At 51.6% G+C, this 141,182-nt stretch overlaps 3 protein-coding genes across 6 annotated transcripts; 2 read left to right on the top strand and 1 right to left on the bottom strand.

Moving 5' to 3' along the window:
• Positions 1-14,553: 14,553 nt before the first annotated feature.
• RNF186 (ring finger protein 186) lies at positions 14,554-15,773 on the top strand. The gene has a single exon (XM_025912728.2). It carries the CDS (start codon positions 14,811-14,813, stop codon positions 15,471-15,473), a length of 663 nt encoding a protein of 220 aa, XP_025768513.1. The 5' UTR covers positions 14,554-14,810; the 3' UTR covers positions 15,474-15,773.
• Positions 15,774-29,724: 13,951 nt separating this feature from the next.
• Positions 29,725-125,363, top strand: TMCO4 (transmembrane and coiled-coil domains 4). 4 transcript variants are annotated; one of them, XM_086715860.1, is made up of 16 exons: positions 29,740-29,867; positions 34,595-34,674; positions 39,054-39,161; positions 44,242-44,419; positions 50,560-50,734; positions 51,477-51,504; positions 66,985-67,117; positions 73,660-73,757; positions 74,012-74,155; positions 74,947-75,066; positions 79,378-79,542; positions 80,446-80,582; positions 83,670-83,754; positions 110,337-110,454; positions 117,305-117,422; positions 124,300-125,363. In XM_086715860.1, exons 4-16 carry the CDS (start codon positions 44,250-44,252, stop codon positions 124,639-124,641), a joined length of 1,833 nt encoding a protein of 610 aa, XP_086571986.1. In that variant the 5' UTR covers positions 29,740-29,867; positions 34,595-34,674; positions 39,054-39,161; positions 44,242-44,249; the 3' UTR covers positions 124,642-125,363. The 4 variants fall into 4 exon arrangements, with proteins under 4 accessions (XP_025791131.1, XP_086571986.1, XP_086571985.1 ...); XM_086715859.1 differs by having other exon boundaries at positions 39,002-39,161; XM_025935346.2 differs by lacking the exon at positions 34,595-34,674 and having other exon boundaries at positions 29,725-29,867; positions 39,002-39,161.
• Positions 125,364-125,872: 509 nt separating this feature from the next.
• HTR6 (5-hydroxytryptamine receptor 6) lies at positions 125,873-140,272 on the bottom strand. The gene is made up of 4 exons (XM_086715862.1): positions 140,175-140,272; positions 138,750-139,551; positions 127,988-128,143; positions 125,873-127,787 (listed from the first exon to the last, which is right to left on the bottom strand). Exons 2-4 carry the CDS (start codon positions 139,461-139,463, stop codon positions 127,338-127,340), a joined length of 1,320 nt encoding a protein of 439 aa, XP_086571988.1. The 5' UTR covers positions 139,464-139,551; positions 140,175-140,272; the 3' UTR covers positions 125,873-127,337.
• Positions 140,273-141,182: the final 910 nt, after the last annotated feature.

Raw genomic sequence — 141,182 nt, 5'->3', positions numbered from 1 at the left:
ATCACATAGACACAAGTAATATGTTCTTCACACTCCTTAAAATCTGATGTAAGGTGAGTTCCCTTTTGTTTTGTTCCGTTGTTTTGTTTTTGTTCCGTTTGTTTTGTGAACCAACCTGCCCCAGGCGGAAAACTTACACCACCAACCACGTGCTCTGACCTCAGTCCCAACACCATCTGGACCGAGGCCTCCCTAGTCGCTGAGTCAGTTGTATTTGGAGGCAGACAAATTTCTTGACCATGAACGGGTAATGCTGACTCTGTGGGGTGAACAGGTCCCCTCAGAAGGTGACCAAAGAAAGGGAAAAAAATCCCAAGCCCCACCCTTCACCCCCTCATGCCCTCACCCTCACACTCTTTCTTACATCTGGAAAATATTCTCTCTTTTCGGGTCACAGCTATTTATTTTATAGCACAAGGTCACCGTCAAGAAACAGCCCAACACTGCTGGCGATTTTTCCTGTGATGTGGGGCCAAGGCTACAAACCAGGACTTTACTCTGAGGTGCAAATAACTCTTCTGGAGGCCTCTGTGCACAGGAGGGTGGCTCCATTGCTGGTCAGATGACTTTATGCTTTTTTTTTTTTTTTTTGAAAAAGAGAAGGAAAATCACAGTTGACAGTTGACATCGGGCTCTGTGCTGACAGCTCAGAGCCTGGAGCCTGCTTTGGATTCTGTGTGTGTGTGTGTCTCTCTCTGCCCCTCCCCTGCTCGCGCTCTGTCTCTCTCTCTCTCTCAAAAATAAATAAACATTTAAAAAATTTAAATTTAAGACCCTAACTTAACTTACCTGAGTATCCATTGACTTGTCTTTATAATGGGTATGATAATTTCTACTTCACAGGGTTGTCAAGAATATTAAATGAAGGTATAGAAGTCTATTTCTGTTAACTATAATACACTGTACAAATTCTTTTTTTTTTGTAGCACTATGGAAACTATGGAGATTCCGCCAAAAATATCAAAAATTAATTAGAATTACCATATGATCTAGTAATTCCACTACTGAGTATTTACCCAAAGAAAACAAAAACACTAATTTGAAAAGATATATGCACCTTTATGTTTATTGCAACATTATTTACATTAGCAGACATGGAAGCAATCTAAGGGTTCATTCATCGATGGATGAATGGAAAAAGATATGGTGTGTGTGTGTGTGTGGTATGTAGTATATACATATATATAATAGAATATTGCTCAACCTCAAAAAAGAATGAAATTTTGCAATTTGCAGCAATATGGATGGACCTAGAGGGTATAACATTAAGTGAAATAAGTCAGAGAGAAAAATGCCATATAATTTTACTCACGTGTGGAATTTAAGAAACAAAACACATGAGCAAAGGGAAAAAAAAGAGCAAACAAAACCCCCAAATCTTAACTATAGAGAACAAATTTTGGTGGTTGCCGGAGGGGAGGTGGATGGAGAGATGGGGGGAAGGGATAAAGGGAATTAAGAGTACACTTATCATGATGAGCACTGAGAAACGTATAGAATTCCTGAATCATTATAGTGTACACCTGAAACGATGTAGCACTGTGTGTTAATTATACCTGAGTAAAAAAAATATATAAATGCTCTTTATATGTTTATTGCAAGCCTTGTTCAAAGAAGGGTTTGAAACAGTAACTTGAAAACAGTGACCTTTTCTTCTTCTTTTTCTAACTAAATAAGTATTTGAAATAACAAAAAATGTACCAAAAATGTTGGGAAAATGCTACAAAGAATAATACAAAAATGAACGTTCAACAATTGTCTCTTCAGTGCAAAAAGTCCTGAGTTGTAACATTTGCTGATTTCCATGATGTAAATACTCTCGCCACAGCCAGTTTGTTACTGAATGCATAGTTGGGAAGTTATAAACCTAAGACTCCAGCATACCACTGACACAAAGAACTTTTTTTCCTGGACTATTTGAGAATAAATTGCCAATCTGATGCATCACCCGCAAACACAATAGGATGTATTTCCCACAAACACAGACGTTCTCTCTTACAACCACATTAATTAAAACTATACATATCAGGAAATAAACACCATCGAATCCAGAGACCCCCTGCACGTTTCACCAATTGTCCCAACAATGTCCTTCGAGCAAAAAGATCCGGTTCAGAATCACGTGTTGCATTTACTTGTTGAGTCTCTCTAAGTCTTGTTCAATCTGGAACAGTTCCTTGGTTTTTCCTTGACTTGCCTGATCTTGACTTGCCTATTTTTTAAGATTGCAGGCCAATGATTTTATAGAACATCCCTCGATATGGGCTTGACGGATATTTCTTCACGATTCTATTTAGGTTTTGCAACATTGGCAGGAACGCTAGCGGAGCAGTTCTGAGTCCTCCCTGCGTCCCATCACGTGGAACATTCTTTAGATCTATGCCATTACGGATGATCATTTTTATCTCTTGATTAAGGTGGCATCTGGCCAGCACCATGACATTATCCTCTTTTCCTTCGGTAATTAGGAAGTATTATGTGGGGAGGAACTTTGAAACTGTGTAAATATCCCTTTCCTCCTGACATTGGCAATTCACTCCTTTGTTGATTTATGCCTGTGTGGGCTCGTGGTTTCCTATTTCACTTCATGAGTTTTAATCCATTATCATCATTAATTATTTTGTAGCCAAATTGTCCCTGATTTGGACATTTGCCAATCTGATGCATCACAGTGCAGTGAGACATTGTTCTTTGAGCACTTCCTTTTTTGGGGGGAGGGGGGACACCGTATGATGTTCCAGGGTCACTTGGAAATGTCCGCACCCTAGCCTTGGAATCAAGCCATTTCTCCAAGGTGTTCTGCTTCCCTGGACTCCTTAGCAGAGTCCTTAGTGGAGAATGGTATTTAGAAACCAAGGTCTGGGTTGACTAGTGATGCTCCGAGGATTACTATGAGGGCGTCACTGTTCCCAGGCCCATTCAGCAGACAGATACAAGGATACACGCACACATAGGCACAAACATACCCATCTATATTTATTTCTCTATCTGTCTGTCTTTTTTTTATGGAAAGCCATGAGTTCACATCAACCTTGAATTCCGATTCAAAACCTCAGAGTTTATTCTAGTCTTCTCCCTTCCGTGTGTGTTATCTTCCTTCTCCAACAGTGAAAACTTAGGTCTTGCTTTTTTTTTTTTTTTTTTTTTTTTTTTTTTTGAGCTATAACTCACATACCAAACCATTCACCAGTTTAAAGCGCAGTTTATTGTTTTTTAGGATGTTCACAAGGTTGTGCAAACATCACCATTATCTAATTCCAGAATATTTTCATAACCCCCAAAAAAGAAGGTCTAGACCAGTTAGGAATCACTCCCCAAATTCCTCCTCCTCCTATCCCCTGTCACCTACCGCTAGTATAGTTTCTGACTCTACACATTTGCCTGTTTGGGACATTATAAATGGAAGCAAACAACATGTGACCTTTACTCTCTGATTTCTTTAACTTAGTACGGTGTTTTCAAGGTTCGCCCATGTTGCAGCACGTGTCATGACTTGATTCATTTTTATAGCTGAATAATATGCCATTTAAGGATAAGCCATGTTTCACCTATGAGTTAACGGACATCTGGGTTATTTTCACTTTTTTGGCTATTATGAATAATACTGCTATGAACATTCATTTACAAGTGTTTTTTTTTTAAGTTTTTTTATTTATTTTGAGAGAGACAGTGTGAGCAGAGGAGGGGGAGAGAGAGAGAGAGGAAGAGAGAATCCCAAGCAGGATCCACGTTGTCAGCATAGATCCCGATGCGGCACTCGAACTCACAAACTGTGAGATCGTGACCTGAGCCGAAACCAAGAGTCAGACACTTAACTGACCCTCATTAACTTAACTGACCCTCATGAGGGACTCCTGAGCCACCCAGGAGTCCCTCATTTACAAGTTTTTATGTGAACATGTTATTGATTCTCTCGAGTACATACCCAGGAGTGCAATTGCTAAGTCACGTGGTAATTCTGTTTCACTTTTTGAGAAACTGCCAGAATGTTTTCCGAAGAATCTGTATGATTTACTTTCCCTCCATCAATTATGAGGCCTTCAATTTCCCCACAGCAGTTACTGTCTGCCTGTTTTATTACAGGCTTCCTAGTGGATGTGAAGTGATGTCTCATTGTGGTTTTGGTTCGCATTTTGCTAATAACTAATGATACTGAGCATCTTTTCATATGTTTATTGGTCATTATTTGTGTATCTTCTGTGGAGAAATGTCTACTCCTTTGCCCATTTTTTAACTGGGTTGTCTTTTTCCTGTTGAGTCATAGGAGTTGGTTATGTGTTTTGGATACTGAACCCTTATCCGACATAGAACTTTCAAATGTTTTCTTTCATTCTATGGATTTTCTTTTCACGTTTCTGAGAGTGTCTTTGAAGCACACAGTGTCCAATTTTGATCAAGGTATCTGGGTTTTTTTTCCCTTTGGTTGCTGTGTTTTACATGTCCTATGTAAGGGACCATTGCTAATCGAAAGTCATGAAGATTCCCAGCTATGTGGTCTTCCGAGTGTTAATAGTTTCAAATATTGCATTTTGGTTTGATAAATTTTGACTTTAATTTTCACATAGGATGTCCAAACTCACTCTTTTGTAGGTGGATATCCAGTAGAACCAGCATCATTTGTTGAAAAGACAATTTTTCCCCATTGAGTTGTTTTAGCATCCTCATTGAAAATCGGTTGGCCATACATGTATGATTTTACTTCTAGACTCTCAATTCAACTGAACTCTACCTCTGTCTTTCTCTAGTATCACATATTCCTGATTACTTTGTGTCAGTTTTAAAATCGGGAACTGAGCCGTCTAACTTCATTCTTCTTTTTAGACATTGTTCTGGCCATTCTGGGTCGAATACATTTCCATGTGAATTTCAAAATCAGCTTGTAAATTTCTGTACAAAAAGAGAAAGCGAGGTAGGTTTTCGATACGTTGTGTTTTTTTAATGTTTGTTTATTTTTAGAGAGAGAGAAAGAGAGAGAAAGAGTGGGGAAGGTGCAGAGAGAGAGGGAGTGAGAATCCCAAGCAGGCTCCTCACTGCCAGCCCAGAGCTTGACATGTTGCTCAAACCCACAAACCACAAGATCATAACCCCAGCCAAAATCAAGAGTCAGATGCTTAACTGACTGAGTCACCCAGGCGCCCGTTGATAGATTGTGTGTGTGTGTGTGTGTGTGTGGATGCCCTTATGAAATTGAGGGAGTTCCTTTCCCTTCCTAACTTCTTGAGTGTTTTCGTAATGAAGGTGTGTTGAACTTTGCCAAATGCTTTTTCTGCAACTATAGGGATGATCATACGGTTTTTCTTCTTTATTTTATTAAAACTGTGCATTACATTAATTGATTTTTTTATATTGAACCAATCTTGCATTTCTGGGATGAATCCCTGCTGGTTATGGTGTATGATTCTTTTTATATTCTGTTGGATTTGGCTTGCTAGTTTTTTTGTTGGGGATTTTTGCATCTATACCCATAAGGAATGTTGGTGTATAGTCTATTACTTTTTTCTTTGTGATGTCTCTGTCTAGTTTGGAAGAGAATGAGTTTGGAAGTATTATTCCCCCCCCCCCACCATACTTATATATTTTGGAAGAGTTGGTTTTAATTTTCTTTCTTTCTTTCTTTCTTTCTTTCTTTCTTTCTTTCTTTGGAGAATGGGGAGGGGCAGAGGGAGAGGGAGAATCTTAAGTAGGCTCCACACCCAGCGCAAGGCTCAATCTCATGACCATGAGATCTTGACCTGAGCCCAAATCAAGAGTCAGATGCTTAACTAACTGAGCCACCCAGGCACCCCATGTTTTAATTCTTCTTTAAACATTTAATAGAACTCATCAGTGAAGCCATCTAGTCCTATGCTTTTCTTTGTGAGAATTTTTTTGAGTATTAATCAATCTCTGGTCTTGTTATAAGTCTGTTCAGGTTTTCTATTTATTCTTGAGTCAGTTTTAGTAACATGTGTCTTTCTAGGAATTTATCCATTTCATCTAGGTTTTCTGATTTATTGACAGTATACAATTGTTCATAATATTTCCTTATAATCCATTTTATTTATGTACTGTCAGTAGTAGTCCCCTTTTATTCATTAGTTTTGGGATTTAAGTCTTCTCTCTTGTTTTCTTGGTTACTCTAGCTGAAGTTTTGTGAATTCATTGATCTTTCCAAAGAAATATCTTTCTGTTTGATTAATTTTTTCTATTATTTTTCTACCTTTTATCTCATTTTATCTTCACTATTTTCTTCCTTCTGTTTTCTTTGAGTTTAGTTTCTTCTTCTCCTCCTCCTCTTTCCCCCACCCCTGCCACCCTCCTCCTACTCTTTCTTTTTCTTCTTCTGTGGGTTTTTTTGAAGTAGAAGTGCAGGTAATTCGTTTGTAATTTTTTTTCTTTGTTAATACAGACGTTTACAGCTGTAAATTTCCCTCTAAGCACTGCTTTAACTGCCTACCATAACTTTTGGTACAGTGTGGTTTTGTTTTTATCTAGTCAAGGTATTTTCTAATTTCTCGAGTGATTTCTTTTTTCACCAATGAATTATTTAGGAATATGCTGTTTAATTAACACATATTTGTGAATTTCCCAAGTTTCCTTCTATTATTGATTTCTAAATTTATCCCATTGTGGTCAGAGGACATACCTTATATGACTTCAGTCCTTTTAAATGTATTGAGACTTGTTTGATGGCCTAATATATGGTCTGTTCTGAGAAACGTTCCATGTGCACTTGAGAAGAACTTGTAAGAAAAATAATAGATGTTGTTATGCTTTGGGGAAAGATCTTGAAGGACGCAAGAAAAGTGATGTTGCACAAAAGAGAGAAGAGAACGCCTGTGCCCTGTCCTTGGCCAGACCCAAGGGGTTGGGATCAAGTTCACAGTAGAGGGGCTGGCTTTAGCCAGAAGCACAGAAGTTTACCTACGGAAGCAGGATGGGAGGCAGAGAATGTGGCGGCAGATCCTAGTGGGTGGGGAATTGAGGAGGGGCAGACTAGAGAAGTTCTCTTCTGATTGTTTCAATCTCTCAGTAAATGTGCAGCAAGGTCAACAGCTGAGATTAAAGACAGGGAAGAAGTGGGAGTTTAAGGAGAGAGAAGAAGATGCAAACTAGCCATTCTGAAGAGCGGAGAATGAATGGGCTAAGGACATGGCAGGTCCTTGCCTGGCAACATGAAAGCGCCATTGGAAGATCATGCTCAGCATGGTTGTGTGTTTTCCTCCAGCCTTGGTTAGCTTCACTGGGACGGGCACAGAACAGGTAGAGAGTTGGATTTTATCAAGAAGTCAAGTGATTGTTATTATTGACCATGGAATTGTAGCTGGGGAAGGAGAGGGGTGAGGACATTTAAAGACCAGGGGCCATAAAACCCTGATAGGAACACTGGAGGTTCCAATGTCCAAGGATTGTCAGAGTTTGGATATTAAAGAAAGTGATATAGAAAGGCAGGAAGCCATAGGTGGAGATCTGGTTGCACAAAACTGATATTGTGGCTTATTGGTAAAAACAAAACACGGTCAGGGGAGTGAGAGGTTGGGTTGGATGGGAGTCAAGATCGCGGGAGGTGGGGTGGTCAAGGAACTGAGAGGCCCAGGGCTTGCAAAGATCATCCACACATATATGGCAACCGTCACGAATTCAGACTGGAGTCAGGGGGAAAAGCAACAGTGAGCCAGGAGCCCAGATCGCTGGGAAACGAGAGGAGTGAGCCAGAAGTCAGCAGATGGCAGTAGACAGTAGACTCCGATGACAGAAGTCCAAAGCTAAGAGGCTGGGGGATGAGGGAAGGGAGAAGGGGCTACATGTGGTGATAACGAGCAAAGAGGACACCTGCCCACCTCCAGCCCTTCAGTGTAAGGGTGCCAAGACGAGCAACAACCACCTCCTGAGAGGAGGCAGAAGGGGCAGCAGAATCCCCAGGGGGAGCTGGGTTCCTGTTAGCACGTGTGGGCAAAGGGAACATCCAGGGAAGAGGTCAGGATGTGGAGATTTTTGCTGGTAACCCAATTCCAGAGGGCGCAGTGGAAGGTTTTCAGGAGTCGGGGATGAGTGGGAGAAGGGGGCAGGAAAGAGCACAATAGAGCCTTGGGGAGATGAGCAACCCAAGACGAGGAGCACCCTGGGAATCTGGAGTCCTGGTGGCTAATGACAAACACCAGGACCAAGGGGCTCATGAGATGAGTCATGGGGCTCAAGACAGATCGCAGTGGCGCGGTGGGAGTGCCGGCATAGGCAGGGCCGGGTGTTTGGGGCTCTTTCTTTACCCTTAAAGACACACGTTCCTCTTCACGCATTGCCGGCAAAGGAGGAATCTAACTCGGTGGCTGGAGCACGGGTGCAGAAGCCAGACCACCAGCCACGTATGGCCACCTAACTTCTCTGCAACCCGGTCTCCTCACCCACAGAGTAGAAATATTTCCTAGGTGCGTGGTGAGGAGCCAATGAAAGCATTCAACGAATGGTAGCTCTTGTGAAAGCCACACAGCTAACTGAGTCTTACCCAAAGCCAGACCGCCCCTGGACTTCCCAGTCACGTGAGCCCAAACACAGCCCTTTCCTCGTGGGCTATGCTAGCTGAAGTTGAGTTCTCTGACCCTTATGACCAAAAGATTCCTGGCACAGACACTATTTTCATCTCCGTTATTTGGCAGATGAGGAAGCTAAGAATCAGAGAGGTTAAGTTGGCTACTCCAGCTCGGATGTAAACGCAGGTCTGTCTGACCTGACAGTCTGCTCAGAAATAACCCTCCCACCGCCGACTCACAGCCCAAGGGCCCAGGAGCCTCTGTTATTTCTAGTCCAGTGTCTAGATCCTCCCAAGAAGATTCTGCGAAGGCCAGGACTGGACATTGCGGAGAAAAAAGAGAGGCTGGTTTGGCAGCCTCCTGACCCTGGGCTGATCACGCCGCACAACAGTTTAATGGGTCCCAGGTCATGCTTGGGAGGTTTAATTTTCACATGGCCCAGTGGTCCAGATCCCAGGTCTGTGCTCCCTGGAATGTGGTGAACAGAGGACAAACGGAGAGGTGTTCTCAGATAGGCACACGTTGTCTCAGGCTCCTGTATCCAGGACAGCATGAGTCAAAAGAGGCAAGAGCCCAGGGGTTTCGTTTCGAGCGAGAAATGCCACATGACACACCCACACGCTCCCCCCGCTTCCACCGTCTATCCTGTATTTACCAATTTTTCCTCTGTTCTTCTAGCTTCATGCCTTTTCTTCTCTTTTTCTACATCTCCTCTTTGCACAAACATTTTGGAATTACTTACAAAAATATATATACAGATCAAATATAAATACAAAGATTGAACGTTAGACCTCAGGACTAGGTAAACCACAAACTAGAACAGGAATTGCACACTAAGGGGACTGCAGCACCATGTGCCAACTGTGATATTTCACGATTGCTATGGTTGAGCTTCCTGGTGGCCAAAGCAAAAATGGGAAACCACAATTGTGTAGTTTGGAATATCTAGGTAGCGTGGACAGACACAATCTGCCCTCGGAGGAAACAAAGCTTTTCCAGCACTTAGCCCAAAAAAGAAAATTTTCGCATACGTGTGTGTACAGGTGACACTGAGTAGTGTCATACACGGGTGTCCCTGGCCACACCTGTGAATGGACATGCAGTAATGGGTTTCATAGGCCTGTTTCTTAGAGTGTCCTTTGAAAAAAAGCGGAGAAAATAATCCCAAATACAACTCAGTGAGAGCATTTAGAAAACACAGAGGCAGGGGTGCCTGGGTGGCTCAGTTGGTTAAGTGTCCGACTCTTGATCTCAGGGTCGTGAGTTTAAGCCCCATGTGGGGCTCTATGCTGTGTAGAAGCCTACTTGGAAGGAAGGAAAGGAGGGAGGGAGGGAGAGAGAAAGGAAGGAAAGAGAAAGACAGAAAGATGGAAAGAAAGAAAAGAAAAGAAAAGAAAAGAGGCAAATGCAACTTTCTAATGGTTTAGTTTGACCCAATAGCATTTCCCGAACTGCTTCTCAGCACATTCAAAAGCATTCTGTGGGGAAAAGGTTCCACAGGTAGAGGAGTTCAAGATGAAATCAGGATTAAGCCCAATCAACCAGGTTTTCTAACAAGGGGATTTTCAAGAGCTTTTAACACTCCAGCATCCACATGCATCTCCAAGTTCAGCTGAAGAACCCATTCTTTCCCGAGTTTATCTCTGGAACCCTCCTCTCCACCCACTGCCAGTTTCTTGAGGAGTACCTCTGAAGAAGCTCACAGAAAGCCAGATATCCGTGGCCCATGGTGTGAGCCACGCGGATTTGGAGGAATGGGTGAGCTGTACTCCAAGGTAACTCTGTCTGAGCCAGGCGTTTAGTCCAGTTGGCCATCTGAGGTCTAAGGCCATGGCATCTCCTAGGCTTCAGGTGGTCTGCTATGCTCGCAACAAAATAAGGACACCTCTTCTTCACACTCTTCTTCTCCAGTTTGACCTCAAGACATCACTATTCTCTCACTCCTTCCCCGGTGAACTTGAGACAGGGCCTAAAGCTCAGATTAGCAACGTCTTTGCAGGGCGCGGGGCTACAGTTACCTGCACCGCGTGCCCAGGTGGTCCATCGGGAGAATTGGCTTTGGCTTCCCCCCTCAACAGTGAAAAGTCTGACCTCCATTGAGGCTGTACGTATCAAACTCCTTATAGCCCTGGGGTGGATTGGGGGGGGGGGGGAATTGCGTGAACCCATAGGACAAAAGAAACGACATTTCAAAGAGGAAAACAAAGTTTCATGAAGAATTAATGAGTTCGGATTGGTACAGCAGTTACAAAATATATTTTACTTGAAGATTTGGAAGGACTCTGGGTTTTCAAAGTCTAATAGCACAGCAAGCATAAACAGAACACAGAACAGCATGAGAAGGAATCCTGGCTGAATTCCGCAGGCTGAGTCTCCAGAGACATTCTGTACGTCCCCTGAGTTAGATCTGCTTCAGGCTCCTCTCGGGCGAGTGCACACACTCACTTCTCCTGGCTCAACAGACCACCCGGGCGTCTCATCTCCATGTCTCTGGGAGAGATCCGTGACATTACGGTTGGCGACTAAAGCAAGGTGAATGCATTACTGGGTCTCCCCTGAGCAGGGTTTGACGGAGGCAGGGGGCTCAAGTAGTCTCCTGCAATTCCCTACAGTGTGACTGTCTCCATTCAATCAAATTAAAAACTGAGCCCCAGTGAAGTTGAAAGGACTTGCCTAGGGTCACACAGCTCATAAAGTGACAGGAGCTGGATGTCCAACTATAAAGTGCCAAGGCGCCTTTAAGAAACAAAGTTGGGGTTCCTGGGTGGCTCAGTAGGTTGAGCATCTGACTCTTGATTTCAGCTCAGGTCATGATCCCGAGGTCAAAGGATAGAGCTCTGGTTAAGATTTTTCTCTCTCTCCCTCTGCCCTGCTTTCTCTCTCTCTTTCTCTCTCTCTCTCTCTCAAAAAAACAGCAACAAAGTGTTTCCTAAGCCACAATGGCAGGATGTGAGAAACATGAATGAACGAAATGTGTGTTAAAAGCTGTCATCCTGGGGCGCCTGGGTGGCTCAGTCGGCTTAGCATCCAACTTCGGCTCAGGTCATAATCTCACAGTCTGTGGGTTCAAGCCCCGTGTCAGGCTCTGTGCTGACAGCTCGGAGCCTGGAGCCTGCTTCCAACCCTGTGTCTCCCTCTCTCTCTGCCGTCTCCCCCACTCTGACTTTGTCTCACTCTGTCTCTCAAAAATAAATAAACGTACGGGCGCCTGGGTGGCTCAGTCGGTTGAGCGTCCGACTTCGGCTCGGGTCATGATCTCACAGCTCGTGAGTTCGAGCCCCATGTCAGGCTCTGTGCTGATGGCTCACAGCCTGGAGCCTGCTTTGGATTCTGTGTCTCCCTCTCTCTCTGCCCCTAACCCACTCGCATTCTGTCTCTCTCTCTCTCAAAAATAAATAAACATTAAAATAAATAAATAAATGTAAAAAAAAAATTTTTAAAAAGCTGTCATCCTTGCGGAGGGGGCAGGGGCAGTAGTCAAAGGAGCTTTTATGTTCTACTGTATACTCTTCTATAATAGTTGGGCTGTTATAACCAATATATTTTCCTAATGGCGGCCTCCCAACAATATCAAAAGGTTATTCTTTAGACACTAGCCCTAAATAGCTTTCCTTGGTCTGATGTCAAGTTCATCCAGCTAACTTCCTGATTATTTGGCTTTCCACAGAGCTGGCTAGCAGAGAGAGCGGGGCTCTGGCCAAGCTGACATCACTGTGTTGTCCACCTGATTTTCTATTTCTCATTATAAATGAATGCAGCTCAACAAATTTGTCCTCCTCTTGTCCCCAACCCCTGCTAGTCTAGCAAATAGAACGGAGTATTATACGATTCAAGTGAAAGCATCAAAAAGACCACAGAGTCCCTTTGGGCATCGTAGCACATTAGCAGCATTAGTTCCCTTTTGGCCATGAACAGGCTGACTGTCTTGTCGATGCTTGACCCTGTGTCAGGCAGCAAGTAAAGGCTCCTTTTCTTCATCTTCTGCTGTGTTACTCAGAAGCCTTTCTCATGCAAGGGACAGGAATCCAACTTGAGCTGGCTTAAGAATACAAATCGGGGTGGATTTTGTATGTCAATATAACGAACAAACCCAAAGATAGAGCTCTCGCCGCAGGTACGGCTGGATCCAGGCATTCCAACTATGTCATCAGGGCTCTTTCTGACTCTCTGCTCCTCTTTCTGTTGTGCTGGCCTTACTCTGAGGCAGGTTCTCTGCACACTGTGGTCCTAGCAGCCCCAAAGTTCCATCCTTCGGCTCGGAAACCCAGCGGTAAGAGAAACTTCTCAGCAGAATTGCCAGAGTTGAATCTCATTGGCTTGGTTTAGGTCACCTGCCCGTGTCTGAAGCAATTGCCGCAGCCAACAGAGTGGAAAATGCTGATCGGTCTGCTCTGAAGCCCATCACCTGCCCCCTTGCACCGAATGGGAACCATACAGAATGACAGTGGTCAGGAGTGGTGAGGGAACAGAAAGGGAAGAGGGAACAACCCATCGTCAAACTGAAGGCCTAGAAGAAACACCTTGGCAAAGTTGGGATTCGGAGGATTGGATTTCAGAGACAGAGAGGCCTGGTGGGGCGGGGGGGGGCGGGGTGGATGGGGTGAAGCAGGAAGGCAGTGCCTGCCCCTTGGGGTGGAGGAAAGAGCTGAATCCGAAGAGCTAGACTCTGTGTGGACCTCAACAGGTACCATGAGCGGTAAAGGACCAGTCAGTGCGTCCTTCTGGAGTCGGTGAGGCCAACGTGATGCATTTTTCTGAGGACTGGATTGTGTCACCTTGCCCTCTGATGTTCAGGGCAAAGTAGTGGGATCATGTTTTCTCAACTGCCATGCGGCTCACATCGGTCGGTCCCACAGGCGTCCCGGTGGGTGGAGTTGGCTGCCCGGAGGCCAGTGGCCTCTGCACGAGCTGACGAGATTGAGCTCCCGGACCCGCGAGGTTAGGAAACCGACCTTGGGTACTGGTAGATTCCACAAGGCCCTGGCCCCATGGGAGTCCACTTGGAAAGCTGCCAGCAGGCCTGCCCTGACCACACCCCGTCTTTGCTTCCAGGCCTCACAGTGGGCCCCCTCACAGGCTGTGCCAGGATGCCAGGAAATTGCGCAGGAAGATCCCCCGGATGACGGCTCGGTTCAAAGTGATCCCAAATAAATGGCGGCTGTTCTTACTACTACTGGGTATGCACGTGTCTAACAACAAATGGCACCTGCCGTCAGTCCTGTGGCAACAAAGCAGGCCACGAGTTTGATGCTCATGAATCCGTAGCTGTTAACACAGCTGCTGTGACTAAAAAGGAGCTGGCTCCAGCAGCAGGTGCTAAAGCCCCATGAGTTGGGGGCACCTGGGTGGCTCAGTCGATTAAAGCGTCCGACTTCAGCTCAGGTTGTGATCTCGCGGTTCGTGAGTTCAAGCCCCGCGTCGGGCTCTGTGCTGACAGCTCGGAGCCTGGAGCCTGCTTTGGATTCTGCGTCTCTTTCTCCCCAGCTTGTGCTCTCTCTCTCACACACACACAAATAAACTTTAAAAATAAATAAATAAATAAATAAATACCCATGAGCTGCTCGGGTTCTGGTTTTTCTGCGTTGACCTGGGCTTTCTCCCTGCCCCCCACCACCCACTCAGAATTCTGTTCCCTTCACTTCTCTCTTCTTCAGAGGCCACTTGTTTGCAAATGCGCACAAGGCACAAACTGTTTTCCACTGATCCTGACAGCTGGAGGGTGTCCTCTGAAACCCGGCCGTGGTGGTGTTTCTCCAAGTGGGTTCCCCAGTCCACCTTCGTCAGCATCATGACGAGACGCCTGTTAACGGTGCCTGAAGATTCTTAGATTCCCCTACTGACCTGCCGGATGAATCTGGGGCCTGGAGATCTGTATTTTTAAAGTCTCCAGAGGCGGGGGGGATGGGGAGGATTCGAATGCATCTCAAGGCTCATAAGCCACCATGTTGCCAGTATTCCTCCGGCATCTGAGGTTTCCTGACCTCAACAGGAAAGTCCTGATTCACGGCGCGGGCCCTGCCCCCTTTGGCAATTCAAAGTCTCCAGACCCACAAGTTACTGATTAACCCTAGGTTTCAAGAAGAGAAATAATAATAACTAGAGAGAAGACGTAAGACGAGACACAACCTGAGCAGCCCCGGGAGAGGGGTGCCAGACGGCTGCTGTCACCAGGCGCCTGCCGAGAAGGACAAGGGGACGTCCAGCCTGAGGTCAGACGGCAGCCAGGTCCCAGCGGCGCTGGCTGACCCCCCCGGTCAATGCCCAGGCCCCCAGCTGCCACGTCCCGCTGACTCCGCACCCAGAATGGCCTGCGCCGAGCCCCAGCGCGTCTCCACAGGAGCCACCGCCACGGAGGCCACAGGCCCTGCTAGGGCTTATCTTGGCTCCACGGATGGTGACCTCGAGTGTCTGGTGTGCCGGGAGCCCTACAGCTGTGCCCGGCCACCCAAGCTGCTGGCCTGCCAGCACCCCTTCTGTGCCGTCTGCCTGAAGCTCCTGTTGTGTATCCAGAACGACGCCTGGTCCGTCACCTGCCCACTGTGCCGCCAGGCCACCACCGTCCCTGGGGGCCTCATCTGCAGCCTGCGTGACCAGGAGGCCGTGGCAGGGCGGCTGGTCTGGCCGGAGGTGCGGCTCTGTCCTCAGGGACTGGCGGATTCCGCCACCTCGACGGCCAGGCACCCCGGCCGGGTGGCAGAGGAAGGGCAGGACGTGGCAAGTGTTAACCGCGTGGCGGCCCGGCGCCTGGCAGCACACCTGCTCCTACTGGCCTTGCTCGTCACCCTCATCCTGCCCTTCTTCTACCCGGGCATCCTCCGGTGGGTGCTCGCCGTCATTATCACCTTGGCCCTGCTGATGCCCTCCCTCTTCTGCTGTCACCGGAGCAGCCGGGGCAGCTGCTGGCCTCCCCACGGGGCGCTTTTCTGCAGAGAACAGAAACACAGCGAGATCGCTTCCATCGCCTGAGTGCGCTCCGGGCGGGCGGCGCCTGCGGACTCTTGGGCCCCATCAGGCTCACGGCGAACGGGGTCAGGGGCTACGAACTAAAGCTGGTTCCCTCGGGGGATTAAATGCCAGCTGGACTTGCAAGCCAAAGCCGGAGGGCTGTGTTGGGTCAGGAACTACGTGCCTGGATGATAGACTTCTGTCTGTTTGGGGTGGGGGAGGAGGCCCATACCACTTGGCCACAAGGGGCCTCCTGTTCCTCAGACGCTAATGCTCCTGGTTTTCCTTCAGATGCCTTGATGAGGTTATTGCAAAAACAAATAGAACAAAGACCCCCTTTTTTTTGCAGTTTGCGTGCCTGGTTTGATTTTCTCCCTTTGTCTGGCCTTTGGCGTTTGGGGCAGTTTGTTCGGATTTGTGGCCGTCACACGTTTTTCCTCATGGGAAGTCGGAGCCCACGGGAAGTCCTCCTGGGCTGCCCACCCCATGCCCATCCATCTCAACAAAGGGCCCGGTGGCTTCGGTGTCCCCGTGATCGCCCCCAGGGATGGAGGGGGAGAATTTGTGTGCGGGAGCGGTTCTGGGGTGGCCGGGGGTCCCACGTTTAGTTGGCAGAGTTGGGGAGGCGGGGAGAGGATGCAGGGGAATCTAGGAATTGCTCCCAGCAGCCCCACCAGGTTTCCCAGCCCCGGGTCATTGGGCTCTGGCTTAACAGAGAATCTCAGGGTTACAAGGACTAACGGCGCCCACCCCCCAAACAGCAGACCCCACTGCCCAGCAGATGCACGGTCTCATGCTACAGAACCAACTCTGTACGGGTGTTGCTTTCCCGGTTTATTGCATTTCAATTCCTGTCTGAGTTTTTGTCATAAAGATAAGATGCCCCATAAATGCAACGGTCCTTGACAATAACTCCACCTTTCCCACCCGCCCTGACAGTGCCGGTTGTCAGAAAGGCTGCTCTGGAACACAGAGGAGGCTTCTGCTGGAGGGAGACGTCTCAGCCAGAGGGGACCCTTGGGGGTGCCGGTGAGTGGAGGGCGGGAGATGATACCTTGTTTCCTTCCAAAGGCTTCGTAATTGGGAAGCGGACTTGAAACCTCAGAGGGGCTCACTGAGGACAATGCATGGTCCTTCCCTACTGCCCCCTTCCTCCTGGTAAGATGACAGTTTCTGGCCAGATGCTCATTCCTGGAGACCGTACCTCTGTCAGAGAGGAACGAGAGCACTCTGCCATCAGAGCACAAAGGGTTGATCCTGGCCCCATGGGTATGTCTTGTCCAGCAAGGCCCTTGGCCTGAGTTTCATTTTCCCTGAAATGCACTAATTGGGCTGGATTACTCCTAAGACCCCTGAAGCCCAGGAGCTGAGAGCACTACTGGGTCCCTGAACGGTGGACATGAGTCACCTCGCCCCTGCATTCACACGAAGAAAGCTCAAAATATAAGTACGTGTGCAATTAGCTGTCCTTGAAGTCTGGGTGCCTTCCTTTATTTCTTAAAAAGGTATTTCCAAGGCAACTCTGGGACACCCGTGCTATTGGCCTTATTTGCTCCTCACGCTGAGAGCGTGTGTGAGTGTGTGTACACAGGCGTGTGCCCACACACTCAGCCCAAGGCCAAGTGGAGAACACCCTGTCTGCCCAGGATGAGTAAATGATGAAAACTGTTCCACATCTCCTGAGCTGGCCTCAGGCAGGTGTAGTTTGGGATGGTTGCCAGTAGGATAGGGAAAGAACATTCTCTCCCCACTCGCCTCCACTCACATTCCATCTAGTTCTTAGACCCTCCACCAAGAAGAAAACCTGCACCGAGGTCTCAGTTGCTAATGGCAACACTATTTCTACCATCATGATGGCGGGCGCATGTTTATTGAGTATTTATGATGCGCCAAGCGCTGCACTAACTGCTTTATATGCGTCATCTAGATGAATCTTCAGCCCAACCTTATGAAGTAGAAATCACTTTGCCAATAACGAGACTGAGGACCAGAGAGGTAAATTCATCTGCCTAAGGTCACACAGCCAATTGCTTCCAGAGCTCCCCAAGGAATTAATGCAGCGTTCTTTCTGCTCCATTAAGCTGCCTCCTTCGCGTGCAGTTCTGAAACAACCATAAGGGTGGTTGCTGTCTGTGGGCTTGCAAGGGAAAACAGGGAACTAATCTCAAGATCCTCTGAACTCCAGTGATCAGGTGCACAGAGAAGCCGAGAATTCCAGAACCCATTCTACGTCTGTGCTAAATGTCATGCTATGTCATGCGATGTCTATGCTAAAGACAGAGAACACAGAAGTATAAAAATGCAATGGCTTTCCGAGAGACTTTTACTACCCAGCCCCAACCTCCCCTGCAGGAAGCTGTGTGGGCACATGGCCCCCAACCAGTGTGCCCTCCACCCCCACCCCCCCCAGGGAAAGAGGCCCTGACAGTGCTGTCTCCACCCACTTTGAAGCCCAGCTGGTCCCAACCACCTTCTGGCCCCTGGCAGTATCTTCATGGAGAGCACTAGAGGCCAATATTGGTGCAGGCTGTCCCGGGGCCGGGGGAGAGAACGGAGGAAACAGGCAGGGCTGCAAAAGCCTGGATGTGGAAGAAATCAGAGAGGCAGGCCTAGGCTCAAAGCTAAGTCTGACCTGGCGTGTGACCAGTAGACGTTACAGGACTTCTCTGAGCCTCACTTTGCTCACCTATAAAGTGGACAAGGATGCCACACACCTCCCAGAGCCCCCATGAGGATTCAGAGTGCTACTGGATGAGAATCCCATGTCCAAACAGGCTGCTTTTATCACCAACCAGTGACCCTGGTGGGTGAGTGGGCTTTCGGGGGGTCTGTTCACTATGACAGCAGGCAGGGGGCTGGCCTTGACAATGGGGTGAAGCCGGTCCAGAGTAGGAGAATTGTCCAGAACCGGCCAGTCTGGTGGAGAACTTTGCACTTAGGAATTGTGCTTGGGAATTAGGAATGGCAGGGAGAGGCCAAATTTCATCCTTACTGGACCATTTCCCTATTCTGTGGCCTTCGAGTCAGACATACCTGGCTTGATTCTAGCATCACCATTCACAAGCCACCTCACCTATATCTCATAGGGTTGCTGGGTGAGTAATGAAGTCATCCATGGCTGGGCACTGGGGATCACAAGGAATTAAAGAAGCGGGGGAGAAGACAAGGAGAAAGATATGGGTTGAGTTCTAGAAGGCACTAACAGGCTCATCTTATGTTATTCGATCTTATTGATAAGGAAGTCTATTAAAGCCTGGGCACTAGAATTCACCTCTTCTGTTATCGGCCTCAGCATCAGCAGTGTGTCCAACAACAATCAGCAAAATAATTGCTAACGTGACTTGGACGCACCACGTAAAGCGTATTGCATATGCCATCACGTATGCTGTATGAGAGGTACTGTTATTACCCCCAAATTACCAACGGGGATGCTGAGGCACAGAGGGATTAAGTAACTGACTCAAGATCACACAGTGAGGCAGTGGTAGGGCCAAGAGTGCACCGCAGAAGTCCAACTCCAGAGTTTGGACTTTGAGTCACTTAGCTGTATCTGATGGAACGTTCCAGGCATATCATGAGCATTCGTGGTATGTGGGTGCATGAAGGGTGAAGAATTAAGAAGAGATGGGGTTCCTCCATGTGGTTACAGCTTCCTGACTTAGTGGGTGCTGGGGGCAGGGGCTTGTGGGAATCCACCCGTCTCCTTACCCATAGGCACTTGCTCATCTCACCTGACAGCCCGTGTTCATTGTTGGGACCTCCTTTCAAATCCCCGGAGGAAGTTTCTCAGCCTCTGCTAGAGCAATGAATTCTTTGTGGCAGAGGAAAGCATTTCCAGGAATGAAGGACCTGCCTGCAATATCTCAGGCTGCAGGAACAGCATAGAACACATTCAAAGAGAAATCACATCCAAGTTTCTGAATCTGCCCGGAGCTGTTCTTATGCACTTTGTATTCTTCTCTGAATATCTTGAAATCACCTTTTTTAAAAGGGAGGAATATTTCCCAGGTCAGTAGAGAAGTCTCTGAAGAATTCAGAAAACTCTGGAACCTATACCGCACCTGCCCTGGGCCTATGCTGGCCCTGTACTCTTCAGCCGGGGCCACTTCAAGTTCAGCCAACAGCTTGCCCAGAGTCTTGTGGCACGGAACTGACAACGTCAGTTCAAGTCAGGTCTGATTGACTCCTAAGACTAGATCCTACCTCTCCCATTTATGGGTGGCAAATGGAGGCTCGGAGAAGCCCAGTGATCTCCTCACCAAAAGTGCCTGTTACATTAGAGATGGCGTTCGATTCATCATCCACGGTTCCTAAATATCCTAAATAATCTTTGCAACAATCATATTACAATTACTGAATTATTATCCCCGTTTCACAGGTTAAAGACTTAAAGCCCGGGGTGTCAGTGCCTACATCGTGCATGTGCTTTTCTGTGCATATTTCATAGTTTAAAAATCAGTTAAGCCCAATGTAACAACGCTGTGGAGTCTAAGCGGTTTGAGGGCAACGACTCAGTGTGAAACTGGTTTCCAGGACTAACCCCACGCTGAGATGTGTGCCCCAGGGTTAAAGGGCTCACCCAGCGTTATATAGAGCTTTATGGGTTGCTCCGTAGACAGTCTGTCCGGTGTGAGGCCCGACTCGGCTACTTACCGGCTGTATGAATGAGTTCCTTATTTCAAACTCTCTGAACCTCAGTTCCCGCATCTATAAAAAGGGGAAATAATCACAGACTAGTGAGCATCAAACAAGAACACCTGTAGAGACCACTTGGCATGGTGTATTGGCACAGAGGACACACCAATTACGCAAACATGAACCGCTCTAGTTAGGCAAAAAGATGAATGTACCGCTCACATAACCAAAAGGTGGCAAAGGCAGTCTCCTGGTGGGCATTGGTGACGATGAAATTAGGGCCTGGGCCTTCTTCCTTCAGACTACTCTTCCCCATTTCTGTCTCCTTGTCTCTCTGCACTTGGGTTTTGTTCTCTCCGACCAGCTTTTTCCACTAGCTTGGAAACTTGACCATCTCCTGCTGGTGTCTTCCTAGCTTCACCTCCAGAAACAGACAAAGTGTCTTCCTTTGGTAAATGATGACAAATCCCAAGGAAGGACTCTGATTGGTCCTCTTGGGTCACATGCCCTCCGTGACCAGCAGGGCTGTGGCTGGCAGCCCCAATGGAATCTCGTGACGAGAGAGGAGAAGGACCTCAAAGAATGGTGCTATTTGCAGAAGAATGAGGGGCACTGAGAAGACAGACAGTAGCTGATGGCCCCATAGAGAACCTATGTGAGCAGCAGGCGTGTACCCCAATCCTCCACCCTGACTCCAGCTCATTAGAGGTCAACCTCCACCTTATTGGAGGTCTCTTTGAGGGGTTTGCCTCCTCCCCACCTAATCTCTGTCCAGGTGGCTTCTGATGATAATAGTACCATATTTGTATTTGGGGGGAGAGTATGTGTCTCAAACCTGCCAATCAAAGCATCATTAGCCTGGGCCACAGGGTTTGGTTCAAGGCTGAGCCAGTGACAGCTCCCCCTAGGAATCTTACTGGCACTACCTGGAGGGGGTGTTTTCTCCACCAGAGTTGCTAAGCTGGTAGAATGTTTGTCTGGACTTTCTGGTGTCTGTCTTGGCTCCCCTACGGGACAGATTTTTCTACTGGTAAAGCCAACCCAGGGGGAAGCTGAGCCCAGCATTCTCCCTGATAGAGAGAAGTTCCTAATCATTTTATTTGAGTACCTGGGTCGGGCATGCCTGAAACCTGAGTTTCCTCTGGAGTTTTCAATAGTCACACGAGTCAATAAATCCCCTTTCTTTGCTTACACCATTTTGACTGGTTTGTTTTTTCTTGTAACCAAAGGAACCCTGACTCATTTGCACGTGCTTGAGTTACGAGGTCACGTGCAGTGAAAGTTAAGGAGCTGATATGGAGCCCTGTGCATGTCAAAGGTAGGAAGCTGGATGCAAGTGACTAATGAAGTTGAAAGTCACAGAGAGGCAGACAAGAGGGAGGCCACGTAGCCTCTGGCTGGCAAAAAGATAACCCCATGTCCTGACTTCCCTGATCAGCAGTCTTGGTGAGTCCTAGCTGTCTGCCAATCCTATCCTGCCTGTCCATGCTGTCATATCCTTGAATATCCTTGAATATCTGTCATATCCTTGAATATCTCTCTTTAAGGAGGCTGGCTACCCAGAGAATTCCAATACCTCCTCATCCCTTCCCCAACATAAAAGCCAGTGCTCGGTGAGGCCTGTGACCTCCGTTGAGTGTTAAATGGAAGACTGTCTGGGGCAGAACACAGCATCGGTGAGTTCCTAGGGCAGACAGGAGGAAGGGGGCTGGGGCAGCCAAAAGCCTCAGGAAGGCTACGGGAACTGACTGGGTCTTGAATCAAGGATTTGATTTGAACAGCCGGAAAAAAAATGGGTTGAATGAGAATATCGCAGGCAGCAGGAAATGGGAGGCAAGCATGGGAGCTGGCTAGTACACAACATAGTCAGGGGCAGAGAGCAGACCTGTCTGAGTTGGGGATTTGTCAGCGGGAGGAAGGAGGCCATGATGGTGGGGAGGGTCCCATACACCAGGTGGCAGAGGTCCAACACTGGGCATGGAGGGCTGGGTGTGGGAGCACTCAGAGCTCCTAGCAGCCCAGAGAGTCTGAAATGGCAACAAACCCCGGAGAGAAGTCTGTGGCCACACGCATGACAAAGAAGTGTCCACTGGAGGTGAGCATGGTGTGGAGGGGGCATACAGCAGACAAGACGTCAGGAGTTCGGGGCTGTTGCTCTGCCCTGGACCCTGAACAAACTCCCTCAGGGCTTCCCTTCTAGACTCTGGCTTTCAATAGCATCCATTCCTGTGTGAGGGGGATAAAGAACAGTTTCAAATAGCATTCATTCATTCATTCATTCATTCATTCATTCATTCATCCATGCACTCAACCATTCAGAAACTATTTGTTGAGCACCTGCCAAACACGAGGCATTGGGTTAGGTCCTAGAAAGGTGAGAGTCAGTAAGACTTAAGACCACTGAATTTACACAGGGACAGACACTGAGGGCTGCCTGCTCAACAGCCATTATCCCTCCTGCCTTGAGAGAAACCTGATTTTGGAGGGGGGGGGGCAGTAGGGTGCCCAATCAATACTGGCAAGAGCAGTCTCTGCTCCGTGCCCCACCCTTCAGAGAGCCCCACTCTGACCCTCCTCCAGCCATGCCCATCCCAATGGAGAGACGAATTACAAAACTAAGAAGTTGTGCCCACCTAAGCCCACACTGTGGATACCCAGTACCCTGATATCCCCTCTCCAAAGAGCCCCGAGCTCACGTCCAGCCTATAGGAGTCAGTCTCTTCCCTGACCCATTCTCCCAAGGGTGCAGTCACCTAGGTTTGAGCAGTGGCCAAGGGCGGTTGTTTGTGGGAGGGGCAGACAGAGCTCAGATGTGTAGGCTGGAGTGTCCACACACCTGTGTGTGAGACCTCACGTGGTATGGGATGGGGGAGATGGAGGATGGGCAGTGAGCCAGGAGCCACATCCTGGCACGGAACCCCAAGGAGCTGAAGGATTCTAAATCCACGCCTGATCTTCCGTGTGGTTCTGAAGGTGTATCTATCGGGCTGGACATGTTTCATTTATCATTTTGTGTTTTTGCCCTGAGCCCCACAAATGTTAGGGCTGGCTTGTTCCCATCTACAGGGGTCTGAACCAGTCTCTGTGGCAGATCCTTCCTTTCCCAGAGTCCCTGGCAGCCAGGGATGGTCATGTGACACAGACATGTGATCCTAACGAGGGGGCTTCTGGGAAATCGTTTCCACCCTGACCGTAGGGGAGAATCCCATGAGGAAAGGCCCACGAGGAGAGCTCCCTGTTTCCTCTTTTCTGCTTTTGAACATAACTACTGAAGGATGAGTGCCCCCGAGGGAGCCATCTTTGGACCACAGGACAGAGTGGTCCAACGTGCCAAGGGTGAGAAAAAGTGGAAAAAGTGTAGGCCGTTGCTGACATCACTGAGCTACCGGACCAACTATGGAACCACCTCCCTCTGGATCTTATGCTCCATAAGTCATCAATGTCATGATGTGGGCCACCGTGCTGGTCAATGTCTGATAGTCATAGCAGTGGCTTACCATCCTTTGGAAACGTACGTTCTAAAGACCAGTGAGAGAAACTGGCGTGGCTGGAAGACCGCCCATCTGGCTGGTAACCATCATGCCAGCCCATGGGGAGGATTTTCCTACAGGTGAAGTCAACCTGAAGGAAATCAAGAATTTTTTTTTATCATGTCTGCATACCACTTTTACTATTATTTTTTTTTAAATAATCCCATTTTTCTGAGCTTAATGTTTCATTTTTTATTTTAAATGTTTAAGATATTTTTTATTTAATTAATTATTTTATTTATTTATTTATTTATTTATTTATTTATTTATTTATTTAGAGACAGAGTGCTCACAGGGGAGAGGCAAAGAGAGAGGGAGATACAGATTCTGAAACAGGCTCCAGGCTCTGAGCTGTCAGCACAAAGCCTGATGCTGGGCTCACACTCATGAACCGTGAGATCGTGACCTGAGCCGAAGTGGGACTTTCAACTGACTGAGCCACCCACGTGCCCCTGTGCTTAATGTTTTAAAAAGAAATAGGTCACTGTCATACATTAAAAAAAATTTCTTTTTGCATTATAGGAAGTAATTCTTAATAACTTAAAAAATGAGGGGCACCTGGGTGGCTCAGTCGGTTGGGCATCTGACTTCAGCTCGGGTCATGATCTCACGGTTCATGGGTTCGAGCCCTGTGTCAGGCTAACACTGGAGAAACGGGAGAGGACACGTGGTTCTTAGGTCAGAATTCTGTACTATCTTTGTAACTTTCTATCAGTCTGAGACCATTCCAAAATACAAAGGCTATGAAATAAATAAATACCAGAAAGCTCACATCCTAACTTGGTATTTTGGAGAGCCAAAGGCTCTGAGCTGAGGCCTATTCTCCCTTTGCTAAAAAGGAAAATTAGCAAATGCTAAAAGAGCGCGGTGAAATATTGCTCAGCCCTAAAAAAAGAAGGGAGTCCTCCATTGTGGTCCTCCAACATGGAGGAACCTGGAGGACATTGTGTTGTGAAATAAGCCAGATACATAAAGGCAAATACAGCATCTGAGCTCACTTTTGTGTGGGGGCCCAGCTCATGATCTCATGGCTCGTGGGTTCGAGCCCCACATGGGGCTCTGTGCTGACAGCTCAGAGCCTGGAGCCTGCTTTGGACTCTGTGTCTCCCTCTCTCTTTGCCCCTGCCCTGTTCGTGCTTTGTCTCTCTCTCAAAATTAAAATAAACATTAAAGAAATTGTACCTTGGGGCGCCTGGATGGCTCAGTCAGTTAAGCGTCCAACTTCAGCTCAGGTCACGATCTCATGGTTCGTGGGTTCGAGCCCCACATTAGGCTCTTTGCTGACAGCTCAGAGCCTGCAGCCTGCTTCGGATTCTGTGTCTTCGTCTCTCTCTGTCTGTCAAATATAAATAAACATTAAAAAAAGTTTTTAAATTGTACCTCAAAAAAAAAGAAAGATGCAATGGCATTAAACTATGTTTTCAGTGGAATAAGGATTGAAGGGAACAACTTTTTCATGTATGATCCAAGAGGTTCATGTAAGTTCATGTGCCAGCTAAAGTTACCTCACATACCACTGATGATGTGGGTCTCATCCATTAGAAAATATCAGACCAGGGGCAAGTGCAAAGCATTCTTAGATAAGAAGCAGGCAGAGGTCGTCACCCAAGCCTCTGTATAAGAGATAAGACAGAGGACTGTGAAATGATCACCTAACACACAGGAACAATGGGGGGAAATACTAACCCAAGCGGCTTTGACCCCAACCTCCTGCTGCTTAGCTTAGCCAATTCCAATTCATTGCACCAATTGAAGGTCCAATTTAACAAAAAGATGTTTAATTCTCTGGGTCAAAGATGCCTTGGAAATTCAAACAAGGGATTGCTCATCAATATAACAATATCCATGGTAACCACAGACCATCTGCAGCACCCTCCACTGTGGGCCTCCTCTGATGGTGGGTCCATTTCCTCCCCAGGGGAGCCCTATTTATTTCTGACTGTTGTTAGGAAAGAAGTGACCGTAAACATTCTTCTGGGTCCTTCAGTCTCAAGTTCAGCATAAGGGCATCATAAGCATACTCTACAGGAGGGGATGAGTAACTGTCATCGGTGACATCACCCCCGTATTTCAGTTCCATTCAACACACACCAATGCCAGGCCAGTCCCACCTACATCCTGGAAGGACAGACATCTATTGGACATAGTGAAGGAGCCGTCTCCTGCTGAGGATTCATGATCTGAAAGTCATCTAAATAGTTCTGAACCTGTATTGATATTTAAGCCTCTGAAAAGACAGGAGAGCAGAATCAGTCGGGTCTGGGATGGAATCCTGGCTCTGCCATTTTGCAGAGAGTTGACGCTGGCCAAGTTATTTAACCTCTCTGAGCTTCAGTCCCTTCCTCTTCGAAACGGGGCTAATCACGGTATCAACTGCACAGGATCGAATGATATACAGTAAGTATGGAAAGCATGTAGCATCAGCCACAGGATAGTGTTCCCTAAACAGTATCCATGGTTACAATTTTGGGGAGAATGACACCCAACCATTTGGTTGTTCCAAACCTGACTGATCATCAGAATCATCAGGGGGAACTTGTTAAAAATAGAAATTCTCAGACTTCCATACCCTTGAACAATTCTAAATAGAATAGGTCTGGGACTAGACTCAGGAATCTATGCCTCCATTATGCGCTTTCATTGTGCCTAGCCCATAGAGGGCAGTCAACAGAGATAAGCCCCTTCCCCAGCCTGGCTATAGCAATAGCTTCCTAACCAGTTGCCTGTGTCCACGATTACCCCCGTGTCCTTGCAAGGAGCCAGTGGGATCCTTTTAAAAGGTGGGATCATGTCATATCACTGCCCCAGACCTTCAACAATTCTCCATCTCATGCAGAATAAAATCCATAGGCAAGGCCCTATATCAGTGGTCTCTGAAGCTAAGCACACATCAGAAATACCTAGTGAGGTTGTGAACAATGCCTATGCCTGACCAGACCCCAGACCGACAGAATCAGAATCTCTGGGGGTCGGGCTCAAGTAGAATTGTCAGAAAAAATATAGGATACCCAGTTACATTTCAGATACACAATGAATTTTTTTTAATTTATTTATCTTGAGAGAGAGAAAGCACCAGCAGGGCAGGGGCAGAGAGAGGAGGAGAGAAAGAGAATCCCAAGCAGGCTCCACACTGTCAGCACAGAGCCTGACTCTGGGTGAGGGCTCAATCCCACAAACCGTGAGATCATGAACTGAGCTGAAATCAAGAGTCGGACGCCTAACCAGCTGAGCCACCCAGGAGCCCCTGAATAATTTTTTAATAGAAGTATGGTTTGGGCAACAGTGGGACATACTCACACTAAAAAGTATTTATTTGTTGTGTACCTGAAATTCATATGTAACTGGGTTGTCCTATATTTCTATTTGCTCTAATCTGGTGACCCCAGCATCAGCTTTTTACAAAGCTCACGGTGATATATGGCCCTCACTGCCTCCCTACTTTCGTCTGTTCCCCCACGCCCCGCCCTCCCCCCCCACCAAGCTCTCTCCTCTGGCCTTTTCCTTGAAAGTGTCAAGCACATTCCCCCTTGAACACCTTTGCAGTTGCTGGCTTCCTCTCACTTCCAATGTCCCCAGCAAGCCTCCCTGACGACCGTGATAGCATCCCCTCCGTCAGTGCCCTTCACCCTGCTTCCCTTTTTCTTGATAACACGGCTCCCTGGCAGATTATCTATTTGTTATTCCTGTCTGTCTCGCCTCTCCCCCATAAACTAGAATGCAAACGCCATGTCTTTGCTGGAAATCCTTCGGTTCTTTCCCTGGCTGTATCTGCAATGGCTAGAACCTCACCAACTTTCAGTAAATTCTGGTTGAAGTAGGTAGTGGGTATGAGAAGGCGTCTCCTTCCAGCACAACCCCCTAAACATTCCTTTGGGAGGAGCTGATAGAGGCCGTCTTAGTAGAAAAGATGTTTACCGAGAGTAATGGCTTATTTTTTCTGAGCGTGTCTTGCGTGCTACTGTTCAAAGCACTTTCCCTTTATTTTCTTATCAAATCCTTATCGATAAATAAAATCGATATTTTATTTTATATTTTTTTAAACTGAGTTGAATCCTCAGCAGCTTTTTTTTTTTAAGTTTATTTATTTTTGAGACAGAGAGAAACAGAGCATGAATGGGGGAGGGGCAGAGAGAGAGAGGGAGACACAGAATTGGAAGCAGGCTCCAGGCTCTGAGCCATCAGCCCAGAGCCCGACGCGGGGCTCGAACTCATGGACTGCGAGATCGTGACCTGACCTGAAGTCGGATGCTTAACCGACTGAGTCACCCAGGTGCCCCTAAAATCGATATTTTAAATAAAATATCGATTAAAAAAATCCTTTATTTTCTTATCGAATCTTACAACAATCCTTGTAGATTGTGGAGGCCATAATTATCCTCAGTTTACAGATGAGGAAAGTAAATTCTTCAGTGCACAACACCAAACCTCGACACTTTCAAAAGCCTATGCCAGAGGAGTAAACATCTTTTCTCCACCTTTCCTACCTGTAGCCTTGATTATGGGTTAGGTCCTGTGTGCTGTTCCGTGGGGGTGGCTGGGGTGAGAATGGTTAAGTGGGCATGGCTGTAACTGGATCCAGTGTCCAGAGTCAAGAGTGTTCAACAAAGGGTCTCTAACAAATTAGAGACCGGGCAAAACCACTGTGTGGAGTGGTGCCTGGTCCAGCATTGTTCCACACAATCTTGCTGGAAGGGGCCACCAGACATTGAGCAAAGGGGGGGCTGCCTGAAGCTTTTCTGTTGGCGTCCGCTTCCATATGGTTATTACTATTCCATCTTGCACAAAACCCGCATGATCATGTATAAGCCCCTAAGCCCCTGAAGAGTGCACACCATTGACCCATTTGACCCTCACAAGAGCCCTGTAGGTAGGTAGAGCAGCTCTTCTTAATGATTACTGGCCAGTGGGGCAATGAGGAGCTGGAAGCATACAGCATTCCACAAGAGGCATGAGTCAACGGCTCTGCCCTGGAAGCTGGTCTCTGACCCTGTCCAGTGCCTTTTCCATTCGTGGTATTGAGCTGTCTTCACCAGGAGAAAGAGCTTTGTGGCAATTCTGGCTTTGGCTTTGGCTCCGGCACTTATTAGCTCTACAGCTTCTGCACAGCCTGGACCTGATCCTCAGTTTCCTGTCCTGTAGAATGGGTATGATGAGAATTCACAAGGTTGCCAGAGGAATAAAGAGCCATTCTTGCATTCATTAAATTCTGGACACCTACCAAGTGCCCAGCACAGTCCCCGAGGCTGGGCACACGGCAGAGGACAAGGTAGCCGAGACCCCCTACACTCAGAGTTCTTAAGTTCTAGTGGGGATGATGACAGACAGATTGTCAAATAAACAAACAGGAAAATAAATTAATCCCATACAGTGGTAAGTACTACCATTAAAAGAGAACAGAAGCGGCACCTGGTGTGTGATTCTCTGTGCTCAGAACAGTACCTGGCACACAGTAGGTGCTCAGTAAATATTTGTTCAATGACTGAATGTGGCTGGTGGTCAGGGAAGACTCACAGAACCTCCCTGAGTGGAAAGCTAGAAACAGACGCAGGAAAAGGCAGGTCTCCGGGCAGAGCGCCAGGCACATAAACCCCAAACGGAAAGACCCCGTGACTGGCCCAAACTTAGCGTTAGACAAACCGAAAGAAGAATCACACAGGCCATCGCTATGTCAATACTCTGCAAATTTCAAAGTGCTGTGTACACATGCAGCAAGGTTGTTTCTGTGGCTGGCTCCTTGATGTCACACGCTTTACTTTTGAAAATGTCCATCCAAGTGCTTTCTGGCCCTCCACTCTGGGACCAAGCCCCAGGCTAGCAGTGTCCTCAAGGTGGAACCTCGAAGGGCCTTCTCTCTGGCCCTGAGGTCCTGCTGTTTCCTGGAAGGCCAACAGACCCACACACCGCGTTTCGCGCTCGGGTTGGCCCGTCACCTCCTGACGCCGGCACCCCTGTCGTGGAGTGGCGACCAAGAGAAAAGGGCTGGGACACTTAGGAGCCTGGGTTCCGGAACGCCGACTCACACACAAGCTCGGGAAGGTCTGCGCTGGCGGCGGCACCACTCGGGCAGGAAGGGCGGGGCCGAGCGGGAGGGGTGGGGCGGGGCCGAGCGTGAAGGGGCGGGACTGCCGGGAGCTCGTTGCTGCGCCGGCCGCGGAATCGCCCGAGCGGGCGGGGCGGGGCGGGGCGGGGCCGAGCGGGCGGGGGGAACCGGAGGAGTCCTTGCCTTTGCCGCCGCTGCCGCCGCCGCCAGGTAAGTAGTACGGGTTCAAGTGGGCCGCGGGTGGAGCTCCCCCACCCCAGGGCCACTCCCCGCGGCTGCCCGCACGAGGGTTGCCTCTGCGTGGCCCGGCCGACCCGGCCCCGCGGGCCTTTGCCCTCCCCCACCCCACTCTCCGCCCTCGTGGGCGCCAGGCCTCCCGAGGAGTGGCCTCACACTGCTCCCAGCGTTGACTGCAGGTGTCCAGGCTGCCTAGTTGTTGCTTGGTTTCTTTCAGAAGGGAAAGTGCCTCTAGAAATGACGTAGGGCGACAGATGGGGAAACTGAGGCCGGGCAGAGCACTCAGGCCATTCCCTGCCTCCCGGCTCAGGGCTGTGAGCCCTTAAAGGTCGCCCAGCTCCTCCCTTGGCAAGTGAGGACGCTGCTCTGGTCCTGGGAGAGGAAGGAACTTGCCCAAGGTCACACAGGGTCGCGGGCTTTCCCTTGTCGCAAGTGGCCCCTCCACGAACCGGTGAAGAAGGCTTCCGGGCACCCCTGATGTCCTCTCTCCTTGCCCCTGCGGCTTTCTGAGCTCACAGCACACCTTCAAACTGAGAATTCCAAGGTGGGGCTGGGAATTCCTTCTGGAAAAAAGCCCCCAATTACAGATGGGCCATGTTTCTCACCCTGCCACCTGTTGACAGAGTAGGAAAGAAGGACTAGCACTACTAACTTTTGAGGGGATTTGACAGCTAGGTAAACAGGCTGCGAGAGATGACTTCCCCAAGACAGTACCCCTAGGGAGGAGAACATTTTAAAACCTGGGTTACCTGTGCCGGGCACAGAGACGGAGTAGGCGTTCACCATGTCCTTTCTCTGGAGCCACAGCTGGGAGTACAGCGGGGCTGGACTCTGGGCCTTGACCTAAGACTAGTGCCTAAACACGAAGTAGGAGTGAACGTGTTAGTTCTCTTTTCCCTGACTCAGGGTTTATTTCACTGCAGAAAATATGAAACCCCGTTAAGCTTTAGGGCTATCCATTCATTCATTGGACAGATATTAATTGAGCACCGACTGTGTGCCAGTGTGTAATGTTTAGGCACTGAAAATACAGCAGCGAACAAGGCAAGTGCTGCCCTTGGGGAGTATACTACAAAGAATGGAATAAAATCCTGCTCTTGGGGAGTGGGGGGAGGGTTGGGGAGGGCTGAGCAGAGAGGAGAGACCATTGGAATCTTACCAACTGTGAAGTATGTGAAGAGGGCAGAGAGAGACTGAACCTCAGAGCCTCAAACCCTCGTGGGCATCTATCTAGATGCTCAGCCAGCCTGAGCGTTCTCCCCAACTCCCCAGGAATTTGGTAGGGGGTGGGAAGGTCGGTGGATAGAGAGTGGTCCAGCCAACCTCAGAATCCATAAACCTGGCATTGCCACTCTATAGCTGTGATGTGACCCCCCCACCTCTGTGAGCCTGTCATTGTTATTCAGCAGGGGTCATAAAAGTGCATAGCGTTGATGATACCACGTCCGAATGCTTCTCAAATGGTAAAGCATGGTCCAAAGTGTGGCCTGTATCAGAGGCCTTGCCAAGTCAGGTGTAAGCAAAGGTGTATTTATTCAGAGGCTCCGGTGTCCCTGTTGGTAACCTGTTACTGCCCTCAGTAGAGAAATGTAAGAAAGAGGCAGAGGTGGGGGTGGCTGACTTCCAGGCGAGGAGGCTCGAGACACAGAATGTTTGCAACAGTCAGCATTTCAGCCTTTACAACCCTTGCTGTCACATTCCACACACAGGGATTGAGCGCCTTCTCTGCCAGGCACTGTTGTAGGGAGCATCAGGGAAACGACACAAAAGCCACTGCCCGGTGGAGCTTTTTCTGGAGAGACAGACCACAAACAAGTAAACCTGTAATCGATCCATTGTGCATTGGTGACAAATTTGATAAGGAAGTTACGCAGGGTCTGCTGGGAGGGAGGAGGGGTGGGGCCCCCTCTTTTGCTAAGGAGCCTGGGGGGAGAAGCACTGATGTCCTGAGCATTGTCCACTCTGACCCTGACCCTCCTAGGGGAGGAGACTGGCACTTAAGCAAGCAGCTGTTAGACCCGAAAGCAGGTGAGGGGCTGGCCAGATAAAGCCTGGGGGGCGGGGGGGTGTCCAGAGGCAGCAGGCTCCAGTTCAGCTGCACAAATCCAGGGAGGCTCATGGCAATCCCTGAGCCCCTTTGATAAAGTAGAGAAGAATCTGGAGTTTGAAGTCACACAGGCCTGTGGGGGTGCATCCAGGCATCGCTATTTGCCAGATGTGTGGCCTTCACCTCTATTGGCCTCAGTTTTCTCATATGTAAAATGGGGACAATGATAGTTTCTTCCTCATAAGGCGGTTGTGAGGCTGAATTGGGCTCATGAGAATAAGCTGGCAGGAAATCTTCGCTGATTTTAGTATTAAACTGTACTTTTGAAAAAGGACATCTTTTGGACACCGAGAGATCGGCATGAGTTGAGGCCCGAGGTGGGCATCCCAGTGTGGGCTAGAAGCCGCAGATAATGCAGTTTGGCTAAGGCCTGGCTGGAAGAAGGGGACTGGAGGAAAATGAAGATGGAAAGACAGGTTAGGTCTGTCCCAGAAGTGCCTGGGCTGGCTGCAAAGCGGGGTGCTAGCCTGTGGCCACATGGGAACTAGTGAGAGTCATCTAATTTGGTGGCTTTCAATTTGTGTTTGAAATCTTTTGGGCCACCTCAGGACATCAGCTAGACTAAAGAGAGTGGTGCAGCATCATAGCTGAGACGGCTACCTCTGGGCTAAGGCCCGGGTGCATTTAAATCCCACATTACTTGCCCGGTGACCTTAACCTTCACTTCTCACGGCCTCTCTGTCTCTCTCGTAGATTGGAGATACCTACCTTGTAGGGCTGGTTGGGAGGAAATGAAATGATGTGTGCGAGGGGGTGGCACACGGCTAGCACCGTACCGAGAATTTACTGTTACAATTCTTTAAAATTTAATTGTGGGGGCACCTGGGTGGCTCAGTCGGTTAAGCGGCCGACTTCGGCTCAGGTCATGATCTCGCGGTCCGTGAGTTCGAGCCCCGCGTCGGGCTCTGTGCTGACTGCTCAGAGCCTGGAGCCTGTTTCAGATTCTGTGTCTCCCTCCCTCTCTCTCTGACCCTCTCCCATTCATGCTCTGTTTCTCTCTGTCTCAAAAATAAATAACGTTAAAAAAAATTTAAAAAAATAAAAAATAAAATAAAATTTAATTGTGATAAAATAACATAAAACTTACCATCTTAACCACCTTTAAGCATGCAGGTCAATAGTGTTAAGTATATGCACATAGTCGTGCAACCTATCTCCAGAACTTTTCCACTTGCAAATCTGAAACTCCGGATCCATTAAACACCTGTCTAGTTCCCCTTCCCCCAGTCCCTGGCCACCATTCTGCTTTCTGTCTCTATAATTTGGACTACTCTAGGTACCTCACATTAGTGAAATCATGCAGTATTTGTCTTTCTGTGACTGGCTTATTTCACTTAGCATAATGGCCTCAAGGTTCATCCATGTTGTAATATGCCAGGATTTCCTTCCTTTTTGAAGGCTGAGTAATATTCCACGGGATCGATTCCTTTCTTACTGTTCGTCCATTCATCCATTGGCGGACTCTTGGGTTACATGCACCTTTTATTTAGCTGCTATGAACGTGGGTGTGCAGATGTCTCTGACACCTTGCTTTCACTTCTTTTGAGTGGAAAATACCCAAAGGTGGTATCGTGGATTATTTTACTGTTATAATTTGAAGGTGGGGCATTGAAGGTCCCCACCGTATCTCCCCTCGCCCACCGGACCAGGAGAAGTCCCTGGGGCCCTGTGGGGCCGTTTGAGAACCAGTGGATCGTGTGGATCATTACAAGCTTTGCCTCCCCACCCCCACCTCCTTCCTCGGCAAATGTGCCTCACGTTATATTCTAGTTACTCCCAAGCAGAGACCACCATTCATTCAACAAATGTTCGTAAGTGCCTACCGTGCTTACGTAAGGGCAGGAAGAGATAGACACTGAGCCGTAAGTGTAAACCGGAAAATGATCTATTAGGTCAGACGGTGATTCGTGCTGTGGACCAAGTGCAGGCGCCAGGTAAAGAGGATTGGGATGGAAGGCAGGGACAGGGTGGTCTCACCGAACCGTGAGATTTGAACAGAGACAGGAGGGAGGCGAGAGAGCTGGCCATGCGTTTGTCTGCAGGAACAGCATTCCGGGCAGAGGGAACAGGCAAGTGCAAAGGCCTTGAGATGAGAGCGTGCCTGGTGGGCTCCAGGAGCGGCAAGGAGGATGGTGTGGCCGGAGCAGAGCTAGTGACGGGAGAGGGGGCGGAGGGCAGAGAGGCCAGGGGCCAGGTTGCATATGGACCAGGCACCACTGGAAGAACTGTCGAGCATGGAAAGGGGATTAGTAGAGGTTTGGAGCAGAGAAGGGACATGAGCTGACTTCAGGGGGAGACGGAGCTCACTGGCCACTGCGTGGTGGACAGCCAGGGGGGAGAGCAGACGGAGCAGGAAACCGGTGGGGAGACTCCCGCTGGGATCCACCTGAGATAATCTCGGCTTGTACCTGGGTGCTAGTCGGGGAGGAATGGGGCGACCACAACGTGGACGAGATGTCATACAACCTGAGTATCTACCCCAGGGGCACGCTGTCACCCTACTCCACCACCTACTATCCTCCAGGCTGCTGAGGTGAGATGGGATAGGAACTTTCCCTCTGGGCCAACATCTCTTTTTTCTTCCGGTCTGTAGTGGAATTGTCTGAAACCCTCTGGGTTCTTCTGTTGCCATGGAGACCTCCTGAGATGCTACATCTGCCACTGGCTTCCCATGTAAGTTCCAGATAGAGGTATAGAATGAATGGGTTTCTCTCCTAAAATGCTGGAGGGGATTGGGAGATGGGGAATGAACTGGAACTGTCTAGAATCCTCCCTTCTAGGATGATCCCAAGGGTGTGGGGGGGGGTATGGGTGTGTGTGGGCATGAGCTCAGAACTACCATCTTTAGAGTTTCTGGCCTAAAAACGGTGCTGTGTCTCTATTTGTTGTGAAGAATTTCTTCGGTCACATGCTTTTCTTCCTCCTTGGCTTCAACACAGTTCATTCCCCAGCCCTCCCGTAATATTGTAGTTATCCCACTAGTGATGCTTATTTTATTGTACTTCAGTCTCATTCATAAAAACTCAACTGTAACCAGTTAACCAGAAAAAGAAGGAAAGAGAGAGAAAGAGAACACTTTCCCCGCCCTCTCCACACACATACATTCACATCAAATTTGACCTTGGTGTTCACTGGCTGCTCCAAGGGGGGAAAAAAGTACATAATGGGCTGGCTTGTAAGAAAAACACAAGAAATTCATCCTTGCATGTGATCTTCTAAAGAAAGGCTCAGGTCATGGAGTTTTAAGGGTGATTTAAAGGACATCCAAGGATAACATTGATCATACTGGTTTTCTCCTCGGTGCTGACTTTGGAGGTTTTCATCCCCCCCAAGGAGAAATCCCGCTGTGTTGTTTATGGTGTTAGTTAACGATTATCGGTTGAGTGCCTACTGTGGGTGCATGCAGAGCCGAGGACAGATGTGGAGTGGCTCTCTGCCCTCACTACTGACAAAAATAGCTCAACCAGTTTTTGGTTTTGGTTTTGTTTTTTTTTTCGGTGGTAGGTAATGTAGCTGGCTAGATAAAACTCATAGTCACAGACCATCATGACAAGGCCCGCTCTGGCATGCCTGTCCGTCCTGGGCCTGGGCTGTGCAGGCTAGCCATGGCTGAGTGTTCACCCCGTTCATTCTCACTATGTATATGTTCTTTCCCTGCCAGTTGGTCAAGTGCAGGTCAAGTGCAGGCCTTTCTCAGAGTTCTTGGTATCTCCACAGTACCTGGACTAGAAGCTACTCTGTCCATCGGTGACCTCCAAGGCCGTGGGTGCTGCTGGACCAGCTGTGTGCACACTAGGTGGCCCCAGGGCATGGAGTCACCACTGGCCCCGACCAGCAAGGTCTTTTTCTCACTGCAGGAATCCAGCTCTCCCTCTCGAAATCGGTTTAGCTTCTCAGACATACTTGGGCATCTCAGCTCAACTTGGACCGGAGCCTGATGCTAAATCAGACCAAGGGGGAGAGTCCCCTGTGAGGACCAGTGTATACAGTTCAAGGGTACATCTCCCAGCCCCACCACACTCCCTCAGTGAGCTGGGGAGCTGCCACCACACTCCCTCAGCTGGCATAGTTGGGGGACCCAACCCATGCAAGTGGACAGTCCGTAGGGTTGGGACCAGGGGCTCCTCCATCACAACAAACTGGGTAGGTGTGTCACACTACCCCCTGTCCATCTTGTTGATTACAAGACCTGTTTATTGGTCAACGGAATGGGACTTAACTGGGACCTCAGCCCCGTGGGCTTGGTGGGCCACATGAGACCAGGGCTTTCTGAGATAAAGCACTCCTTTTCTGGGGCAAGAGCAGCGTTGTTTTTAATTAAAAAATTTTTCGGGGGCACCTGGGTGGCTCAGTTGGTGAAGCCTCTGACCTCGGCTCAGGTCATGATCTCACCGCGTGTGAGTTCGAGCCCTGCATCGGGCTCTGTCTTGACAGCTCAGAGCCTGGAGCCTGCTTTGGATTTTCTCTCTCTCTCTCTCTCTCTCTCTCTCTCTCTCTCTCTCTGCCTCTCCTCCTCTCACACTCTCTCTCTGGCTCTCAAAAAAATGAATAAATGTAATAAATGTTAAAAAAAAAATTTGCTTTTCTTTTCAGGGCTCCTGAGTGGCTCTGTTGGTTAAGCATCTAACTCTTGATTTCAGCTTAGGTTAAGATCTCACGGTCGTGAGATCGAGCCCCATGTCGGGCTCAGTGCGAAATGTGCTTGGAATTTTCTCTCTCCCTCTCCCTCTGCCCCTCCCCAACTTGCATACACACTCTCTCGCTCTCTCTCAGAATAAATAAATAAACTTAAAAATACAAATATTGTTTTCTTTATGAAAGCATCAATATGCTCAGGACAGAAAATGTCAAAAATACGGAAAAATAGAACAAAACCCAATAAGTTCTAGTCCCACAACCCTGCCACCAAGAGATAGTGACCTGACAGCAAGGAGCCTGACGTGGGGCTCGATCTCATGAAAGGCAAGAGCAGAAAACAAGAGCTGGATGCTTAACTGACTGAGCCACCCAGGCGCCCCTCCTAGTGATCTTTTTGTTCTGTGAAACTGTTTTAAAAAACATACCTGGAAGGTCGCGGGGGGTGGCTCAGTCGGTTAAGCAGCCAACTTTGGCTCGAGTCGTGATCTCATGATTCATGGGTTCAAGCCCTGCATCAGGCAGGCTCTGTGCTGACAGCTCAGAGCCTGGAGCCTGCTTCGGATTCTGGGTCTCCCTGTCTCTCTGCCCCTCCCCTGCTCGTGCTCGCTCTCTCTCTCTCTCTCTCTCTCTCTCTGTCTCTTCAAAAATTGTTAAGAAACAAAAAACACACCTGGAATCATTTTGTATATCCAGTGATATACTGTTAACCACCTCTTTGGAAAATAAAATCCATCATTTGTAGCATCTGCCAATTTCTGTAGTAGAAATACTCCCACTGTGGCCCATCTCAGGCTGCCAGTGTCCTGTTGAATCAGCTCTCCCCAGCCAGTATGAATGAGCCTGTGTCAGCAACCCATGTTATAAGTTAAAATCACGTCCTGGGGTGCCTGGGTGGCTCAGTCGGTTGAGCGTCCGACTTCGGCTCGGGTCATGATCTCGTGGTTTGTGAGCTCGAGCCCCATGTCGGGCTCTGTGCTGACAGCTCGGAGCCTGGAGCCTGCTTCGGATTCTGGGTCTCCCTCTCTCTCTGCCCCTAACCCGCTCGCATTCTGTCTCTGTCTCTCTCAGAAATAAATAAACATTAAAAAAATAGAAAATAAAAATAAATAAAATCATGTCCTTTTTTTTGGATCATAAAATCAACACATTACTGAAAATTCACAAAACATAATTAATAAAGAAAAACAATTAAGATGATCCAGAATCCAAGAGCCCCCTGCTTCGATTAGAGACAGCCACTGTTGCCATCCTGATAGGAGTCCTAACAGTCTCCACTCTCTGGGCAGGTACATATACTAGATATGCATTTCTTCAGAATGCAAAAGCAACACATATGTATAGCAGAAAAGCCTCAGCTATCTCACCTTTCATGGAGAATTTGAGAGACTATTTCTCCAGCCATTTTGTCTCCTCTGCATTTTTTAACATGGTTGGACTCATAGCTTGAGTCTCGTAGTTTGTAGGCATGGTGAAGGCACTTTGCCATGCCCCATAGGAAGGGCATCTCCAGGAGAAGGACGTTATCCCTGATAATTCCTTAAAAAGGATTAAAGAGGTGGGGCGCCTGAGTGGCTCAGTCCATTAAGCATCCAACTCTTGATTTCAGCTCAGGGCATGATCTCATGGTTCCTGAGTTCGAGCCCCACCTTGGGCTCTGTGCTGACAGTGCAGAGCCTGCTTGAGATTCTCTCTCCCCTCTCTCTCTGCCTCTGCCCTGCTCACTCTCTCGCTCTCTCTCCCCCAAAATAAATAAATAAACTTAAAATTTGTTTAAGGATTAAAGAGGCAGAAAATCATACTCTGGTTCTTTGGCATGGAAAATGGCCAGTAGGAGGAAGTGCGGATTATCTGAGGTTGTGGGGAACCCTGGGTAATTCCAGATGCTTGCTTGGCCCCCTGTCCCATCTCCCCTGCTCATCTGATGCTCCAGCAAAGTATAAGAACAGGAGCACCTTTGGGGAGAGAATTAGCAGGAAAATACGGCTCTTGCTTAAGCCTAAAAGCTAGTTCATTCATTCATTCCTGCAACAGACATTTTCTGAGCACTCCCTCCGTGGCCGGTATGTGCTCAGGGCACAAGGTACAGCTATGAAGGAGATCTGGTGCCTGCCAGCTACTTCCAGGCTAATCGTGGAGCTGGGCGCTGCGACCACATCTCAAGTTAGGAGAAGTCAGAACAGGGATATTAAATGAGACAACAAATGCACAAGCCCAGGGGAAATGCCAGGGCTGTGCTCAGTGATGGCCGCTGCCTGCCGTCCAGCAGAGAAAAGTATCCCAGGTAGGGGAACCTACTGGGGCGAAGGCCCAGAGGACAAAGCATTAGCTAACAGATGCCTCTTTCTCTCTCCTCCTCCTCCAGATCCCACACCCTATGGACCCACAGGCTGGTTTTTCTGGTTTGCTCCCCCCAGGGCAATTTGCATATTTCTCCAAGAACCTTCAGGAAGCTGAGCAGCCTGTTTCCAGACTTGGAGAGAGGAGAGGCCAGGGGAAGCCAGCAACTGTTTTCTGAAATCTGGGTACGTGTTATTTAAGGTTTCTTTTTCCTCAAACCCTCACCATTATTTAAAATTGTCTTATTGTAAATATGAGTTTACTTACTGTCTGTCTCCTTCCCTGGAATATGCCTCCATGATGGAGGGCTGTTGTCTGTCTGTCTTAGTCTCCGCTGTTCCCGTAGCGTGTAGGATGATGCCTTCCACGTAATAGGTGCCGATATGTATTTATTAAATTAATTGCTTCTTGACCTTTTGGCCAAGATCAAACGTATATTTATTAAATGAACTAGTTTTGGGTGCCTGTGTGGCTCATTTGGTTAAGCATCTGACTCTTAATTTCAGCTCAGGTCATGATCTCACGGTTCATGGGTTCGAGCCCTGTATCAGGCTCTGCACTGACATTGCGGAGTCTGCTTGGGATTCTCTCTCTCTCTCTCTCTCTCTCTCTCTCTCCCTCTGTCTCTGCCATTCTCTCTCTCTCTCTCTCTCTCTCTCACACACACACACACACAAAAGTAAATAAATAAAAGAATGAACTAGTTAATTTGGGGTAAGGTGAACATTTGCTTTTAATTTACTTGGAACTTAAGGTTTTTGCCACGCTATAGAGACATCCCACTGCTTTTTAAAAAGTTCTTTATCTTAAAATAATTATACTCTCACAGGCAAAATATTAGTACCAAGACATCCACCCATACCCTAACTCAGCTCCCCGCCCCCACGGCCACTGCCTTCACAATGAAGTCTGACCCAGCATCTTTTTGGTTCTTCAAAAGCATCTTCCCTCTGGGGGCGCCTGGGTGGCTCAGTCGGTAAGCATCCGACTTCAGCTCAGGTCATGATCTTGCGGTTCATGAGTTCGAGCCCCTCGTCGGGCTCTGTGCAGACAGCTCAGAGCCTGGAGCCTGCTTCTGTCTCTGTGTCTCCCTCTCTCTCTGCTGCTCCCCCACTCACACTCTGTCTCTCTCTCTCTCAAAAAATAAATAAACATTAAAAGAAAAAAAAAATTTTAAAGCATCTTCTCTCTTGTACCTCTGGGCCTTGACATGTGCTGTCCCCTGTGCCCAGAACATGCTCTTGCTGTCGACCTCACCCCTGTCTGACCGCTACCTTCTCTCGGAAGCCGGTTCTGGGTGGCAGGCCCCTGTTTGTATCCCTCCACCCGTGTTGCCCTTACGTTTATCCTGCTGGTTTGTCATCGTCTTTTTACTCGTCTGTCTCTACCACCGCACGGCTTCCTTTACGGAATACCCTCTCCTGTCCACCTGCCCGGCTGTCGCCCTTGCTTCCTGCAGGCCTCCGCTAGAGCGGTCCCTTTCAACTGCACACCGTCATCACCCCCTCTTGCCACATCACTTCACATCCCCCTCATCCGAATGCTTCTTTCCCGATGATCCCTTCATGGATCCGACCGTCAGACCTGACTGTGACTCTGGTTCTGCCACTTACCAGCCACATGATCTTGGGCAAGTTACTTAGATTATTATTATATATTGCTGTATTGCTGCCTGTGTCCCACCAGAACGCAAGCAGGGAATTTGTCAGTTTGTCATCTGATCTGTCCCAAGGCCCAGACCAGGGTGTCACACATCACGTTCCCTTCTTCATTCACCCAGCACATATTTATCGAATGCCTGCAATATTCCACAGCCTGTTCAGAGAGCTAGAAGCATGGCAGTAAAAAAGAAACAAAAAACAAAAAACAAAACAACCAGGGGCCTCCCTCAAGCTTATGTTCTGTTGGTATACATGGGTAAATAAATAATTTGCATGTATATTATTTAAGATGGGAGTAAGTATAAAACTAGAACAGGGTGCTAGGGTAGAAGGGCAGGAGTACTTGAGCCTGAGAGGTCAGGGAGGGCCTCTCAGAGGAGGTGACATTCAGGCTGAGGCAGAATGATGTGAAGGTCAGAGGAAGAGTGTCCCAGGCAGGGGAACGGCAGGTGTAAAGGCCTGGAGGGGGGACCAGCTTGCATATTTGCAAGCACATCGATGGCCAGCCAATGTGGCCGTAGGGTAGTGAGCAGGCCGGGTTGGGGGGGCGTGAGATGAGTCCAGGGCCAGGCAAGGGCCATCCTAAGGGGATTAGTGTGCGTCCTGGTGTGAGGGGACGCCTTTGGAGACTTTTAAGCGGGCAAGTGACATGATTGGTATATATGACAAAAGGGCCACTACAGCTGCTGTGTAGAGAAGGGATTATAGGACATCAAGAGTGTATCTTGTTGAATGAATGAGGCAGTTTGACCTGATCTGAGCTTTTTTGTGCCCCAAGCTCATCCCCTCTCCCCTGTGGATAGAGACAGGCCAGCTCGTGCTTCTCTGACTGGAAGGCTATTTATTCTTGAACTGAGAACTAACATGGGGCCCTCCAAGTACCAGCCCGATAAAATACCATCTTGGGCTCTTCTGGGTGAGAGGCACAATTACCACGACCTCTGAATGGAGTGGATTAAATCACTAAGCCTGCCACATCATGGCTGGGTGCTGCCCTTACCCCTTCGTTTGTAACTTGTCCCCTTTGTCCACCACCACGGTCTGGGCTGATCCTGTGAGCCAGGGAGATCTGCTGCGAACCTCAAACTTGGGTTTCTGGAGCAACCATTGGAGGCCAGTCTTGCTGGGTGACACTGGCCATGGTCTTAACCTCTCTGGACCTCGGTTCCTTCATCTGAAACAAGGGAAGAAGGATCCCTGTCCATACATAGAGGAAAGAACCCAGGGTTTGGAGCCGGAAGTCTGGTGTGACTTTCGTTACTTAGTTACTGTGTAATTTTGGGAAAAGCCCTTGGCCTCTCTGAGCCTGTTTCTCAGCTACAGGAGGGAATCCTAATAGCTCATGTCCTTCTTAACCGTACGTAGTAGTTGTGAGATTTAAGTGCATTGTAAAGTGTTTTGCAAACTGTTATGTTTCTACACAAGTTGACTTGTTGCTTCAGGGTTACTTTGAAAAACTAACGAAATATTTAGTTTCACAGACTTTAATATTTAATATTGCACGGACTTTTAATAACTCCTCTGTAGAGATAATATTTTGAGGATAAAATTGTTTTTTAAGTTCATTTATTTATTTTGAGAGAGAGCGCGCGCACACAAATGGGGAAGGGGCAGAGAAAGAGGGAGAGAGAGAGCAGAGCCCGAGGTGGGTCTTGAACTTACGAACCGCGAGATCATGACCTGAGCCGAAGTCGGACACTTAACCGACTAAGCCACTCAGGCACCCCTGAGGATAAACATTTTTATTGCTCAGCTGGAGAAGAATGCATTTATGGGCCAAAGGCAGTGCTGAGTGTGGGTATGAGACTTGATATCTCTTGGCAGTTGTGATGAGTATTTAAACAGAGGTAGTGGCCAAGAGCTCTGGCTTTGGGCTCCAGTCTGCAATTTACTGGCTGGGTGACCCGGACTCATTTACTTCTCCTCTGAGCCTGGACATTATGGTGATGCCTGGGCTCATAGAGTTAGCCAAGACTGAACATGTTAACGTTGCAGCCCCAGGGCCTGGCCCCCAGCAACAGGCACGTAATGTTAGCTCTTGTCGTTATCTATACACCTTGCTGTGTGCTGAGCATTTCAGTGATTTCTTTGTTGACTTTTTTAATGCATTTATTTTCTTAACAGACATCTATGTGGCACGGGCCCTTTGGCAGGCTTTGTGCTAAGTGCTTTACAAATACTAACCTACATGGCTATGTCATTTACTGCTAACCCAGTTCCTCCAGGCAGATAATGTTATAGTCCCATCGGCAGGTGAAGAAATGTGAGTGCAGAGAGGTTGAGCTGCCCAGGGCTCCGTATCTATCAGATGGAGGTGCTTGGATTCGTGCCCAGGTTTGTCTGGTTCTGAGCCTGCATTCATATCCACAGTGCCCTGTGGTCGAGGCGGGTTCCCTTCCTGGTATCCACTCCCAGGACCCCTCCTGCCCCTTGAATGCCTGGCTTGGCTTGGTTTGTTCCCTCCCCTGCCTTCTCTGCTTCACCTTCTGCCCCTGGGAAGGAAGGAAAGAATAAAAGGAGGGGAGAAAGGAGACCTCCTCCCCTCCCTTCTTTCCTTCCTTTCATTAAAGCATAACATACACAGAGTGCACAAATCTTAAGCATACAGCTTGATAAGTTTTTAAACGTATTTATACACATGTAATCAGCACTGGGTGATAGAGAAGATTTCCATCACCCAGAAGCCTCACTGTGCCCCTTCTGAGCCAATACTTATGGCTTGCCATGGGCAACCTCTCTTCTGTCTTCTTTTACCTTAGACTGGGAAGGTATGGAATGAACTCAGTTCCGCAGATAAGTGTATCTGTTTATCATTGTGTCTGTGAGGCTCACTCCTATTGTTGTGGTTAGCCAGGCTTCATTCTTTTTCATTGTTTTGTAATATTCCATGCTACAAATATGGCAAAGTTACCCATTCCGCTGTGGACAAACATGTGGCTTGCTTCCAGCTTGCAACTATTCTGAATGAAGCTTCTATGAGCATTCATGTACATGCCCCGTGGTGGACAAAAGCCCTCATTTCTCAGGAGTAGAATTGCTGGGGTACAGAATTGCGTATAAAACACGTTTAGCTTTAATGATAAAGTCAAACCAGTTTCCAGAAGGTTGTACCATGAATACTCTCATCAGCCGTGTGTCCAAGTTCTGTGTGTCCCTTATCCTCACCGACACTTAGGATTGTCAGGCTTTTAATTTTGGCCATTCTGATGAGTAAGTAGCAGTATCTTGGAGTTTTAATTTTATTTCTCTGATGACTAATGGTGTTGAACACCTCTTCATGTACTTATTGGCCATTGGATATCTTTTTATGAAGTGCCTGTTCAAGTCTTTTGCCAGTTTTTAAATTTGCCTCATTTCTATTTCACCATGACTTATAAGAATCGTTTATATACTATGGATACAAATCCTTTGTTGATACACATACTGAAAATATCTTCCCCCAGTCCATGGTGTGTGTTTTCACTCTCTCGAAGATGATGAAGGCCTATTTATCAGTCTTTTCTTTCATGATTGGTAGTTATTGTGTCCATTTGAGTAACTTTGGCCTAACCCCTCACCCCCGTTTGCGTTTTTCACTGAGATTTTTTTTTTTTTTTTCCTGCAGGGCTGGAAATGGCCACGTGCAACAGTTCAAGTGAGGGGCTGCCTCCGGTGGCCGAGCCAGCCGTGGAGGGGGAGCCTCATCTGCCCGTGGGCCGGGAGCTGGCTGAGGCCAACCGCTTTGCCTATGCCGCCCTCTGTGGCATCTCCCTGTCCCAGCTATTTCCAGAACCTGAGCAAAGGTGAGTGCCTTTGTCCTTACAGAGGAAATGTCATGCTTCCTTGGGGAGGCAGTTACTGACAGCCAAGCCACCTGCCGGGTATTACTGGCAAAGAGGAGAAAGTCATTGCCCTTGCCTTGAAGGAGCTCACAGTCTAGAGGATTAGATAGCCTTCCTTCAGTACTCACTCATTCATACCTTCACCAGGCATTTTCTGGGCACCTACTTTGTGCCAGGCATGATTTGGAGTACATGGAAGGAATACGCAAATGAGATGGACAAGGCCAATGCTGTCCCTGCCCATAAACGGGACACAGCCTAATGGAGAAAAGATGCTTATTCATGCATGCAGTATGCCTTCGTCGAGCACCTACTCTGTGCTGGGTGTCGTGCTAGGCCCTGTGGAGAAAACAAGCAAGGCCTGGCTCCTATCCTCTAGGGGCTTATGGTCTGGGATGGGGGAAGGCACCCAATAACTGACTACCATTATACTAGACAGATGGGGTAAGTGCCCGGGTGAGTTCAAACCAGGTGTCATAGGAACAAAAGATTGATGGGTTTAATGACAACATTAGTATCTGTTGTTGCTGGCATCTAGGACAGGTGTGTTTCAATCACACATTTGGAGTCAGAATAGCAGAGCTGTGAAAAGCCTCCAAGCCTTTGAGGGTTCTTGGGGAAGAGAGTTTAGAGGCAAGACGAGGGGGCGTAGGGAGGCAGACGGAGTGGTCCAGGGCCTGGAGCCTGCTTTGGATTCTGTGTCTCCCCAGGGCTGTGACCAGGGGGTAGGCGTGGGGGGGGGGGGGCGCACAGGTAAGACTTTCCTTGGGGAGAATGGAGTTGACTCAGGGACAGGTTGGATGCTGTGGATGGGGCAGGGGGAGGAGCTGTCTATGGCCCCAAAGTTCGAGGTGGAGGGTGGGGCTAGACGGACAGAAATACCATCACCGAGAGTGGAAGCGACAGATGAGGGCAGGAAATGACAGGAGATTTTTTGCATCTATAGTATTTTCAGGACTTCCTCCCCAAAGGTCCCCCGTGAGTAAACTTCCCCATGCTTTAGGTCTTAGCTGGGTTTTTATTTGTTTTGTTTGTTTTTTATCTTCATCCGTCCCGCTGAATACTTGAGCACAGCCCTCTACTTGGGGGGCACCTCTGGGACCCTCCCCACACCCTAGACCAGGGTATTTCTCCAGCCACATGTTCAGCGACCCAGCCCTGCGACCACCACGCTCTTCCCATACCCACCACCCCTCCAGTTTGGGCTCTTGGAGGGCGGGGGCTGCCCGGTTCACCTGTAAGTCCCCAGAGCCTCCCGTACAGCTTGGTGTAGCTGACAAGCCAGTACATAGTGGGTAGAACTTTGTGTACTTTGTTCACATCAGCAGATGTTCATGGGGCGCCCGGGTGGCTCAGTCAGTTAAGCATCCAACTTTGGCTTAGATCAGGATCTCTCAGTTCGTGAGTTCAAGCCCCGTATCGGGCTCTGTGCTGACAGCTCAGAGCCTGGAGCCTGCTTCGGACTCTGTGTCTCCTCTCTCTGCCCCCTCCTGCTCGTGCTCTGTCTCTTTCTCTCTCAAAAATAAATAAACACTTAAAAGAAAAAGTTAGGGGCGCCTAGGTGGTTCAGTCGACTGAGCATCCGACTTCAGCTCAGGTCATGATCTCATGGTTCGTGGGCTCAAGCCCCACATTGGGCTCTTTGCTGACCGCTCAGAGCCTGGAGCCTGATTCCGATTCTGTCTCCTTCTCTCTTTGCCCCTCCCCTGCTTATACTCTGTCTCTCTCTCTCTCTCAAAAATGAATAAACATTAAAAAAAAATTTTTAATAAAAAAATAAAATAATGTTTAAAAATTTTTAAAAATTAAAAAAATTTTTAATTAAAAAGACATTTGTTTTAAAATTTTTACAAACCCCACAAATGTTCATGAGCCTGCACTGTGTGCCAGGCCTGTGCTGGGCCCCCCCTAGGATGGCACATGGAGAAGTGAGTTATCCTGTGTGCCCCCAGCCCCCCAAACACACACACATCCAGGTACCACTTTAAGCACACATGCTCTTGCCTGGCCAGAAGCACTTGCCCTGGGGTATTTCCTTTCTGAAAGTTTACAATCCAGTCGTCAGTTCATTCCACGAGATCTCTGTTTTCTTAGGCCTAAAACACATTTCATTTTTTTTTTTTTTTTAACATTTTATTTATTTTTGAGACTGGGAGAGACAGAGCATGAACGGGGGAGGGTCAGAGAGAGAGGGAGACACAGACTGAAACACGCTCCAGGCTCTGAGCTGTCAGCACAGAGCCCGACGCGGGGCTCGAACTCACGGACCGTGAGATCATGACCTGAGCCGAAGTCGGACGCTTAACCGACTGAGCCACCCAGGCGCCCCTAAAACACATTTTAAAAATGACTTCAGTCATTTTACAACCCAGATATACTTGTTGATTTCAGTAATCTTTTTCCTTTTAATTTTATTTATTTATTTTGAGTGAGAGAGAGAGAGAGAGCACCCAAGCAGGTGAGGGGCAGACAGAAGGAGAGACAGAATCTCAGGCAGGCTCTGAGCCATCAGCACAGAGCCCCACTCGGGGCTTGAGCTCAGGAATCATGAGATCATGACTTGAGCCGAGATCAAAAGTCAGGTGCCCAACCAACTGAGCCACCCGAGGTGCCCCAGTTTCAGTAATCTTTAGAAAAACACTCTGGATTTTTTTGTCACGTGGGACATAAAAGCAAGCCTTTTTAATGTATTTATTATCTGAGCCATAAACATCACAGATAATATTCCCTAAAATTAACTCTGTTTATTAAGCATGGAGAAATTAATGGGGTAGAGTAGGGAACTACAAACGTTTTCTGTAGAGGACCAGGTATTTTAAGCTTGCGAGCCACGTAGCTGCTGTGGCCGTCACTCAATTTTGCTGCCATAGCCTGGTAGGAGCCAGGAACAACATGTAAAGGATAAGTGTGGCTGTGTTCCAGTAAAACTTCATTTACAAGAGCAGGGCCAGCTTTGGCCCACGTGGGTAGTTTGCCGGCCCCTGGTGCTGGAGCTTTGGACTCATCGTGAGAAACGCTGGATTCCTGTTGAGGCTTTGTCTCGATATGGCATTGAACCTCTGCAGCCCACGTGCTCCATCCGTGGGGAAGGGGGGGAGGGGGTGGTGCAGGATGCAAGGGGACGTTTGATGCACCTGCCCAGCCAGTGCCCAGAGCTTGGTGAGTGCCCGGGAATATAATCCCTGGAGAGGGGCAGTCTCTGCGGTGGTTAAACACGGCCCCTGGTGTCATGGAGATGGGGGGTTTGAACTCTAGAGCTGTCATGTCACCTCTCTGGGTCTAGGTTTCCTGATCTCTGGACTGGAGTAAAAATAACACGTCCGTCCCTGGAAGGGGTATGGCGAGAAGTAAATGAGTCGGTGTGTAGAAGGTGCTTACCTAGCGCAGGGACTGACAGATAGTTGCTCTGTGATTGTCTTTTGTGATCACGGTTGCTGCTGATATCACACATTTCGATAAACCAACAACCACATTAGAAGCGATTACCAAAACCCCGCTGATCTAAACGCTGTTTGTTGTTTAATCAATGGCTGTGCTGCCGCTTTACGACCATATTTATTCATTTGTTCCTTTAAAGAAACACACGCATAGCGCTTTATACAGGCCAGCTCTTGTTCTGAGCACAAGGCCATATGTTAACTTACTTAATCCGGCTGGCCACCCTGTGAAATGGGTTTCGTCATTATCGCCACCATTCTATAGACCAAGAAACTGAGGCACACGGAGGTTGAGTAACTGGTCCAAGATGACACAGCCAGTGACAGAGCTGAGATTTGAACCAGAGGCTGTGCTCTCTACGCCTCCACTCTTATTAGGAGATGCTTGTCTATATCCAAGACTTTCTTGTTGGACACAGGGCCAGGCCCTGCTTAGTTTACTCCGAAGGAATGTTTAGTTCACTACGTCGTTTCCTGCCTCCATACACACCCATGTAACCACCCCCGGGGTTATCCCAGTAGATTGCAGTGGGGTAAATTGTAATTGTAGTAGCAATAGCTAGCATTTATTGAAGGGTTATCAGGTGCCAGGCCCTATTACGATGTCACTTAATCTTTCTATCCAATCTCTGAGGCACATCCGCATTTTATAGCAGAGGAAAATGAAGCTAAGAGAAGTGAAGTAAGGACATGAACCCAGCCGCTGAGGGAGCCAGGACTCCCTGGGCACCGGGCTTCAGAGCCTGACTCTGAAACCTATTCTCCGCTGCCTCCCTTGGCCACATTATAACCAAAGCAGTGAGGCCAGCTGACATGACTTGAGGATCTCCTACATTCCAGGCCCTGCTCTGGATGCTTCGTTATGTATCATCTCATTGAGTCCTCAAACAACTTAATGAAGTTGGTCTCAGGGCGCCTGGATGGCTCAGTCGGTTGAGCGTCCGACTTCGGCTCAAGTCATGATCTCTCAGTCCATGAGTTCAAGCCCCCCGTCAGGCTCCGTGCTGACAGCTCAGAGCCTGGAGCCTGCTTTGGATTCTGGGTCTCCCTCTCTCTCTGCCCCTCCCCCACACACTCTCTTTCTCTCTCTCTCTCTCTCTCTCTCTCACACACACACACACACACACACACACAAAATAAATAAACATTAAACACATTTGAAGTTGGTCTCTTAAGCCCATTTGCAGATAGGGAAACTGGGACAAGAGGAGGTCAGTTTACTTGGCACGGTGCCACATTACCCAGATGTCCCTTCGGGAATGGCCTCCTCTCGCCACTGCTGAGACAGGGCTGCCCGCACGGCCGGGGCTGCCTCGGCTGAGGAGAGCCGTCTTGCCCACGCTTCTGCCCCCTTCCTGGGCAGCCCTCTTCCAGTGATGGCCTGATGGGGCGGGCGTGGAAAGGCCCCACTGGGGGCAGCCCTGAAGGGTCTCCTATCTCCCTGCAGGGTTGGCTGAGGCTTCTGGTGAGGCTGCAGTGCAGCTCGGCCTGGCGGCCAGTCTTGCTTCCTGGAGACTGAACCATTAACACTGTCAGGCCAGGGTTGTAGCTGGCCCGCAGAGACCTCTCCACTGGGCTTGGGCACTGGCGGCTCTAGGGAGGGGGTGGGTGGGCTGCCTGGGATCCATGGGGCCCACCCCCGAGGTTGCCCACACCACCAGGGAGCTCAATTTGTTTTGGGGAGACCTGATTCCACCCTGGCCCCATCAGAACCCAGGGTGCAGAAGCCAGCATGAGGAGCCCCAGGGTAGTGTGGTCAAGGCAGGCTGGGACGTGGGTTTGCAGAGAGACTTGGCCTCGAGGCCTCAGCCTTTTTTTTCTGGACTGGTGGACTCACCTCCTAATTGACCCCCTGCTCCGGGGGCCCCCCATCCCCCCACCTAGTTCACCACGGTCACTGCGAGGAACGTTGGTGGCTTTGAAGCAAAGCCTGATGTGGACTCTGTCCCAGTCTCCCAAACGCTGTGTGCCTCCCACAGCTCAGGGGTCCCTTTCCTCCTGGAGTCCTCCAGGGGCCCATCACCTGCCCAGGGACTCCTGTGGGACTAAAGCAAACGACGGCCATGGGCACCGTGGGGGGAAAGACCCTTCCTGTGCGCTTACCTGCTCCTGCAGTGGCCGACTTCTTTCCTGAAAGCATGTCCTCAGTGACTTCCGACAGCAGCAAATCAAATCACCTGTAGGATGCCTTTTCTAGCAGCTTCTAGCAGCTGCCCCTCACCTCTGCAGGTGGGTCTGGGCACTGCCTCTCTGGACACATGGGGCTCCATTCCTGCCTCTGGCCTGGCCTGTGGCAGGGCACGAGGGTGTGTGAGTCACGTACGTGTCTGTGAGCTTCTCCCCTGAGGCGGGGGTGCCTTGTTCCTCTGATTCCTCAATCCCCCGGCACAGGCCGGGCGCAGGGCACCGGTCAGTAACTGCTCATTACCCTCCTTCCTGTGGCTCATCAGCTGCTTTGGTGAAAGTTCTGGTGGGGGAAGAAGCTAAGATCCACATCCTGAAATTAAGTTTCTGGCTCTCTGTCTCCTTCCGTGGGTCACGGTCACCATGGTTTTTGTACAAGCTGGCTGTTCACACCCATGAACGCATCTCACCCGAACTTCCCAGTGGCCTCATGAGACGTGTTCTGGGAGCCCTGGGATCTAAGCCATGTCTGTCTTACAGCTCCTTCTGCACGGAGTTTGTGGCGGGCCTGGTGAAGTGGCTGGAGTTGCCTGGAGCCGTCTTGCCAACCATGACCGCTTTTGCCAACGGCCTGGGAGGCGAAGGAGCAGACGTGTTTGCTGCCATTTTATTGAAGGACCCCATCTTGAAGGACGACCCATTGGTGATCATTCAGGTACACCCACCACCCGGGCGGTGCAGCTGGCTGCTGGGGAAAGAACAAATGATTTCCTTTCAGAGTCAGCCTAGAAATCGCTTCTAGTGGGGTGGGGTCATTGAAAGCTAAAACAGTTCGTCGTAATATCACAGGATGATGATCAGAGCTAATAGTAAGTTACCATTACTGAATATTTACCATGGCTTTAATTTAATACTTAAACAGTGCTTTATTATGTGCTAGCACCTTACAAATATTAGTCCATTTAATTCTGCAAGCCACTTTATGAGTTAGATTGCATGATCATCCCCATTTTATAAATGGGAAAACTGAGGCCCCGAGAGGTTAAGTAAGTTGTTCAGGGTCATGCAGCTTGACAGGTGGCTCAGCCGGGACTTGAACCTTGGCAGTCTGACCCCAGAGTCCAGGCTCCTGAGTGCTAAGCTGTGGTGCCTCTTTTTGGAAGCAGGAGCTCTGCTCTGTGCCCTTGGGTGCGTGACTCAACCTGCTCAGGGTGCAGTTACAGCAGGCAGCTTATGACGCGGGCTGTTGTCGAATCAGTGGGTTTCCCTCCTTGAAAGTCTTACCCATTTCTTTCTTTATCTTCCTACCTGTGTGGCTGGCTCACCACTAGAACACAGGGCAGAGATATTTTGTCGGTCTCGTTCCCCCACTTGGTAAAAGTCAGTAAGTGCTGTTCAAACAAGCAGGCTAGTTACATATCGAACGTATTGCTAATTCCTGTCCCCTTTTCCCCCAGGACCTTCTGAGCTTCTCCCTCCAGGATGGTGAGTTGATTTTCTAAGTTCTGTATATTTGGGGTGCTCATCTCCACCCTTGGCCAGGAAAGCCAGTGACAGGTGTTGCGACCTGTGGACCTACCCCCCTGCCCCCACCATGGTCTTTTGGTGCAGGGAAGGAGAGGGACCCTTGTGTAATGGGGGAGCCAGTAAGCACTTCGTTTGTGCCAGACATTGTGGGTGCTCGATAGTTATTTCTCAAGGCCCCATAGTTTTACCTCCTAAGTAGCTCTTGGGTCTGGTTCCTTCGCTGTCTCCACCTGCCATCCCAGCCCCAGCCACCACTGCCCCTTCCTGGCATCCTCACTGGTCTTCCTGCCTCCATTCCAGTCAGCACTTTGTTCTCACGCTGCAACTCAGTGATCTTTCCAGATGCACGTGGGACCACGCGCGGCTCCCACTGCCCTCAGGAGCGTGGCCCCCAGCCTACCCCGCCTCATCTCTCAGCACACCTGTCCCCCCTCTCCACAGCGGCCTCCCCAAGCGCCTGTGCTTCCTGCACCGTGGACTTTGCACATGTCCTTCCCTGCTCCTCTTATCCAGTTACTCCTACCTTGCCCTCAATCCTCCACTCAGGCATCTATTCCCTGGGGAAGCCTCTGCCCCCACCCCCTCACCCCCACCCCCCGTCTGGGATGCTCCTCCCAGCACCACGTGGCCACAGCTGCAGTTGAATGGTTACGTGATTCTTTGCAGACTTCTCCTCCGGACCATAAGTGCCAGGCAGGCAGAACCACATCTGGTTTCCTTCACCACGTATTTCTAGTACCTAACATAGCACCTGGAACATAGTACATGCTCAGTAGCTATCTGTTGAATGAATTAATGAGATAGATCTTACTGCCCCGTTTTGTGGATGAGGAAGTCGGCTCAGAGAGGTTAAGTGATTTACCCAAAGCTGCACAGCAAGTGGCAGTGTGGGATTCTACCTGCTTTCTTTCCTGGGGCTGTCATGACAAATTACTGTAAACTGGGCAGCTTGAAGCTGCAGAAATGTATTCTCGCACAGCTCTGGAGGCCTGAATTCTGAAAGCAAGGTGTCAGGCAGGGTCTTGTTCCCTCTGAAGGCTGTTGGGGAGACTCCTTCTTGCCTCTTTCAGATTCTGCTAGCTCCCAGTGTTCCTCCGCCTGTGGCCATATCTCTCTGGTCTCTGCCTTCATTGTCCCGTGGCTTTCTCCTCCCTTTGCTGTCCTCTCCCCGCCTCCTGTAAGGACGTTGTACAGGGTGTCCTCATCTGGAGATCTTTAACGTAATTATATCTGCAAAGATCCTTTTTCCAAATAAGGTCACGTCCCCAGGTGTCAGGGCGTGGATGTATCTTTTGGGGTCACCATTCAACCCCCTGCAGCACCCCAGGGTGCTCTCCATCAAACACCTGGGCTGCCTCGTGAGCAGCCCCCTGCCCCCGTAGCTCCGCATCAGATTCTCCCCACCACCTCCTCTCTGCCCGGGCTCCCCTGTTACTGTGTGTGCGGCTTCTTCTGTTCCCTGAGCTGGCGAGGGGTTTTGGCACAAAGACCTCCGATGTTTATTCTGACGGCAAGCAGGGAGGAGGAACAGAGAATGACCGGTGAAATCCCAACAACCTCCAGACCGTCACATGGGGCAAAATTTTGCTGGAAAAATTACAGAAAATTACATTAAAAAGGTACCTAGGGAAAGTGGCACCAACTTCCCGTTGGAGCCCTGGCTCGTGGGGAGTGGAGGGTGGGAGGAGGAAGAAGAATGGAATCACGAGAACAGCATGTGCAGGAACACGGGAGGAAAGAGCACACAGGAGAAGGTCACTGGGGGCAGGAGCCCAGCGGGCAGGGCTTTGAGCCACCTTGGCGGCTGAGCTGGGGAAGACAGCAGGGTGCATTTCCCCTGGGCAGACTTGAGGAGGCGTCCCCACCGGCCAGGCGTGAGGAAACGTGGCCTCAGCGAGGGCAGCCGAGATTCTGGGGTGAAGGGCTGCCCCAGGAGTCATTCTGATGGAGAGACAGCAGAATGGCTGACGGACCAGACAGAGGGAATGCAGGAGAGCGACCAGGAGTGACGTCTCGTCTCTGGAATTCTGGTTGCCCGATGCCAGTTGCCTGCGTGTTCGGATCCAGCTGGGGAATCCTGGTGTGTGTCTTAAGTGACGCTTTCAGGCACAGTGGCGGTCAGGGACCCTAAGAGAGTAGGGAGCCTCCACAAGCCCAACGCGACAGGTCACAGAAGCTGGTTTCTCACACACGCTTGCAACTAAAGCTTTGTTCAGCGCGAGGTCCGTGCGGATAGCAGAGCACAGAGGTCACCCTACCTTGGGGCTTCTTATTAGGAGACGAATACATTTTTCTTTCGTATTTTTTTTTAAAAAGAAAGAGCCTTAAGTCCCTGCTCTTCACAGTGTGGTCCGTGGACCAGCAGCGTCAGCATCCGGGAACTTAGGTGGAAGGCCACCCTCGGGCACCACCCAGGCCTACTGAACCAGAATCTGTGCATTGACAGGATCCCAGGGGGTTCCTTTATAGTCTGAGAAGCTCAGCTCTAAGGCTTAAAACCCAGAGTATATTTTTTGGTCCTCCCGTATCCAGACAAAATATTTTCACTCCATATCTCAGAGCCGAATGGGGCCCCAAGGGTGATTTGCTGAGCCCCTGGTCTCGGACACGTGTGGCATTAAGTAATACTCCTCTGTTTGCTGGCGAGGCTTGCCCCAGGAAGTGGCACAAGTGGTCTGAGAACGTTGCTCAGTCATATCACTGCTTTTGGGTTTTTGGTTTGTTTGTTTTTTTTTTTTAACAGAAGTAAGGGAGGGATAATGATGTCTGATTCTCCCGGATGCTCGCAAAGGAAAGGATTTGAGTTTGCACGGAGGTCTGAGACCCAAGTGGCTGGAGAGCACAGACACTCTCACGTTATAATCCTGTAATGACTAAGCCACCAGCCGAGCATTCACTGAGTGTCTACTGTTGCTGAGGGCTGTGCAGCACCCCTCCCCCCGGGTGGGGGGGGGTGGGGCATGGTTGAGGCTGTTGCTTCCATTTTGTAGGTCTGAGACACATGGTCAAGGTCATCTTGGATGAGCCTCTCATTTTTCCAAGTGGAGAGATTAAGGCCCAGAGAGGGGAAGAGGCTTTCCCAGGGACGCACAGCGCCAGAGGCAGACTAGGAGTCAGACCCAGGTCTCTGGCCTCCCGGACCAGCACTTTGTCCCACTGCCTTACCACTGGGTGGGAGGAGAAGCTGTCCCAGTGCTCCTGCGTTTGCCTCAGTTTCTCCCTTTACCTGGAGAGCCGTGTTCATCCCACCCCGCTTCCTGCCCCCCACCTGCAAACCACAAACCCTCCCGAGCACCCTCGAGCAGTTAGGACACAACTTACCCCTTCTGCTATGGGTGACCTTGTCCACAAGGCCTTGTTCTTGCAGAACAGTTGGGGTGGGTTTAAAACTGCGTGTCTTATGTCACCACCCGGTACGTCCCAGGGGCGTTCTCTGAGCTGCATTGAGCCCAGCACTGCCTTTTAGATTCTGTTGACAGTAAGCACCACTTGGCACCTGGCCCTTGTCACACACTGTTGCGTTTCACCCTCACAGCCACCTTTACTGCAGGCACCCCGCCCACTTTACAGATGAGCAAACCTCAGCTCAGAGTAACTGAGTAACTGGCCTAAGCTGGTGAGTGACAGAGCTCGACTTTCTAAAACGAGTACTGCTAACCAAACCTTAGCAGATTTTACCCCCAAGGGTTGGGATATCCAGAGGCGTCCCCACGGAATGTCATAGAACCCCGTATCTGAATAACACGAGTCCCCGATCACATCGGGGGGCCTTTGGCTTATCTGATGGCCTCACCAAGTGCCTGCAGACATGAACAAGAGTAGCTTCAGCAACACACTGGGACCCAGTGGGGGCAGGTGCTGGGGTTTCAAAGGTCTACAGAGGTCAGAGGTGGGACCCTGAAACCATCTAGACCGCCATCTCATCATATAGATGGGGAAATGAGGCCCCGAGGTGGGACTGGCTTGCCAGTAGTTGTCACGGCTAACTCTTTATCCATATTAATGAAGAACCAGGGACCAAGAAGTGGGGGCATTTCGGGAGTCAGCCTGCCTGGGTGTTAAAATTCAGGTTGTACTTTGGCAAGTAACTGAACGTCTCTGTGCCTCGGTTTCCTAAGGTGTCAAATGAGAATAAGAGTAGTCTTTACAAGGTGGTGGTAAGGATTCAGTGAGAAACACATGCCAAGTGCTATGAACAGGGCTGGCCATGAGTGCCGCTCACATGTGGTGGGGGTTAGAGGTAAATGGCAAAGCCCTGGAAATCAGGAAAGCTGGATACTTACCCTGTCCCTGAGACGCCCTCGTTGTGTGACCTTGATCAAGCCACTTAGCCTCTCTGAACTGCAATATCAAATAAAAATAAGGGACAACAGCCAGATGCTCCTTAAAAACAACAAACAAAAAAACAAACAAAAACTGTCTTTGGTTCTAAGAGCACAGTTAGGGATCTTGGAAGGAGAAGATCAGGGTCATTGTTGGCCCATTTTTTTAGGTACTTACTTCCTCCATAAACTCCACGAGGGCAGGGCCCTGGTCTGGCTTGTTCACCATTGCATCCCAACATCTACCATACTGATGGGCACGTAGTAGGCCAATAATAGTAATTATTAGATGGATAGATGGAAGGATGGATGGATAGAAGGATGGACAGAAGAATGGATGGATGGATGGATGGATGGATGGATGGATGGGAGGAAGAACAAGTGGACAGGTGGACAGAAGGGTGAATGGATGCATCAATGAATGGATAAATGGAAGGATGGATGGATGGATGGATGGATGGATGGATGGATGGATGGGTGGGTGGATGGCCTTCCTTTAGAGAATGAGCTTGGATGTTAGCAAGGTGGTTTGTCTGAACTTGAGGGTTAAACCATCTTCTTCTACAGAGATTAATACAATAGGAAGAGGCTTTCTGTGCCCCTAGGTTTTTCTCTGGGTGTGAGGTGGGGTGATTAGTCATGGAATCAGCCCAGAAATTCAGTATGAAAGACGGCATTTCTCAGAACTTCCTGGAAGTTTGACCTTTACCAACAGTACTGGGATCTTTGTCACCAGACGGTGCCATCTTGGCAGCTGGATGGACTTGTGTGTGCGCTAATCATGTTCTCTTCATCCACTAACAACCCACCACACTCTTTCCCCACACAACTGAAAAAAATGAGTCTTCTCTATGTGAAGGTTCCACTGAATCCAAACTGATAGCTCTCAGCCAGGTTCCTCAAGCTCAGCACTATTGGCATTTGGGACTGGATCATTCTTTTTTCTGGGGTCGTCCATGCACTGTAGGACGTTGAGCAGCGTCCCTGGCCTCCACTCACTGGATGCCAGTAGCCCTTCCTGGGTTGTGACAACCAAAAATGTCTGCAAAGTTGCCAAATGTCGTCTGGGGAGCAAAAATGTCCCTGGTTGAGAACCAGTGCTCTAGGACCCAGAATTTGCCCATCTCAGGTGGGGCCCGTTTATGTACAGCTGGTAGTCTTTATAAGTTATCCTAGTTGCTCTCCTAGGTTCTGCACGTGGACTGGGAATTGTTACACAGTATATAATCCTCAGGTCAACTGCTGAGGAAGGCAATATTACCCCCACTGACTGGGGAGGCAATCAGGCTCAGGAGGTTAAATGAGTAGCCCAGGGTTACATTTCAAAGGAAGTTTCGAAATTCCATTTAAGGCAAAGTGAGTGTCACCGTGAGCTCTGCGCTGGTGGCCAGGAAACTTCACCTGAATCGTGGGGTTTGCCCTCTGTACTCTGAATCCAAAGATAGCATCGACTCCAGGCTATGGGACTGGACGTCCAGGCAGTCTTCGTACAGACTTGATTCTACTTTGTGATGTCTTTATTACTGAGTTGCAAACCCTCCCTCCCTGATGAATCAGAGAAGACTGAGGTGTTGGTGTCTTGGCGTGGTGAAATTGCAAACACCATCACCTGATTGCTGAGTGTTTTTGTCTGCAACTTGAGATTCATGCAACCTGTTATCAGTATCAAAAACTGGTCCAAACACCGGCAGGTAAGAACTGAGCACCCACTGTGTGCGCCTGGTTCTGTGCAAGGCCCTGAGAGTAGTTCTCCTCATAGCTGATACTCCTTGAGGGCCCACTGTGTGCACACCCTAAGCTAAGTCTTTATGCTAATTCATTAAACGCCACAGTGACCCTAATGCGCAGATGCTATTACAGTTTCCATTTTACAAAAGAAGAAACTGTGGCCCAGAGAGGGAAATAACCTGCCTAAGGTCACACAGCTGCAAAGTGGTGGGGCCAGGGTTCAGACACCGACAGCGTGGTTCTAGAGTCTACTCTTAGCTCCTGCTGTGCTTCCCACGTAGGTAGAAATTGATTAAAAAATCCTCTTCCTCGTAGCTGACTTTGAGGAGATTTGACAAGGTCAGAATTGAGAGGGGGTACCCCGGGTGGCAGGAAGAACGAGAAGGTGGAGCTGAAGGACCATGACCTTGAAGTAGCCTTGTCACCACCCTCATGCCCTTAATTGTCCCCCTGAAATAAGCCGTGGACGGAAAAGGCAGGCGTCATACCTGGAACAATCTGAGCTCAGTTCCTGCCCTGTGAGGGGGGGGCCGTCCTAAAGGTCGCATCCCTCCATCTGTGTTCTGCGTCGCAAAGTGAAGACGCTAGGCAGACAGAAAAGCTTAAACCCAGGGCCTAGTGGTGGGCAGCGTGGGACGGGGTTGGAGTAAGGCGTAGATTCTTTATATGCAAAAAAAGTTCACTTAGTGTAAAAATGGGGATACATTGTCTCGAAGTTTCTAAAAGTCGGTGAGTTGAGGGACGCCTGGGTGGCTCAGTCGGTTGAGCTTCCGACTTCGGCTCAGGTCACGATCTCGCGGTCTGTGGGTTCGAGCCCCGCGTTGGGCTCCGTGCTGACAGCTCAGAGCCTGGAGCCTGTTTCGGATTCTGTGTCTCCCTCTGTCTCTGACCCTCCCCTGTTCATGCTCTGTCTCTCTCTGTCTCAAAAATAAATACACGTTAAAAAAAAAATTTTAAAGTTGGTCAGTTGAGGGGATGCTGGCACAGCAGGCTGGGTGACAGTTGTATGTGTACAGGCTGAGATGTGTGTCCTCAGACCCTCGGGAGAGGAGTGAACAAGCCCCCGGCCTGCCTAACACGGTGCACAGTGTGGACACTAGCAGGGTAGTACCTCCTGTCCTGACTTCTTAGCAGGGGTCTTCGCGTAAGAAGTTCTGTCTTTTTCTGTCTCTCCCAAAAATAAATTAAAAAAAGAGGGGCGCCTGGGTGGCGCAGTCGGTTAAGCGTCCGACTTCAGCCAGGTCACGATCTCGCGGTCCGTGAGTTCGAGCCCCGCATCAGGCTCTGGGCTGATGGCTCAGAGCCTGGAGCCTGTTTCCGATTCTGTGTCTCCCTCTCTCTCTGCTCCTCCCCCGTTCATGCTCTGTCTCTCTCTGTCCCAAAAATAAATAAACGTTGAAAAAAAAAAAAAAATTTAAAAAAAAGAAAAAAGAAAACGTGGGGAGGGCAGCCTTGTTATTACAAGTCCTGGGGTGCAGCCGGCATTTCGCACCGCGCTCCAGAGATGCTGTTTGGCCTCTGGTGCCCAGGACAGCGCTGGACAATGATGTGCAAAATGCAGTAGCTTCTCTCTTGGGAGATGCTGGGGGAGGAAGGAGCCCAGAAGGGCGGGTTCTGGCCCCTGGCTCTGTCATGAACACCCTGGGTGACTTCGGACACGCCCCTTGCTCTTCCTCGGCCAGAGGGACCAGCTGGGCACCAAGGGGTTCCGCAGTACGTGGTTGTGTGTCTGAGGTGGGTGCGGGGGGGGGGGGGGGCTGGCACGCTCCTGCCCCCTGGTGGCAGAGCTGAGATCCCTAGGTTCCCCACACCAGCCCGTCACTACCCACCCACCCCCCCCCCCACCCCCGCTCCCTTTCCCACCGACCACCACACCAAGATTATCTAAAGAACAGGGTGATTTGTCACCTTTACATGTGCTTGTGGACCATGGCCTAGGGCCATGCCTGGAATCGTGTGCACACACTACATACCCCTGAACACGGAACACGGAAAATAGGATTTGCCGCTGACCTCATGGGATTGCCCTAGAACCCCCAAACTCACTCCATAGTAGATTTGCCTTTAAAAGACAGCCACAGAGGGGCGCCTGGGTGGCTCAGTTGGTGAGGCATCCAACCTTGGCTCAGGTCATGATCTCGTGGTTCGTGAGTTTGAGCCCCACATCGGGCTCAGTGCTGACAGCTCAGCGCCTGGAGCCTGCCTCAGATCCTGTGTCTCCCTCTCTCTCTGTCCCTCCCCTGTTAATGATCTCTCTCTCCAAAAACGAATAAACATTAAAAAAAAAAAAAAAAAAAGACAGCCACAGTGGAATGAACAGAAACGTTGGCATCGGATAAGCCCCGCATCGTTATCCAGGCTCCATCTCTCTCTCAGATGAGTGACTTAGAAAGTTTCCCTGCTTCTGGGCTTCCCTCTTGTACAAAGCTGAGCATCATCATTCCAAGCTCCTAAGACCGTTGGGAGGGCGGCCAATCACACGTGCAAGCTCCTGGGGTGGTGATACCTGGCACTTTAGTAGGGGTGCCGTGGACAACGAGTTTTCCTTCCCGCCCAGGTAGCACAAGGGGCCATCTTGGTCACGCCCCTGCCTCTGGGCATCAGGGTGCCCAGACCTTCTCAGACCAGGACGCCCCCTGCTGTGTTTCTCATAGTGGGGACCACCCGCTCCAGGATCGCCTGAGGAGCTTGTTAAAGGTGCAGATTCCTGAGCCCCATGCCAGACCTGCACGTGGGGCCTGGGGATCTGAATTTTCACCAGCTCCCCTGTGACCTCCCATTGTGGGTCTCAAGACCGCACGTCACCACATCTGGATTCACATGCTCACTGACTTGGAGATTCCCATCTCCTGAGGTCCTGAGAGGTGGGGTGCAGAGGCTGCCCTGGGGCTGCTCCAAGCCCATCTGACCTTGGACTTTTGCAGGTTCCTCCCAGAGAGGGTGGGGGGACGGTGGGGGTGGGGACAGGTACCCTGGGGCTGACCCTTAGATCTCTGAGCTGGAAGGGACCTCAGGAGACCAGCTTCTCTGGCCTTAGTCCTTTGGGTGGGTTTCCAGAAGTGCCCGCCCAGGCGCTGGACTGGGACAGGAGCAGCCGGGGCGGTCGTGGGGGCCCACTGCCCACTGCCAGGCAGGCTGGGGAAGATCAAAGCTTGACACAGATTCGAGGGGAGGCCAGGAAGGAGGAGCGGAAGCCAAAAGCCATGTGTCAGCTTGGGAGGTGCGTCAAGACCGTGTTTTGCTGTCTCAGCTGTGGCTCCTGTGTTCTGGGCCAGGACAAGGGCACAGCCTCTGCAGCCAGACCGCCCGCTTCACCACTCACCAGCTGGACGACCCGGGGCAAGCGACCAAGCTCTCTGTGCCTCTGTTTCCTCTTTGATTAAATGGAGATACCATAGCAGCTGCCTCCTGTAGTGGCTGTGAGGGTTCAGGGAATCAGTGCATGTGGAGGGCAGCACCAAGTGTGGTTTCGAGTGAGCAGTGCATACGTGAAGCTTCCAGTATGAATATGATTATTAATCGCAGGGTGTTTCTGCCAGAAGGAGATACGAATCTCTTCCAGCATAATTATCCTCCCCTATTTTGGACCTCTCCCAACTGAGATCCGTTCGTTCGCTCGTTCGTTCGTTCATTCCTACAAATACTCCATTCTTCACTCTTACAAAGATAATTACACATCTGCTTGGTTTTAGGCACAGAGCTAGGTGCTAGGGATGTACAATGAATTTGTAGCTTATTTCCTAGAAGGAGAGACAAAAACGATAAACTAGTAGGCAAATTGAAAAGTTTTAGGGGCGCCGGGTGGCTTAGTCGGTGAGCGTCCAACTCTTGATCTCGGCTCACGTCATGATCTCACGGTTTGTGGGTTTGGGCCCCGTGTCAGGCTCCGTGCTGACAGCGTGGAGCCTGCTTGGGATTCTCTCTCTGTCTCCACTCCTCCCACACTTGCATGCGCTCTCTTTCTCTCAAACTAAATGCACATTAAAAAATAAATAGGGGCGGGGCGCCTGGGTGGCGCAGTCGGTTAAGCGTCCGACTTCAGCCAGGTCACGATCTCGCGGTCCATGAGTTCGAGCCCCGCATCAGGCTCTGGGCTGATGGCTCAGAGCCTGGAGCCTGTTTCCGATTCTGTGTCTCTCTCTCTCTCTCTGCCCCTCCCCCGTTCATGCTCTGTCTCTCTCTGTCCCAAAAATAAATAAACGTTGAAAAAAAAAAATAAATAAATAGGGGCGCCTGGGTGGCTTGGTCGGTTAAGCGTCCGACTTCAGCTCAGGTCATGATCTCACGGTCCGTGAGTTCAAGCCCCGCGTCGGGCTCTGTGCTGACCGCTCAGAGCCTGGAGCCTGTTTCAGATTCTGTGTCTCCCTCTCTCTCTGCCCCATCCCCACTCATGCTCTGTCTCTCTCTGTCTCAAAAATAAATAAATGTTAAAAAAAAAAATTAAAAAAATAAATAATAAATAGATAGGGGGTGCCTGAGTGGCTCAGTTGGTTAAGCCTCCAACTCTTGATTTCAGCTCAGGTCATGATCTCACGGTTCGTGGGTTCGAGCCCCATGCCTGGCTCTGCGTTGATGGTGTGAAGCCTGCTTGGGATTCTCTCTCTCTCTCCCTCTCTCTCTGCTCCCACATCTCTCAAAATAAATAAATAAACTTAAAAATGAAAAGATAAATAAGTAAAACTAAAAATTTAGCTTTAAATGGTGATAAGAAAATACCTCCTGATAAAGGGATAGAAAGCAGTAGAGTCAGGGAGGACTTCTCAGAGGAGGCAGCACTTAAGGAAGGAACTGAGTGATAAACAGGTCCAAGAGAGAGTATGCTAGGCGCTGTGAAGACTTTGACATTGGAGAGTAATTCATCACTGTAAGAGATGACCCTACCCAGAGGAGGAGAGAGGCCTTACCCAGTAAAGTCGCTGTCTCCTTGTCTCCTGGGGAAGCAGGACTCAGATGGTCCTGGAAATAGGGAATAAGTCTCGGCTGGAGGTAGGAAGCAGAAAAGAGTGGGCATGTCAGAGAGTCCTGGCAGACAAGGGAGAGCTTCAGTTAGTTAATGAGCCAACACGTCTTACTAATTGCCGAGCATCGTCCAGGGCACTGGGAGACAAGGAACAAACACAAGGTTTCTGCCCTCGTGGGCCTGACTCTCTGGTGGGGAGAGCCGGACAATAACTCTATCCACGGATTCAACAGTGGTGGGAACCGGGGGTGGGGACAGCATGACCAGAAGTGGGCTGCTGTACTTTAGAGGCTGATGGCTTCTCTAAGGAGGTGATATTTGCAACCCGAGTGATGAGAAGGGACCAGCCTGGCAGAGCTCCGGGAGAGGAGCTTTCGAGTTAGAAAAGCAAGCGCAAAGGCCCTGGGGTGGGAAAGAGGTTGCCTTCCTGTTGGGCCAGATACTGGTGCATGACACAGGAATCAGTGGAAAGTGATGCGGGAGAGGGAGGGTGGCTAGGGGCCAGCTAACGTACAGCCTTGCAGACCAGGGGAGGAAGTGTGGATTTTATTCTGAGTGCACCGGGAGAATTTTTAGTTGGGGAGAGCACAATCTGCTGTATGACTTTGCCCTTCTGGCTGCTGTGTGGCAAGTATAGTGCTGGCAAGAGTGAAAGATGAGTACCTGCGTGACGGCTGGTAGTTGAAGAGGGAAGGCGGTCACAGGGGCAGTGGCAGGCGGCGGTGGTGGGAATCGGGTGCCAGCGTCAGACTCAGGATAGATTGTGGAGGTGCAGCTGATGGCACTGGTGGGACTAGATGTCGGGGTAGGGCAACAAGAAAAACCAGGAACAAGGCCCAGGCATTTGACCTGAGCTCCACAGCAGGATAGTCGGGCCCTTGGGCAGTGAACTCGGGCCACCCGGCAAGTTGGCCGCAGAGACCAGAAAACCCCAGTGTCAAGGTTGCCGGAGGCTCCTGCCTCTCCCCAACTGCCCACCACCTGCCTTGAAAGAACCTCAGCCCCAAATCCTGCAGCCTGGCCCCCAGTGACCCTTACAGGAGGCTGTCGTTCCAGAACCCCATGCCTGAGAATATCTTGGGAGGTTAATCTCCTGTGCATCTGGTAACCTATATTCCAGAAGCTGAATCACTGCTGGCTTAACCAGTGGAGTATGAATTAGCAGGTAATTATGATTGCCACCAATTAATCCCCATGGCCAAGGCTGGCTGAATTTCCACAGCTCGACTATCACCTGGGTACAGTCGTCTTTGATCCTTTGAGAAAGTGAGGAGCTCCTGTGTGAGGCTTTAACTGACCTAGTGATCCCAAGCCACGACGTGTCTGTTCCCCAGCACGTACACAGTTGCTTGTCTAAGGAGGCAGTCCAGGACAGCAGGGCAAAGGCTACTGGATCGTGGCTCGCTCTGAGTGCCCTAGTGCACGGAAGGAGCTGGTCTATTCCACAGAAGCTGAAACTTCAGGACTTTGGGGGGGGGGCTATGTCATGTTGAAGGCTAGCCACTACTACTTTAGTATAATGCGATTGCCCACACTGCGGACACCCAGCGCAGGAGTCTAATTCGGTGACATTCATCAGGGGCTGCTCGTGGACCAGGAGTCCTCTCCTCAAAACTTTGTGAGGTGACTCTCACCACTTCCGTTTTCCACCTGAATGAGGACGTGCTATTTGCCCAGGGTTAGACACACAGAGAGGGTCCCTACCCAGATCTGTCAAGTTACTCATTGAACATTTATTCTTTGTGGCAAGCACTATGCTAAGGACTAAAGATAGAGCAGTGATTACCCTTATAACATGTATATTTCGGGAGGAGAGACAAACAAGTAAATGAATACATGAGACAGTAGGAAGCTCTGTGCGGAACCAAATGCAGGGAAAAGGAATGGAGAGTGCTGGAGGGATGGTCAGGAAGGCCTCTCTGGGCAGGAGGATTTAAACAGAGACCTGAGGGCCGCCCGGGTGGCTCAGTCGGTTAAGCGTCTGACTTCCGCTCAGGTCATGATCTCACGGTTTGTGGGGTCCGAGCCCCGCACTCTGTGCTGACAGCTCAGAGCCTGGAACCTGCTTCAGATTCTCTACCTCTCTACCTTTCTCCAACTCGTGCTCGCTCACTCTCTCTCTCTCTCAAAAATAAACATTAAAAAATAAACAGAAACCTGAATAGGGAGACGCCCCACATGAAGATCTAAGGAATGAGCCTTTTTAGGTAGTGGAAACAGCAAGTGCACAGGCCCTGAAGCAAGAACATTCTAGAAGGCAAGGTCAGGGACTTTGACCAGGGGGTCTCATAGGTCAAGTTAGGGTTTGGATTTGGTTCTGTCATGACCAATTTCTTCATTATCACCAAAGAAAAAAGAAAGCAGAGTGAGACCCCTGACTGGAGTCCCATCTCCAGTCATGGAGTTGTTTCTGGGTTGGAGAAGAATCAAGGAGGGCAAGAGTGGGAGACTGAGGGAGGGAGACCCGAGAGCAGAGTCAGGAGTAACAGCAGCTCTGTGCCTCCGACTCCCGGCCCCCAGGCCAGTGGTCCTCAAATCTGGCTGTGTACCTGCAGGGACAGGCCCCGGGGGCCCGTCCCACCACTATGGAACCAGAATCTCTTGGTGGGGGGGAGTGGCAGTCAGGGGTCCGAGTAACACCCCTCTTGTCCCCACCAGAGTCTGGAGCCAGTTGGGTGAGGCAGAGGGGAGCCCCAGTGTCAGCAGATGACAGGAGACTATGGTGGCAGTTTGGGGACTTGAGGTGCTGACATGCTTCACCCCGAGGCGCCTTGCTGCCCTGCTAAGCTCACCATGTAGGTTCTCTACAGAGAACAGGGACCACCAGACTGTCCTGGTCGAAAAGGCCGCCCTCCCAATGGAATGGGGTGAGGGCGGGGGAGAAGCAGGGAAAGGACACATTAGAGCTGCTTTTGGATAAACTAAGGGTCCCGGGCCCTTGGGCTGTGAGGATGAAGGAGGAGGATGGGTGTATTCCCGGTCTCGTTTGGGTGGCTGAGCCGTGTCACTCTCTGACATGGGGCACCCTCAGGTCCCCACTCTGCACTAACCAGATACTAATGCATTCTTACAAGCTTCTGGGCTATAATAAATAGAGCTTGGACAGACCACCTTTGGTCGCTTAATTTTTCCAATTAGAAAATTAACCCAAGCTCATTATGGATAATTTTGGAAAGATGGGAAAAAAATCCTATTTGGTCTATTTCTCTCCCTTTTTCCTATGCAGTGTTTTTTTTTTCCCCCTTAGTTGGGCCCTGATGCCATATTATCAAGAAATCTCTCCATTTAAAAATTTCTTTCATTACATAAGCATTTTTTCAGATTTACAAACTTCTTAGGAATCTTTTTTTTTTTTTTTTTAATGGCTTATTCTCCACAGGGTGGACATGCTGTGGTTTACCTGTCTAACCCCCTGATGTTAGAAGTCTCCAGATTGTTATCACTCTCACCTTATAAAGTAGGGCCTTCACTTACTGTTTTCTACATCTGGGATTGTTTTCTTAAGATTTAGAGTTTCAGAGGGGCATCTGGGTGGCTCAGCCAGTTGAACGTCTGACTTCGGCCCAGGTCATGATCATGTTCGTGGTTTGAGCCCCGCGTCGGGCTCTGTGCTGACAGCTCAGGGCCTGGAGTCTGCTTCAGATTCTGTGTCTCCCTCTCTCTCTGCCCCTTCCCCCGCTCATGCTCTGTCTCTGTCTCTCTCTATCTCTATCTCTCTCTGTCTCTCTCTCAAAAATAAACACTTAAAAAAAAGATTTAGGGTTTCAGAAATGGAATTCCTGGGCCAATGGGGATGCACACCTCCTCCCCCCCACTTTTTGTTAATTGCGGCAAAATACACGTAACATATACTTCAGTATTTTACCCACTTTTAACTGTACGGTTCAGTAGCATTCCCCAACTTGCCGTGTTGTGCTCCCACCACCGTCCATCCATCTCCAGAGCTCTTTTCATCCTGCAAAACTGAAAGTCTGTCCCCATCATCACTGACTCCCCCTTGTCCCCTCTCCTAGCCCCCGGCCGCCATTCTCCTTTCTGTCTCTACGATTTTGGGGGTGTGCACTGTGCTCAGCTTTTGATCCATATTGTCAAATTGCTGCCCTCGGCGGTTAAAATCAACACACACTCCCAGCAGCAGTGTCCTCGAGCACCTACCTGTTTTCACCACCTTCTTCACAGCTCTGGGGTTGGAAAGAACTCATGTTTGCTCATTCGACTGGTGAAAAAGACCATCTTACTCCCGATCAGTGGTTTTCATTGTTGCACACTATTCGGCCTGGGAGTCTGTCCTGTGGTTTAACGGACCGCTTCCTTGGGGTTGTGCATGTAGGACGTTTCTAGGGTGTGGGTTTTATCCGTTACACCGCTGTTAATGTCGCTGTGCTTAAAGGCCAAACTGATTCTCTGCCCTTGTGTCTCTCTTTCGAGGGTGTTATGATGCACGGGCCCGAGTCCTCATTTGCCACATGACCTCCCTCTTCCGAGTGCCCGTGGGGGAGCTGGATCTCCTTGAAGAGACGTTCCTTGAGAGCCTGAAGGAAACCAAAGAGGAGGAATCTGAGTAAGGGAGCCCTGTGACCCTAGCTCCACTTGCCAGGAATCAGGAACTTGCACTTTTCGGATAACAGAGGTTCCCCTTCTGTCCCCATGACCCCATTAAGAGATGGTCCGTTGAAGTGGAAGGAGCACTGGACCGAGAGTCCCAGTGCAGCCCTGACTTGCTGTGTGGCCTTACCAAGTCACTTCCCCTCTCGGGGGCCCCAGTCCTCAATTGTAGGAAATGGGGATTGAATGGATTATTCCTGAGGCCTGTGAGTCTATAACTTTAACACTGATGGCCCCAATATCCCGCTCCGCCTCAGGCTCTCATGACATCTTGTCCATGGGCCGGAGTGGCCTAGATTAAAATCCTACCTCTGACACCCAGCTGCTTTTTGACCTTGGGCAGGTGCTCCCCCGCCCCGCCCCCAGCGTCTCTAAACCACACTGTTCTTATCTGTAGAATGGGTGTAAGGATAGAGTCTTCCCAGGGTCACTGTGAAAAACGAATGGGATCACGTAGAGGGCTTGGCCTGGGGCTGGCACAGAGCAAGTGCTCAGTAGATATGAGGCCTTCCCTTCCCCCACGGCCGCATATACCTACCAGCTGCAGAGCGACTTTGCTATCTTTGTGTGGTCAGGAGTGTGCAGAGGGAAAGTATCCTGGTGACTTGGCCAGAGCTCAGCTCCTTGTGGAACACCTCACGCAGGATCTGATCCCAGAGCAATAAAGCCAATCCCAGTCACAGCCTAATTGCAGGCTCCTTGAACCAGGCACGTCTTCCAGCGTCCTTTTGGTCTGGGCCACCATGGCTATCTTTGAGCAGCCGGGTTGAGCCAGTTCAACCCCACTGGGAAGTTAGCTTTGAAGCCAGGTTCAGGGCTGGAGCTGCCCTCCTGCCAGGAAGGGGTTGGTTCCTTGAGAAAGGGGGAAACTGGATCTGTTGAAATAACCTGAAAACCGGCTTGTTTTGACTCCCAGAGCTGGGTCAGTAAAGAAACACCCGGAGCCAGGCCAATTCCCATAATCACAAGCACCGCCCAGATTCTTTGGATGTATCGCCCACGCACGCACACACATACACACACATGCACACACACACCTTGAGATGAAGGGAGAGCTATTTGTTTTTGTTAGCTATTTGTTTGGAAATCTTATCATCCGAAAAAACGTATTGTCCAGAGGATTTGTTCTGATAATATTAGTAATGCCAGATCAGGGACCCTGTGAAACAAGTTCTAATATGGCCACTTCTCAGCATGTGACATTGGGGAAATTATTTAACTTCTCTGGGCTTCAGTTTGCTTCTCTGCAAAATGGGGATAATAATAGCACCCTCCTTCTAGGTCTCTCGTAGGGCTCAAATGAGTTCATACAAGTGCTCTGAGCAGGCTTCGCATGGAGTAAACTAGTTGATAAACATCATCATTTGCTATAGTACAGTCATCATTGCTGATATTCCCTTTCCTCAAAAAATACTCCACGTGTGTAATTTTTTTAATTCCAATTTAGGGACCGTAGAGACCTCTCAGGTTCTACCTGTGGGCTCTGGAAGGGTCTGAGACCCAGAGGAAGCTAACAACTGTTGGGCCAGGAGACCTAGTCTCGGCCTAGTCTCAGCGTGATTCTGTTAAGTGTCTGTGTGGCCCTGGGCATGTGGCTTTCCCTCTCTGGTCAACAGCACCAGTTTTTTTTTTCACCTATACAAGTACAGGATCAAATTTTGTGCAGGTTTCTTTTAGCTCCAAGGTTTGCATTTCTGCAAGGTGAGCTTATCACTCGACACCCTGAGGCGATCCTTTGCTACTCTAGTTCAGGTGTAAGGTACCACATTGCTGTTCTCAGGTCCCCGTCTGAGCCCTGAGGCCATCCAGGCTTCCCCCACAGGCTTGGTGACCTCCCTTCTCTGTGCCTCATTTCCTTCACCTCCCACATGGGGGTAATAGCAGTATCCCCGTCATAGGGCTGTTGCAAGGATTAAACGGCTACATATCAAAAACTTGGAACAGTGCCCTAGCACATAGTAGGTGCCAGTAAATGTTGGCTGCTGTGCTGCTGGAGGCTGATACTGATCACATCAGAATGACATGGTCAACATCTAACTTTCACTGAGCCCTTAGTAGATGCGGGACAAGATGGGCACACAAGCCCCTGAGGGTTTCGCAGAAGAAGAAACAGAAGGTCAGAGGGCTGACTGCCTCACCCGAGGTTGCACCACTGGCCAGTGGCGCCCTCAGACTCAACTACCATATCCCTCTGAACGGCCCTTAGTACATCCCTCACCTCATGGTTGACAAGCCCCAGTTCCTTCCTTCCTTCTGAAAAAAAGCAGTAAAGATAATTCTTAATGGGGCTTTCTGAGTGTTTACTAGGAAAGTGTCTCCAGACCTCCCAGAAATATACTCACTGTCTATGAACTGGAGAAGGTGATTAAAAAAGAAAACAAGAAGAAGGTGGTGGTGATGGTGATAAGGGTAAGAACCACCCTGTCATGGGAGAGGAGATAGCCGTGGGCAACATTTATTTGTGGATCCGTGAGACGGGCGGTGTGGGTGTCTCGCCCTTCGCTATGGCTTCAGCCTCTGGCCTGGGAAGGCTCACATGCAACGCCAACTCAAGGTCATTTCTAGCATCCTGAGGCATGAATGTGGCCAGGACCATAGGTAGGATGGCAGAGATTGGCCTGGTATCTAACCCGTAGGCAGTCAGTGATGGGGACAGGGTTCCATTTGGATTTAGTGTTGTGATCTGAATTCCCACTTCCTAATATAGGAAGCATTGTAGACGTAACTCCGAGCCAACATTGTGGTGCTTTAGATGTTGAAATTCACACAATGGAATTAATTGCAGGGGTAAAATGCTGTGATAATTAAGGATGATTGGGAAAGCTATTCATTTTACGTACAAAACAGTTATTAACATTTGAGGACTTAAATAAGGAGATTAGTTCAGGTAAACATTGGAGAGGGAATTAGCTGAATAACTCTGGGGAAAATACTGTATTCTCTTTGATCCAGCAAATTTTTATGAACATTCCAACAATAATACAAAGCTGAATACTAGAGATTAGAGTGTATCATCCATCTAATCTTTGTAAAATTGATTTGATTGTACCAGCACTCATACATTGAAATAAAACAGCTTCAAGAACCACATTTACTTTTTAGTTATTTTATTCCCTTTAGGCTCTGGGTTTCCCCTTCCATAAACTCAGCTAAAAGGGAAGATTATCTAGTATCATGGATGTGCAGATGTCACTGCAGGAACAATGTAGGAGCAGAAATTTATGCAATTTTATAACATTCCAAATTTGTCCGAATATCTCAGAAGTTTTATTATTGATGGTGGTCGGCCTATTCTCTGCCTGAATATTTAGCCAAAATGCCGCGCTGGCTTTGTAGATGTGGGCAGTGATCGGGGGGATAGATACTGCAGCAATATGTTTACGTCCAGTCCTTGTTGGAGTGATTAGGTTCTGCTCGAGAAAGGTGTTTTCTGAGCACCTTCCAGGTCCCAAGCCCTGGACAAGCTGCTGAGGGCAGCGAGCAAGAAAGGTCCTATCTGTGCAATCCTCCAACTCAAGATACAGCGGGTCCCTGGACGGCTTGTTCCAGGTCCAGCTTTCCCACCGTCCTGCCCAGAGCTTCTGGCCCAGGAAGTGGTGTCTTTTTTCCTTTTAACGTTTATTTATTTTTAAGAGAGAGAGAAAGAATATGTGCAAGCAGGAGAGGGGCAGAGAGGGGGGGACAGTGCTGATTGCAGACAGCCCGATGCGGGGTTCGAGCTCACGAACTCATGAACCGTGCGATCATGCCCTGAGCCGAAGTGCCATGCTTAAAGCGACTGAGCCACCCAGGCGCCCCCCTGGGTGCTTTTAACAGCTACCCTGGGGGCTTGTGATGCAGTTGAGACAAAGCCCCACCCTTTGAAAAACAATGGTCTAGAATTCCATGTTGAGGACAGAGGGTTAGGGGCCCCAGAGTCAGGGCTCAGGCAGGCTTCCTGGAGGAGGAATGATGTCATCTTGAATGGTGACTAATGTTTAGCCAGTCAAAGGAAGGTGAGAAGGTGAAACCGTGGAGGCCCCAGGAGCACAGGGACTGAGGCGTAGGCAGTGTGTTTTTGGAGGGCAGAGTGTGAGAAAGTAATGAGCAGTGAAGCTGGAAAGGAGGCAGGGGCCAGGTGTCATGTCGGAAAGGTGACGCTGCCCTCAAGGCAGAGGGAGGACAGAGAGGTGGGGAGGGAGGGAGGCAGACAGTCGGGGTTATACTGTATATATCGCTATGGTGGTGCTGTCCATATCCCCCCATCGCCAGTCCCTAAGGGAGAAAATTGAGGCTCAGAAGCATTGGCTGACCCAGAGAGATCATGGCAGAGCTGGGCTCAAATACCTCTGCCCCAAACTTCCAGACTGTTTCCCAGCCCGAGTTGGTTAAACGAGATGCCGCTGATTCACAGACCCAGCCACTTGTCCCAGTGCGCGATCTTATTGCACGTCCTCAGCAGCTTGCGTTTCACCTCAGACCTTGAACTCTGCCAAAAGCAGCTCATTCCCAGTCTTCCTGTTTGCCTGGAATGGTGCTAGCAATTAAGGGCCAAAGTGTATCTCCAGCCTTGTGTGTGGAATAAGTTGTAGTAATAAAAGGAATGATAATAACAGCAAACATACCGACCCATTACAATATGCCAGCCACTGGATGTGGATGATCTCACTTAACCTCGTGACGCCCCCAGGGATTAAGTGCTATTATTATCCCCACTTGGGTGAGGCAAGTCAGACTGGTGCTTAGTCACACAGTTAGTAAGTGGCTCTCCCATCGGGATGGACTGGGTTTTGCTGCAGTAACAAATGACCGCCCCATCTCAGTGGCTTACAGCAGCAAAGCTGTGGGTCCTGTTTCCCAGTACTTGTCCACTGCACACCCCGGTGGCTTTAGTCCACACTGTCTTGGGCCTGGGGTGACAGAGTGACTTCCATCTGGAACGTTGCTGATTCAGGGCAGAGCAGGATACTCATCTGACTGACTCTTAAAGATTGTGCCACAAGTGATACACCTCCCTCCTGCCTACGTTTCAGTGGCTGAAGTGGGTCACGGGGCCCCTCAGTTCCACAGGGCAAGGATGTCATCTTTCTGCGGGGAGGGCCAGTGCAGGCAGGGAGAATCAAACCTGGTGCTCCAGTACCACACCGCAGAGGTCAGAGTCAAGTTCACAGGGTCGAATTCTGATGTCAGAACCCACACTCTGTGTCGCCACCTTGCCTTCCACTTGGCTAGATGCACACCGTTCACGTCTCATCCCATGTCTGATGGCATGAATTTCAGCCCTGGGAAACCAGCCCTGGGAAACCATTTTTTTTTAATGTTTATTATTTTTGACAGAGAAAGAGAGAGAGAGAGAGAGAGAGAGAGAATGCAAGTGGGGGAGGGGCGGAGAGAGGGGGACAGAGGATCTGAAGCAGCCTCCACACTCACAGCACAGAGCCCAAACTCTATGGGGCTCGAACTCATGAACCGTGAGATCACGTCCTGAGCTGAAGCTGGACGCTCGACCCACGGAGCCACCCAGGCGCCCCGTGCATGGAGACTTTTATCTTCCATGTTTCCGCCTCCCTGTAGTGAAGTAGCTGCAAAAGGCTGTCCTGAACACCCAGGAGGGACGTAGGACAAGAATTTATAGAGGTGAGCTGGCAGGGAACCAGAAGGCATAGCAGATCCTGAGCGCCCAGCTCGGACAATAATAATGATCCTGCTTCCAGGATAAGATAACCCACTTGAAATACAAAGCACAGTGGCCAGCGAGAAGGAATTCCTCAGTAAATATTAACCATTTTCCCTCTTTATCATTATCGTCTGCTATCACACCATACGTTGAGTTGCTGTCCAAACTCCACCGTCAGCTCAGAGTTCGAGCTCGTGAAGACCTCACCGACCTGCCCTTGGTCCCTCGTCCTCCTCCTTCTTGCCCCACAGCAGCGAGGGCTGCTCGCCAGACGCCAGAGCCAGGCTCAGGGACACTCACAGCGGCCATTCTCCCGTTCGCCTGACCCCGTTCACCCCACGTGCCTCCTTTCTGCTCCGCTTGATAGCTTTTAAGTGTCAAGTCTGACTGATTCTAGCTATTGCCCCAAGGCCAAGGTCTCCAACTGGCAGACCTTTCCCGAGGGATCTGGGACCAGATGGTGGGGGGCAGGGAGGGATGGGAAGATGGCGGTGACGGAGTCTGTGATTATATTTGCTACTCATTCTGGGTCCGTCTGTTCAAAGATATTTTTTTTTGTGCTGCTCTTGCTATTATTACTATTTTTTTGTCTTTTTGTTATTCAAATTGCAACCCTGTTAGGATGGATCGGTCGGGTAAGTAGCACGTCCCACTCGCTGGGATTTCCCAGCTGGGTTGTAGAAACTTTCCAGCTTTGTAAAACCATCGATGGGCCCAGGGTGACTTTGGTACCTTGCTCTGCATGGCAGCATCAATCCCAGTCTTGGGGGCTGAGTGGGGCGGGGTGGCCTCACGGGCTCCCAGGCACAGCCAGCCCTAACGACCAACCTCTTTTCCCCCAGAACGGCTGAGGCATCCCGGAAGAAGAAGGAAAACCGGAGGAAATGGAAGCGCTATCTCCTGATAGGCCTGGCAACTGTCGGAGGCGGGACGGTGATCGGTAAGGCCAGCCCAGGCTGAGCCGGTGGCACGTGGGCCAGTGCGGAGCCAGGGACGGTGCCAGGCTCGAAGCTAGAGAGGAGAGCGTAAGGAGGGCAGCTGGGAGGTGGCCCCAGCTCGCACTAGGTGCTCTGTCAGCAGAAAGCACATTCATTAGCGTTAGAAGCATCCATGGAAGGCACTGGGCAGCTGACGGGGGAAGAACCCAGTGGGCCGCATCTTCCCATCTTCACCAACCGTGGATTGTTCTTGCAGGCGTCACCGGGGGTCTGGCTGCCCCTCTTGTTGCCGCTGGCGCTGCGACTATCATCGGCAGTGCCGGGGCAGCGGCTCTGGGCTCAGTGGCTGGCATCGCTGTCCTGACCTCGCTGTTTGGTGCGGCTGGAGCCGGCCTGACAGGTAAGGCTCCAAAGGGGTGGTGGCCTAGAGGGGATTTTCAGCCAGGGGCGCCCGGCTGTTCCAAAACATGCCCAGATTCTCACCCAAGACGGCTCCCCCAGGGACGGAGGAGGATACGGCTTTTCTCACGCTGGGTCCCAGCCCCGCCAGAACCCATAGCAGGCTTCCCACAGACCTGCCCCAGGAGCCTGGCGTGGGTCAGAAAAGAGCTGGATGTGAGCACCTGCCCCTCTACAGATTTTCTGAGGAGGGTCTGATTGGACCTGCTGGTCTCCATCCAGGAAATTTCCAGGCAGGCCACCTCGGAAACACATGGGCTTCTTCATGTTCAGAGGCCACGAGGATACCCTGAAATTACCAGTGTCTCCTGGGTGGGTTTTCCAGATCATATGTGCCAGTAGCCCCCCAGTCACACACAGAGATTCCTGTTCCACTCCTCAGGTGGGGTCCATCCCTCCCCGTGTTGAGAATCCTCATCAGTTTGATCCGGTTTTTTGAGAGGCGTATATTACACCCATGACACGCATGGGCAGGAGAAAACACATAGAACCAACGGAGTCACAATGGGCCAGCGAGTTCCAGCCCCAGCTCTGCCACTAGAGCTGGCCAGCCTTTGGAAGCCTCTGACCCTTGGCTGTAATCAGGGACAATAATGGCACCTACCTTTAACGATTTAAAAAATGAGACATGTTTCCAGGGGCAAGGCAAACAGTTGGCACTCACTGTGAGTTTGAGAGCACAGAGAGCCACTCTCACTAATCCCATCCTCATTTTTGTATCTACGTCTTTAGGATACAAGATGAAGAAGCGTGTCGGGGCCATTGAAGAGTTCACATTTCTGCCTCTGACAGAAGGCAGGCAGCTGCATATCACCATCGCCATCACAGGGTGGCTGGCATCTGGCAAATACCGTGAGGACCGGGGCCAAAGCAAAGAAGGATGAGGGTGGGGGAGTGGAGCGGGGAGAGGTGGGTGTTGAATGACTCTGACTGCTGCTGTGGGCCAGACCCCGGCCTAGGCTCTTGCCTGTGGATGTCTCTAGAGGGTGGGGAGGGGAGCCTCATTTTGCAGAGGAGGAAACCGAGGTTCAAGGAGGTGAGATGACTTCATCCCGTGTCCATCCACCCATTCATCTATCCACCAATCTATCCACACTCCATTTTTCCACCGGCCTACCCACCCATCCATCTATCCATCTGTCAACCGTCCATCTACTTACCCACATCCATCCATCGTCCACACACCCACCCATCCATCAGCCTTCCATCCACCTACCCAACAATCCACCTACTCAACCATCTCTACCCTTCCATCCACCCATCTACTCATCCACTGATGCATCCACACACCCATCCGTCCATCATCCATCTAGTTATCTGTCCATTCATCCACCCACCCATTTATCTAGCCACCCATCCATTGTCCATCCATCATCCATCCACCCTTCCGTCCATGTATCCATCCACCTACCCATCCAGCCACTCACCTATCCACTCATTCATCTCTCCACCCGCTCATCCATGTATCCACCCATCTATACATCTATCCATGCATTTATCTATTATCTACCCATCCAACTGTCTATCAGTTCATCCAGCCAACCACCCATTCATTCATCCATCCATCCATCTATCCACCCATCCACCCAACCATCCATCTACCCATCCATCCATTCACCCACCCATTCACCTATTAATTCCTCCATTGAGCAATATTTATAGAGTATCTTCATACCACCTGCCAGACACTGAGCCAGGCCCTAGGAATTCAGTGGTGAGCGGCACAGTCATGGCCTCTGCTCTCGTGGAACTTACGGTCCCGGGTGGAAGAAAGACCACTGAGCAGTAATTACAGGGAAGTTCTATGGATGGCACAATAGAGGAAATCAGGAGTGTTTCTGGGGAATGAGGGAAAGGATCCTGGAGAAAGTGACTTTGGGCTAAGGACTGGGAGTTAACTGGGTAAGAAGGAGCAGGAAGTATACACTAAAGGGGCAGCAGGTACAAAGGACCACGGGATGGCTGGAACAGGGAGCTAGAAGACAGGAGTGTGGGCAGGGTCAGATAGTGCTGGAGCATGTGAGGTATGGCAAGGAGTTTGTATTTATCCTCAGAGCAAGTGGGAAAGAGCAAAGGATCGAAGCATATGGCTTCAAGTAGAAAGGACTTTTAAGTAGGTGCGAGATCAGTACATCTTGACTGCGTGACTTCAAGCAAGTTACTTACCCTCTCTGGGCCTCAGCTGCTTCATTTGTGAAGTAGAACAAATTATCTCTGCCTTTCAAGACACTTACAAAGTTTAAATTAAACAGAGCACATGGAAGGCACCTGGTTTCTCATTGACTTTCCGCAAACATTAGTTCCCTCTGCTGCTCTAATCTGAATCTGTGTTTTGGGGGAGAGGCCAACCGGGGTGGCATCGAGGACTAACACCATAGTCCACCCACTGCCTGGCTCTCTGTTGCAAGTGCCCAGTGTGAGGCTCCGTAAACAGTTCATCACAGAGAGAGAGGGAGCAGGGTGGGCCAGGGAATCTGGAACATTCCAGCCAGACCCATGCTGACAGCCTCCTGAGTTTCCAAATCTCTGGGCTCTGAGGCTGGAAGCCACAGTCCTTCTACGTGACGCAGAAGAAAGCGAGTGAGAAAATGCCCCATCTCTGTGTGGCGGCCTTCCCAGGTGCCAGTCTCATTGGTATATGATCGCCAGGCCCCATCCGCACACAGCGGGCCTCTGGTGTCAGCTGAGCACTTCGCCCGTGCCTACCCTGAGTCAGACGTTTTACCCTCTCAATGGGAACTTGTATGCGTTACCTCCCGAGAGCCTGACATCCACCCTCTGAGGTGGGGGCCTTTCCTGTCCTGATCTGGCAGGAGGGCAAAACCCAGGGCGGTCACGTGAGCTCAGGGGCGTGGCTAATGCAGGATTCAAACCCGTGTCTCCTGACCCACCCTTTCGTTGGATAGGATTATATGCAATAATGACCACCGCTTTGTAGGGAACAGGAACTAACCCAGGCACTAAGCCAAGCGTGTTGCCTGCCTCACTCTCTTGGTCTCTCACTGCAAGCCGGGGAGGTGGGCATCAATGTCACCCCCATTTTATAGATGAGGAAACTGACACTCATAAGGGCTGCTCAGGGTCCACTTGGGCAGCCAGGGACTGGGGCAGGACTCACCACTCTTCTTTCCGTCTGGCCCCACACCCCGTGTTCTGGGCTGTGGGGCGATACAGTGCTTTACATGTATCGAATGCTATTCATGCAACATCTCACGTGAGCCCCACGACACTCGGAAGTCAGAAGGTATCATCCATTCTTACAGATGTGGAAGCCGAGGCCCACAAGGGTGGCCTGGCTAGCTGCGAGCCAAGCGACCAGGAAGCTACTGAGCCGGGTGCGAGCCCAGGCCGGTGACCCGGCATGGCCTACCTTCCTCCCCCTCACTCTCCCCACCGCCCCCCCTCCCCCGCCCCTGCTCTCCACCCTGAGCTGCTGCAGAGCCATGGCAGGGTCCCCGCAGAGCAGGGAGCAGCTCCAGGGTGGTCCTCGTGTCTGCATGGCGCCCTTAGGTAGGGATGACACCTCTGAGTCGGGCAGGTAGCGGACGTCCAGAACCCGAAGCCTCCGGGAAGCTGATGGTGCACATTCATTCATCGTCGTGTTTTCATGAGTTTTACCCTGTGCCACATCACTGGGCTTTGAGAATCTGGTCCTTGGCAAACAGGCTGTGGGAGACGTGCTTCACACAGACAGTCGCAAAAGTAAGCGTGTGACTGCAGGCCGTATGAGAACTTACGGCGGAAAGGCATTTGCTCCGCCAGAGGGGCCACGCAGCCTCCCTGTGGAAGAGGTGATTGAACTACAAGCTCAAGGGCAAGTAGGAGTGAAGGGAGAAAATGGTGGTTTCGGGGGGGGGGGGGGGGGGGAGGAGAGTTCTGTTTTGGAAAGGTCACTGGGGCCACAGGCAGGAAAGCATGGGGCGGGGGGACTGGTCAGGCATCCTCCTGGGCCCCTTTCCCTTCTCCCAGAATAGAGTGACAGCATGATGTGTGCATGTCCCTGTCTGTGCCCAGCCAGAGGGCTGGATGGCTCAGTTTCCTCAGCTATAAAATCAGGCTAATTTGGGGGCACCTGGCTGGCTCAGTCAGTTAAGCGTCCGACTTGAGCTCAGGTCATGATCTCACGGTCTGTGAGTTTAAGCCTCATGTCGGGCTCTGTGCTGTCAGTTCAGAGCCTGGAGCCTGTTTCAGATTCTGTCTGTGTCTCTCCATCTCTCAGCCCCTCCCCTGCTCATGCTCTGTGTCTCTCAATAATAAATAAACGTTAAAAAAAAGTTTAAATCAGACTAATTGTGGCACCCTATTTCAGAGGCCATGCGAAGGTGAAATGTGTTTCTGAAGGGCAGGGCGTAAGTGAGGCATTGATGAGGGAGGGACTGGGAAGGAGGCAGGGGCCACATCACGGAGGGCAGAGGGCTACAGTGTCATGCAGAGAGGTGACACTATCCTAGGGGCAGAAGGAGGGCACAGAGCAAGGAAAAGGAGGGACATTATACTTCCTGCTTGACGTCAGTCACTGTGGTGGTGCTGTCCACATCTCCCCATTAACTCGTCCCTAAGTGATAAAAACGAGGCCCGGAAGCATTGGCTGACCCAGCAAGATCGTGGCAGAGCCGGGCTCAGATACCTCTGCCCCAAGCTTCCAGACTGTTTCCCAGCCCGAGCTTGTTGAATGACCTGCCACTGGTTCACAGAGCCAGCTGCTCGTCCCCGTGTGCAGTGCACGTTCCTGTTGTATGTCCCTGGCAGCTGATGCCAGAATTTCTGCAGGGAGAGACAGAGTAGCACTTCACGTGCACGGAAGTTCGAAGACTTCATTCCTACCCACTTTATAGAAGGAGATAAATACTCATCTCCTACTGCACAGATAAGCGCAGTAAGGCTCAGGGTAGGAAAGTGGTTATGCCTGGGGTCACCCAGCTACTACTGAATGCAGAATTGGGACTTGAACCCCAGCCTGCTGACTCACAAGGTGGCGCTGCACTCTGTCTGCTCTGCTAACAGCTGACGCTCATCAGTGTGGGGGGGGGGGGGGGGGCGGGGCTCTGTCTCCCCACAAGGGCAAGCGGTCCCCTGTCACCACCTGTCTGGGAAGGTGGGGTGGGCCACCCTCTGTCACAGACAGGAGAGACCCCCCCCCCACCTACCTGCGTTCTCTCCTAGGTACCTTCAGCGCCCCGTGGGCGGCCTTGGCCCGCAGCCGCGAGCAGTACTGCCTGGCTTGGGAGGCCAAGTACCTGATGGAGCTCGGCAATGCCCTGGAGACCATCCTCAGTGGTCTCGCCAACATGGTAGCCCAGGAGGCCCTGAAGTACACAGTGTTGTCTGGTAAGCACCCCCCGACCCGGCCACTACCGCCAGCAGCAGGCCCACAGCTCCCAACTCACACCAGTAGCATATCTTTGTGTGCCTGAGGCCCCCGGTGAGCCGGGCACCGTGCTGGGTCTTAGGAACACAGAGAGATTAAGACTGCATTCCTGTCTATCAAGTTTATGGTCTCTGTGGGGAGGCGACCGGTAAACAGCCAATCACGTTGTCACACGGCGTATCAGTTAGCTATTGCTGCATGACAAGCAACCCCAAAACTCAGTAGCTTAAAACAGCAATCATTTCTCATAATAGCTGAGAAGTCGTAAGGCTTCATTTGGCTGATCTCAGGTGGGCCTGCTCGTGCGTCCGTGGGTCAGCCAAATGTCCGCCGATCTGGGCTAGCCTGGTCTGGGGCAACTAGGACAACTCAGCCCTGCTCCATTTGTCTCTCACCTCCTCCTGGGATCAGCAGGCTAGCCCACACCAGCGCTAGAAGTGCGTGAGAGCCTGGACCCAACGCACAAAACCGTTTCAAGCTTCACGTCAACTAATAGCTCATTGGCCTAAGCAACTCACATGGCCAAGGCTAGAGTGGAGCGCAGGACAGGGGCAGGGGCCCGGGCCCTGCAGAATTATAACACAAAGCGGGAGGATACAGGGTCGGGTGACAAACTGAGGCCATCTTGGGCATCTCACTGGTGACCGATGCTTGAACAGAAGGAATTTAGTCCATGAGTCAGAAATGCATGAGCGTCAGTTTTCTTCATTGCTCTAATAGCAGTTTGACAGCACTTGGAAAACTTAACAGGTTCCAAGTTCAAGACTCTGCACACATTCACTCGGGCATCCATTGGCCAGCCCACCACTTCCCGAGAAGGACCTCCCCCCACTGCTTTCATCACTGATATCCCACCTCCCCAGGCATCGTGGCTGCCCTGACCTGGCCAGCCTCACTCCTCACTGTCGCCAACGTCATCGACAACCCCTGGGGCGTGTGTCTCCATCGATCCGCAGAGGTTGGCAAGCACCTGGCCCACATCCTGCTCTCCCGGCAGCAGGTACCTGGGCTGTTGGGGGAGGTGCAGGGAAGAAGGGAAGTGTGGAAACTGACTTGTGCACAGATGTCAGCCCTAAAGACAAGCCCACATGGAGGTAGCCCAGTGGCTTTTTGGGGGTGGATGGCCTTCACTGCCCCTACAGTCCAAGTCACAAGAATATCCCAGGATGGACCAGTGAGAATTGTGGGTTGTGCGTTTCTCGCAGGTAGTGAGGTGAAGACTGAATAACAGGGACATTGAGGGAAGGGACAAGGGCAGGTGTTCCCTCCTGGAAGTCTAGAGCCACCATCTGAGCAGATGTCCCGTGGTCCAAATACCGTGTAAAATGATCAGGAAGATAAACAATCGGAATACTTTTAAAATTTGAATCCAGTACTTACCAGGGAAATGAAACTGCATGCCCCCCCCCCCCCCGTAACTTCAGAATAAACTTGAGTAAATGGAAACAGAAGTTTGGGGGAAAGTTTCAGAGATGACTGTGCAGTTAGGATTAGTTTTAGCGGCGAGAGAAAACCCCAAATAACGGTGGCTTAAGCGAGGTGGGAGTTTATTGCTCGAGGAGAAGCCTAGGAAGGCAGTCTTGCGCTAGAACACTGTGCCATGGCGAGGCAGCAAAGGGCCGTCTGGCTTGTTGCTCTGCTGTAGGGGCTCTTGACCTCGTGGTACCAGATGCCAGCATCCGCCCTCCAGGTAAGCAGGAAAAAGAAAGGCCTTGTAGCCTTTCCACTGACGTCTCATTGGCCAGACCCTCGCCGTAGGACCACGCCTACTGCCGCAGAAGCTGGGGGACGCCGTCTTTATTCTGGGTGTCAGTGAACCCAGCTGAAATTCAGCTATGGGAAGGGGAGGATGGATATTGAGGGACGGCTAGCAGTTTCTGCCACAGCGGGTAAATTGCTTGAGACCCCCAGCCCCCATCTGATTTCTGTGTCTGTGCCAGAAGAAATAGGGAGGTCCTGTGGCAGGTTTGGAAGTAAGGCAGAGACCAGAGTGGCCTCGGCTTAAACAAGGTAGACGTTTATCTTCTCCCGTGGAATAGCCCGGGTATCAGCATCCAGGGCAATGCGATGTGTGTTCGTTTGCTCGTGGTGCTGTAACAAACTACCCCAGGCATACTGGCTTGAAACGCAAATTTATTACCTTACAGCTCAGGTCAGAAATCTAAAAATGGCGGGGGGGTGGGATACCTGGGTGGCTCAGTCGGTTAAGCATCCAACTCTTGATTTCGGCTCAGATCATGGTCTCATGGTTCGTGAGTTCAAGCCCACGTTGGGCTCTGTGCTGACAGCACAGAACCTGCTGGGGATTCTTCTCTCTCCCTGTATCTCTGCCCCTCCTCTGTCCATACGCGCGCTCTCTCTCTCTCTCTCTCTCTCTCTCAAAGTAAATAAATAATAGGGGTGCCTGGGTGGCTCAGTCAGTTGAGCACCTGACTTCGGCTCAGGTTATGATGTCACGGTTCGTGGGTTCAAGCCCCACGTGGGGCTCACTGATGTCAGCCTGGAGCCTGCCTCGGATCCTCTGTCCCCCTCTCTCTGTGCCCCTCCCCTGCTCTCTCGCACTCTATCAAAAATAAATAAACATTAAGGAAAAACAAATGAAAATCTGAAACGCGGGCCCGCGTTCCTTATGGAGGCTCCAGGGAGCATCCACTTCCCTGCCTCCCCCGGCTGCCAGAGGCCACCTGCTGTCTTTGGCCGGGAGCCCCCTTCCTCCGTCTTCAGAGCCAGCAGTGTGACATCTTCAGATCTTTCTCTGTGTCCCTTGCTTCTGCCAGCAGGTCACCTGTCTGACTCGGACCCTCCTGCCTCCCCCTTTGTCATATAAGGTGGCATTCGCAGGGCCCACGGGTTAGGATGGGACCGTCTCCCGGGGGCTATCACTCTGCCTCACGTGGGCGGCTTTCAACGTCATGGCCACACGTCCTCAGCGTTCAGTCTCTCCTTCAGTTCGAGACGGACATTGCAGACAGTTGGGGGCAGGCAAGTGAAGGGAAAGGCGTAGACACACAGTTGCTTCCCCTCTCCTCCCTTGGCCATCCCTCGCTGCAGGGGAGTCGGAGAAACTTCGTCCCTGGTCGAGGAGCTGTATGACAGCAAAACTCAGGAGTTTGTTCCCAGGGGCCCAGAGAGAGTGGGTGTCGGGGGATGGCCAGCAGCCGTTGCCACAAAGTTCCCGCAGGACAGGGATACTATTTGATCAAGGGTTTCCTGTTGTCGTAAAGGGGGGCGGGGGTGGGGAGAGGAGGGATACACATTTTGGCACAAGAACAAGGAAAAAGAATAGACTGGCAGGACCTGACCGGACCTTTTGGAGCTCCTCTGCTCCTTCCTCCTCCTTCCATGGAGAACTTGCACCCAGACACCTCAGGGAACTTTCTTCTTCTTACGAGTTGCCTTTTCCGCGAGTTCTTTAGTCAGAAGATTCCCCTTCATGTCGAACTTACTGCCTGATTTCATGTCCCACCTTTCTATCTAGAAACAGGACAATTATCCCTCACCTGTCTCTGCCTCTTTACCCGTCATCACCCCTGGGGGTACCTTCCACCTCCTCTTCCTGGCTCCAGAAGGGCCCCGCTATCCTGCAGTCATTTGCCACCTGATAGTTGAGTCCTGTCCCCTGGGGGAGAAGAGACAGTGGCCAGATGATGGTTGGAGATAAAAGGGAATTAACCCAGCCAGAGGCTGCCTGCAGTTCCACAGCAGGTGCACTCCTGCATGAATGAGGGCCCTGCCCGTCCTGATTAAGACATCAGAGCTCTGGGGGTGCCTGGGTGGTTCATTCGGTTGAGCGTCCAACTCTTGATTTCGGCTCAGGTCATGATCTCAGGGTCAGGGGATCAAGCCCTGCATCAGGCTCCGCACTGAGATTCCTTCTCTCCCTCGGCCCCTCTCCCCCACGCTCTCTCAAATAAGATTAGTTAATGAATTAAGACATCAGAGCTCCAGGACAGGAATAGCACATGCGTGATTCATTCAGCGTGAGGCGGGCACCGAGGGGTGTGCAGGGGGCCGTCCTTGTCAGGGCTGATGCTTTGCCGGAACTGGCTGTGCATCCCCCAGACACCTGTGTCCTGTCTCCCCACAGGGCCGGCGACCTGTCACCTTGATTGGCTTCAGCCTGGGAGCCAGAGTCATCTACTTCTGTCTGCAAGAGATGGCTCAGGAGAAAGGTGAGTTTGGCTTGTCACGGATGAAAACCCTTCCCCAGCTCATCCCCCAGGCAGGAGGTTCTGGGCCAGGGGTCACGAGCCTTGTGAATGTGTTCCCAATTCTTGGTGATAGTCGTTAAAAGTTAAAAATAGTTTGACAATAGACAAAAGGGCGAAGTCGTTTGGAAAATGGTTTGTTTTTTCTCTGTACGCAAATTCGAGCGGATGCGAGACGGTCCTACGATAATGGCATTGCCCTGGCGTTCTCATGTGCGTTCTTGAGTGGGAGCGAAGGGAGCCGGACGAGAAGTCTGAAATCGAGGCATCGGCAGGGCCACATTCCCTCGGAGGTTCTAGGGGATGATCCTTCTTTGTTGCTTCCGGCCTCTGGTGTGGCTGGCAGCCCTTGGCCCTCCCTGGCTTGTAGATGCGTCCCTGCCTTCTCTGCCTGAATCCTTACATCTTCTCCTTCCTATCTTCTCTTCCCTTCTCTTCTCTTCTCTTCTCTTCTCTTCTCTTCTCTTCTCTTCTCTTCTCTTCTCTTCTCAGGATAGTCTCATTGGATTTAGGGCCCACCCCCCCCTCAAAGCCAGCATGATCTCATCTCAGGATCCTGAACTTAATTACGTTTGCATAATTCGATTACATCTGAAGACGCCTTTTCCAAAGACGTTGTCATTCACGGGTGCCAGGTGGATGTATCTTTGGGAGCTAGCCTCCACAGACACCTTTGGGTGTGTGTCGTGCCGTCCAGGGACATACTTGGAATGCTGAGGCAGTGGAAAGCTTGAGTGCCATTGCTCCGGGCCTTGGGTGGGTGAGGTCTCCAGGACAGAGTGCTGGTTTGGGACAGCCCGTAGGGGATGGCTGGGGGAGTCGGGTGCAGAGCCCGGGGCGCTTGGAGTGGTCCACGGTCTGCGGGGCCCAGACTTAACGTCTCCTGGGGGAACACAGCAGCAGTAGGACCCTGGAGCAGGAGGAGGCACTGAGACGGTGACTCCTTGGCCTGGGAGCAGAGGGTGGCTGGCAGGGAGGGCCAGAGTTCCGCCCAGCGGTCTCACTGGGGGCTGCCTCGAATGCCTCTCTGGGCGTCAGCTCCCCAACTTCGAACGTGGAGTTCTCCTGCTCAGCCGCGTGCTTGTTCTGAGGTGCCCCACTTATCGTACAGTATTTCTGCAAATGGCAAAACCCACGGTTGACCAGATTCAGCTCAAGGTATGTCGCTTTGCAGCTTCTGATCTTCAGAGCTGCTGCCGGCCTGAGGCCAGCCCCGAAGGAGGCCCCTGGCCGCTCCCCAGCCGGCCCGTGTGTGTGAGAAGGGATTGCTGGCCGGTTGCCAGCAAGCAGGGAGGGGCGGGAATGCCCGCCGCTGGCCGGACCTGAGGGAGCCGGACGTGTCTGGCTGACCCGGGTTATTTGAAGTGCTGGCAGCCCCGGAGGGCCTGGGAGAGACCCTGGAGCTGAGGGGCATGACTCATTCCTGCTTCTTCTCTTTTGCTAAAATGGTCCCCCACCTTGGAGTGAGGACCAGAGCTATTTTCCCGGTTACACGGGCAAGGTGGATGTGCCGTCCTTGGCATTTACCGTGGAAGGGCCAAGCCCCTGTGTGTCAGGCCTGCAGATGAGCCTCGTGTCTTCTCTGTGTCATTTTGGAGGACCCCCCCACCCCCGCTCCCCTGTAGCTTTCAGCAGCCCCCGCACCCCCATCACCCAGTGTTGTCTGCATCACTAAACAATGAGGAGGTAGCTCTGTCCTATTTCCAAGAGCTTTGGGTAACCTGGGGCCACCATGCAGAAGGGCCTGGGGTGCCAGCTCGGAGCTGCGTTCACCAGGAAAATCCAGGCTGGGGTCAGAGGTCAGGCAAAAACCACGGAGGAAGCAGGGCTGAATCTGGGGCTCCGGTGAAAGTGAGTTTCCACTTACACCGTGGAGAACATTGTACTTTTCCTTTCTGTATAAATTCTTCCCCTACCCAGGCATCACCAGAGCAGAATGAGTCAAAAAGACATCCCTTACCTGCCTTTCCTGCTCTACCTGGTACAAATAATCCACCTGGGGGGCTCCTGGGGGGCTCAGTCAGTTAAACATCTGACTCTTGATCACAACTCAGGTCATGATCTCACAGGTGTGGATTGAGCCCCGCATCAGGCTCTGCACTGAGCGTGGAGCCTGCTTAAGATTCTCTCCCCTGGGGCGTCCGGGTGGCTCAGTCGGTTGAGTGTCCGACTTCGGCTCAGGCCATGATCTCCCGGTCCGTGAGTTCGAGCCCCGCATCGGGCTCTGTGCTGACAGCTCAGAGCCTGGCTCCCGCTTCCAATTCTGTGTCTCCCCCTCTCTCTGCCCCTCCACCACTCGTGCTCTGTCTCTCTCAAAAACTAAATAAACCTAAAAATAATTTTAAAAAAAATTTTTTTTTAAGATTCTCTCTCCCTCTCTCTCTGCTCCTCTCCCCCACTTTCTCTCTCTCTCAAAATAAATAAATAAGCATTTAAAAATATCATAATCTACCTGGGGCCTTCTGGCCTGCTAGGAAGAACCCCCTGGAGACCTTCTATGTCTCCCCGTCCTCAGCCCTTCACCTCTTGCAGTAAAGGGCTTCGTTGGCATACAGCAACACCGTCGACTCCTGCATAATGCCATATTCTGTATTCCTGCAGCGTTGTGCAAATGACAGAATCTCTCACGAAAATTGGGGGGATGGCATTTCTCATGCAGGACACACGACCTTTGTTACAAACGTGTGGGTCATAGAGAGGCAGGATGGGCGTAGCAGTCAGCTTTTGCTGTAGCGATGCTGCATAACAAGCCACCCCCTAAACTCCAAGGGCAATGACACCAAATGTTTTCCTGCTCAGGATCTGTGGGTTGGCTGTGGTTCGGCTGCTCTAGAACAGGCTCTGTTTCTGGCTGCGGGTTGGACAGGCTTGGCCCCAGGCTGCGGGCTGGGTCCACATCCGCTCCATGTGCATTTGTCCCGTTGAGGCTGAAGGGGAGCAGCCACCCAGGGCGTGTTCCTCCTTATGGTAGATCGCTAGAGCTCCGGATCCAAGGCCAGCCACATGTGCACATTTAGGATCTCTTTTCGTGCCGTGTTTGCTAACATTGTGTCCACTGTTTATTGCTGCAAACAACCTCTCTAAATGTAGTGGCTTAACACAGCAATAACTGGATAATTCTCACACTTCTGTGGGTTGACCAGGAAGTTCCTTTCCTCTTTGCACCTGGGCTCACTCATGCAGCTGCAGGCGCAGCTGGAAGGCTTGGAACGTCCAGGCCGACCTCCCCACTGACTGGTCGCGGGTGCTGGCGGTCACCCAGCATGCCTCAGTCCCTCCTGGCGGACTGCGCATCCTCCCGTAGGCTCACCTGACGTCCTTACATGGTGTTCTCCGGGCTGTGTCTCGAGGGGCGAGGGTGAAAGCTCCTCCATCAGTAATAACAGCACTCGTAGTGACTGCCGCGTAGTGCGCTCCCCTAACGTGCTCCGTGTTTCCGTCTGCCGGCCGCGGTTTTGACGCTCTTCCCGTCTCTTATCTCACGTGATCCTCCATAGCAGCCCCGTCAGGTCGATGCTGTTACGGTACCCATTTGGCAGATGAACAAACTGAAATACGGACCTCAGGTAACGTGCCCGAATCACACAGCCAGCTCATGGCAGAGCAGGCGGTCCAGCCGCGGGTTGCGTGACCTCGACCCCAAAGCCAGACCACCTCTCCAGGCCACCATTCCGTTCTTAGCCGAGCATCTTTCCCAGCACTGGCGTCACCGTTAACAACGGCCTGTCGACTCCTCTGTCCTGCCGGTCCGATAGTCACTGTGAGCTAGGAGCGCGTAGCACAACTCCCTGGGCAATTCTTTCCCCAAAGTATACGTGCCGGGGCCCTACGCGGCGGGGGTCAGTCACCCCCTGTGGTGGAAGCCGGTCCCCTGGCCAGGAACCATAGTGCAGGTGGGGACAGGGCATGCCGCTTCCTCGTCTTCCTCGTCACTGCATCCCGAGCCTGTGGCCAGCCTACGTCTGGCACGTAAAGGGACACGTGACAAGTGTACCACGCGAAGGAATGAGCCCCACCATGGGTCCGGGGCGGGGGTCTGCATGCCGGCCTCCCCCGCCTTGCGGGGATGAACCGTGTCGCGCTCAACTCTGCAATGCCAGGGCCGACTGTGGACGCTCACAGATTTCTGCAGGAAAAAGGGAGGCCTTTTTATGCTGGCAGCAAAGAGTCGTCCACGTTCTCTTTAGAAAACCTCTGCATTTTAAAAGAAGAAGCGAGGGTCGCCTGGGTGGCTCAGTCGGTTGAGCGTCCCACTTCAGCTCAGGTCGTGATCTCGCGGTCCGTGAGTTTGAGCCCTGCGTCGGGCTCTGTGCTGACGGCTCGGGGCCTGGAGCCTGTTTCAGATTCTGTGTCTCCCTCTCTCTCTGACCCTCCCCCACAGGCACTCTGTCTCTCTCTGCCTCTCAAAAATAAAACTAATAAAATAAAATAATAATAATAAAAAAAAAAAGCGGGAGCCACTAGGATGGGAAGCCCTCTGAGTAACGAGAGTTCGGGAGGAATCGGAACAGAAACCCGTCGGTCCAAAGTGCACCTGGTTTGATCTCGCCTCTGCTCAAAAGGGAGAACTCACGGCCAGAAGACTCTGAAGAAGCCTTCATTCTTTTTTCTTTCTTTCTTTCTTTCTTTCTTTCTTTCTTTCTTTTTTTTTTTTTTTTTTTTTTTGAGAGAGACAGAGACAGCATGAGTGGGGGAGAGGCAGAGAGAGAAACAGAGAATCCCAAGCAGGCTCCGTGCCGTCAGCACAGAACCCGACACAGGGCTTGAACTCACGAACCGTGAGATCACGACCTGAGCTGAAACCAAGAGTCAGATACTTAACTGACTGAGCCACCCAGGTGCCCCATGAACAAGTCTTCATTCTTGGTAGTTCTGATAGTTTCCCCCTCAGGTTGCTAACGTCCTGTCCCATCCTGTGTCTGGACGGGAGGTGAGAGAGATCTGGGAACCCTCTGCCTTGACCCCAGTCCCGAACACTCCGGCAGGTCCGTCCCTTGGTTAGTCTTGGCTGATTCCCAACCTAAGCCCGGCTGGCTCCTGTGCCAGGGGTGTGCAGGCCACACTCAGTTTAACCCACTGCACCCCCTTGGCCTTCTCGGTGACTCCACATAGAGGGGCGCTTGCCACAGCTAGGCCTCCGAGCCATTTACACCACCCCACCCGTTTCCCTTTCTCTTTCTGGAGGGTGAGGGAACTCCTGATGGCTCCCACAAATGGGAAGTTGAACACGAAACATACCAACCTGCAAAAGGGAGCTGAAAGGTCCTGAATCCCGAGAGTGTGACGCCCCCCCGCCAGCAGCCCCTGGGGGGGAAGGGGGGGGGGGTCAGGGGGCCCAGGGCTGGGACTCCAGCAGCGCCTTGCAGGCCACAGTTCTTTAACCCACACCAGAAAGTAAAACACACGAAAACACGGACACACACGCGCCCACAAAAGTACGCTCGCACACGTGCATGGTTATGCGTCTGCCCTCCACTCAGGCCCTCAAATTCCTCCTGCACCTGCTCACTTAGCAGCATCCCAGCAAGCCTCTGGCCTTCCAGGGCTCCACAACCCGCCATCCGGTCCCCGCCGGTTCCCGCAGGCCTGGCACAGCAAGAGCTGCGGTGGGTGGTCATGAGATGGGGGGGGAGGGGGGGGTGCAGCTGAGAAGCTGCACAGCCTTAGGGGCTGCACGCATACGCGCTCCACAGTCAGGGCGTCTGGTTGGAACCCCAGACCCACCACACTGCAAGCCACCTAGCAACCTCTCTCAGCTGCCCTGGCTCGTGCGAAACACGGCAGAAAAGGACAGTCGCTCATCGAGGTGCTTGCAGGGATTAAGCGCGAGAGTATGCCTAAAGGCCAGCATGTATGCACCCCATGACACTCACTGAGCATTTCTGTTATGCGAGGGACTGTCTTAAGCTTTATGAAAGGGAGCCGGCACTTTGTATCAGGGCACCCCACGCACGTGGTGCCTGGAAAATGGACCCGGTGGAGAAACCATGACCTCGCCCCTGCACACACCTTCTCCCGGCTTCCTCCACGGCCCCTTCCAAATCCGACCTTGTGTGACTGACAGGGAGGGCGGGGGGGGGGGGGGGGGGGCGGGAGGGGGGGGCATCTTCGAGTCCGCAGCTGGCTGTGATTGTGAATGAGTTAGTCACCCTTTTCCTGGAGCTGAGGCCTCACATCTAGTTCATTCCAGCTCAGCTGTCTGGTTTCACGCAGCCCTGCTTAACACCCAGTTAATCTGTGCACGAAGGAGACCCTCTCCTAATTGCAGGAAAGCTGTCATTATCTGAGTTAGGGGATGTAAAAAAGGAACTGCTGTAACGCGTCCGAATCCACTAATTGTTTTCTGCAGTCCCTTGGTGCCCAGTAATGAAACGTAGCAATAAATCCCTGAGTCACTTCCGCCAGCCTCCCCCTCCCCACTGCCTCCTAGCTGCCACTCATTCTCCCTTCCCTCGCCCCCAAGAAAAGCTGCTTGTACAATTAACCATTTTCACAGCGTTATCTCCTCTCTTGGGTGATGTTGCAAACAGCAGGAGGTTACTGCTTGGGGGACATGCCAGTGCTCACAAGGTGCCCCTCCCAGCCACACCTGCCCTTGTCTTAGGCTCAGCATCCTTTCAAAGAGGCGCCTAGGCTACAAGCCCATCGAGGGCAGGGACTGCGTCTGACTAACCTCTGTGCTGCCTGCACCTGGGATGAAGCCCACAGAGAGTGCATGCTGTTTAAGCGAATTGAACTTCAAGTGTAGAGTTATAAGCCTTCACACTGTATCAGTCAGGATAGGTTAGGTTATGCCACAGTGACAAACATTCCCCAAATCTTAGAGGCGAAACACAACAAAGGTTCCCTTCTCACCCCTGCTCTCTATCCACTGTGGGCGGGCAGGGGCTCCGATCCTCGTCGTCGCTCAGAGACCCAGGCCGATGTTGTCATTCCTGTATATTCTCGATGGGGGCCTCGTGGTTCCGTAAAAGGAACCCTAAGTATCTTGCCCTAGAACCAAGGTCTTGAAACCTTTCTCTGACTCCAGAACTTTTATTTACATTAGTATCTAGGGCCCCTTCTGGTTGGATATAGTCACTCAAAGCAGTAGCTCACCTCAGACCTGCTAAACAGAACTACTCTAAATTCAGTTCGCTCCAAAAACAAAAATAAAGAAAAAAAGAAAAGAAAAGAAATTTGCTCCACCTGTCCACGCACATTAAGCACCTGCTGTGTGCCAGGCACTGTGCTGGGCTTTGGGGGAGGTGGCAGTGAGGAAGCCAGTACAGCCCCTCCCCGCCCACGGAGCAAAGAGCCCAGTCTGTTGAAAGAACCTGCCATCTGAGACAGGAGGTGGGGCCTTGCAGAATGGCCACGGAGGTTGCCGATGAAGTGTGTCAGTCACCTGAAAGGCACCTGGCACAGAGTAGCCTGGTGGGAGCTGACATCCTTAACCTGAGTGTCCCACCCTCATGGGGAGACCACCATCTCCTGTAAGGAGTTGGCTTAGAACATGGAAGGAAACACAGCCCCCCCGGGACACAGTCGGATGCTTAGCGAGACTTCCAGGGCTGCTCTGCTCCTCCCGGGGCTCCAGGCAGGTGGCTTGGAGTTCGCAGCGGTGCGTGGGGGCTGGACCATGCTCTGCCCATGCAGCTTTCTCCATCTGTCATTCGGATTCTCAGAGCAGCCTGGCGGCGTATTCAGCGGGAAGGACTGACTCCCCCCTTGGGAATCCCTTGTCTTCTGGATGAGCGTTTTGAACGCGTCGTGTGGCCAAGGAAGTTCGTCGTCTTCAGACAGAAATAGACAGACCCAGATTGCGCCGGGGTGTGCTGATGGCTGCTCCCTCTTTGACTCACTCCAGTCATCATCTTCTCTTCATCCTCGCCTCGCTAGCTAACAGACATCGGCACTTACTCTGTGCCCACCACAGCTACATATTGTATGTACCGTATTTAATCCTCAGCGATAATCCTATGAGGTTCTAATTAACCCCGTTGTACAGATGAGGAGACCAAGCCTTACAGAGGTGAAGCGACTGGGCCACGGTGACAGGGCTGCTAATGGTGCCGCTGGAACTTGCATCCACAGTGGCCGACCCGTGCTCATATTCGTGATTTTGGTCGCTAACCCTGACAGCAACCTGAGATCAGGATGATTCTCTCCATTTTGCGGGAAGGCTCAGTGTGAGGCAAAGCCACGTTTCCAGGTGCATCCAGTAGGGTTTTTTGGTTGCAAGGCCGTGGATTCCCATCAGCTGCCCTTCCCTCAGAGCTCCCCCGTGCCCGGGAAAGACAACTGCAAGTTCAGGGCGGCTCCTGTCTGTTTGGGTCAGAGCATCCTGTGTTTTACAGCCGTTCTTGCTGCCCAGAAGGCCCTCCGCCTTCCCCCAGCCCCAGGCATGGCGCCAGCTCAGACACCTCCTTCAAGATGTGGCTCAGAGATCCCCTCCCCCGTACTCCTCGTGGAGGGAGAAGTCTCAGACTCGGAGGCAGTGAGGAAGGAAAAGGTGTTTCTTGCAAAAAGGTGTAAACTAGCCAGACTTCAGAAGGCCAGGCTTGTCAAATTACACACACACACACACACACACACACACACACACACACACACACTCTCACACTCCTGAGTCCCAGGGTTACCCCGTGTTTATCACACGGTGGGGAAACTGCCATGTTCTCATGAGATTATGGAAGCCACACGGGGTGTCAGGGTCTTCCGCCATCCGTGTTCCAGATGCTGCGAACAGAGCTATTCTCATGGAGTCAGCAGCTTGCGGGAGGTGCTCGTTCATTTGGGGAACTAGACGTGACAAGGGGGCCCTCCTGTTTCTGCTTTCTCTCAGAGGATAAAGCGGGCGTTTGCTTGTCTTTGGGGTTTGGTCCACAACAGGGTGGGACGTCCGTGCTTCGGCCTAATGGCACAGTTTTATTAACTGATCCTCACAGCTTCCTCACCAGGCAGTATTCCTCGTCCCATTTTACAGAATTGCGGAGAAGGAGGCTGAGACCCAGAGAGCCGAAGGGATTTGCCCAGAGGCAGAGCCGGGAGGCGGCAGAGCTCAGATTCATGCCCAGCACCCAAGTCCTAAGTGTGAGCCATTCTGTTTGGGGGGCCGCCTCTCTGCTGCCTCTTCCCGCCCCCTTTCCCCAGCCGGCTGTCCCTGAACACACTACACTGTGCTGTGCAGCTGCTTACTGGTCTTTCTCCCGGACTAGAGGGCGGTCAGCCTCAGGGAGGACCTGTCTTTCAGGTTTACCTCTGACCCAGGACTTGGCACATAGGAGGTGTTAGTAGCCAATTCGTTGATGAGGCACACGACGGTAGCCGGGAAGTTTGCTGTGAGTGCTGCCTACAGAACGCGACGACAGCCCCCAAGACCTGGGCCAGTCCCCCCACCGCTCCGCTTCCAGCCGGCATGTGCCCAGCAGGCATGATCGGCCAGCACCCCCACACCCGCATGCACCCATCCTGCCCACTCAAAACTGAGACAATGGGCACCTGCCAACAAGTATTTGTGCCTTTGGGCAGGAAATGAACGTAGCCAGAATTCCCAGAGACGAACCGTCCACTTCCGACGGTCCATCTGCCAGCCCACAGGATGGATGTGCTTTGGGAGTGGCTGACCGTCCAGACCAAGGGTATTTCTGGCCCCAGCAAGTGGCAGGGGGACTATAGCGGTGCCTGTTGCCAAGAAGAACCACCATTCAAGCACTCACTGAGAGCCTCTGGGCCCCAGATCATGATAGACTGTTCATTTTTCTCTGCATTTGCATCAAAAGCTTTCAAAAATTAAGTAGTTGGAGAGCGAGCTCAATTCAGACTGACTCATGGTAGCAGGCTGAGCCAGGAAATGGCCTCATGAACCAAGAAAATCAGTTCTGTTTCAGTTTATTTATGCATTTATTCTCCTCTTCGTTCCAAAAGGATTTGAGGGGAATTAATTAGAGGCATTCCATATTATCTCTGCCCCGTGGCTCCGGGCAGGTAGTCAGCGAGACATCTGAGATGAGCCAGCCCACCTGTCAGCGTATTCAGTCTGTACACGGAAGCCTGCCGGGCGTGCTGCGCTCTGGGTCCTGGGGTGCGTGCATCCACTCGGCCTGGCTCCCCCATCCACGCTCCATCTGTAAGCTGGCTCCATTCATTCACCTTCCCTGTATCTCCAAGACGCAAGGGATCGTGGCAGCCAAGGCGGATGACAGAAAGAAGGAGCACTGGACCTGGAGTCTGGAAGCCAGAGTTCAAATCCAGGCTCTGCTTGTTACTCTCTGGGTGCCCTGAGGCTAGTCACCCACCTCGAAGCAGGGTACCAAGGCCTCTCGGGCTGGTCCTGGGATTTAATAACTACTATTTATTTATTTATTTATTTATTTATTTATCTTTAATCTTTTTTTTAATGTTTATTTTTCAGAGAGAGAGCGTGAGTGGGGGAGGGGCAGAGAGGGGGGGTGACATAGAATCGGAAGCAGGCCCCAAGCTCTGAGCTGTCAGCACAGAGCCTGACGCGGGGCTCGAACTCACGAGCCGTGACACCCTGACCTGAGCCGAAGTCAGAAGCTTAACCGACTGAGCCACCCAGGCATCCCTAATGGCTCCTATTTATTGAACACTTATGATGCTAAAAGCACTTGGCATGGTCTCTCTCCTTTCACGTATGAGTGGCACTAAGCTGTTAGTGCTGTGTTTTGCCTGTGAAGAGGTTGAAGGCAGGGACTGTGTCATGTCCTCCTCTCCTGTGTCACCAGAACCTGGCCCGGGACTCGGTGCAGGGAAGGGGTCCAGTCATGTGTATATGGCAGCCCCGGGGCTCAACTCTACCCCACTGCTGGCCTTTTGCTATAGCAGATGTGAGCACACAGTGCTTGGCACACGGTGGGCCCTTAGGAAGTAAGAACTCCTTTCTCCCTCTTTCCATTAGTTTATCCATGTGGATTTTTCCAAGGCTGTAACACACGCTGCTTCTGACCTCTGTCTAGGACAGTAACGTCTTCGGGTGGCAGCTCCCAGGGGAGGAATGATTCAGCAGAACGTGGGATTGTTTGCTGCCTTCGTCCAAACGAATGGGGTCTTCCTGCCAGGCTCGGCTGCAGATTAGGCCCCTGGCTCCCTTGGAAAGGCATTTGCATCCTCCTGGGGATGCAGACACCCTTAACTTTGGTGGTTGCCACCTGCTAAAATGCATTTATTCACACACAGAACCTGGGTTGTCATGGTTGTGTGAAGAAGGCAAGGATTGGAGGGCTTGCTCTCCCTTGGGGCCCGGCCACCCTGCTCCACCGTCAACCCACGGGACAGAGCCCCAGCTCCTCCCACAGACTGGCCACCAGCCCCTACGAGATGAGTCCTCTTACCTTTCCGGGGCCTCCAGAAACCAACCCGTCTCCCCAGCCTGGCTTTCCTACCGCCTGGTCTAGCCATTTGTAGACCTGCTTTCCTCCTCCTACCTGTGTAGGGAATGAGGAGGGGTAGCTCTATGAAAAGCCCTAGAAGGGTCTGCTAACAACTACCCAGCAGGCCACTGTTCTCCACACCACAGGGTTAAGATCAGGGGCTCAGGATCAGAAAGCCCTGGGTTCAGATTTTGCCTCCACTACCAACTCTGTGACCCTGTGCAGAGTAGGTAAATCCTTCAAGCCTTCCTTGTGAGTAAGAGCTAATGCTACCCACCTCATGGTGATGTATCGAGAAAACAGCACATAGGAGGCACCTAGCACGAGCCTGGAACATAGTAAATGCTTGCTAACTGGCTATGGTACGGTCGGTGGTTTGAGCCTCGAAAGCATTAAAACATTGTAAGGGGCACTTAACACTCCAGGCCATCATAGTTCGACGATCCAGGGGCATCTCACAGCGTCCTCTTGGGGTCGGTCAGCAAGGCCTTCATTCTTCCATCCCATGAACACCAGAAAGTACAGACTCCTACGCGCAGGTTCCGAGGGATTGTTTGGAATCGCCTGGTTCAGACCTCTACACAAACAGGATCTCCTTGGCATCATCCATCAGAGGTGCCTACCAGCCTCTGCTTACTTGCTTCTGGTGACAGGAAGCTTACTACTCTGCCCAGGAGTGGTTAGGAACTTAGGAATGGGTCGACTTCATCTGCGCATCCGTGGCTTGTGGGCGGCGGGACATCGGGCTCTGCCCCAGGGCATCTGTTCAGGCTGCTTGTGCTCAGATGTCATCTAGAGTGGCCGCTGGCACCACGACGGAGCCCCGAGCGCTGCAGCAGCACCTAGGTGGCCAGCACATCCCCAGGTCTGTTCCTAGGCTTTTCAGAAACATGATTGTGTCCGTTTTGCACCCAGAGCTGATCAGAGTCCCATTAAGCCAACTCACAAGAGACAGTGCTGGGAACTGAATGCTGATTCATTAGGCTCACCAATAATTGTCACCCTCAAGCAGATGGAGCAGCTGTCCCTGCTCGCTGCCCAATCTCCTGGGAAAACAGATTCTCTGCCAGAATTTCTATGGTGAGCACAGGCATGGGGAGGGGACGGTCTCTGGGAATGTTCCTTTTCCTGGCCAAGATCAGCCCTGATGACCATCCCAATCTCATGGGCCAGATCGGCCCTCTAGTGGCCATTCCCAGTTTCCTTCCCCCACCCCCGCCACCCCAGGCCTCCCCTCAGAATTTTGTATAAATAGGTCCTGTGTATGAGTCCTGCTTAATAACAACGGAAGAATCCAGACGATGTGCAGTGAGGGAGCACTCCTGGGGGGGGGGGTGGATTCCATCCAAGGAAGAAAACACCCCAAGTCCCACTGATTTACATATTAATTGACCGTCTCGGTTCACAGCACTCTGTAATGGAAACTGTTGGGGTTTTCCCCTGTATCTAAGATGTCCGTGATCATCAAGGCTGCTTAGCCAGTATCCTCAAACTGCTGTCTTTTAGAAAACAGCCAGGCCCACTTTGCAGCAGATTAAAACGTTCCTACCTGTGGGGTCAGTGTGTCCCCCATACTTGGCGATTTAATGACAGGGTCTGAGATTTGAGGCCCCTGTCCCTGCCCCCCCCCCCCCCAACACAGCATGTCCCCGTGTGAACTCTGACCTTTCAGGTCTCTCGAGGGTTCTCCATTATTCTTTATTTCTTCCATCTTTTGTCGACTCATTTTCTCAGACATCCATTTATTAATTTATGCAAATCCACATCTCCTTCCTCAAAGGACTTGCAGGACTTCTCAGCAAATACAGCCTCAAACGCAGAAACTCAGGGTTAAATGTAAAACATTGGGAGCACAAAACCCGGCACCTGTGAATAGGGGCCTGAGCCAATCCGGAAGTTCGGATGCAGGGGAGCAGGGCCCGGCACCGGAGGAGGCTCAGACCCTGCCGCCAGGCCTGGATCTGAATACTAGCTCAGCAAAGAGGCGTGTGCACTTAGTCCCTGTGCCTCAGTCCCCTCGCCTGTGAAACGGGTCTAGTAGGACTAGATTAAGGGGGGTGATATACGTAAAGCACTTAGCAGAATGGCTGGCCAGTAGTTGGCATTCGGTAACCACGAGTTTTGTCGCTGTTACTGTTATAAGTTCTCCTGTGATGACCCAGTTGCGGTAACTGAGCTGTGAATAAGGCCACAACTGCCTGTTTCTCACTTCCGTGGGGGGACATGGAGATGCCAGCTGCACAGGTAACGAGACCCTCTGTTTCACCCTCACTTCCTCTGTCTGAGAGCAGCTTATCTTCGCCTTTGGGGAGCTGGGCGCACAGGTTCAGAGCCTCAAACGTCTCTACCTTTGCCTCGCTAGGAAGGTCACGACTGGAAGTTACAAACCAGAACCATGAGGGCAATGTCGTGGTTGGGAATAATCTTCCCAAGGTGCCTCCTGGTGATGGGGAGGGTTGGAGCAGGGGCTTCTTTGGAAACTCGGTCTGGAGATCATGATCTCTTGAGCTTTCCCGAGCAGCTGGGTACTTGGGAGACTGTTAATCAGGCGACACGTCCCCAGCTGCATTTCCGTTTGTCATCTGGCACTTGCCGGAGACTGAGGCTTCAGGGACTGTTGTTGAGCCTGGATCACCGGCTTACAGAGCAGTGGAAAACATGGTTTTTGGTTCGGCCGGCCACATTCTTCTGCTGAAGTTTGATAGAGAACAGTTTCATCTCGAAAACAAGAAAGCATCTTTCCAAGATGGGGAGCCGGGAAGGGAGCTGAGGCGCATTGAGTACCTACTGTGTGCCAGGTGGGAACAGAACCCATCTCAGTGTTAAGGTGTGGGCATTACTACACCTGGAAATGCAGGTATTGCATTTTCTCTTTTTAAGGATGGGGAGCCAGAAGCCCAGAGAGGTTAAGTGACTTGTCCAAGGGCCCACAGCTAGTAATCTGGGATTACACACAGCAAAGCTGGGATGCTAACACAGGTGAATCCTACTCTAAACCTTTTCCCGTGAACGTATCTCTTATGCTTCTTCTGATGATAAGCTTGCCGCCCTCAAGTTGCCCGATAGTCTGGCTAAGAGAATAGATGCCGGCCTTAAAACATAAATAACAGTACCAGATGCCACATCGCAAGGGCCTAAGCATGAAGCAGTTCAGAGCAGAGAGCCTTTCCTTCCAGATGGCAGGGACGGCTTCAGGGAGCAGGTGGCGGGCCTCAAAGAAAAAAATGAGCCTTGAAAGGCTGTGAGGAAAACAGGATGCCTCAGATCCCAGGACTGGCAATAGCGAAGATCCCCAGGTAGGAAGCTGAACGGTCAGGGGAGGGCAGGCAGCCGGATCCCGGGTTTCTCTGGGAAGTTGGGAGAAGTAAGGCTGGAGAGGTGAGCAGGGTCCAGAACTCAGGGACCTGACCTGTCGAATGGGACCCGGATGCAGGCTCTGCCTTGAGGCTTTGGTATTGGTGCTTCTTTCCCTTGCTGCATTTTTGTGTCCGTCGGTCAGCAGAGACCTGCTGAGGACCTCCCATGTGCCATGACCTGCACAGGGCTCAGGGACCGAGGTCAGCCAGACCGCAGCCCCACCCGGCGAGATCTTGGATGAGACAGGACCTCCCTTCCAACCACACTCCCTCCCCGTCCTTCAGCATTCCCACCTGAGGCTGCACCCACCCGTCCCTCTGTGTGGCCTGGAGGCCTCTTTCCTCTGCTTCCCCAGGCCTGGGGCCAGGTGAACTGCACCACGTGAAGCCAGCTGACCAAGTGTCCTTCATGCCAGACCCTTCCCATGTAGTGTCACCAACCATCCCAGCCAGCCTGGGAGAGGGAGACGTGTTATCGCTGGTGCTCAAGAGAACAGGCTCAGAGAGCCCAGGGAACTTGTCCACAGTCACACAGATGTAAGTGAAGACTCCCCCAGCGGTCCTCTGTCTACCGCCCACAGGGACCCTTGACTCGTCCCTTTAATTTTTCAGCTGAGCATTTCCAGGAAGTCCCTGGAGTAGTGCCGGGTCCTGTAGATACATTTGTGGGCACCACAGTACCATCTTGTGGTGACTTTCAGAGGGGCCACACATTTCACAGGGAAAGGGCTCCTCCATGCCCAGTGATGGGTGGGTTCCAGCAAGTGCTGGCCCAGGAGGGCCTACAGTCTGCCTTCCATTGAGGGCTGGTGCAAAGCCGAGCGGTTGCTCCTGCTTCACGAGAAATTCGCATGCCGCCCAGTTACATCCTTTTTGTTGGCATTTATTAGGTACCGAAGATACAAAGGGAAGGAACTACCAAACAGTGAATACCTACTGTAACAGGGGTTTCCAGACCCTATCCCATGGAGCCTTCCCAACAGCCCTGCAATTGAGGGATTCTCGGGCCACTTTCCAGATGAGGACATGGGCACATGGAGAGGTGCTCTCTAGTCCCGACCCCCACAGCCGGACAGCACAGGGCCAGCCTCAGACCCCTGCTTACACGCTATCTGAGCAAAAGCTCTGCTCATCCAGGCACGACTGGACTTTCTGGCAGCAGCTGCCAGAAATGGGCTACTATTTCAGTGACCTTGTGCTTTTCAAATGAAAATCAGGAGGAAATGGTCTGATGAAGAATTTCTTGTAAGAAAAGAGAAAGAAAGAAAAATTGGATCCCGTCAGGGACAAGTCCCCTTTTTTGAAAATGACCAAAACTATACACAAGCAAGGTGGTGTGGCGCATTTTAAAAATGCAAGGGAACTCAGATGGGGTTGTTTCTGAGAATTCCACGGCATCCCAGAGGACACTGAGAGGCCCCTGCCACGTGGCAGACTCATATGGAGAAATCATTGGCAGAGAGGAGGAAGACCAAGTTCATGGTGTGTCATTACCTGTGAACTGGGCTTAGCCTAAGAGGTCCGTGGATGCACACTCATGCTCACAGAGATGTTCAAAGACACAGGCTGCGGCTGGGTCTTGGCCATTCCACAGTCCGGGGCTCTGCTGTTTGGCAGGCCACTCATTCAAAGAGATGGCGGGGTTTGTCACACAGAATTACTGCCACAAGCAGGTTGATCAACACTGTCTTCCCTGACTGTTCCTCACCAGCAATCATTGTGCTATTCATTTCGAAATGGAATAAAGAGTTGTAAAGCAGCACTCCTAAAAATAAAGGAAATTTCCAGAGATGAGAAACAAGGAGGAAGCAGAAACAGGGAGGAAGAGTAAGCATGTGCCCTGACTGGAGAGAGAAAAAAAAAAAGTTTCTTTGGGGAATTCAGAGACACGGGATAAGGTATCACTGGGATTTAGGGGTCATGATTATACTACCTGCAGGATCCAGGAACCCCCAGGTCAAAAACCTGACACCAGACTACTCTGGAGAAAATAGGTCCTCAATCCAGGCCACATGTAAGACCAACTTAAAGATGAGCCCATGATCCAGACTTCTGAAACGCACAAGGAAAAGCCCAACCATGTGGGAAAGTCACAGAAACAACAAACACCAGGAATAGACCCTCAGTCTTTGACAGAATGGTTTGAAGGAGCACCCTCTGAAAAAATAAGTAGGTTTACAATTATTAAAGACCTAAATTAAAACATAAATAAGGCAAAAGAAGACGACACTGGTGGGGGTGGGGAAAGACAGGGAAATTCGACAATAAATCAAATGAAACTTCTAGAAGTGAAAAACCAAGGTCATTGGGATGACCTTAGTTGGATGAGTTAAATAGCAGATTAGATAAAGCTGGAGAGAGAGATCGCAAATTGGAAATTTTGATGTGAAGAAATTACCGACAGTGCACCATGGAGAGGTAAGGAGCCAAGAGATGGAGAGGGAAGTTAAGAGCTTACCAGTTGCCTAATACCAGCTCCAAAAGAAGAGAAAAGGGGAGAGATGCAGTTTGTTGGCTGATAATTTTCCAGAATTGATTCCTGAGATTCAAGAAGCATGTTTGAGCAGGATAACTATCTCACCCACACCCACCATAGTCAGATTGTAGAACTGCCAGGATGAAGAGAAGACTTTAAAAGGGAAGAAGAAAAAGATTGCTTACAAAGAAAAAGAGCGACTAGACTGTGGAGACCTCACAAAACAACAATAGAAGCCAGAGAAGAAAGAAAAAGAACGGTCGTATCATTCAAGAGAAAAGAGCACAGATATTTTCAAACCGAGTACTTTTACCTGTAACAGACTTTTGCTGCAATAACCACTCAAGGATCTACTTCAGAAAGCAGTGAATGGGGCACTTGGCTGGCTCAGTCTGTAGAACATGCGACTCTCGATCTCAGGGTTGAGTTCAAGCCCCACATTGAGTTCAGAGCTTATATAAAAATTAATTATTTAAAAACAAACAAACAGGGGCCCCTGGGTGGCTCAGTCAGTTAAGCATCCGACTTCGGCTCAGGTCGTGATCTCACAGTTCATGGGTTTGATCCCCGCGTCAGGCTCTGTGTTGACAGCTGGGAGCCTGGAGCCTGCTTCGGATTCTGTGTCTCCGGCTCTCTCTGCCCCTCCCCCGCTCACGCTCGCTGTCCCTCTTTCTCTCAAAAATATTTAAAAAATTTTTTTAATAAAATAAGCTCACACAGATACATCTCAGCATCCTGGCCTGTGAGTCCCTAAGCTCCCACTTGGCTGAAAACTGTTTCTGAGCTGTCACCAGCTGACATGCAGAACGGACTGTCATTCGGTCAGCTGGCTCTTCCGTCTTCACGATAGCAGACATCACATATGACGTGATCTATTTCCCTCACATGGAACCGCACCCACCAGTTGCTTTATCCTGGTCGAGAGCGGCGAGAGTTCGGGCAGGTTCATTTCCAGGGCCCCGGAATGGTCGTGCTAGCCTTATCACTTTGCACAGCCAAGTCAAAGGCGGGATGCAGGTTTACTCCTTCTCTAAAGAATTCATCCTGGATCCTTACAGTGTATCCAGACAGGCTCCCCGAAGCGATTCTTTCCAGTGTGAACCTCATTCCTGGGGACGGTCAGAGCTTCCCTTTTCCAGTCCCTTCCTGCCCAGCCACCCATCTCCCTCCCTGTCCATTTGGCTGCTTCCATCTGTGTGTTTATAGTGTGCGTGTGTGTATATCTTCGGAATGGATTTTGTTCGTGTTCGACGCAGTTCATATCATTTCCTTCAAGGTCTGTTTTCTGGACCCGTGGTTGGGAGATAATTTCCTCCTTCGTTTCCCGCCTTATCTCTCCCTACACACATGGACCCCCTGCCAGGAGGGAGAAAATGCTTCTTTTTTTTGCTTCTCAGGTTTGAGATCCTTTGGTCTTTGCAGCCCAGGAGAATCTCATTATTGACAACGTGATAGGCATGGGAGAGCGTGTGATGTCGCCTTTCCAGCCGCTTGATGAGATTTCTGCGAACTCTTAGGGGGGGCTGTGTGGAAATACCTGGAGAGCCCTACAGAGGCCTGCCTCACTTTGAGAACGCCCGCTGTGTGGGGGCACCTGGGGGGCTCAGTCGGTTAAGCGTCTGACCTGGGCTCAGGTCACGATCTCATGGTTCGTGAGTTCCAGCCCCGTGTCGGGCTCTGTGCTGACAACACGGAGCCTGCTTGGGATTCTCTCTCTCTGCCCTTCCCCTGGTTTCCCCCCTCTCTCTCTCTCAAAAGAAATAAGTGAACTTTTTTTTAAAAAAAAGCATCCCGTAGAAAGCCTCCCATCAGGAGTCCAGTGCGACCTGCCAGAAGTGTGAGAAGAGTAATTGACAGGATGTACACTGATTGACCTAATTTCCGGTTGATAAAAGTGAGGATGGTTCATGACAAAGTGAATATACTTGACTCTGTTGAACCATACGCTTAAAGATGGGTAGATGGTGAAGTTTATGTTCCATGTGTCTTATCACCATGACAAACTTTGCTTAAAGAAAAGTAACTGAGGAAGCGGTTGACCATAGCTCACAGCCCTTCAGCCGCTTCCTGCAGAGGCTCTGCTCCGAGGGGCCAGTGCTGCTGTTTCCTGCCACCATCTGACCCACGCCGCTGAGCCACAGCAGTGCCTGCCGCTAGTGTTTCTATACGCGGCCGGGCCGTCTGCACAGACAGGGCCTCGCACACCCCATTCCCCCCACCCCCCCACCCCGATTACCAAACTGACCGTGTGGGGAGAACGTGGAGTTGACCCCACGGACTGAGCCGCGTGCCCCGAACACAAGGCCTGACACCAGCGCTGGGAAATCAATATTATTATCAATATTATCAATTATCAGTATTACTACCTTCTCTATCTCCCTCTGACAGATGAGGCAGCTGAGAATCCGCATTATTAAATAACTGACCTCCGTTCAGGCAGCGGTGAGGCCAGGATTCGAACACGGGTTTCTCTCACGCCACAAGCCAGGCGGCTTTCCCCGGGCAGGTGATTCCCAACCCTCTTGAGCCCAGGGGCCCTTTCTAATGGCGCACGTCTTCACAGACCTGCCCACAGCAGCGGTCATATCTTCAGTGTCTCCTGGCTGAGGAGATATGGAATGGCCAAGAGCTATCATCACCAGGAATTCTGTGAGTCACCACAGCATCTGCCTACAGTCTTAAAATGACGACACCTGATGTGTGTGTTTTGTGAGGCTGTCTCTCTCTCTCTCTCTCTCTTTTTTTTAATTTTACAGGTGGGAGGGACAGAGGGAGAGAGACAGAAATGTTAAGCAGGCTCCATGCTCGAGCCTGGCACGGGGCTCGATCCCGTGACTGTGAGGTCATGGGCTGAGCTGCAGTCAAGCATCAGACGCTTAACTGACTGAGCCACCCAGGCGCCCCCATGTGAGGCATTTAATTGGCCAACAGTGGTTGGTGCTTGTGCAGTGTCTTAGGCCCTCAGAGTCGCTCTGGACCTTTGCCCCCAGGGATTGGGCACCCCTGAGCTGCACCAGGAATTAGATGAAGGGGCTGGACACCCTGAGCCTTTTGTAGGCCAGACACAAGGGAGTTTCTAAATACAGCTGACGTCAGGTTCTTCTTAGGCGGGGAGGCGGGTTACTCTGAGCCTGTGGATCGTGCTGAGGCCAGGGGAGGGAGACTGAGGCAGCGTTAGCTTTAGAAGGACCACTCACTATTCTGCCCCGTTGCAGCCTGCAGTCATGCTCAGTAGCATCCGTCCCCCAGAACACGGCTCTAGAAATGAGCCACTAAAAGGCTGAGAACAGTAAAGACATTTCCGTCTGCTTTCACCTCGGTTAGTACTCTTCGTTTGCTTTTATCCAGTCTTCAGAGATCCCCAACCGTAGCTGCCGGGAAGAAATAGTGCCAGGAGAGAACAAAGAAAAGGAAAAGAGGAAATACCCTCTGTGCCTGTTTCCTCAACACGAAGGGTTCATACTGCTGAGTTGCGCTGCTCACTTTCAACGCGGATACCTGTTGAGCACAGCTTCTGTGCCAGGCACTGTTCCAGGCACTGGGGGCTCACGAGAGAGCACAAAGAGCCAATCTCAGCCCTTGGGGAGCCCGTGTGCTAATGAGAGACAGACTAGAAGTGAGGTTTTTATTTTTACTTATTTTTATTTTTTATTTTTAAAGTTTGTGTACTTAGAATAAGTAAGCGAGAAAAAAGAAAGTGAGAGAGAAACAGAGAGAGTCAGAGTGTGAGTGGGAAAGGGGCAGAGAGAGAGGGAGACACAGAATCTGAAACAGGCTCCAGGCTCTGAGCTGTCAGCACAGAGCCTGATGCGGGGCTTGAACCCACAAACTGTGAGATCATGACCTGAGCTGAAGTTGGATGCTTAACCAGCCGAACCACCCAGGCGCCCCAAGAAATGAGGTTTTTAAAGGTAAAGCAGGTAGGAAGTCAGGTAGTCTTACGTGCAATGGAGAAAAAGAAATCGGAGAAGGGAGGTGGGGCCCATGGGGTGGTGAGGTGCATTTGTCTACTCTGAGAGGGTGGCAGTTAAGTGAAGAGGGGAGGGAAGTAGGGAGGCGCAGATATTAGAGGGGAGAGCATTTGGGAAGAGGGAACGGCAAGGCCAGTGTGGCTGGAGGGGAGTCAGCCAAGGGGGAAGCATGGGGAAGGTCACTTGGGCCTTTGGGAGCTGTCACAATGACTTGGCTCCAGGTCAAGTCGTTGTGGCTCCAGGGGACATGGCTCCAGGGGACATGGGTCCCACAGGACAGTTTTGAGCACAGGAGTGAAATGATCTGACTTTCCTGCAGTATAATTTACCTACCACAGAATCCCCCATTCTGAGTATACGACTCAGTGATTTTTAGTCAATGTACAGAGTCGTGCAGCCATCACCGCCACCCGATTCTAGAACATTTCCATCACCCCCGAAAGATGCCTTGTGCCTAAGACTTGCGCTTAAAGGGATCACTTGGGCTCCCGTGTTAAGAATAAACATAAGAGGTGGAAACGAAGAAAGTGTGGGAAGGAAATGTTTTTTGCCGCACCTGCGAGTGACAGAAAGGACTAGAAGCAGGGAGGTAAGACATGACTGGCAAAGCTCTTCTTTCTGAACTCCTGGAGGCTCAGAGCTTCCTTCTCGCCAGAGTTATAACAGGGTGGAGGGCCTCCAGCTTTAACAAAGCAGGATATTAGTATCATACAGAAAACTTTAAATGTTAGAAAGCCTGCGTCCCCTGACTGGAGAGTCACTGAACGCATGTTGGATCCCTGCCCTCCTTTATATTAAAAGTCTGACTATTTGGGTTTTTTTCTTTTTTCTAATGTATATTTATTTTTGACAGAGAGAGAGAGAGAGAGACAAAGCATGAGCGGGGGAGGGGCAGAGAGAGAGGGAGACGCAGGATCCAGGCTCTGAGCTTGTCAGCACAGAGCCTGATGTTGGGCTCGAACTCACGGACCGCGAGATCATGACCTGAGCCGAAGTCGGATGCTCCACCGACTGAGCCACCCAGGTGCCCCTGGGGGTTTTTTAATGTTTTATTTTATTTTTGAGTGAGAGAGCATGTGCACACAAAAGGGGAGGGAGAGAGAGGGGGACAGAGGATCTGAAGCAGGCTCCGTGCTGACGGCAGTGAGCCCGAGGTGGGGCTCGAACTCACGAACGATGAGATCACGGAGCCGAAGTCAGACGTTCAACCGACTGAGCCACCCAGGCGCCCCAGAAGTCTATTTGTAAAGCCAGAGAACTATCTTCATACCGTAAAAATTCGCAAGAGAAGCAGAGGTTGCGAGAGGAGTAAATCCAAACGTGTTTCAGCAAACATTCATTGTCCCTGCAGAAAGGCAGTGAAGACACGACTTGACCCTCGAATAGTTCCTGAGTGAGGATTTTCTCTGTTTTGCCTGGAAGCATGAAATCTGCTGGTGTTACAGGCTTTGGGGCTGAGCAATGACATCTGACGTGTTTCCTGTGCAGCATCTCCTATAGCAGCCAGCGGCCTCTTTCTCCTCGCCCCAGGTTTCCCTCCTGGACCGTCCCCGTTCCCAGGAACGGGCAGGTGGTGAGGGCCTGGCGTAGAGGGTTTACCTTGGGTGGGTCTGAAGTTATCCTTGCCGACTTCCCTTAGCTAACGCCTGCGCCTTACCGGGGGCCTGCCATGCCACGCGGCTCGTCACCAAGTTTGCAGCCCCGCAGAGAGCAAACCCTCTTTATTTACTTATTATTTTTTTTTTGCTTCTCAAACTTCTTTATTTTTTATTTTTTATGAATATAATGTATTGTCAAATTGGCTTCCATACAACACCCAGTGCTCATCCCAACAGGTGCCCTCCTCCCTGCCCATCACCCCCTTTCCCCTCTCCCCCACCCCCCACCACCCTCGGTTTGTTCTCTGTATTTAAGAGTCTCTTATGGTTTGCCTCCCTCCCTCTCTGTTTGTAACTTTTCTCCCCCTTCCCTTCTCCCATGGCCTCTGTTAAGTTTCTCGAGATCCACATATGAGTGGAAACATAGGATATCTGTCCTTCTCTGACTGACTGATTTCACTTAGCATAATACCCCCAAGTTCCAGCCACGTTGCTGCAAATGGCAGGATTTCGTTCTTTCTCATTGCCAAGTAGTATTCCATTGTATGTATAAACCACACCTTCTTTATCCATTCATCAGTTGATGGACATTTGGGCCCGTCCCATAATTTGGCTATTGTTGAAACGCGAGCAGACCCTCTTTGAAGAAGGGAAGGAGCATGCCTGGATGTGGCATCAGTCTGAGGACAAAGTAAATGTGTTTCCAGCTCACTGCCCACCCTGACGCGATTTGGCCGCATCCGCGACTGTCTTATGAAGCTCAACTACCGGTCTCAGTTCAAGGTCACGGGGAACTAGCTTTTTGGCTTTTCCTAACAGTTCTCTTGTAGCCACTTCCAGGATCAGCCGCCCATCAGGAATGCCGCCTTACCGCTGCTGGCCACAAGGGGTCCCAGCCCTCGGGGGAAGGCGAGATGCTGTAGGGCGGAGCAGGTGCCTTGAGCGGCCAGCCCCCAGAGAGAGCTGCAGAGCTCCGGCCCTGGGTCCACAACCGTGTGGCACTGTGGGAGCAACGATAACCCACGTGCGGTCACTGTGCTTCGTGTCGTTAGTGCAAACAGCACAGAGCACGGCCCCAAGGACCCGCGCAGTCTGGGTTCTGGTCCCAGCTTTATTCTCACTACCTGCATGACCTTGGGCGCATCCCATCCCCTCTGAGACTCAGTTTCCTCATCTGCCAAGGGAAGGGGTTAGAATAAAGTCCCGTTCTCCACAGCCTTGCCAGCAATGTAAGTACCCAAAATAGCCCTTCTCTCGAGGGGCGCCTGCTTCCTGCCCAGCACATGCTTACCCAGCTCACTGAAGTTGTAAGTCCTTCTGCCAGATTGTCATCTCCCTGGAAGCAGAAGGAGTGAAATGCGAATTCTGTGCCATGGCATCTTTTAACGTCAGAGCCAGAGGAGCACTTGGTACTACAGGGGTTCCCAAACACCTGTTAGCCTGGAACCCTTTATTCAGACCAACGCCGACGTGGAATCCCAAGCAGAAGACAGTTGGAAGCACTCTGGTTAGAAACTGGAGCCCAGGGGCACCGGGGTGGCTCAGTCGGTTGAGTGTCCAACTCTGGCTCAGGTCGTGATTTCATGGTTCATGGGTTCAATCCCCGCATCAGGCTCTGTGCTGACAGCTGGGAGCCTGGAGCCCACTTCCGATTCTGTGCCTCCCTCTCTCTCTGTCCTCCTCCACTCACACTCTGTCTCTCTATCTCTCTGTCTCTCTCTCTAAATAATGGATAAACATTAAAAAAAGAAAGAAAGAAACCGGAGCCCAGAGAGAGGAAGCCACCGGTCCAGCATCACTCATCAGGAGAGTGGCACCCTGGGCAGAGCTGTCCCTCTTGGGCACACGCCCCAGGAGTGACACTGAGCGTGTAGCTTCCCGGGACATGCAGAAACTCAGAATCGTAAGAGCTGAATGTGGGGAGGCAGGAGCGCAGGGCAGGTAGAGAGCACTCTAATTTCCACTGTGCATCCCCTGTGCTGGGTTTTCCCCACGTTGTGACTTACCCTTATAAAGACCCTCAAGGCCACTGTCATTACCCACTTGTAGGCTCAGAAAAGTGACCTGGCCCAAGTCCCAAACTCAGACGTGATTTTAACCCAGGGCTTTGCAACTACAAAGTGCACATATTGGCCTTCCTGAGGACGGCACTTTATTTACTCTTCGTTCATTCACTCTGATCTTTACTGATCTTTACTGAGCACCAAGCATATGCCAGGCACTGTTCCAGACCCTGCCGTACAGCTGAGAATGAGGCGGTTAGAGCACCGGCCTCACTGAACCCAGACAGACATCAACAGGTGGTAGGTGACCAGAAGAAGACCACATCAGAGTAAGGGACGGAGAGTGACAGAGCCTGTGGGGGTGGGGTGGCGCATGTGCACCTCTCATTGGTCAGGAGCCCTGCTGCTCAAGGTGTGCTGGCTCTGAACTGACGGGTTCTAGTCTGCTAGGTGGGGGGGTGGGCGGAGATGCTTCTTCCCTCTTTCTGTATTTATGGGACAAACAGTCCATGGGCCAGCCCTGGTCTGAATCGCACTTGGAATAACCCTGCCTAAAATATTTCTGAACCATTTGGTCAGTGCAGCTGATGAGTGTATCCCATGTCCTGGGGACCCAGTCGCCCCGTCTTCCCTTCCCTCCTGCCTTCCCGTCACGCTGCACAGGCCCCAGGGAACTGCTGCGTGGGCGTCTCCCCCCTGGTGTGTGTGATGATCCAGGGCTCACCCGTCCCTTCTAAAGGAAGACGTCCCCTCCGAGTTCCTGGCTGGCTGGGAGCTTCATGGGTGGTGGAAATAGATCTGGGTCCCAACACAGGCTGTGTCCCTTGCCAGCCATGTGATCTTGAAAATGTAGTTTTCCTTAACTCTAAAATAGGGATAATGGGGGGCGCCTGGGTGGTTCATTCGGTTAAGCATCCAACTTCGGCTCAGGTCATGATCTTGTGGTTCAGGAGTTCAAGCCCCACGTTGGGCTCTGCACTAACCGAGCAGAGCCTGCTTTGGATCCTCTGTCTCCCTCTCTTTCTGTGCCTCCCCAGCTCTCTCCCTCTCTCTCTCTTTCTCAAAAATAAACATTAATGGGCACCGGGGTGGCTCAGGCAGTTAGGCGTCCAACTCTTGGTTTCAACTCAGGTCATGATCTCACGGTTCGTGAGCTCAAGCCCCACATCGGGCTCTGTGCTAACAGTGAGGAGCCTGCTTGGGATTCTTTCTCTCCCTCTCTGCCCTTCCCCCACTTTCTCTCTCTCTCAAAAAAAAATAAATAAACGGGCACCTGGGTGGCTCCGTTGGTTAAGCGTCCGACTTCAGCTCAGGTCACGATCTCACAGTTTGTGAGTTCGAGCCCTGCGTCAGGCTCTGTGCTGACAGCTCGGAGCCTGGAACTTGCTTCGGATTCTGTCTCCCTTTCTCTCTGCCCCTCCCCCGCTCCCATGCTGTCTCTGTCTCTCTCAAAAATAAGTAAGCATTAAAATAAATAAATAAATAAATAAATAAATAAATAAATAAATAAATAAACTTTTAAATAAAAGAGTATCTTTTTCAAAAAATAAATAAGATAGCGGTAATGGTGCTTTGCAGGACTAGATCAAGCCCATGGCCTGGGCCACACTCTGGAAGCCCCCACTACTGCGTGTGCATGTGTGTGTGTGTATGTGTGTGTGAGAGAGAGAGAGAGAGACATCCCCCTCTTCCGCCACTTTGAAGACCCCCTTCCAGGCCCCACTGTGGCCAGGGACACTGACAGCCTTTTCTGGGGTCTCTTCCCAGACTGCCAAGGGATCATTGAGGACGTCGTCCTGCTGGGAGCACCTGTGGAAGGAGAAGCCAAGCACTGGGAGCCGTTCCGGAAGGTGGTGTCTGGGAGGATCATCAACGGCTACTGCAGGTGCACCGTGCGGGAAGGGGTGGGCGAGTGCGGGGGGCCGAGCTCTCAGAGCACCGTTCCAGGCGGGGCAGGGCGACAGTGCAGGAGCCAGTCCCCACACCGTGCCGCGACCCTCGGCAGGACGTGGGGGCCCGTGAAGGCTGGCGGCCGTGAGGCTGCAAGGGACCCCCCCCTACTTGTTGGAGCTTGGAGAAGGAGGACTCGAGGGCTTCAGCCAAGGCCATGCCCCAGCCTCCAGGGAAGAGGAGACCGCAGGAGGTCAGCCTGACAAGGTCCCAGGCCCATCAGCCAAATGAAGCCAAGGACGGGCTGACAGTACTGAAGAGTGGTGGTTTGGAATCGCCCGGACCTGGGTCTTCATGCTGGCCTCAGTTTCTCCATTGGAAAAAGGGGGCGGTGGGTAATAGCAGTAACTTCCCCCAGGGTGTGACGATAGTTAAGTGATCCACAGAGTTGCACGCGGCGCGCATGCTCTGTGATTGACAGAGGGTGTCACTATTTATCCCCGGGACCACCAGCCTTGGGATATTCATTCGACAGACTTGTGAGCACCAGCCTCACACCAGCTGCAATAAGGAACATGCCCCAGCCCCGTGGAACCAGCGTCCAGCAAGGAAAATAGGAAAGCAGGCAGCTCCGATCAGGCATCTGGAAGCTCGTCTGCGACACCAAACTCCAGAAGCTGTAAAATCAAAGGCTTTCCCCCAGGTTCCGTGCGGCCTGAGCTGCCGAGAGGGATTGCTAGGCTTGACTCCTCCCGCTGGGCTTCTGGGCTGGGTGACTTTGGGCCACCCCCCCTCCCCAAACCTCACAGGGAGATCATGTGACACACGGGCTACAAGCTGGATCACCTCCCTAAAACCCAAAACATTACCCTGAATTCTGAAACACGGTCCTCCAAGGATTTTCGACAAGGGACCTGCATTTTATGGTCCTGATACAAAGCACAGGGTATTGACCAGAAGGTGACATTCTGAGCCCAGAAGAACAGGTTTGGAGTATAGGAAACAGGAAGGTTGGCCGACTAGTTGTGGGCTCCGTGAACACAACTTAACATACAGCCGTTTGGAAAACAAGGAAATAGGCCTCAGGGAAGCAGCTGATCCCTGGGTTTTGGACACGACCATTCCACCAGCCAGCTGGAAACAGAGCATGGAGCTCAGAGAAGTCAGCTGGAGTGAAGGCCAGTGGGGTCACCAGCTGCCACTGAAGCCAGGGGACAGCAGAGATCACTGGCCAGGCAAAGTGTAGAGAGAGAAAAGCGTTGAATTCCCAATTCTAAGTAATATGTTTCAGGGAGGAAGAGGTTCCAAGCTGAGGTTGGGGCAACTCGGGATCATCTGGCATTCGGTGCCCGAGACCATAGCTGGGCATGGGAACACAAAGATGGGCGAGAGGAGAGAGGCTCACGTCCGGTGGAAAGGACGCATGTGGAAATAGACAGTTATGCAAAAAGTCAAAACTAAAAAGATACAATATGAGGGGGAAGGATATAACAAGTATTAGACTTACAAGTATGTTACCCAGAACCCTGTGGTGTTACTGCGTTCATCCGTTTTACACATGAGAAAACTGAAGCTCAGGTTAAGTCGTGAAGCCAGTTAACTTTAATTTTAATTTTGACCTAAGCCCAACCATCCTAAGTAGGACCCAAACCTAAATGGAACAGATTCGAAAAGTCTTTATCATTTTGATGATTGAGGCTGCAGCAACGACCGGGTAGTTCAGAGCTAAAGATAAATACGATTTTCAGGCACAGATAGAGGGCATTAGTCAGGACACAGGAGTTCTGACAATCAGTTTGGCTCTATCACTCGTACTGTAAGCTGAGTTCTTAGAATTAGGATATGGTAGGGGCACCTGGGTGACTCCGTCGGTTAAGCATCGGACTTCGGCTCAGGTCATGATCTCGTGGTGTGGGTTCAAGCCCCGCGTCAGGTTCTGTGCTGAGAGCTCAGAGCCTGGAGCCTGCCTTGTAGTCTCTGTCTCCTTCTCTCTCTGCCCCTCCCCACTGTGCTCTGTCTCTCTCTGTCTCTCAAAACTAAATAAATTAAAAAAAAAAAAAAGAAAAGAATTAGGATATTGTAGGAAGAACAAAGAAACAAAAGACAGAGCCACAATATATAAAGAGCTCATGCAAATCAATAAAAAAACCTAATAAGAAAATAGTCAAAGGAGATCTACACAGAAACTCACAGAATAAATACAGTCGATAAATTTTTTAAAAGATGCCACCCTCATCATTAATGAAATACATGCAGATAAAATCAGTAAGATACCATTTATCAACATGAATAACATTCAGTGTCGGTAAAGATGTAGAGAAATGGGCATTGCCATACGCTGTTGGCCACAGTTGAACTTAGTAAATACTTTATGGAGAACAGTTGTCCATATCCATCAAAATTTTTAATGTGCCGATGTTCTGATCCCACACATTCTGACTTCTGTGATCCTGCTCTATTGGACAGGGACACACACACACACACACACACACACACACACACACAGAAACGGATGTGCATAGAGAGACATTGCAGCTTCGTTTCTAATTAAAAATTTAAAACAATCTAAATGACCACGAATTGGAGAACAGTTAAGGGGGGGAAGCAAGCACAGCTCACATATCGTGAGTCCACTTCTGAGGGAAGAAACTTGTGTGTGTGCATATGCGTATCTATATGTCCGTACATACACAGGAAGGTCCAGAAGGCCCAAAGGAAACTGGTAACGGTGGCCACCCCTAAAGATTGGAAGTCAGGCATAAAAGAGACTTTAATTTGATTTTTTTTAAGTAAGGATAGTTTTTTTTTTTTTTTCAACGTTTATTTATTTTTGGGACAGAGAGAAACAGAGCATGAATGGGGGAGGGGGCAGAGAGAGAGGGAGACACAGAATCGGAAACAGGCTCCAGGCTCTGAGCCATCAGCCCAGAGCCTGACGCGGGGCTCGAACTCACGGACCGCGAGATCGTGACCTGGCTGAAGTCGGACGCTTAACCGACTGCGCCACCCAGGCGCCCCAGTAAGGATAGTTTTAAAAACAAGAGAAGAAAATGAATGGACAAAGCTTCAATTGGGGGTCAGGCAGCCTTCAGTTAAAATCTTGGTTCTGCCAGTTACGTACCTATTGGGTGGCTTTGGACAAACAACTCTGAATCTCAGTATTCCCACCTGTGAAGTGGTGATAACAGTCCCTCCTGCACAGAGGTTCTGGGGAGATTAAACGACGTTATTTAGGAAACACACTGGCTCTTAGTAGGTGCCCAATAAACTGTAGCGGTTATAATAACGGGGCTTGTTCACACAGCACATGATTTTTCGGTGTTTTTCATAAACAGCAAAGGGAAAGAACTAAAATTGCATGGGTGCAATATGAAAGCAGCAAAAACGTATTAAATTCATCTGTTCTGCTGCAAACCTGAGGCTAATAAGCTTGGTTTTCAATTATTTTGTGGGATCCTGAGCCATCTCTCTAGAGAAAGGAAGAGGAGGAGGAAATCCAGGAAAGAAGGGGGCGAAACACAGACAAAACAACAACTATGGTTTCTTGGTTAAACTGAGCACCGACCAGGATTTTATATTCTTGGCCCCCAAAGGTGTTTTACTTGCATTGAACCTACTTAAATATGATGGGTGGAGGGAAAGGGTGGGGGAAGCTTCAGGGCAACACTACCAAACAGCATACATTTATAATTCTATCGTATGCACTAATAAAGCTCTTTGCAAATCTGTTCGCTTGGCTGGGCTTTCGTGAACTGCCCGGAAGCTAGCCAGGGCGAGTGGTACTGTGAGGAAACCGAAGCTCAGAGAGGGTCAGGTGCCTTGCCAAGGTCACACAGCAGAGCCAGGAGATGAACTCAGGCAGGCCTGCCTCACTCCACGGTGAGAGGGTTTCATTCTGAGCCTCCCGGGGCGCTTCTCGCGGTCGCCGCTTCGAGTACCCCGTGAGGAGGGGATGATGGGAAAAGACGCAGTGGGGACGCCCGCCTGCATGTGGCCTCCAGGCCTGGGAGCAACCAAGGCAGCCCTCCCACAGGCCTTGTGGTGGCGAATCAAGAGTTCGGTCATGAGGGGCGCCTGGGTGGCGCAGTCGGTTGAGCGTCCGACTTCAGCCAGGTCACGATCTCGCGGTCCGTGAGTTCGAGCCCCGCATCAGGCTCTGGGCTGATGGCTCAGAGCCTGGAGCCTGTTTCCGATTCTGTGTCTCCCTCTCTCTCTGACCCTCCCCCGTTCATGCTCTGTCTCTCTCTGTCCCAAAAATAAATAAACGTTGAAAAAAAAAAAAAAAAAAATTTAAAAAAAAAAAAAAAAAAAAAAAAAAAAGAGTTCGGTCATGATTGGCACATCGGCAGGGCCTGGAGGGCCACTGAAGCCTGGCTCGCCGGGCCCCCACCAGGGGGCACTGATCCAGCTCAGAATACAGCACTAAGGCACAGTTTTGTCAGCAGCAAGCTCTCTGCCTAGAAAAGGAAAAAGACCCAAGAACGGACACACAGAAGGCATGGGACTAACGTCCCCAAAGGAACATATATACCAGGCACGTGAGGCACAAAGGATTAATAATACCAGGGGTGGGGGGAGGGGTGCCTCAGGAGCACTCCCTGGGGGAGGTGATGTCCAAGCTGAATTTTGAAAGGATGGACAAGAGCCCATCAGACGCTGGAAGACAAGGCCAAGCAAGAAGGCCCACAGCAGGAGGCGTAATCAGACCAGATGCTTCCAGAAGATTCACGTGTGTGGGCGCCACCTACGTGATGTGCCACCTCAGCGTATGCTCCTGCCCACCCTGGGAAGTAAGATGCAGTGAGGAGACTGAGGCTCAGAGGAGGCAAGCAACTCGCCCAAGGTCACACAGCGAGTAACAAGGTGGGACCTGAGCCTGGCTCTGTGTGGTCCCGTGCATAGGATCACGGCCCGCCCTGGGCGAGAGAGGCAGCTGCCAGATGGAGAAGAGTCCCGAATGCCAGTGAAGACCCTATGGTTTGCTCAGCACAATTTAGAAGATACAGAACCTTCCAACATATGTTCCTGTTCTGTCCCTAAATGTGTACCAACAAGTAAGTGCAGTCAACGTTCTACGTACAGTGTTGTGATCATTAAGACAGAAACAGTTTGGAAGGACTAAGGCTGACTTTACTCATTTAAAACTGTCTACAGCAGAAATATTTACAGACCACCCTCCTACCCAGTATCTGATGCTCGGAAGTCGTGATCAATGCAAAACAACAACTTGAGTTCATCTTTCTTCTCCCCTTAGTCATCCGTGCTTAGAGACAGTGCTTCTCGGGCCCTCAATATTAAGATAATCCCTGGGACTTGCAAGGATTGCTCTCTGGAGAGAGAAAAGGAATTTTCTAGAAGAGAAGGCCCAGAGGCCACGGGGAGGCACAGTCGGCTTCTCAGAGAGAAGAGCAGTGGTCAGATGAGGGTTTAAGGAAAGCCGCAGTGGCACATGGGAGGTGAGGCCAGGAGCAGGGAGAGCGGGGAGAAGGCCGTTGCATTGGTTCCTGGGGACTGGAGTGCCTGATCTCAGGGCTGGGGCACACGGGATGGGTGCAGGGGCAGGTAATAAGAGTCAGCAGGACTCTGTGGTGACTTGGTCATCGGGGAAAAGGGGGCCTAAGACATTGCCCTGCTGGTTTCTGCCTGAGGGACCAGGAGGATGGCAGTGGAGAGGGAATCCAGGCCGGTGAGCTCGGGTGTGGGACACATCAGGAAGGTCTGTAGGGGGCCCCTCGACTCTGGACCCCGGTCCGTCCGGGGGTCTCCGGGGTGGTAAACACACAAGCGCCCATGCGGTCAGAGAGCACCTACGAGGGAGCCTGGGGAGTTCCCCCAAACCCTGGGCCCCAGACAGCAGTCACAGAGACAGGGCAGGGACCCCTGACTCTGACCCCTTCTTCCCTCGCACCGCACGGGGGCCCTTCTTCCACGTAAGAACGCAAAAATAACGGACTCAAGTCGCCGTACGAACCAGAGTCAGAATCAGTCTAAATAAAAGACAACCAGGTCTGCTAAGTTAGATGCAAGTCCTGGATGCAGAGGGGAGGCGAGGAGTGTCCACTTGCACAGACCTGCTGAGCACCGAGGCCGAGGGCACTGCTCTTGGTTGGCCCAGCTTCAGCCGGACAAAGTCAGGGGTTCGAGGGGAAGGCCGTCTCGTGGGCCCCTCAGACCATGTCCCCCACAGATGGTGCCCCTTGCACCTGAAGAAACAGGCAGCATGGGGTCCAGGGTTCTCTTCCCTCAGGACTGTGTGTGTGGCTGGGGATGCGGGTGCCGGGAGCAGGGTTCCCCGCACCCCTGAAGGTGGAGGACAGTTCCCAGGGCGTGACCTGCCTGGACAAACACCTTCGCCTCTTCCAAGATGAGTGAGAGCAGGGAGGCCTGTGGGCTGGGCCGGGCCTGACTCAGAGGGCGAGCTGGACAGACAGGAACCCAGACCTCAGAGTTCCGTGCCACAGAGCAGGGTAGACCCCCAGCCCCCCGCAGCCCATTCACACCAGGAGGATCCCTGCTGCCTCTCTCTCGTGGAGCCCCAGACCAGCCACCCTGGAAGCCGGAGCCCCCTCCAAAGCCACATGCTGACTTGTGAGAACCTCATCTGGCTCCCTCATTCCCTCACCCAGCACACACCCCACCACTGCGCGCCAGGCACAGTTGTCGGCAGTGGGGACCGAGCACGAACAGAGCGGGCAGCACCCCCAAAGAGGCGGCCACTGCTCCACCATCGTGCCCCGCCGTGTGCGGCCAGGGCCCCGGTTTCCCACAAACGTGCCGGTCCCGCCAGGCTGTCCAGGGCCAGCTGGGGCTCCCAAGGCTGACAGCCCCCACTTCTCTGCCCGCAGGGGGGACTGGCTGCTGAGCTTCGTGTACCGCACGTCCTCGGTGCAGCTCCGCGTCGCCGGCCTACAGCCCGTGCTGCTGCAGGACAGGAGGGTAGAGAACGTGGACCTGTCCTCTGTCGTGAGTATCGCCCGTCCCGCCTAGGGCCCTGCGTCGGCCAGTGGGGGTGCTTTGGGACTCCAGCCCAGCCACCGCCAGCCCCAGGGCCACTGGCCGGGAGGTCATAAGAATTTGCTTGCGAAGAGGTCATCGCGCCTGTTTACGGGCACCGTCTTTGTGTCAGAGCTTTGCCACCAGCTCCGTACACGGCCCCAGGGGCCACCATGGTTAGGCCCATTTCACAGATGAGGAAAAGCGAGGCTTAGAAAAGTTCTTGTCATACAACTGGCGATCAGTAGCCTGGATGTGCCCCTCCAGAGCCATGCTCTTGGCCCTACATTGGTGCCCTCCCCCTATTTCCCACCCCCAGGTACTAGTCAGGACAGACTGTTCCCCCCAGAAGTAAGGAGAGCAACCAGAGGGCGCAGGTGGGGGGACTGGGGCTTGACCACAGCAGACGTCCCCAACTGCCAGGCAGTGACACTGTGGAATGCAGGGCAGGGAAAGTGTGTTCCAAGGACTACCCACCTTGGAATCATCAGAGGGGGAGGTTATTTAAAATGTAGGACACCCCCCCCCCACCCCGCACACACACGGGACACCAGGAAAAATAATATAAGTAAATAAGGAAAAAAATAAAATGCAGACCTTTAGATCAGTCTCTCGGGGTAGAGCCTGCCGGTAGCCTGCCAGTCTACGGTTGAACAGACCCCTCCCTCCCCAGTGGTTCTGGACATCTAAGACTAGGCTTCGATGGAGAGCGCAGATGGCTCAAAAGAATTCTTGCTGGAGATGGGGTGGGACAAACCTAACTTGAGGTTCTAGATCCACCTGCCAGGCTTGAAGGAGCCTCATCCACCTGCGCATGCCTGTCACAGGGAGCTGTCTGTGGGGCACTTGCCGTCCAGCTCTGAGCTGGACTCAGCCTTTGCAGGTACCAGTGTCCCCATCGTACAGATGAGGACACCGAGGCTCAGAGAGGCTAAGGAACTTGCCCAGGGTCACACAGTGGGAACATGGCCAAGCAGGACTCAACCCCAAGTCTGAAGCCAGTGGGTATCGCCCCTGCTCGGAGAGCTGTGGCCGGCAGTGGGAGAGGGGCTCGCTACCAGGAAGGCGAGGGCACTGAGCTGCAGCGACATCCACAGGCCGCCTCCAGCCAGGGAAAATCCTTGTGATGCAAGGGGCCCCTGAGAACAAGAACGAGCATCTGATTGTTACATGGTTGGCCCCAGGCGTCAGGTGCCAAGCACTTCCCAGGCGTGGCCCAGGCTTCCCAGGTTCCACACCAGGCACCCGAAAGCAGACAAAGCAGACCCCTGGGGGGGCATCTGAAAGTCCCTGGGGGGAGGGGCGCTCTGGAAGACTCCAGCTTCCCCAGCGACACCCGACACCCGACACGACACCCGACACCCACGCCTCACCTGGATGGTGGATGGAGCTGGGCACCTTGGACCCTGCCCTCGCGCACAGCTCACTCAGGGCCGCATGGTTGTTGAAACCTGCCCGAGGTCTGAAAGCAGCACAGGAGAATATTCTTGCACAAAACACTTAAGGCCAGAACTTTCTCAGGCACTGCCACCACTGAAGCCCATGGGCTGTGTCCTTTGGCTGAGCCTCTCGCTCAGCCTGCCGCCGTGCTGCTGGGCCACTTCCTCCTCGCTTACATCGTTGCTCCCCAAGTACCCAGGACGCTCGCACACAAGTCCTAACCCCCCAGAAGAACACGGATGGAGCAGCCCCCTGCCTTCCTAAAATATATATACTTTTTAATTTTTTATTTTTTTTTGAGAGAGAGAGAGAGCATGAGCGGGGACAGGGCAGAGGGAAAGGGAGACCCAGAATCGGAAGCAGGCTCCAGGCCCTGAGCTGTCAGCACAGAGCCCGACACGGGGCTCAAACTCACAAACCGCGAGATCATGACCTGAGCCGAAGTCAGACCCTTAACCGACCGAGCCACCCAGGCGCCCCAACCCCCTGCCTTCCTAACTGGTAGCTTCAGAGGCTGGCGTTTGGCCCGAGAAAAAGGACCTTCTAGACTCACACATACACAAGACTGATGGTTCCTGGTTAGAGAGACGGTCTTCCCGGGACAGATAAGAGCTTCTACCCCCAGCGCCACACGAGGCTCCTTGGGTCATCTGTCTCCCTGATAGACCAGCTTCACATGATGCGAACCTCATGGCAGCCTGTGTAGTCGGTACTGGGCATCCCCAATCACAGGTTGGAAAACTGAGACCTGACAGAATGGGCTCATGGAGCCAGAGGTCGTGGATCCGGGCCCTGAAACCAGGCCCAGGGCTGTGCTGTCCACTTCCCTGTGGGGTGAGGTAGGCTGAGTGACAAGACCAGGAAACCACAGGACCACAGCGAGGCCTCCTGACCGTGTCCAGGGGTCGCCGTCCTATTTAAGGGTCGCTGTTCCCTGAAGGGGTGAAGGACAGAAGTGACTTTGTGCCTCACCGTGCCCAGTCTCCCTCTGCCAGAAGCATCAGAGGTGCAAAGGGTCAGAAGAAACGTCCTCCTGCGTGAAATTCCCTTTAAACACCACAGAGCCCTGGCAAGACCCGCTTTCTGCCCTGGGGAGCCCCTGAGTGGGATACAGTGACAAGAGCACAGCAGCCTTTGGCACCAGAGAGGCCAGGCTCTGCTGCCGGTATACTGGCTGTGTGACCTCAGGCCAGTTACTCAGCCTCTCTGTGCCTCAGTTTTCTCCTACACGAGATGGGGGGAGTCCCCTGCCTTCCGGGGCAGCACAGGTAAGATGCTTGCTGCCTCGTAGGCCTTCATGTAATACTAGTTCCCTCCTGTCCTACCCCTGCCACCGTCTTCAGTTCTTTCGCCCCTCAGACCCCCTCCCTCCTCAGACCGTCTTTGAGGCGGCTTCTGGCTTCGGAGAGCGCAGCTCTTTATCACTTCAGGAACACAGCACAAAAAAAGCAGTGCCGTCCTCTTCTGGGTAATTGGAGGTAGTTAGCATTGCTTTGGTGCTGAAAATCCTTGCTGGAGGAGAGGCCGCTGGCCAGTGAGTTCCCTTCGCTGCTGCCCAGGTGCTCCGGGCAGAGGCCTGCGCGGTCCGCCTTCTCCCTGCCGGGCCGCGGGCAGAGCCCTTGCGCACCAGCCCCGCATCAGCCACCCACCCAGACGTGGTCCGCGGTGGCTCCTGGTGGCGGACAAGCCTGAGCCAGCAGGGAGTGAGGGGCTGGCCCCGTCGCAGGCAGGCAGCTCCTGTTGGGGTGGACCAAGCCGACGAAGGCCAGGCGGCCCTCCTGCCCTTTGGCCTGTCCCGTGTGGGGACCAGGGTGCAGCGGCTGGGGGCGTCTGGCTCGGGCGGGGCCAACTCCTGAGGTGTCACAGGGTTTCCGCTCTCCATGGCCCTAAGGAAATGCCAGCTGACTTGTAGAACTTAGCGCAGGGCTGGGCTCCAACGGTGGCAGTAAGAAAGCCGGCGTGTGTGAGGTGCTGCTGTACCTGCTTTGCAGACCTTATGTCGCCCGTCCCCATAGCGGTCCCGTGAGGCAGGGACGGTAGCCCTATTGTACAGGTGTGGAAACCGAGGCTGCATGCGAGCGGTCGAGCCAGGTGAACCTGGGGGGAGCGGGCAGGGCCCGGGCTCTTTGCCGTTGGACTCGTGCTGCCCGCGCCCACACGTCTCTGGTGCCCCGCCGGTGACCTCTACCTCCGGGTCAAGGAGTCTGCCACGCGTGTTAGCTCACTGACTCCTCCCACCAGCGCACGTGACGCGGGTGCCTTCCCTAGCCCTGCTTGACAGATGTGGACACTGAGGCCCGAGGGGTAAAGGAACCCGAAGGGGCCCGATGGGCTTGGAAGGAGTTACTGGCGGGCAGAGGCGGGCAGCAGCGGCCCAGTCGAGGCGGGTCCCAAGATGCCTCGCGAGGCAGCAAACAGGCAGTGCTGAGGCCAGTCCAGGCAGCGTGGATCACCGGGCGCCGGGCCAGCCGTGGGCAGTGCGGCGAGTTAGAAGGGGCCCCTGCGCTCCCTAGGCTCACAGTCCATCGGAGGATACAAATGAGCAAGCAGACGAAGACAGTGGGGTGCGGCGGACACGGTCACAGAGGAGCCCCCGGGGACAGTCCCTAGCCAGGGAAGGCCAGAGCTGTGTCCCAGAGCCAGGGAAAGCCAGGGAAGGAAGAAGAGCCGTGTGGTGGGATTTCCACCTGCAGTCAGCGGTAGCCGGGGGCCACAAACCCCTCCCTTCCTGCCTGCCTGCCTCCACCCAGCCCAGCACCGGCCCTTCACTAACAGTTCTTGTTTGTCCCTGTGGGTCTAGGTTTCTGCTGACTGGACACTGAGGTGTGATGGCTAGAGCCCGGTCAGCCATCTTGGGTTCCCAGGTGGATCAGCCCAGCCAACTCCCTACCCTCTATCCCCTATTGTCCCTTCCAGGGAAATTAAGGCAAGGGAACTCACTCACGCTCACGCAGCACCAGCCATGTGCCGTGTACCTCGTGGCTTGTACGTATTATATCTTCCCCTGCACCCCGTGACGTAGGCATCACTAACTCTAACTGGGTAATGTCCCAGAGGTAACGTATGCTGATTCCTACAAAGTGCCAGGCTCTTGCACTCTTGTCGTAGACTTTCAAGGTAGGTATCATGATCCTCATTTTATAGATGGAGAAGCTGGAGGTCGGGACATCGTTAAGACTCACCCCAGTTCCTCGTAAAAGAAGGAGCTGGAACCCCCGTTTCTCTGAGCCCGAAGTTAGGTCCTCTCTAGTGCTTTGCAGCCACTAAGGTCCACCCTCTGTGGAAAGACACTGCCCCACCCTGCCCTCCACCCAGAACGCAGGGATCCGAAAAGCCCCCCGTCTGGGTGTACGTGCATGTGTGTTCACTGAACGCTGTTAAAAAGTGTTTGTAGAGAAAGGTTCTGGTCATGAGCAAACCACCAGGCTGTACAGGAAATTGTGTCTTCGTGTTCTTGAGAAATCATTTGAATAGCGTGTGATGTGTGGTTCCGGTGAATGTTAGCAGCAGAGCCTTCGTGCGGTTTCCTAAGCGTCCCTGGCGTTTTTCCTGTCTTCTTTCTAAACAACAAGGAATGTTCTGGGTTGCACTCACCTTGGGCACTAAGCAGACCCCCCGGAACTGGCGGGGAGAGCGGGAGGCTGCATTTCAGGGAGCAGATCCCAGCTGAACAGCCCCCACTGCAGCATCTTGAAAACAGCACCACACAGCTTGGCCTTCAAACGTGCCGTGTGTCATGAAGCAAACCACCACCCCTCTCTGGACTTTGCTTTCCTCTTCAGTAAAATGACAAATGATTTTCAGCGTTCCCCACCGCAGCCGGTTCTCTACGAAGAGACCAGGCCCCAGATGCCAATCCCGACTTGGACACTTCCTAGCTAGATGACCCTGGGCAACTCACCTTACCTCTGCAGGGCTCAATTTCTTCATCTACAGTTAGCAGCCGACACCTGTCACAGGACTGTATCCATTAAGTTCGTCTCCTGTGGTGTATTATGGACCTACTCCGTACGGGGCATTGTCCGTTATCACGGTGAGGCTTCGGGCATTCTCAGCCACCCCTGAAGCCAACACAAAAATGGGGGTGTCCCTATTCTCTGAGGAAGAAGGTGGGCACTTCTGAGTCCTCAACCTTTGTCATAGTAAAGATTCAGGTCCAAGGAACAGAGGCCCAGCTGAGGTAGCTTGAACACACAAGAGTTGCTGCTGTCAGGGAAGGAGAGGCCAGAATAGGCAGTTCAGGGCTGGTATGGTAGCTGTGCAGGCTTCAGGGGTCAAAATTCCCTCTTGCTTGTAGAGGGCCAACTCTGGCCCAAGATTGCCGCTCAGGCTCCGGCCATCGCGTCTGAATTCCAGCAAGCAGGAAAGAGGACGTGGAGGAGAGAAGGGCACTCCCTCTGCCTTTTAAAAAAAATAAGCTCTATTCTCAGCACAGGACTTGAACTCACGACCCCAAGATCAAGAGTCGCATTCTCCGCTGACTAAGCCAAGCAGACACCCAAAAAAATAAAAATAAAGAGGCACCCAAAGGGTGCCACATAACACTACTGCTGCTTCCCGTGGCCAACCCTTGTCACAACACTACACTCAGCTACAAGGGACGGGGGAGAATGTACTCAGCTATGAGTTCTCATGACAGAGAAACGGGGAGCGAGAATTGCAGGACGTACCTAGCAGTCTGCGCCGCAGCTGTTTTCAGTTTGGGGGCTTTTCCCGAAGGAATCCTCCCAGCCACGCTCTGATGTAGCTACTCTTACTGTTCCCATTTTACAGCTGAGGCAAGTGGAGGTCCGAGGTCTAGAGAGGCTCGCTCGCGGTCCCACAGCTGTGAGCAGCAGAGAGCTTCTGCCGTACCTGAAAGCTGCTGGCAGAGAATGAGAACTTCCACCCCAACTTTCTATCAGGAGATTCCTTCCTGCCCCCAACGGACCCAGACTATGTAGAAAGACATCCTTCATCTTTATTTAATAAACTCTAGGGGCGCCTGGGGTGGCTCAGTCAGTTGAGTGTCCGACTTCGGCTCAGGTCATGATCTCATGGGTTCGTGAGTTCAAGCCCCGCTTCGGGCTCTGTGCTGACAACTCGGAGCCTGCTTCCAGATTCTCTGCCCCTCTCTCTCTCTCTCTCTGCCCCTATCCAACCCCGCTCCCTCCCTCTCTCTCTCTCTCTCAAAAAAAAATAAACTTAAAAAAATATTTAATGAATTCCGGAGTGGCCTTGAACCCAGAGGCTTCCCAACGCACTCTGGATTTGAGAGTCCTTGAGAGCTAGACTCCTGGTGTCAGGGATCGGGTTGCTGAGGCTGCTGAGGGAGGAGAGGGTGAGGCCCAGGAGTGTAGCTTGGGGCCCTGGGGAGGGCAGGGCTCTGACCACCCACCACGGGTCACTCACTGCTCCCCCCCTGCAGGTCAGCGGCCATCTGGACTACGCCAAGCAGATGGACGTCATCCTGAAGACTGTGGGCATCCACACCAAGCCAGGCTGGGACGAAAAGGGGCTCCTGCTGGCCCCAGGCAGCCTGCCCCAGGAGGAGCCTCACCAGACAGCAGCCGCCTCCTCATCAGACAAGACCACACCTGGAGACAGCCCCAAAGTGGCCACAGCCACTGACCCTAGCCGAGCCCCGGTGCCGGCAGGGCTGGACCCTGCCGAGAGTCCCCAGATCTGCGGCCACGGCATGGGCCCCAACCCACTGGGCTGCCCCGATTGTGCCAGCGAGACCCAGGGGCCCTGCGCAGGGCTGGACTGACCGCAGAAGGGGACTGGAGCTGTCTTCCCAGGCTCCTACATGCAGCACTCTCTTACCCCTCCACCAGGTGCCCCCCATGAGTCTGAATGTCCACCGGTGCCTTTCCTAAGTCAAAGGCGTTGGAATTGAAAAGAAAGGAATTGGAAGGAGGGGGATTCGCAGAGAGACAGCGTTCCTTCTGTGAGCAAGCAAGGCCAGAGCCCTGCAGAGACGACCAAGCACAGTTTAGAGCCCCAGGACTCAACCAGCCTTGGGCTTCCTATATTTCAGGTCACAGTTGTGGGGTCTGGCTGACCATCTGGGGGCCTGGGGGGCTCTCTGGGGCCCAAGGCTTCCAAGGCACCATTCCCCCCCTCCCCAAGCCCCAGTAAATCCAGGTGAATGCCCATACTCCAGGGCTGCCCAGCAGCCCACAGGCAGAGCAGGCACAGATGGGGAGCCAGCAGTCTACTCTCTGCTCTTGGGAGATCTGATCAGATTTGCCTTGTACAGCTACCCAGGCTGTGCACTGCAGAACCACAGGAGCTTCAATCACATGTATGTGATATAACGGGCACACTCCCCCAGTTGTGCTATGGTGGCCCTGGATCTAACTGGCACAGTGTGCTGAATATATGCTGAATCAGCATGCACTATGGTGGGGAAGGATTTCCTAGAACAGGAAGAGGTGATCATGATTATCATAATAAAAATAACAATAGCTACCACTTATTGAGAATTTACCATGGACGGAGTGCTTTCATGAGTTGTCTCAGCTGACCCTACCAATAGCTATGAGGTAGCTACTGCTATTACCTTCATGTTACTGAAGGTTAGTGAGATCCAGAGAGGTAACCTGCTCAACATCACACAGCTGGTCAGTCTCAAACTCCAGTCAGATTCCAGACTCTTGGCCACTGTATCTGAATCTCCTTTGCTCCTCCCAGTGCTCCTGAATGACAGGGCCAGAGAAGGTCATCCTCCATTGTGCAGAGGGGAAAACCAAGGTCCAGGCAGAGTAAGTATTGACAAGCTCTGGGGCAGGCTGCCAGGAGGAGGACGGCAGAAGGAACTAGAATATTAGCGCCGAATGGACCCTCACGTATGCGTTTGCTGGTTCATTCAACAGATATTTACAGAACTCCTGCTGCTCTGAGTCCGGACAGCCCATTTCGCCCAGGGTCTCAACCTACTTCACCAGCTGCTTGTCCATCCCAAGGGGCCCCTCAAGCAAATCCAGTCCACACCATGGTCACTGCCTCAGGTAGTGTTTATTGGGAGTCCACTCAGGCAGGCCTGGGGGCTGAGGGGAAGCCCCAACAAGCACCATGAACCCTCTGTGGCTGGTGGCCAGGGCCAGAGTTGACTCTAATCAGCACCAAGGAGAGCGCCCGGCCGCCATGGAGGGCCCCCTGGGAATTTGGGTTGGTGGAAACTGGGGAGGCCTCTGACTGAAAAAGAACTTACGGCAGGTGAACTGTGGAGACCAAGAGTCCCCCCGCCTCAAAGACAACCCAGGCTCCTGTGACAGGGCCCACCTACCTGCCCGAGGGCAGTAACCCACACCAGCGATGGCTCTTCCACTCTGCTGAACTGAGGGGCCACCACTGTTTCCCTCACTGACCCAGGGAATGCCAGAGGAGGTGGGGCAATGGGCTGGCCTGTCCCCCATCAGTTGGCTCCCTTCTAGGTCCAAGGAAGTCCAAGATGAAGGGAAACCTATTCCTGGTGTTGAGCAAGGAACCACCTGCACCCACTTGGCCCCCAGGAGAGGTAGGGCCGCAGCCTGGGAGTGGACACGGGAGCCCCACTCAGCATCCAGAGCTAGAAGTCAGGGAGCCATAGTCAGGTGGTGGGATCTGGGCCAGGAGTTCTAACAGCAGGTACCACCTACAGCAGCACCACCTGCGGGTTCTGCGGGTTCTGTTCCACACATGCTGTCCTAATTCTCATGACACCTTAGGAGGCAGGCATTGTTACCCCACTTTGCACACGGAACATCAGGCTCAGAGAGGTTACAGAACTTGTGTAAGAGCTAGGAGTAGTGGAGCAGAGATTCAAACGTATGCCTTCCTGACACCCGGGGCAGGTGTTTTTCTGTGCATCCTGAAGGCAGTGGCCAGACTGAACGGCAAATCATCCTCCGGGCTAACGATCATCCCAGCCAGCACATCTCAGACTGTAACGTGCACACAGTTCACCCCGCGGCTCTCGCTAACATGCAGATTCTGACTCAGCAGGTCTTGGGTGGGGGCGTGGGTACAGGTGTGCATTTGTAACAAATGGCAGGGAGGTGACGCTAATGCTGGTGGCCCACGGATTACACTTTTTGAGGAGTGAGGGATTCAGCTCAGCACTAATCTACCTCTGCAGACAGAGGCATCCCTTCCCTACAGTCTCTTAGAATGTCAAAGGAGATGGCTGTCTTCCCCCCAACCTGAACCAAGAGGTCCTTTTCCCCTCTGCCACAGTCCCCCAGCCACCTCCACACACATCCATGGGTAACACTCAGCAATGGAGCATCCTGGAGAAAACAGTATCTGAGCCAGTTTTTATCCCAGGGAGTGGGCAGTGGGGGCTGGCTCGATGCACCCCACCGGAACTCAGAGGGCTCCCAGGAGACCTGCAGCCTCCAGCCTTAGCCCAGAGCCAGTCCAAGGCCTTGGGGACTTGGTCCCATCCAGTTCAGCTCCCCACTGACCAGCTCCAAGCCCAGGTCAGTTCGTGGGAGCACCAAGTGGATGCAGCTGCAGCTTGGGTTCCACCGGATCGATGTCAAAGAAATTGACCACAGCAGCAACCCTGGCAGAGGGCGGGGGGTCCCGGAGGACCTCTCTACGCAGCAGCGGCTGGGCCGTGTGCTGCAGGCCCGATGAACCACCGGAGCCTGAGCCCGAGTCAGAATTGGAGTCAGGTGGCAAGGACAGTGGCAACACGTGCTGCAGGCTCAGGCCCGGCCGGGGGCCGCTGTGAGAGGTACGCATGGAGGGTGAGGCCAGGCTGGCCCGGCGTTCCCCGGGGCAGCGGGGACACGGCAGGAACCTACTCAGGGCCCGCTTGAAGTCCCGCATGAAGAGTGGGTAGATGATGGGGTTCATGGTGCTGTTACAGTAACCCAGCCACGTGAGGGCATCGAAGAGGCCTGGGGAGACGCAGTCGCACACAGCCTGGAGAGATGGGGTATGTCATGCTTGGTCCCGGAGCAGGCTCACAGACCACCCCACCCAGCGTGGATGGGACAGGCACACACAAACACAAATGCCATGAGAGGCAGCCCACCCTCCTCCATCCCCATGTCTGGGCTGGGGTGTGGTTCGGGGCCTCCCCAGCAAGGCCTGGACTCACCTGCGCCCTGTGGTGGCATTACCTGGGCTATGTTGGCCACAAAGAAGGGCAGCCAGGTCACAAAGAACATGCCCAGCAGGATGCCCAGTGTCAGACTGGCCTTTAAGGCCTTCCTGCTGTGCTTGGTGGTCAGACGCCTATCAGCCAATTCCATCCCTGGGCGTGGGGTCCTGGGCACCTGTGAAACAGAAGGCCACATACATAAGATACCTGAGAGAAGACCTCCAGTTCGACGCTGACCCCAGCCACAGATGAAGCTTCGATCCTAATTCTAGACTGAGCCCTAGTACGAGTGATACACGGAGCCCTCCTGATCCTTGAATGAGCCCTGTGGTCCTAGATTCCCCAGTTGTAGACCTGACCCTTACTCCAGAGTGAACCTTGATCCCGGCTCTAGACCAAGCCCTGACATCAGCAGTAAACCAAGCCCTGCTCCTGGTCCCAGGCTGAGCCCTGATAACTACTATAGATTGAGACCTACATAACCAAGGTCCCAAACTGAGCCTCATCTCTGGACTGGACTGAGCCCAACCTTAGCCCCAGACTGTGGCCTGAGCTCAGCAATAGACTGAGCCCTGATCCTGGCCCTGCACTGAGCCCTGACCCTGACACAAGGACCTCTAGGAAGCACAGTTAAACAGAGAAACACTGCCCCAAACACAAATCAGACAGTTCAGAAGACCACCCTGCTCACCCCACAAAGGACAACACTCAGTTGACACACATGACTGTGAGCCCCAGCACCACACAAAGCCTTTGGCCTACAAGAATTAGTTCCAATTAAACAGTACTTGATGGCAATCCCCATCAAAATAACACCAGCATTCTTCACAGAGCTAGAACAAACAATCCTAAAATTTGTATGGAACCAGAAAAGACCCCAAATAGCCAAAGCAATCCTGAGAAAGAAAACCAAAGCAGGAGGCATCACAATCCCAGACTTCAAGCTATACTACAAAGCTGTAATCATCAAGACAGTATGGTACTGGCACAAGAACAGACACTCAGATCAATGGAACAGAATAGAGAACCCAGATATGGACCTGCAAACATATGGCCAACTAATCTTTGACAAAGCAGGAAAGAACATCCAATGGAATAAAGACAGTGTCTTCAGCAAGTGGTGTTGGGAAAACTGGACAGCAACATGCAGAAGAATGAACCTGGACCACTTTCTTACACCATACACAAAAATAAACTCAAAATGGATGAGAGACCTAAATGTAAGACAGGAAGCCATCCACATCCTCGAGGAGAAAGCAGGCAAAAACCTCTTTGATCTTGGTTGCAGCAAGTTCTTACTCAACACGTCTCCAGAGGCAAGGGAAACAAAAGCAAAAATGAACTACCGGGACCTCATCAAAATAAAAAGCTTCTGCACAGCGAAGGAAACAATCAGCAAAGCTAAAAGGCAACCAACGGAATGGGAAAAGATATTTGCAAATGATATCAGATAAAGAGTTAGCATTCAAACCCATAAAGAACTTATCAAACTCAACACCCAAAAAGCAAATAATCCAGTGAAGAAATGGACAAAAGACATGAATAGACACTTTTTCCTAAGAAGACATCCAGATGGCTAACAGACACATGAAAAAATGCTCAATATCACCCATCATCAGGAAAATAGAAATTAAAACCACAATGAGATACCACCTCACACCCGGGAGAATAGCTAAAATTAATAATCAGGCAACAACAGATGCTGACAAGGATGTGACAAAAGAGGAACCCTTTCGCATTGCTGGTGGGAATGCAAACTGGTACTGCCACTCTGGAAAACAGTATGGAGGTTCCTCAAAAAGCTAAAAATAGAACTGCCCTATGACCCAGCAATTGCACTACTAGGTATTTATCCAAGGGATGCAGGTGTGCTGTTTCAAAGGGGCACATGCACCCCCATGTTTATAGCAGCACTATTGACAATAGCCAAAGTATGGAAGGAGCCCAAATGTCCATCAACAGATGAATGGATAAAGAAGATGTGGTATATATATACCATCGAATATTACTCAACGATCAAAAAGAATGAAATCTTGCCATTTGTGCAACAACATGGATGGAACTAGAGTGTATTATCCTACATGAAATTAAAGAAAGACAAATATGCTATGACTTCACTCATACATGGAACTTAAGAAACAAAACAGATGAACATAGGGGAAGGGAAGCAAAAATAATATAAAAACAGGGAGGGGGACAAACCATAAGAGACTCTCAAATACAGAGAACAAACTGAGGGTTGCTGGAGGGGTTTTGGGTGGGGGAATGGACTAATTGGGCAAGGGGCGTTAAGGAGGACACTTGTTGGGATGAGTACCGGGTGTTATATGTAGGGGGTGAACCACTGGAATCTACTCCTGAAATCATTATTGCACTATATGCTAACAAACCTAGATGTAAATTTTTTTAATTAATAAATTTTTTGAAAAGAAAAATAGTACTTGACAAAAGAAGTTCTGATGATGTCCAGGCCTGGCACTTTCTTCATATACAGATTCTCTTCATATTTGGGAGCAATGCTCTTGCCTGCACCATTACCCTCACGCTAAAGTGCTTTTCTGAAAACGTGTGCACAGAGCAATGTTTGCAATAAAATCAATTTAGACTACTAGGGATGCCACTAACCTTGGCATTTTATAACCCAAATTACAATGTGGACTGGCAGACAGACATCTTCATTCCCAAACATTGACTTAAGAGCTGGATTTTGGGGAGAAAAGGAGGAAAAAGGAGCTGCCCCACAGCAACCATTGAAGGGGACACAGGCGTGAGGAGGTTAGAATTTGACTTTGGAAACTGGCGACCAGTAGTCCCAAAATATTAAAAGCCTTGAACTGGATGATCCTTTAGCCCAGCTATTCCCTTAACTTTTTCAACCTCCTGAGCTCACTGAGAATCCAATGAAATCTACAAAACCTTTTCCCAGAAAACGAAAAGCTTATAAATTCTTACACATGCATACACAGAGAAGGAATAAAACATCCCACATTTCCAGTGGGTTCAGAGACCACCTTGAGGTCCATCCATGAAACCCCTGGGGCCCATGAAAGCTGGGAGACGAAGCCCCCCCTCTGAACTGCATGTTAGAGTCAATTTGGATTTTCATACACCAGTTTTGCACAAAGTGAGACCCACCTAGGTTTGCAATTTAAGTAAATACCGGTGTGCCGAGGTGTGCACAATTAATTGAACTGTGCAAAGTTTGCGTGTGCTGCCTGGGAACACGCCTGGCCTCTGAAAGCCAGGGATTCCTCTAACATTTCCTAAACTGCGTGAGAGCTCAGCTTAGCTCTTGAGGCAGCAAGAGGTGGGTTGGGTATGGGGTGATGAAAGAGTCAGAAGGAGGCAGGAAGGGAACCAGATTCCCAGGCAACCTCCACAGATGGAAAGGGGGCGGAGGAGGCAAAGCCAAGAAGACATGTCAGTCCTGGGGAGCACCAAAGCCAAACCCCCACCCCGCTCTCAGGCACAGGGGCCCTCTTCCATCCGTGTCTTCTCTCCCAGCCTCCTCAGGGTAGCCGGTCTTGGGGTCCTGTCCATGGTGCTGAAACCCCAGGTATATATTCTCTTTCTATAGAATCAAGGAGTCCTATTCTAGAATGACAGTGGGCAGGAAGTCGGAGATGAAGCACACTGTAACTCCCACCAGGGAGCTTATCAGTATGTTTATCCAGGTGAAATCTGGTTATATGACCACCAGAGACAAATTCACAAGGAGCAGCCTATGAGAAGCACTTGATCCCTCCCCTCTGTCTTGGTGGGGCAGCACTGTGCGGAGGCAAGAGCTGGGTTTGTAAAGACAAGTGATCTGGCTTCAAGTCATGCCTCTACCACTTACTCGCTCTGTGATCTTGAGACAGTCTCTGTTTCCACATCTGTAAAATGGGAAAAACAATACTCAGCTGTGGAGTCATTGTGAGGCTGTGGATAATAAATGCATGCACAGTGCCTGACATAGAGTAAGTGCTAAGTACATGGTAGCCCTGATGTTGGTTCAGTGGCATGTGTTGGAGGCTGGGGAAATCTTGAGCACCCTCAGAAACCCTGTCCTTCTGCCAGCAACTCAGGCTCCCCGAAGCAGCACAGATGTCAGGACAAATGCTCTGACTCACCATGCTGTATGTAGCAAGGGAGGAAAAAAGGATCTGCTTTTCTCTTTCCTCTTCTCACTTTCTCCCTTCCAGAGTAGACTCTATATGGCTTCTGTGGGCCCACCATGGTCAACTTGGAGGAGAGACTCCTGCTTCCCCCAAAGATCTGCTTTGCCTTCAAATTGCTTCCAACAGTGGGGATAGCCAATAGGGGAGGAGGGAGCCACCATTCTCAGAGGGACCACTCATACAAGTATCCCCCCTGACCTCTGGTGACCTGGACGGAGCAAGAGACAGCCTTGATCTTGTCAGAGCTCTATGGCACTGGGGAACTGAGACAATGGGGAGATATTTGGGGGCAATCATCAGAGAGGGAGCTCCAGAAAAGGAATTAAAGACGGTCTCAGATTCCCTCTCTAGGATCTTCCTGGGGAAACCCTGGGTTTTTCTTTCTCTTCTTCTCTCCAAAGAGTTGACCCAAAAACACAGGCTCAGAGAGGACAGGGGACCTTTCCCAGGTCACATTGTCCCAGTACAAGGTCTCAAAGCAAAGCACTCCAAGTGACCCCCAGTCAGCACTATAACCCACATTTATAGCCCATACTACAACCCACTTACTATGTGTCGGCATCTGATATTCATCATGCCATTTAATCTTTACAAAAGGTAGGCATTATTATCCCCATTTTGCAGGTGACGTCCAGAAAGGCAAAACAACTTGCCGGAAGTCACACAGCAGATAAGTGTTGCGTCAGGGATTCAAAGTCCTTTCTAGCTCCAGAAATTGCACTTCTTCCACTCACCACACTGCCTCCATTTGGGGGCTTCCAGAAACCCCCACCACTGTCAGCCAGAAGCCCTCATGAAGCAGAAGCCAGTGGCAACCACCAGCCTCACCCTGAGGTCTAGCTGATGCCAGCTTCACCCTGCCCACTTCTCTGCCCTGTAACCACCTCATGGCCCCTCAGGGCCGTGATCTGTTGTTTGCCTGCCCCTCGGATATGCGTGTCACCGCCAGAGCGCAGGCTGCCAGGAGGCAATTCCACCTACAGGCTCCTGTGTTCAATAAATGTGCCTGGGTGGCTCAGTCGGTAGAGGTCTGACTCTTGATTTTGGCTCAGGTCATGATCTCATGTTTCGTGAGTTCGAGCCCCGCATTGGGCTCTGCACTGACAGTGCGGAGCCTGCTTTGAATTCTCTGTCTCCCTCTCTGCCCTCCCCCACTCGCACTCTCTCTCTCTCTCTCTCTCTCAAAAATAAGTAAACACTAAAAAAAATACCTATACACATGTCTGTACACATTGCATATACAGAAATGTGTATCACAACGCAGGAAAAAAACTGGAAACAGCCTAAACGTTCATGGAAAGAGAGTGGTTAAGTAAACCATGGTACATCTCTACTATGGACTATGACACAGATGATTAAAAGAACATAATCGATCAAATGAAAAGATCTCCAAGATGTAATATTGATATTAAGTGATAACAGCAAGTTGCAAAATAATAGGGATGACGTGATTCCATTGCTGAAGAAATACACAAAACAAAGCACTAAGTCTCTTTGGGTGCATCAACAAATATGGACGCACAAAGAAAAAGGAGTGGAAAGACATATCTTAAATTGATAAGAGTGTCCCTGGGAATGGAAAGTGATTGGGTGGAACTTGAGAGGGTCTTACATTTTCTCCCTATGGCCAGACTTTTATTTATTATTTATTTATTTTTTAAGTAACCTCTACCCCCCAATGTGGGGCTTGAACTAGTGACCCCAAGATCAAAAGCCACATGCTCTACCCACTGAGCCAGCCAGGCACCTCCTGAATTTTTATTTTAAAGCGTATTTATGGGGGCGCCTGGGTGGCGCAGTCGGTTAAGCGTCCGACTTCAGCCAGGTCACGATCTTGCTGTCCGCGAGTTCGAGCCCCGCGTCGGGCTCTGGGCTGATGGCTCAGAGCCTGGAGCCTGTTTCCGATTCTGTGTCTCCCTCTCTCTCTGCCCCTCCCCCGTTCATGCTCTGTCTCTCTCTGTCGCAAAAATAAATAAACGTTGAAAAAAAAATTAAAAAAAAAAAAAAATAAAGCGTATTTATGTATTCCCTTGTGTGATTTAAATTTTCCACAATCACCTACTCCTAGCATAAGGGTTCTCAGACAGACTGTGGAGCCAGAATCGTCTGGATTCAAATCATGGCTCTGTTACTCACTGGCTGTGTGGCCTCAAGCAAGGTATTTCACCTCTCTGAGCCTCAGCTTTCTCATCTGTAAAATGGCAATTGTAATGGCATCTACTTCGTAGGATTGTAGTCAGGATTAACTAAGATAATATGCATAAAGTCCCTTGAACAGCACCTGGCACATAGTAAGCACCATGTAAGAGTCAGCTATCTTTTCTGTTATTAGAGTCCATCTCAACGCTCTGATTATGGTGATGTGGCTGCTATTGATGGCAATCGTGGGGATTTCCCCTAGAAAGGCTTGAAGAGATAACTTCTCCGGAACCATATATCTTACCACCAAGAGGAAAGGGGGGAAACTACCACTGGTTGAGCACCCAGTATGTACCAGGTTTATATATATTATCTCACTGATTCTTCAAACAGCCTCATGTGATACATGGCATCACTCTGGGGTAGAGGGAGGTGAATGACCTGGTCCAAAGTCATCAGCAGCGATGGGAAGGAGGCAGGACCCGAACCCCTGACCAGCCGGATGTACAAGCACCTGCACCAGCTCTGGCTGCTCCGGACCACCTTGTTCCCAGCAGCAGCCGAGGCTGCCATGCTCAGCACTGCTCCTCTGCAACCCTTTCCCAGCTCAGCCCCCTCCTCCGCCCCCGAGATATTTCTGTGATCACAGCCTCTTCTGAGGAGGAGGAAGGACAGCGATGGAAGGGAAGGCAGATCACTGAGACAAAGTGGTGCAGAGTTGGGTGAGGGCGGAGGAGGAGAGGGGGAGAAGCCGATGGGAGAGACGGGGGGAGAGGAAGATGGGGAGATGTAGAAGGAAGGCAGAGAAGGGGGCGAGGTGGATCTGGAGAGAGGGATGGGAGAACGGGAGAAAGATGAGGGTGCCGAGGAAGACAGAAGGGAGAGGGCTCCAGACCAGAGGCACAGGTCCTGGCGCTGAGACAGCTGGGAAGGCAAAGTCTCAGGCAGACCTCCTTCTCTCCTGCTGCTCTCCATCGCTGAGCTCCCATGCGGGTCCCTCCCGAGGATGGGCACCAGCCCACCCTGGCACAGATCTCTCTCTCTCTCCCCCTGCCCTCCAAGCATCTCACTCTGACACCGCTCTTCCCACGCCCGTCTCTTCACCCCCAGCCCAATCCCTGCCTCAGCTGTAAGTGGGACCCCTTCCTCACGGCTGCAGGGACAGCAGCTGAAACCACCAAGCTAACCAGTGGCTTCAGAAAACCCCGTTCAAATAACTAGGTAGAGGTGGGAGGTAGCGGGAGAGAGTAAAATGCTCAAGCCCGCTCGGGTACCATGTCCTCAACCCCAGAGGAGCTGGGGCCTCAGAAACACATGTCCCCCACCCCTCCCTCGTGGGGAAGCTAGCAGCTGGACTGGGGAAGGGAGGGAGCTAAGGGCTAAGCGAGGCTGAGGACAGGAGGAAAGGGGTCCAGTGCACCCCGAGTTTTGTTCATTCTCATCAGCTCCTGCTGGCACTGAGAGCCCCCCGCTGCCCGCTGAAAGCTCGGTCTCTGAGGCAGGTCAGCTTGGGTGGGAGGAAAGGGGTGGTGACCCAGAAAGACGGACTAGAGGCAAGAGTCCAGAAACAAATTCCCCAAATGCAGGCAAGTGTCCGGGAAATGAGGAAAGCAGGCATGGAGGAGGCTTGCCGAGGGGCTGAGTGGTTCTGGAAGCAAGGTCAGCGGTGGGGTCTGACACTTCCTCTCTCTCTGAACCTCATTCTCCCCATCTGTCCAACGGGATGATGGTGGTCCTTGCCCGGGTGGGTGTTTGGGGGATGAGTTTAGCTCGGTGCCCGGCACATAGTGAGTGCTCGAAGACTGTGGGGCTGCAGCTGTCAGCACCCCGGGGGGATTCCTGCCCAGGTCCCGAGGCCACAGTCTCAGGTGCAATCCTGGTGCCAGCCGATTGGCTTCATGGAAAGAAAAATGGGTCATAAACACCGTCGGAATGGAGAATCCAGCCCAGTCCCACCCCAGATTCACCAAGACCAGCCAGCTCGTCACATCCTTAGTCACCACTAGAGCAGAACCTCCCAAAGTACAAAAGTGGAAGATGACCCTAGATGGTAAATGGACCCATAAAATAACTGAATCACAGAGTGAGAACATGAGGCTTGTCCAGCATCCTCCCAGCTCTTCTGGTCACGTCCAGAGAAAGTCTCGTGTTCGTGCCACTGTGCCTTTAACATCCCGCTAACACCCGAGAGAAAGCGGGCCTGGGGGCTCGGCCACTCCACACCAAGCTGGACTTCAATAACACTGCTGGGGTTCCTGCCGCTCACTGAAGCTGTCTTTGTGATTGCCTTCCGTTTATGGCAAAGGTACTGAGTTTCCATTTCCAGAAGAGATAAGAAGTTTCCTTTCTAAACAAGTGCATGGAAGTAAAAAGATAAGTGAAATGATCTAGAGAAAATGCTAAGTACATAGGGAGGCAGCCACTTGAGGCGTGCGGGTGGGTGGAAAGAAGGAAGGTAGATATTCCAAGGTGGTTCCAGATGCCTGAGGTTTGGGAAACGCTCCTTTACAAGAACCCAGGGAGAGAGTGTGGATGGCCCAAGGCAGCCGTCCTACCACTGGAGAACCAAGTCAGGGTCACAGCCACCTACTGAGATTCAAGAATGTTCTCCAACAAGCACAGATAGAGGGAGGGAATAGGACTGCTTTGCCAGGACCTCCTGTCCACCCAAGGCCTGTTCCCCCGGTTTATGGGCCAGCCACACTGCTGGCGTGGGACAGGCAAGCTGTTCTGTGGAACTGCCTTTCAGCCCCCAACCACCCAAACCTCCAGGCACCGCCCCTCGATCCTGCAGGAGCCTCCTGCACCTGGAGATAGATCAAGACTGGAGAGCTGATGGGGTGCCTGGGTGGCTCAGTCGGTTCAGCTCAGGTCATGATCTCACAGTTGGTGAGTTCGAGCCCCACATCGGGCTCTGCACTGACAATGCAGAGCCTGCTTGGCATTCTCTCTCTCTCCCTCTCTCTCTCTCTGCCCCGCTCCCCCCCACCCTCAAAATAAATAAATTAAAAAAAAAAAAAAGATTGGAGGGCCCACCCAGGACTTTCCTCGGAGCCTGTGACCTAACTCTCTGGGGTTCAGGCCTGGTCAACCTAAACCCCCATTCGTCAGGGGTTTAGGACAATAGGCACTGAGACTCCAGTGCCAACTGGCCTGAGTGACAAGAGCAGCCAGTCTACTCCAGACACTGCAGGCCCTTACCACTCACGAGTAATTAGTAAGCACCTACTATGTACAGTGGGGATCAAAACCTACCCAGATGTTCCCAGCCCTCATGGAGCTTACACTGTAGTAGAGGAGATTGACAATGAGCAAGTCAACAGATAAACCTGTGGTCAGGATAGAGAATAACAGAGTGAGGGAGCACAGACAGGTCTGAAGACAGGGTGGGCAGGGACGGACTCTGGGAAAAGGTGACCTGTGAGCTGAAAAGCAGTCGGGCAGGGCAGCCCCAGGGGAAGAGCGTTCCAGGCAGGGGGAAGAGCAGTGCAAAGTCCTGGACACAGAAGTCCATCTGATGCCTTCCAGGAGCATGGAAAGGCCAACGTGCTGGTGCGGAGAGAGGGCAAGGGGAGGAGGTGAAGCAAGAGAGCTTGTCAGCACCAGATTCCGAGGCCAGATCCTGACATGGGTCTCCTCTTTTCTCTTAAGAGTGATGGGGCGCCTGAGTGGCTCAGTCGGTTAAGCCTCTGATTCTTGGTTTCGGCTCAGGTCATAACCTCATGGTTCGTAGGATCGAAACCCCGCGTCAGGCTCTGTGCCAACGGAGCGGAGCCTGCCTCGGATTCTCTCTCTCTTTCCTCTCTTTCTCCACTCTCTCTGCCTCTTCCCCTAGTGTGTGTGAGCACACACATACACTCTCTCTCTCTCTCTCTGTCTCTCTCTCTGTCTCAAAATAAATAAATAAACAATAAAAAAAAAAAGGAATGATGGTATCACTTTCGTTCTGTAAATTGTTGTGGCTCCTATGCAGGGAATAGACAGGAGTGGGCCTGGAGTGGAGGCAGGGGAAGCCAGTGGGAGACTAGAAAAGGCCTCCAGGTAAGAATCACTGGTGGCCTAGATGGGGAGGGTGGCATTACAGGTGGCACAGCTTTAGGAAGGCAGCACCAACAGTCTTTGCAAATGAATCCCATGAGCATGAGGAAGAAAAATTATTCCTAACTTTCTGTCGGGTGATGCCACGATGTTGCCATTTGCCATGATGGGAAAGACGGGAAAAGAGTAGGGAGGGAGGGCTGGGACCCCCTGAATTCCCTTTTTGCACATAGAACCTTCGAGAAGCCTGCCCCACATGCTGATGGAGCTGTCCTAGAAACAGCATTGAGTCTAGAGCACAGAAGAGGGGTGGGAGCTGGAAATGGCCACTCGGAGGTCACCACCAAGTGCACATATTAAGTGCACGCTGCCCGGTGGGTACCCAGTGGCTGCTCATTCCCCTCCATCCCCCCAAGCCCAGCTCTCCCTGCACACCCCGGGTACCTGCAGCGTCGCCAAGGCCTGGCCGGCCATGCCGGTGGTGAGGGAGGCCACCTGCACCGCCTGCTTGCGGGCGGCCAGCAAGATCCTGCAGTAGGTGAAGCAGATGGCGCCCGAGGGCAGGAAGAAGGTGAGGCCCGAGGCCACGAGGACGAAGGGCAGGCTGGCCAGCAGGCGGCACTGGCCCGGGGCAGGGGCCCGCGCGCGGCCCAGCTGGTGCCAGCCCAGCAGCAGGGGCAGGAACGAAGCGAGCGCGGCCAGGCTCCAGGCGCCCAGGACAAGCGCCAGGGCGCGCGGGGGCGTCATGCGCAGCTTGTAGCTCAGCGGCGAGAGGATGAGCAGGTAGCGGTCCAGGCTGATGAGGCAGAGGTTGAGGATAGAGGCGCTGCAGCACATCACGTCGAAGGCGGCCCAGAGCAGGCAGAGGCCGCGTGCCAGCACCCAGCGCCCGTACAGCGCGTTCAGCATGGCCGGCGGCATCACCACCAGCCCCACCATCAGGTCCGAGGTGAAGAGCGACACCAGGAAAAAGTTGGACGTGTTGCGCAGCGCGGGCTGCGTGCAGATGAGCGCGATGAGCAACGAGTTGGCCGCCGCCGTCAGCGCGATGACGACACACAGCGCGGCCGCCACCCAGCCGCTGCCTGCGGGGTCCGAAGGCGGCCGCGACCCCCAGTCCGGGGTGCTGTTGTTGGCGGGGCCGGGCTCTGGGACCATGGGGGCGAGGGGGTGGAGAGCGAGGACGTCAGGCCCGAGAGGGGTCCGGAGGAAGAGGTACGGTGGGCGGGAGGACTCCGCAAGGGACCTGGAGGAGCGGAGACTGGATGGGCGTCGTCGGTGAGAACAGACCGCCACCAGGGATCAGGCGGGAAGACAGGGACAGGCACACCGGGTGAAGGGGCAACGGCCCAGGAAGGTGGAGAGGGGTTATATGGTGTGAGGTGGGGCTACGGAGCAAACTGGAGGGGAGTTCGGGAGGGGGCACACGATGAGGCGCCAAGTGGAGAGCGGGCGGGAAGTCGGGAGGACGAGACGCCAAGTGACTGGACGGTTGGACGGGTGGGAGCAGAGCCCCCTAGAGGGGGCGGGCGGGAAGATCCGGGCGCGGACGCCTGCCTGGGGCGAGGACCCGGGGAGCCGGGAGCGGGGGACGCGCTCAACCCGGGGCACCCCCTCCGTGGCAGGTGGGCGTACCGCGGTGACTCGGGTGGCAGCGGATGGGGGACGGGGGGGGCCGCGCGCGAGCCCCAGCCAAGCCCCCGGTGGGGAAGGCAGGTCTCCGAGCCGGCGCAGAGGCAGCCCGGGCTTGGGCGGCCACGGCCCCCTGCGGCGTGCGGGAGGACACCGGGCCGACCCGTGGGGACACAGGAGCAGCGGCGGCCGCGCCGCCGCCGGGTCCCCGGCCCCGCTCCCGCCCGCGCTCGGTACCTGGGCGCTCGGCGCTGCTCGGCTGCCGGCGACTGCGGCAGGCGCCGCGGGGCTGGGGGAGGAAGAGGCGGCCGCGGGCCGGGCAGGCGCCCAGGGAGCCCGGGAGGCGCCGCGAGGGGCAGGCGCGCGCGAAGGAGCCGGTGGCGCTTCCAGGAGCGCGCGGTCCCCGGCGCCGCGGAGCCTGCGCCCCGCCCCGCCCCGCGGTGGGCGGGGACAGCCGAGCCCCCGCCCCGCCGCGCTCGGGGTCCTCCGCACCCCCAGGTCGCCGCCCCAGCCTCGGCCTCCTCCACCCCGCACACCCCTCTCCGACCCTCTCGCGGCGGCGGCGCAGGAGGAACTCAAAGGAGGGGCTGTGGCCGCGGCTACCTAGGACTGCTCCCCAACGGGGGGCTGCCCACCCGCAGCGGGGGCCGTCGCGCTAGCAGGGGGAGCCCGTTGGGAGCTACTGGGGAGCTCGCTTGCCCTCCAGTGTGTACACACACGCATATGTGCACATATATACGTATAGAATAGTATTTGTAGTCCTTCAAACCTTTAAACAGCAGGTTACCTCCTCCTTGGGTTCCTTTGAGCAGAAACCTACATTCCCGACAGCCTCACTGGGGGTGAAGTCTCCGATTTGGGAATCCTTAGGCCAGATGCGGTGGAGACACCGCAGGTAGAGAGGTTGGGTGTAACACCCCCGGAAGGAGACCCCTCTGTGTGTCTTCCCCTAGCTAAGAAGAATGTCTACCAGACACTTCACAGATCAATACTGGGGCTTCCACTCATTCATTCAACACACATTTATTGAGCACCTACTAGGTGTTAGGCACTATTCTGACCAATCAGGACACGAGAGTAACCACAACCAACATCCAGCTTCACGGAGTTTACATTCTAGTCGAAGGAGACAGACAGTAAACAATAAGCATAATAAACCTTTAAAGTCGCCGTAAAGGGATCACTGCTATGGGGAAGAAAAGAAAACACGGAGAGCTACCTGAGGGAATCTGAGGGGGGAGGCGG

The sequence above is a fragment of the Puma concolor genome, chromosome C1, assembly GCF_028749965.1.
Source record: "Puma concolor isolate L17-30 chromosome C1, mPumCon1.1.hap2, whole genome shotgun sequence".
Lineage (NCBI taxonomy): Eukaryota > Metazoa > Chordata > Mammalia > Carnivora > Felidae > Puma > Puma concolor.
Note: the sequence above shows the minus strand (reverse complement) of the source record. Positions and strands in the feature narration are given on the sequence as shown.

What these genes read in the sequence shown, in the direction of transcription:
- RNF186 (XM_025912728.2), top strand. Translation starts at nt 14,811, where the DNA reads ATGGCCTGCGCCGAGCCCCAGCGCGTCTCCACAGGAGCCACCGCCACG.
- HTR6 (XM_086715862.1), bottom strand. Translation starts at nt 139,463, where the DNA reads ATGGTCCCAGAGCCCGGCCCCGCCAACAACAGCACCCCGGACTGGGGG. An exon ending in AGGCCTTGGCGACGCTGCAG is followed by an intron (nt 128,144 to 138,749) that starts GTACCCGGGGTG and finishes TCTGTTTCACAG; the next exon opens with GTGCCCAGGACCCCACGCCC. An exon ending in TTGTGGCCAACATAGCCCAG is followed by an intron (nt 127,788 to 127,987) that starts GTAATGCCACCA and finishes CCATCTCTCCAG; the next exon opens with GCTGTGTGCGACTGCGTCTC.
- TMCO4 (XM_025935346.2), top strand. Translation starts at nt 44,250, where the DNA reads ATGGCCACGTGCAACAGTTCAAGTGAGGGGCTGCCTCCGGTGGCCGAG. An exon ending in GCTGGCATCTGGCAAATACC is followed by an intron (nt 75,067 to 79,377) that starts GTGAGGACCGGG and finishes GTTCTCTCCTAG; the next exon opens with GTACCTTCAGCGCCCCGTGG. An exon ending in GAAGTACACAGTGTTGTCTG is followed by an intron (nt 79,543 to 80,445) that starts GTAAGCACCCCC and finishes CCACCTCCCCAG; the next exon opens with GCATCGTGGCTGCCCTGACC.